Raw genomic sequence first — 132,375 nt, forward strand, 5'->3', positions numbered from 1 at the left:
TTTTTTTATTAACTATGTAACAGGTTTTTTATTTTAATTTTATTTTTTTTGCTTTCTCCCCCAATACTTACCACACAGCAATTTTACTACCTTTGCACAATAAAATATTTTATGGAAAAAAGTAATTCTGAGGACCATAACCATTGTAAAGTTTTACAGAACAATTTTAGACACACATATCATTTTATAATTTACTCATCTTTTTAAACTTTTTTGACCACCAGTATGCCCTTTTTTTTATAGCGATTGGCGGTCATTGCATATAGAGCGGTCTCACCAGCTGAGCATGCTCTATATGTGGTCACATACAGTTGTCACCTGTATATTACAGTTGACACCTAAGTGCAACTGTGGGCATCAGACTTTAGTCCAACCCTAGCAGTTTAACCCTCTGCATGCCGCAAGCAATAGAGATCATGTAAAGAGTGAATTGATATGTGCCGTGCCTGTCAGGGGTCCAAAGCGTTAAAATGAAGTGTTTTCAATTCTGCGTGGTAAACCATAGACAAAATAAATGCAAGAATCACCCACTAGTCACATCACACCCAAATATTTTTTTTATAAAATGTGACTGAAAAAATCCCATCGATATCAAAATGAGCCATTATACAGCTCCATAGACTTAAAAAAAATATATAGGGGTCAGCATATTGTGATTCATAGCATTTTTTCTCTTATTGATGTTTTTAATTTATTTCTGCGGACTCCGGAATCTCAGTGCGTAATTCCGTCATCTTAACATATCCTTAGGGTTCACATGGTCACACTGAGGACATTCCATTTGAAATTTCCTCAGTGGTTCCATGCTGCCTGGAATTGGGGGGAGATATATCAAAACCTGCCCATAGCAACCAATCAGATTGCTTCATAAATTTTTTTTAAAAGGCCTCTGAAAAATGTAAGAAGCAATCTGGTTGCTATGGGCAACTCAGCAACTTTTCTCTGGACAGGTTTTGATGAATCTCCCCCTTGGTCCTTATGTCATGCAGAGTTTGCAGTCGAAATTAACCTCTGTTTAATGGGATTTTTCAGGCAAATTTCATCAAAAGAATAAACATCTTCCTCTATGAATATTCCGACATCTGAACTAAGCAGCAGCCTCCCATTGGAATCAATAGGAAGCTGCTGCAAGCTAAATCCACTGAACTTCCCCTTGAACACCCATACTGAAAAGAAGTCCTTAAAGGAGTTCTGTAGAGAAAGATAACTTATCCCGTATCCAAAGGACAGGGGGTAAGTTATAGATCATGGGGGGTCCGGCCACAAGAAACCCCTGCGATCTCCTGAATGGGGCCCCGGCAGTATGCTGGAAGGGGGAGTGTCGGGGCTGTGAGCGATACATGAAAGGGGCGTGTCGGCCGCGGCTTAATACAGGGGTCGGGGCCCTGTTCAGGAGATTACGGGAGGTCCCAGCAGCCGGACCCAACAGTACAACCCCCCCCCCCCCCCCCCCCCCGCGATCTTCTATATCTTAGGGGAGGAGGTATTTTTCACTTCACTATTCCTTTAAGGTCAGGGTCATTTTTTTGTTTGTTTTTGTTTCATTGCGCCATTTCTATTTTTACATTTTTATTTTATAAGTTAAAGGGGTATACCAGGGAAAAACTTTTTTTTAATATATCAACTGGCTCCAGAAAGTTAAACAGATTTGTAGATTACTTCTATTAAAAAAATCTTAATCCTTCCAATAATTATCAGCTGCTGAAGTTGACTTGTTCTTTTCTATCTGGCCACAGTGCTCTCTGCTGACATCTCTGCTTGTCTCGGGAACTGCACAAAGTACAAGAGGTTTGCTATGGGGATTTGCTTCTACTTTGGACAGTTCCCGAGACACGTGTCATCAGAGAGCACTTAGACAGAAAAGAACAACTCAACTTCAGCAGCTAAAAAGTACTGAAAGGATTAAGATTTTTTAATAGAAGTAATTTACAAATCTGTTTAACTTTTTGGAGCCAGTTGATATTTAAAAAAAAGTGCAGAACAGGCAGCATTGTGTACAAACAACTTGCAGAATAGCTCAGTGTGTGAGGGTTAAACTTCTGTTGTGTCTCAAATTCGTGTTAGCAAAAAGTGAGAGGGTCAGCTGACTGGGCGTGAACCTATCCCCAGTGTAATCTACATATGAGGAAGTGCTGCAGACAGACTTCACAGCCCCCTGCCTCTCATATTGCTGGCATTGACTTTTCTTTCTTCTTACAGATATTAAGGGTAGAAAACATACAACATGGTGAAAGGGAAGATCACTGGGCTCTCAGTTATGGATGTCCGGTTCCCAACCTCATTGGGTCAGCACGGTTCTGATGCCATGGTAAGGTTACGAATCTAAATAAAACTAATGCCAACCTTGCTTCAACTTCGTAAAAGCAGCACAAAAGCGACTTTCTGCAGCTTGTAAAATAGGAAGGAATGTAAATATCGTTCATGCATAATATATCTGGAGGTTCTTAGTCCAGCAGCTGCGTGAAATAAAGGGTTGTATGAGGGTGATCTAATATAGATATATGCAATGAAAGGATCCAGACCCCCTTTATATAAACTTTGCAAACCAACCATCACAACGCTCTGCGGCACAGTTCCATAGTCTACGGCAGTGTTTTCCCAAACACTGTGCCTCCAGCTGTTGCAAAATACAACTCCCAGCATGCCCGGACAGCCAAAGGCTGTCCGGGCATGCTGGGAGTTGTAGTTTTGCAATTGTAAAATGCAAACGCTGTCCTACAGTCTGTCTACTGATTTCTTTGCACATGGTGGATGACCCTTGTTATATGTCTACCTATAAATCTATCCAAAGGCAGTATTTATTTGTTTATTTAGGCTGCATTTGCCACTTGTCGGAATTAAAGAGTTGACCTGTAGATCATTTCTAGATTTTATTTTTCCAGTGCAGTTTACAATATAAAACCTCTTACAATAGAACACCTCTCCTACTACAAAGCCCTACCTGTCACAGCAGACTGACACTTTTTCAAGTAGAAAAGAGGTGATGTTTTGTTAAAAGCATACCTGTCATATGGCAAAAAATAATGCTTATATATGTTACTCACTAGGCCATGTAAATGCTTTACATGTCTGTTTATGTGTCTAGCTTGTGTATCTGGCTCACAAATCCCTCTGTTCTGCTGCTCACTTCTGCTGATGACATTTATTTCTCCGGGGCGTGTCAGAGGCAAGCACTGAACCCGCCCTCACTCGCCATGCATTCACTTCCTCCCTGAGTCTGCTGTGCTGAGTCTTTTCATCCACTCACTGCAGGCTGCTCTGTATCCCCCTCCTCTCTGTTTTCATGCTGCAGTCTTATAGACAGGGTAGGAAAGAGCACAGAGGAGTCCTATCAAACAGGAGTGAGTACAGAGGAGCACTATCAGACAGTAGAGAGCACAGATGAGTGCTATCAGACAGGAGAGAGCACAGAGGAGTCCTATCAGACAGGAGAGAGCACAGATGAGTGCTATCAGACAGGAGAGAGCACAGAGGAGTGTTATCGGACAGGAGAGAGCACAGATGAGTGCTATCAGACAGGAGAGAGCACAGAGGAGTACTATCAGACAGGAGAGAGCACAGAGGAGTACTATCAGACAGGAGAGAGCACAGAGGAGTGCCATCAGACAGAAGAGAGCACAGAGGAGTGCTATCAGACAGGAGAGGGCACAGAGGAGCACTATCAGACAGGAGAGAGCACAGAGGAGTGCTATCAGACAGGAGAGAGCACAGAGGAGTGCTATCAGACAGGAGAGAGCACAGAGAAGTGCTATAAGACAGGAGACAGCACAGAGGAGTGCTATCTGACAGGAGAGAGCACAGAGGTGTCCTATCAGACAGGAGTGAGCACAGAGGAGTGCTATCAGACAGGAGAGAGCACAGAGGAGTGCTATCTGACAGGAGAGAGCACAGTGGTGTCCTATCAGACAGGAGTGAGCACAGAGGAGTACTACCAGACAGGAGAAAGTACAGAGGAGTGTTATCAGACAGGAGAGAGCACAGAGGAGTCCTATTAGATAGGAGAAAGCACAGAGGAGTACTATCAGACAGGAGAGAGCACAGCGGAGTACTACCAGAAAGGAGAAAGTACAGAGGAGTGTTATCAGACAGGAGAGAGCACAGAGGCATCCTATCAGATAGGAGAGAACACAGAGGAGTGCTATCAGGCAGGAGAGAGCACAGAGGCATGCTATCAGACAGGAGAGAGCACAGAGGAGTACAATCAGACAGGAGAGAGCACAGAAGAGTCCTATCAGACAGGAGAGAACACAAAGGAGTACTATCAGACAGGAGAGAGCACAGATGAGTACTATCAGACAGGAGAGAGCACAGAGGAGTCCTATCAGACAGGAGAGAGCACAGAGGAGTACAATCATACAGGAGAGAGCACAGAGGAGTCCTATCAGACAGGAGAGATCACAGAGGAGTACTATCAGACAAGAGAGAGCACAGAAGAGTCCTATCAGACAGGAGAGAGCACAGAGGAGGGCTATCAGACAGGAGCGAGCACAGAGGATCCTATCAGACAGGAGCGAGTACAGAGGAGTCCTATCAGACAGGAGAGAACACAGAGGAGTCCTATCAGACAGGAGAGAGCACAGAGCAGTACCATCAGACAGGAGAGAGCACAGAGGCGTGCTAGCCCACCCTCACTTACTGAATTTTGTCCCAGCCTGTGCTTTAGCTTGGACAAAAATGATGTTGCAACCAGACAGGATTATGTTCTGGGTGGTGTGGGGACCCCTAGTGGTTTTCTTTCAATAAACCATGATTTCTATAAAAAGAAGAGATCACTTTTTTTTTTAATAAAGTATATAATAAAGATTAATATTTTGCTAAGATCCTTAGCATATAAAACATTTTTGATTCTGACAATGCCAAAGTTATGTGTTACATTCAGCTACAAATCTATGCTTTCCTTTTTTCTGGGAAAAATAAGCATTCTATGCTTTGTAAATATTTAGTCAGACTGAAAAATGACTATTTTCAGTGCTCACTTCAGATAATAGTAGCAGAGGTGCCACTGGTTGCTGTAGGCAGGTTATGATAAATGATAGACATTTAATACCTGAGATTTTATGATGCTACTCTATATACACATTGACCCTGATTTACTACTGTGCTCCCAACTGGTTTTTATCGGGTTGTGCTCCTCAATTTCGCCTGCTCCAGGACGTGTACCAGAATTTGCACCAAAAAATAAAACAACCTGACTTTCCCTGGAAAACCTGAAAAAAAAGGGGCATGCTTTCAGACCAACTCGACCTATTAACTAATCGATTTACCTAAAATCATGTGAATATATGGCTGGAAATTCTCACAAAAAAAAATGATGGACAGAACTCTCTCTCTTTTTTCCCGACCTGCGTGTCCCAATAGTAAGTAGTGAACTCAGGCAAGTCTGAAACAACATTTCACAAAAAAGAAAAATACAACACTTACCTCCCCATGATTGTAAACCTTAGCGGGCAGGTTTGTGTTTTGTATTTTTTCCCCTTATCATATGTACAGTGCCTTGAAAGGGCACAAGGGCACAATAACAATAAAAATAATAGTAAATCAGGGCCATAGTTTTAATCACAAAGCATATAGTCCAATACTGAATGTGCTATGGAACTATTACAGATTTTAGACCTAAGCGGCTACATGTGAAGTTCATGTATTTTTTTTTTTTTTAAACACCTGTGATACATGTTGGATAGTAAGCTATCCCTAAACATCAGCTTTCTGCTATGACTAAAAGTAATGATTAATGTACTGCACTGGTCTATATCTACAGAAAGCTTTTATTCATGCTCATAACAACTCAGGGGTCATACTTTTTTATATAACTGTTTATTTGTAAACTATCTGAGTTTATTGGATTGCCTACTGTCTAGTTTACCAGTATTACTGTAAAGATAGCCAAGTATTTACAGATGCCTTATTAACTAGTGAATTACCTTATTTTTCGCTCCATAAGACACACCTGACCATAAGACGCACCTAGGTTTTAGAGGAGGAGAACAAGAAAAAAATATTCTGAACCAAACCCCCCCTTGTGGCCAGCAGGACCCCCCTTGTAAACAACAGGACCCCCCTTGTAAACAGCAGGACCCCCTTGTAGCCAGCAGAACCCCCCTTGTAAACAGCAGGACCCCCCTTGTGGCCAGCAGGACCCCCCTTGTGGCCAACAGGACCCCCTTTGTGGCCAACAGGACCCTCCTTGTGGCCAGCAGGACACCCCTTGTAAACAGCAGGACCCCCCTTGTGGCCAGCAGGACCCCCCTTGTGGCCAACAGGACCCCCTTTGTGGCCAACAGGACCCTCCTTGTGGCCAGCAGGATACCCCTTGTAGCCAGCAGAACCCCCCTTGTGGCCAGCAGGACCCCCCTTGTAGTTGCTTACCGGTATATCACTACCGATGCCCTGTTCTGCCGTCCGCATAATGGAGTCTATGGAGGAGCATGTGACACACACGACACTCTGCTTCCTCCGTAGCGTTACGCTGGGCGCAGTGAAGTGACGTGTGTGTCACATGCTCCTCCATAAGACTCCATTATGTGGACAGGAGAATGGGACAGCAGCAGTAAAGAGGATGGAAGAACGGGACAGCGGAGTGAATCAGAGGCAGCGGGGCAGCAGGGCAGCGGGGCAGCAGGGCAGCGGGTAAGCTTAGCAGCCTCCCCTGCACTTCATTCGCACGCACACTTCATTCGCACACTCATTTGCACAGACATTCGCTCCATAATACCCACAGACATTTCCTTCCCACTTTTGGGGGAGAAAAAATGCGTCTTATGGAGCGAAAAATACGGTACATTTCAGCTAATGGGCTATCCTGAAAGGGAATATACACCTGTGACAGATTCATAAAATAATGATAATACAATTTGTAATTTATTGCTTTTTGTAACATTACAAGTTCACTGGTCTTATACAGTGCTTGTATGTATAAATCATACAGGAAAGTCTGTCAGTCACTGGTTAGGACAGCCGACCGGAACCTAATGTCCTCCTGCTTTTTAACATGATGTCTGCAGAGATCAAGGCATTTTTAGTGTGACAGGTTCCCTATAAGTGCCTCACTAGGGTTATGGTTTAGTGTTCTCTTTCTATGTTCATTTCTCCTTTATTCCCCTGTTATTTCTCAGACTGTATAACCTCTGCAACAATAAGAAGTGTTACCCAAATCTTCTGAGCTCCGATACAACATCTGTAACCTTCCATTTATAAGACTGGCATTGCAATATGTCACCATGGGTCTAATACTTCCCAAGTTCTTTTTTTTTGTTCCTGCATCCCTTTAAAGGTTTATGCAGTAATGTCAGGAAGTATTACTTTACTAAGAGAGTAGTGGATGCATGGAATAGCCTTCCTGCAGAGATGGTCACTGCAAATACAGTGAAGGAGTTTAAGCATGCATGGGATAAGCATAAGGCTATCCTTCATATAAGACAGGGCCAGGGACTATTCATATTATTCAGAATACTGGATAGACTAGAGGGGCTGCATTGTTTTTATCTGCCAACACATTCTAGGTTTCCTTTCCCAATGCCTATTTAATCATGTCTACATTTCCATGCCAACAACTTCTGAGATGTGGCAGAAAAGTAGTAGTTCGAGACTTGAAGACAATATTTTAGTTTTCTGTATATTCTGAATACTCTGGTAAAGACAGGTTCACTTTCTACACCTCTTCACAGCCGTACAGTGACTGAAATCATTCACTATTGACTATTTTGGCATTATGTAGGTGCCCTGTACTGCACACCTCCATACATGATATGATGTGCCAACTCTTATTTCTTTATAATGGATATATCAGTTCGGAGCACAGGTAGAGAGAGACTGCTGGAGAAGTAGCATTGTCTTCTGGACCATACTCTAAAAGTGCTACTCATTTAAAGACTGTCTATTGCAACAATGAAAGAAGAACTTGAAAAATATGAGCATAGTAATAAATAATACTTGATGTTACTTTGTAGAAAATGAAGCAACAACAAAACCTTCATCTCCTAATGATTGTCATAATAAAATGATGACATAAGACTCTGCATGTTTCTCTGTTTCATTGTACCGCAGCACACAGACCCTGATTACTCCGCAGCATATGTTGTCATGGAAACTGATGCAGAAGACGCTATAAAAGGCTACGGTTTAACATTTACCTTAGGAAAAGGCACAGAGATTGGTAAGTTGATATTTGCATAGTATTTTGTTTTCTACTCCCTAGTTTAACAGTATGGTGAAACACTAGGCACATTTAGAAAATGTTTAACAGACGAGATTTTTTTTGTCATTTGGAGCTGAAATTGATGCAAACACAAATGTACTATAAATATTCACGAAGAACCTGGCTGCCATGTTTTCCCATGTTGCCTACAGTTTATCCATTCATGGCATTGTCTAATTTGTTGCAAACAGACCCAAAAGTTTTGAAGATGGTGAAAAATTCTCATTGCCATAAAAATTGTCAACCCATCTGTCTCATCAGGCCAGTTGTACTTTGTAGTAGGGACTGTTGTGTCAGGTGCTATCAGTGTTATGTGCTGTCTTTCATATAGATAGTGTTCAAAGTACTAAACGTTGTCATATGTTGTGTCTGGTTCAGGCAAAAAACAACTCCTATGCGGATCCTGGCTTACATGGTGCCTTTTCAAGTCAATGCACAGCAATGTAATACATGATTGGGAAGAGTCTGCTAGAACAGGCTCACCAACCTGGCTCATAGAAAGGAATTGTTTAAAGTTTTTTTTAACTGTGTGTTGTGTTTCCTAATAAAGGTTATATATTATTCATCATTATTTGGTTGTACATTTGAATATAGTGATCAGCTGTTTTCTACTGGAGGTTTAGTTGTATATTTCGGTCACTGTTTGCACCCAATTTAATATATTATTATTATTTTTGTGGTGCCCATCCACTCATCTCTTTTTCCAATTATTACAGTAAAGGCTGGATCCTCCTTGGATAGAAAACCACTAATGCACAGTTCTGAGGTAGCAGCAACAGTTGAAAAAAGCGCCCACTTCAGTCAGGGCACTGTAATTATTGGCTAAAGCTACAGAGTTCTGGCAACTTAGAGGGCTCTGATCTCCATTAAACCAGTTTCCTTTAGTTGTTAAGGACCCAGCCCATTTTCACCTTAAGGAACTGAGCATTTTTTGCACATCTGACCACTGTCATTTTAAGCATTAATAACTCTGGGATGCTTTTACTTTTCATTCTGATTCCGAGACTGTTTTTGCGTGACATATTCTACTTTATGTCAGTGGTAAATTTTCGTTGATACTTGCATCATTTCTTGGTGAACAATTCCAAAATTTGATAAAAATGTTAAAATGTTGCTTTTCTTTTTTACTTTGAAACTCTCTGCTTATAAGGAAAATGGACATCCCAAATAAATTATATATTGATTCACATATGCAATATGTCTACTTTATGTGTGCATCATAAAGTTGACATGTTTTTACTTTTGGAAGACATCAGAGGGCTTCAAAGTTCAGCAGCAATTTTCCAATTTTTCACAACATTTTCAAAATCTGAATTTTTCAGGAACCAGTTCAGTTTTGAAGTGGATTTGAAGAGCCTTCATATCAGAAATACCCCATAAATGACCCCATTATAAAAACTGCACCCCTCAAAGCATTCAAAATGACATTCAGAAAGTGTGTTAACCCTTTAGGTGTTTCACAGGAATAGCAGCAAAGTGAAGGAGAAAATTAAAAATCTTAATTTTTTACACTCGCATGTTCTTGTAGACCCAGTTTTTTTTTGGAGGGGGGGGGGATGTCGCATTTAGGAAGCCCCTATGTTGCCAGAACAGCAAAAAAAAAACATGGCATACTATTTTGGAAACTACACCCCTCAAGGAATGTAACAAGGGGTATGCCATTCTGCTTTTGGAGAATTTTGTCAGGGGCCTTGAGCGTTTACAGAAATACCATGGAGCCAGAACAGCGGGCCCCCCTCCCCTTTAAGTGCCATCATTTTGGAAACTACACCCCTCAAGGAACCTAACAAGGGGTACAGTGAGTGTTTACACTTCACTGGTGTTTTGATAAGTGGGCCATAAAATGCCAAAATAGGTTTTTTGTTTCACAAAAATGCACTGTCATACTTATTGTAGGCCCCAAAAATGAATCACTATGTTTAATAGAATAATAGCATGATGTGTCCGCCATATTATATGTTCTAAATAGACCACAGTGTATTCTAAAGTTTTATCTCTACAAAAGTGCCAGTCTGGGAGAAGAATACTTTTTAGATATTTATGGCTGTTTAGATAAGACATATAAAAGGGCTAGTTAACCAGTGAATGTTATTCTGACTAACAATTAATTACCCATTTGTCCAGACACAGAGATTCACACGTCTATGTGAAAGAGACCTCCATGGTATTCTTATCTCTTCAATAAATTTGTATATCTAAGTAGGCCCTAAGATGTCTATGAGAATCCAGGTTTTAATTACTTATATATGTCAAAAATAATCCCTGAATTTTTTTATTATGGCTTCATACGTCAAATGTGGAATGTGGGTTTAAGACCAGTTATTGACAGTTAACCCTTAATAGTAATGATGCTAATTGCCTATGCAATAGCACACCTTAGCGGATGGGTAGTTGTCATTACACGAACCAGAAATGCATTCTGGGTAATATAGTGATGACATAGTCATTACCATATGTACACAACCAACCTAAATTCATTGGGGAATTCCAATTTAGGGAGGTGTGTCTAATTAAAAAGTCTGGTAAACCAGATATTTGGAACTGTAGAACACAAAGACACAAAGGAGGAGAGACAAGGGAAAAAGAAGGACGAAGAACTCTCTCCCACACACAGGAAAGAGGTCCAACAAAGTGGATAAGCCATGTGAGTTCCCAGCAAGCCGGACTGATCACACGGTACCAGATCAATGGCTATCCATGACGATGAGATGGACCGCTCAGTGTTCCTAGGACCAGAAACAAGGTTCTTACATAGACTTGGTAAGAGACACAAAAACGGTGTTTCATTTAATTAAGGCCAATTTGGATAATGTGGATGAAATTATACCATTTAGATTGGCAAATAAATTAATTAAATAAAATAACTAATTATCTCCATATTGAGATGATAGTTTTAGGATATTGTGAGACTTCAATCTAACTGGAGAAGAATCAAGACTCATAATCTATCAAAGCATTAAATTGCTGCTAATACATATTGATAGAATTCCTACTCGCCAAACTAAGTGTTATAAGTAGATTTCCCACACAGGAAACTTGTTTCAAGTTCTTCCTCCTAAAATATAGTCTAGCGATCATAAAACTCTGCTATTTGTCTTAATGTCTTACCAAGATCATGTATAGAAAATAGTCCAGAATGGGGTGGAAGTATATCATAGGTCTTCCATGTTTATATCCTTAGATGGATTTACCCATTCATGGAGTCATGTGATTTGTAGTTGGTTAGAAGGGGGCAGGGAGTGTATTTAGCATTCCATATTAATATGTCCATGATTAGTTATTGCCCATCTTGATATCATGAGGTTCCTCTGAACACAGTGATATGTAACCTTTTTTCTTATATGATATTCCTAACCTAGTAGCTTTTATTTTATTGTAACAAGTTACTTACTACTCAGATGAATTGTTCTACTATATTGTAACATCCGCGCTCCGGCCAGACACGCTGGCCATGAGCGCTCTGTCATGTCCCCATGCCCACATGCGAATCTCAGCCCGTCACTAACCTCCCTGTCCTTGCAGCCTCATTACGCGTGCCCCCGCCTCCTAGGGCACGTGCGCCAGAGCTCTCACTCTTAAAGGGCCAGTGCTCATTTAGTAAAGTGTCTACACCTGCAACTTGGTCCTTAAATATCAGCTCCTCCCTTGGTTCCCTGCCGGATCTTTGGTTGTCTACTGCCATAGTGAAAGTTCTGTGTCTCTGTTACTGTGTACCTGTTCCTTGCTACCTTCCTACCCTGCATCTGTTTTCCTGCCCTGACCTACTGCCATCTTGCCACATCCTGCCAGTCTCCCAGCTACCTGTGTGGACGAGTCGTGCCAGGGGTAGCGACCTGGGTGCCGCCTACCGCAGCAAGACCATCCCGCTTTGCGGCGGGCTCTGGTGAAAAATCAGTGGCACCTTAGACTCCACTCACTGGCATGGCTCACGTCATCATCCACACAGGCCCAGAGGATCCACCACCTGCCATGACCATAACATATATGTAGTCAGTTAACAAGCTTATAATGTTTACTAATATATCTAATTGATATTCATTTGCATATATATCATTGTGTTTATTACTCATTTATGTTTATAACCTTATAACCAATAAATCTGCATATTTTATAATACCTGTGTATTATTGTATATTGCAAAACTACATCCTTAAGCGTTAATGTCATCCCGTCATAAAAAGAACTTGTTGATATCTTAAGAAATAGTCAGACTCAGATGTGAATTGTATTGATTGGCTTTGTCTACAATTCACCAGGTCATAATTTTGATAATTATTTTAAAAAAAATTATATTTTTATGACCATAATTCATAATTTAATTATTACCGCATGGCAGCACAAGGGGTAAGAGGAGAAAATGCCCCCAAATATTGTAACCCCATTGCTTCTGAGTATGGAAATACCCCATATGTGGACGTAATATGCTGTGGGGGCGCACTACAGAGCTCAAGAGTCATAGAGCTATGTTTGCGTTTGAGGACTATGGCATATCAGTAGCTGAGAGTTACATACATTCAGCGCAAAATAAAAGAAAGGAACACCCCCTGGGGAAGGTATATTGGGGGGAACTGGACATTTAGAATGGACGTGTGTTCCCTAAATTAATTTTCCAGGAATGGATGAAGTGTACTATGGAGGGGAATGAAAATTGCAGTTTTACTACTGAAATGCCAAATATTCCCAGAATTCCCAGAATAATGACCCAGAGCATAGCCAAAACTAAAAAATATGCCCGCCCCAAACCCTATGCTCTGGATCATCATTTTGGGAATGTGATGTGTGTGGCTGTCCCTAACCTGTTGCCTCAAATGTGCACCCTGCTCAGGTGGAGAGAGAGCGCTGTGGATTTGAGACCCCAATGCTAGTGACTCATGACCCATGACCCATTTTTGGAAAAAATACCCCCGAGAGGTCTTATCAGGGTCTTTTTTTATAGAGTTTTTTGGGCAATTTAGTGTTTCATGGGGTTAAAATTTGGAATGTAATCTGGACTTGGTACATTGGGGTCAAATTATGGGAAATTAAAATGAAAAGGGAAAATTTCATACTCCATGGAAGTATGATACTACCTGAAGCAGTTTTTAATGCAGCGGCCCGGATGATCGGGCAAGTGTCACACTGAGTGGTGGTGTCCTTCCGTATCCCCCTCTTGAGACACACTCATGCATTTTTCTCAGATCGTCCCTTCTTTCCAGTGTGGGTGACTTCACCTGGAAATTGTTGGCCTGGGATGATCCTGGCTTCTATATTTGCAGTTCCTTGAGCACTCCGGACTGCTCTTTCCCGGTCACCAAAGATCAGGGCCCTTAGGGCTTCTTCTTGAAACTGGAGGAATGTCCCTGTGTTGCCAGCGTACTGGGACAGTACAAAAGAGTTGTACATGGCAACCTGTACCAAGTAGACCTCAACTTTTTTGTACCATACCCGTGTTTTCCGGATGGCGATGTATGGCTTGAGGACTTGATCAGAGAGTTCAACTCCCCCCATATACCAATTGTAGCCCAGAATACAATCGGGCTTGAGGACCGCTGTTGTGGTACCTCGCACAGGGACAGGTGAGCTGCCGTTACCATGAATTGTGGACAGCATAAGGACATCCCTCTTATCCTTATACCTGACCAGCAACAGGTTTTACATGGGTAAGGGCACGGGACTCACCCTTGGGCATAGGTGTCTGGATGAAATTTAGAGGAAGGCCTCTCTGGTTCTTCTGCACAGTCCCACAAGCAGACATGGATCTGGCGGCAAGGGATGTGAACAGAGGGATGCTGGTATAAAAGTTGTCCACCTACACGTGGTAACCCTTATCCAGCAGTGGGTGCACAAGGTCCCATACGAGTTTCCCGTTAACACCCAGAGTGGGGAGACATTCTGGGGGTTCAATACGGGAATCCCGTCCCTCATATACTCTAAACTTGCAAGTGTATCCTGAGGTACTCTCGCAAAGTTTGTAGAGTTTCACGCCATACCGCGCCGCTTCGAGGGAATGTACTTCCCCTTAAAACTCATAATAGACTAATGGACAGAGAGCTCCTTTAGGGGTACGTAGGCCTCCCAAAATTTGGCCCCAAAGGGATCTATGACCGGACTCACTTTGTAAAGCCGGTCATAGGCAGGATCACTTTGGGGGGGGGGGGGGGGGGGGGACATGCCGCATTATCAATGTAATGCAGGCATTTCCATATGGCCTTGAACCATCTCTATGCCATGGCCATACTGTAAAGCAGGGTCTGGTAGAGGATGTCCCCACTCCAGTACTGCCTTACACTTGGTTTTTTGACTAGGCCCATATGCAGCAGGAGGCCCCAAAATGTCCTCATTTCGGCTGCATTGATGGCACACCATTCATTGGGCCTAGCCAAAAACAAATCTGGGTGGTGGGCGATGAACTGTTGGTAATTTTTTTAACCCCTCCCCTGCCAGCAGCTATTGGTCGGACGATCGTCTGACTAATAGCAGCTCATCTGGGGAGGTGACGTGATCGCCACCTTCCCCAGCAACAGGAGATGATTGGCGGTGTATAGTACACCGCCGATCACCTTCTAATTCCGTTTGATTGGCGGTGTACGTATGACCGGAATCGCCGCAGATCACTGATGTGAATTCACAGTCAATCTCCGACATGGTGGGTTTCGGGGCCCCCCAGGCATTGTCACAGGATGCCTGCTGAGTGAAGTACCAGGACATCAGGGTGTACCTGTATGCCCTTGGTCCTTAAGGGGTTAATAATGTGCATGTTGTTGTTCACCCTCTCTATAATCTGGACCTAGATAGCAAATAAAAAAAACTTGTAAAATGAACCATGGATTATTCCATATACCTTTGCACTCTCTCTGCCTTCTAGATGCCCCCAAATGGTTATTTTCTATGGTTATTATTTCGGTAAAGGCTTGATCCTCCTTGAAGAGACAATCACTAATGCACAGTTCTGAGGTAGCAGCAACAGTTGACAAAAGCGCCCACTTCAGTCAGGGCACTGTAACAATTGGCTAAAGCTACAGAGTTCTGGCAACTTAGAAGGCTCTGATCTCCATTGAACCAGTTTCCTTCGGTTGTTAAGTGCGCAACATGCTGGTTCCTGGCAATACAATTGTTAGAAAATGGCATATAGGGGAATCTAGGTAGCAAACAGAAGACTTTTAACTTCCCTTTTAAAATCTTTATGCAAATAATATGCTACATAACACTGGCAAATCAATTGTATTATGTATGACACATATTCCTGTATATTAGATGACAATATTAAGTTGTTTTCATGCAAATATTAATTAAACAATGAAGAGATCAGTTTTATACAGAAGATGACAGACAATGTGGGTTCAATTACTTTTGTTATTTTGCAGTGGTGTGTGCTGTGAAGGCGCTGTCACATCTTGTGGTTGGAAGAAATCTTGAAGAGATTGTTTCTAATTTCAGAGAATTCTACAGACAGCTTACAAGTGATGGCCAGCTCCGATGGGTATAGTATTCCATTTGACCTTGATATAACTATAACGTTCTGGGTTTTCTACAGTAAAAATAAATATCTATTCTGTCAACAAAGAATTGTAGTTTTACTGCAAAGAAAAAGTTTTGTAAAATGTGAACGTCAGAAATATTTCTTGTTAGAAACATAAGTTTGATAACTAGCTTTTACTTTAAAGTGGTATTCCAACCTAATACATTTTGATATGTTGCTTGAATTGTGGTAAAAATAGTAAAACAATAATAATACCTACCTACCCCAGCCCAATTCCAAGGACTTCTGGTCTCTCACTGGTCACCTCATCTCAGGCAGAAGAATATTTCCAGTGATTTTGGGACATCATGGCACCTACCATGTGCCAGAGGGCTGGGAGAATGTTAGTGTTGTGACCCAGTACAGGAGTTGTTACCTCATACCCTTGCAGCGTCCCTACAGTGTTCCCTGGGCCCCCTCCCCCCCTTGCATCTGTTCTACTGTAATTGTATATTATCCCCTATGTTATGTATATAAGAATGTTGTATCTTTAAGAAAGGTTAACATGTGACCATCAGTTGTCATGTGATTGTTACCCAGGAGGTATCAGTTACCAGGTAGGTGACACAAGGGTGACCAATGGGTCCAATGGGACCAAGGGTGACCCCACCAGAGCCTCCCCCATAAAACCCTGGGAGGAGTCTCTTCTCTCTCATAGTTCCTGAGTCTTTGCGGAGGTGCAGTTGAGCCTAAGAGCGTGTCTGGAATCATAGGAGCCTCAAGTCAAGTCTGCAGCCACAAGTTACAAGTCTACAAGTAAGCTAAAAGTCACAGCTTAGTCTGTCTCCAGTCAAGTCAGTGACTGTCATCTATTGTCATGTTAACGTGGCCTGCATAAATTGTCCAAAACCACTGCAAGTCCCAGCAAGGTCTCTGAAGTCACTGGTCATCTCCGTGGGCCCGGCTACACTGTATAGACTGTACCATCTGTCACTCAGTAAAGCTACCGTTGTCCGTAACTTGGCGTCAGAGTCATTATTTCCCCCGTGCCTAGCCCAGGATCCAGCGGTATAGCTTCGGGTAGTATTAAGGATAAACCACGCCCTGGCCATCTGCCCCTAGGATAATTCCATCTGCCCTGCATCTCACATCCCATATTACACTAGGAGAAAACCCTTATGAAGTCTTCAATCATTGGTCTGTCTAAAGGGTTCTTTAAACAAGCACCGTGTACAAAAACCCTTGAAATAGACTTCAAGAGTCCCAAAATGGATCCTTTTACCAGAGAAAAAGTCGCCAAGCCATCCAAATGCTGATTTCCTAGTTTTCCACCAATATCTGAGTTTTTTTGTACTTACAAGATGGAGGCAATAGTTGATATAGACTCCATTTGTAACATGGAAGACCAGGATACTATAGTGCCGCTGGAATATGTCAAGCAGGAATTTAAAACCCTTTTTACAATGACTACACTAACAAAACAGGAAAATTCCCAATGTACTTGCTGTGTTGAAAATGCAATACTTCACTGCCACTGGCTGCTGCCTCTTCTACATCATTCTAAGCTTACTGAGTTTATTTCCATTGCCACGCTATTGTTGGCAGCTGTGGTCACATCACAATGGATGACACGTTACAGCCTTGTAATAAAAAGATCAATGCAATTTCCATGTTCCATGACCCTATAATGGGCACTGTAAATGGGGGTCACAAGATTCACCAAAATATCACAGAACCCCTTCTGAAATAATCACTTCTAACTGTCTCCAGTTTTTCTTGCTTTCCTCTCTGCTTTTTCCTGTTATTGTTAAAGTTTTTTTTTGTTTTGGTTTTTTAAATCAACTGGTTTCTGGTCCAGAAAGTTAAACAGATTTGCAAATTATTTTTATTTAAAAATCCTAATCCTTCCAGTACTTATCAGCTGCTGTATTCTCCAGATGAAGTTCTTTTCTTTTTGAATATCATTTCAGGCTGACCAAATTGCTCTCTGCTGACACCTCTGTCCATGTCAGAAACTGTCCAGAGTTCAGTACAGTTCAGGACAGTTCTTGACATGGACAGAGGTGTCAGCAGAGATCACTGTGGTCAGACAAAAAAGAAATAAGAAAACAAACAAAAAAAAAAAGGAGGATAAGGACTGGAAGGATTAAGATTTTTAAATAGAAATAATTTACAAAACTGTTTAGCTTTCTGGCACCAGTTTTCCACCGGAGTACCCCTTTAAGCCTGGTAAACACTCATAGTGGTATTGTCATGGAGGGATAGAGATATTAAAACAAAAAACACAATAGTTCTCTTAAATGAAAGGATGCAAAAAATGTTCTGAATTTGATCAGTATAAATCGTTTTTTTTCTCTCTAACAAAACAAGTATAATTTTATATTAATGGAACTGCAGATAAATCTTGTGCTACCTCACGGTATAATTTGCAATACCATAAACCCTGGTTATACATCATTTGGGTGATTTCTTTCTTATATTTTATTATCTTACAGATTCCCTCAAGGCAATGTAATTTTCTGACTCATCTTGATCTCTTGAAAAAAAAATAGCTTTGACGTCATAGTTTTCAGCTTTTCACATTTTTTTTGTCCAAAGTTCTATTAGATTATTAATAAGATGACACAATTACAGGACATGGGTATTAACGTCAGAGTACAGAACATTTTTCTTGTTGGTATACTGTCACTTGTAAGTGTTCTGAATATGAAGCAGCATGCTTACAATGGTTAGATTATGTTGTACAGTGCTTTAAGTGGCCCAAAAGAGGTGTTGGTACTGTACTTTCGGTTCCAGGCACACCGCGGGGAAAAAAAAATTGCCAGACACCCCTACCGAAGTTGACGAGCAAAAAAATAAGTGCAAGTGGGCAACTTTTCCTCTGCACATGTTTTGATAAATCTCCTCCAATATCTATTTATCAGTGGTTATGTAATTTACAGTGCTGCTTTATACAGCAACTCACAAATGACGTCTTTTAAAATCAGTGTTGTTCCCTTCTCTTCTACATCCGGTCTGCGCCATCATGACGGTTTGTTCCAGACACAATTCTTCACCGTTAAACCTGCAAAACAAACCTATTAGGCTCCGCACTTTATCAGCCTCCAGATTCCCCTTTTACAAGTGGAGAGGAATACAGGGGAGCGTATAGGTGTAAAGGGGTAACAGAGGGGGTGTAGAAAAGTGTACATGGGTGGCAGAGGGGTGTAGAGGAGTGTACATGGGTGGCAGAGGGATGTACATGGGTGACAGAGGGGTGTAGAAGAGTGTACATGGGTGACAGAGGGGTGTACATGGGTGACAGAGGGGTGTAGAAGAGTGTACATGGGTGACAGGGGGCATAGGGGGGTTTACATGGGTGACAGAGGGGTGTACATGGGTGACAGAGGGGTATACCTGGGTGACAGAGGGGAGTAGAAGAGTGTAGATGGGTAACAGGAGTGGACAGGAGTGACAAGGTGGGGACAGGGGTGACAAAGGGACAGAGGGGTGAACATGGGTGACAAGGATGTGATCAGAGGGGTGGACAATGGGGGATGAACATGGGTGACAGGGGGATGGATAGGGTGTGATATCCTGGGGGAGTAGGGTATATGGGATGTAGCTGTGCGGTGACTAAAGGGTGTTTGGTTAACCCTTAATATTCGTGACGCCAGGGTGGGGGCTCCTCTGTAATGCTTGTCCTACCGTCAACCTTCCCAAGAGCGATAGGGAGGTGTAGAATAATGGAATGTCCACAACCGGAGAGTTTGGAACATTTAGTGCAGATTTTATGCAACTTCACAACAGGAGCAGTCTCTGCAAATGCAAATTCTCTTGGAGATTGACAAAGGTTGGGATCTTAAGCAATTTAGAGTCTTTAGGTTGATATGCGCTGTTCCACTGGATTTAGGGGAATTGTTTGCGGTCCAGTAGTCACGCTAGTCCGGCATCCACGAGAGCAGCAACCCAAGAGAGAGATAATTGGCTACAGCTCCCTTATATGGGCAGGGGCTGGACTAGTGCTAATTGGTCCAATACTGATGTCAATCACCTTCACACAGGATTATGGGTAACATGTGACCCAAGGACCTCCAAAGGTCCTCTAACATACTATAGAGGATTTAACCCAGTCACATGACCGAAGGTCCTGCGACGCTAGACAAAGTAAGCATACTATACATTATATTAAATATACATTATTATTCAATATGGACAAGTATAAACATTACAGAATTAGAGTAGAGGAGAGGCTACTAGGGGCTGTCCCACCTGGGGGACCCTACCTGAACGTAGTTACTCTGACTTTGGGGACAACCATACAAGGTACGGTATGCAATACGGTAACGGGACACCACAAGTGGGATGGCCAAGGTGGACATGGATGACAGGAGGGTGGACAACTGGTTAAAAGAGGGGTGGACAGGAGTGACAAAGGGGTGGACATGGGTGACAGATGTACACTGGGGGGGTGGTCAGAGGGGTGAACATGTGTGACAGGGGAATGGACGGGGTGACAGAGGGGTGAATAGGGGAGTGGACATGGGTGACAGGTGTAGACTGGGGGGTGGTCAGAGGGGTGGACAGGGGGGGTGAACATGTGTGACAGAGGGATGGCCAAGGTGGACATGGATGACAGGAGGGTGAACAAGCAGTTAAAAGAGGGGTGACAGGGGGGTGGACATGGGTGACGGGGTAGACTGGGGTAGATATGTGTGACAGGGGGTAGACTGGGGGGCGGACTGGGGGGTGAATATGGGTGACAGGGATGGACAGGGGGTGGACATGGATGACAGGAGTGGGGAAATGGACAGGGTTAAGAAGGGGTAACAAACGACGATGGGGTATGCAGGGGGACGATGGGATATGCAGGGGGACGCTGTGTGCGCATGCAAAGCAAAGCGCACAGATACTTTCCTTCCCCCCCCTGCGCACTGTGAGACATAGGCGCGCAGGCCGGGGCGGGAAATAAAAAAAATAAAAAAATTGACAGTAAAATCCCGCGGCACCCCGGGCAGTGGCAAACGCGCAGCCAAAGGATTTAAACAGTGCAAATTAGCATTCCGGTACGCTAAAAGCGCATTCTGGGCGCACGGAGAGGTGCTGGTACTGACAAGAGGCATTTTTGGAAGTGGCGGTACTGAGTACAGCCACGTTCTGGTCACTTAAAGCACTGCTGTTGTAGCTAAATATATATGGTCTAATTGGCTCCTGAATTGTATGGTAAACTGTTCATTCTAAACTGGCTTAGTGTGTATTCACACATGGCAGAATTCTATGTTATGGAAAAACACAACACAAAAACTGGTTTACATGCAAATTATGATTCAGTTCATATTGTGTAATCCACAGCAATCTATGTCAAATCGCATTTGAAGCAACATTAAAAGCTGACATGCAGATTTTGTGGTGGATTAGTCCGTGGCATAAAATTATCTACACTCAAGACAGTATCATGTGACATATTTGCCATAGATATTTTCTGTAATTCTGCAAATAAAGTATCAATCAGTGGATGTGATTTAAAATATTTCATGTACATCAGATCCGCTGCACATTTATTGACAGTTTTACCCTTCTGACTTCAACAGGGAAGTCAAAATCTGCAATAAATCCATGTGTTGCGGATTTTGCTGCAACATATCCACAGCAAAATCTGCAAATGCAGATTTGAAATCCATTGACCTTTAACCACTTAGGGACCCAGGGCATACAGGTACGCCCTGACGCCATGGTACTTAAGGACCCAGGGCGTACCTGTACGCCCATGGGAATTTCGGTCCCCATCGTGTGCCGGGCAGGGACCGGACCGGGATGACTGCTGATATCTATCAGAAGGCACCCTGTGCAAACCCCTGGGGGGGTCCTGAGACCCTATGAAAAAGTGTGCATCCAGCTGTTGCATAACTACAACTCCCAACATGCATAGACTACCAAAGGGCATGCTGGGAGTTGTAGCAGTGTGCCTCCAGCTGTTGCAAAACTACAACTCTCAGCATGCCCTTCGACTGTCAATGCATGCTGAGTGTTGCAGTTTTGCAACAGCTGGAGACACATTGGTTGTGAAACAGAGTTTGTGTCCTAACTCAGTGTTTCACAACCAGTGGGCCTCCAGCTGTTGCAAAACTACAACTCCCAGCATGCACTGAGAGACTGTACATGCTGGGAGTTCTAATGTGCAACAGCTGGTGGCACACTGGTTGCGAAACACTGAGTTAAGTAACAAACTCAGTGTTGCGCAACCAATATGCCTCCAGCTTTTGCATAACTACAACTCCCAGCATGCATGGTCTGTCAGTGCATGCTGGGAGTTGTAGTTTTGCAACAGCTGGAGATTCCCCCCCCCCCCCATGTGAATGTACAGGGTACATTCAAATGGGTGGGGGTTTACAGTGAGTTTTCTGCGGCAAATTTGAGATGCGGTACATTTTCCGCCGCTGCTTAAACTCCCATAGAGAAACTTACTGTAAACCCCCGCCCATGTCAATGTACCCTAAAAACACTACACTACATTTCACTACACAAAATAAAAAGTAAAGTCCTCCCCCCCCCCCAATAAAAAAAAAAAACGTCTTGTACGGCACTGTGTCCAAAACGGAGCCTCCAGCTGTAGAAAAAAAACAACTCCCAGTATTGCCGGACAGCCACTGACTGTCAAGGCATGCTGGGAGTTTTGCAACAGCTTGAGGCACCTTGTTTGGGAAACACTGCTGTAGGCGCTCTCTCGCTTTGGAGCCCTATAGTATTTCAAGGCAACAGTTTGGGGGGCTTTTTCTCCTTTAACCCCTTAGCCCCTTATGAAAAAGTAAAGTTGCGGTCTACACCAGCATGTTAGTGTAAATTTTTTTTATTTTTTACACTAACATGCTGGTTGCCTCATATTTTTAATTTTCATGAGCCGTAAAAGGAAAAAAAGACCCCTAAAATTTGTAATGCAATTTCTCCTGAGTACGGAACTACCCCATATGTGGGTGTAAAGTGATCTGCGGGTGGACAACATGGCTCAGAAGTGAGAGCGCACCATGTACATTTGAGGTCTAAATTGGTGATTTGCACAGGGGTGGCAGATTTAACAGTGGTTCTGACATAAACGCAAAACAATAAATACCCACATGTGACCCCATTTTGGAAACTATACCCCTCACAGAATGTAACAAGGGGTATAGTGAGCCTTAAACCCCCCCCCCCCACGCGTTTGACTAATTTTTGTTAAAGTTGGATGTGAAAATGAAGAAAAAAAAATGTCTTCACTAAAATGCTGGTTTTATCCTACATTTTTAATTTTAACAAGGGAGAATAGGAAAAAAGCCCACCAAAATTTGAAGCCTCATTTCTTAAGTAAGAACATACCCCATATGTGGATGTAAAGTGCTCTGCGGGCGAACTACAATGCTCAGAAGAGAAGGAGCGCCATTGGGCCACATGTGACCCCATTTTGGAAACTAAACCCCTCACAGAATTTAATAAGGAGTGCAGTGAGAATTTACACCCACAGGTGTCTGACAGATTTTTGGAACGGTGGTCCATGAAAAATTTGCACAACCCACTGTTCCAAAGATTTGTCAAATGCCAGTGGGGTGTAAATGCTCACTGCACCCCTTATTAAATTCTGTGAGGGGTGTAGTTTCCAAAATGCGGTCACATGTGGTCCGTCCCCCCCCCACATGTGACCCCATTTTGGAAACTACACCCCTCGCAGAACACTGTTCTGGCACCACGGGGGGGGGGGGTGCTTTGTAAACGCATATGGCCCCCGACTTCTGTTCCAACCAAAATCTCTCTCCAAAAGGTGCTCCTTCTCTTCTGAGCATTGTAGTTCACCCACAGAGCACTTTACATCCATTTATAGGGTATTTCCATACTCAGAAGGGATGGGGTAACACATTTTGGGAGGCTTTTTCTCCTATTACCCCTTGTGAAAATAAAAAATTTGGGATAACACCAGCATCTTTGTGAAAAAAATGTAGCAGAAATTTGTCAAACACCTGTGGGGTGTTAAGGCTCACTGTACCCCTTGTTAGGTTCCTTGAGGGGTGTAGTTTCCATAATAGTATGCCATGTGGTTTTTTTCTTGCTGTTCTGACACCATAGGGGCTTACTAAATGCGACATGCCCCCAAAAACCATTTCAGCAAAATTTGCTTTCCGAAAGTCCAATGTCGGGTATGGGGTATTTCCATACTCAGAAGAGATGGTGTTACAAATTTAGGGGGCATTTTCTCCTATTACCCCTTGTGAAAATGAAAAATTTGGGGGAAAACCAGCATTTTAGTGAAATTTTTTTTTATTTACACATCCAACTTTAATGAAAAGTTGTCAAACACCTGTGGGGTGTTAAGGCTCACTGGACCCCTTGTTATTTTCCTTGAGGGTGTAGTATCCAAAATGGTATGCCATGTTTTATTTATTTATTTATTTATTTATTTTGCTGTTCTGGCACCATAGGGGCTTCCTAAATGTGACATGCCCCCCCAAAAAACAATTCAGAAAAACTCACTCTCCAAAATCCCATTGTCGCTCCTTCCCTTCTGAGCCCTCTACTGCGCCCGCCGAACACTTAACATACACATATGAGGTATTTCCTTACTCGAGAGAAATTGGGTTACACATTTTGGGGGGCTTTTTCTCCTTTTATCCCTTGTAAAATTTCAAAAACTGGATCTACAAGAACATGCGAGTGTAAAAAATAAAGATTTAGAATTTTCTCCTTCACTTTGCTGCTATTCCTGTGAAACACCTAAAGGGTTAACACACTTTCTGAATGTCATTTTGAATACTTTGAGGGGTGCAGTTTTTATAATGGGGTCATTTATGGGGTATTTATAAAATGTAAACATTTTCTACAAGAAATTATGAAAGTATCGACAAAATTTTACCACTGACATAAAGTAGAATATGTCCCGAAAAAACAATCTCTGAATCAGAATGAAAAGTAATAGCATCTCAGCGTTATTAATGCTTTTAGTGACATTGGGTAAGATGTGCAAAAAATGCCTGGGTCTGTAAGGTGAAAATGGGCTTGGCCCTTAAGGTTAAACTTAAAAAAAAAATCATATTCATCCCCAAGTCCGCAGCAGCAAATCCACACTAAAATCTGCATGGCTTCATGTGGATTTGCCACTGCAGAATGCTGCAACACCGTGTGTGACACTACCCTTACAATCCCACTTCAATGAAAAAGTAGATCATTATATGCAGTTTTTAAGGAGAGGGTCCAGGAGCAGTTTAAGGAGAGGGCACAAGAGCAGTTTAAGAATAGGGTCTAGGAGCAGTTTAAGGAGAGGGCACAAGAGCAGTTTAAGGAGAGGGTCCAGGAGCAGTTTAAGGAGAGGGTCCAGGAGCAGTTTAAGGAGAGGGTCCAGGAGCAGTTTAAAGAGAGAGTCTCAAGGAGACTAGTTGTCCCTGGTGTAAGTGTCACGTGGCTTGGTGGTTTTGACCCCAAGTCCCTCTCTTTCCCCACACACACCTTTTTCAATATTCGTTGTTCCCTTGTACAAAATCCATAAAAAAAACTTCTGACAGCCAGGGTTTCGGTAAACAACTTAAAGGTGTAGTCCCATGTAGGAAATTGTATCCCCCATACAAAAAATAGAGGATAGATGTCTGATCGCAATGATACCAGAGTGTGCAGGGACTCACAGTCATCACCCCCACCCCCCCCCCCCACCCCCATATTCAGTACTGGTAATTCTGGTGATCAGTGTCTTTCCTTTAATACTAAACAAACATTCTTACTTTTCTCAGATTGGTCCTGAAAAGGGGGTGGTACAGCTGGCTACCTCAGCAGTGCTCAATGCAGTTTGGGATTTATGGGCCAAACAAGAAAAAAAGGTATTTGTTTTGTACATTATTCTACACAATATTTGGAGTTAAAGGATTCCAGAATGAAGCATCTGTGTTTTCATTAATTGTTTAACTCTTCCCAAATTATGACGTAACTGTAAATCTGATCGGTGGATCCACCACCACAAATGTACATACAGTCTTGTCCAGGGGATGACTCAAGTATGGGTGGCAGTGGATGTCAGCTGGTATATACAGCCAACATCCTGCTGCAACAGCCAGGATTGGAGATAACTCTTTCTGGCTGTTTAACCCTTTCAGTAATGACTATGGCATCTAGGTGGTTTGACAGAGAGAAACAAGTTTTTCTGTCAGCTCAAAAGTTAGTCAGTTTTGTCCAATTCCCAGAGCAGCTAATGGAACAAATTGTTGAAAAAGTTGGCTATAGAAGCATAATGAGGGTAGTGACTACTCCAAGACTTATTTACTGTCCCTGGGGTTGTTATTACCGATGTATAGTGAGCCCTGATGAGCACACGTAGTGCACCTATGTCAGATGCTGCGCCCCAATATGGGCTCTAACAAAGTGCCTGCTCAATCACACCACTATTTTTGTATGTGAATGCAGAGACTAAAGTGTGCACTGTAGAACACTTATACTGTAGTACAACAAGGGTGGAATGGGGATCCTAACAAACAGTCTTACCTATTCTAGTTGTCAAGATCACGAATAATCACTCTTCCGATGCTGCTATGAGTTTTTAATGCAGCATCGGTGGCGCACTGCACTGTGTAAGACCGCCCCACCTGATAAGGCCCATTAAAACCGGTTTTCTAAACAGAACTACACCTTTATAGAACTGTAAGTAATGGGCCAGACTGCCCCAGTGTCTACATGAGCTGTATAAGGCCAGTATAACACTAAGTATTTTCATTTCTACAAGCTACAGCCGCAACAGTACATTAAGTAGTATGTAATGTTATAAACTGCAGCTTTCACTCAATAGTTAGAGGGGAACTGCGGTAGATGAGTACTTATCCCCTATCCACAGGATACTATAAATGTCTGATCGTGGGGGTCCCCATCTCCTGCCTGACACTCTTCATGCTTAGGGCTACCTCCTGCTCCGTGCATGGATTACTGTTGACCACAGCACAAAGCTGTTGGCTGGCACGCCCCTCCATGTATCTCTGTAGGACAGGAACCATTAGTAGAAATATTTAATTCATTATCATAAAATGAATTGTGTTTTGAAAGGTTTAAGACAATAATTAAATGTACAATATGTAAATTTTTATTAACTTATTTTTTTAGCCTCTTTGGAAGCTGTTAGTTGATATGGTGAGTTTTTACTTTTTTTTCCCTTCTAATTACCGGTATTATTCATGCCAAATGGTACCAACTCTGGTAGACATTAACCAACCACTTCCGTCTTTACTGCCAGAATCTCTGGTACCAGATTTAGCAATTTCAGAAAGAAAGTCATTGTTTTAGCTGGCTCCTAAGATAAAAGCACAGCTGGGGGGTACAGCTATGCTGCTTAGAATAAGAACAAAATTATACAGAAAAAATACCCATTATTAGAATGCTAAGTTGTACATTAGTTCACTTTATAGCCATTATTAATATTACACTATGACTCGGTGCAGAGGCACTAAAAAGGGACATCTGTACAAAAAAATAATGTGGATTATGCACCTAGCTAATTATTTTACTACAAACATTCTCAGTTAATGAACATCAAATGCCCAGCAGTTCCATCCCCTACAGCATAAAGGCTGGCCATCAAATGCAGGAGGAGGAGGCAAGCAGCAATAGGGATTGGAAATGCTGGACACTTTGGGCAATTGGCTTACCCTGTGGGCACTTGCTTCTCATTTGCATTTATGAAAATCACACATTTCTCGGATCACAGGCTACAGTTCACAAATCACAAAAAGTATGCCCATAAGGCCACTTTCACACTGCCGTTGTGCCCTGTCCAAAAATGGCAGTTAGGCTCCCTTTTTCTTTTTTATTGCATGTAATGTCCGTTATCGGGATGGGGCACAACGGGCAATAATGGGTCCCGATGGGATGGATCCCATTGACTATAATGGGGTTCGCTGGGCCCCGTTGTTTTTTGTAGCGGGAGAAAAAGAAGTCGCAAGCACTCATTTTTCTCCTGCATTTCGCCCCTCCTTTCTTGACGTCCGCTGTCTACCAGGTCACAACAGCAGTGTGAAAGAAGCCTAAAGGTGCTTTTAACCCTCTCCTGGCTCTGTGATTAGTTACACTATGTGAAACATTCTGTCAGATTCCCTTTAGGAACAGGTTCTAGATGACTCCTGTTTTTTTGTAACACAGAAGTGAAGGGCAACAAGCAGGTCATCCTGCAGCATCCAATTTCAAACGTACCTATTTTCTAACATTGGGGGAAAAAATGTTTCAGCAGGATGCAAAAACATGATCTGAGGTAACAGTATTAACCACTGAGCATACCTGCTGCCAATGAACTTGGGCTAGGTTCATACTGTGCTTTTGCATCTAAGGTGTCGTTTATTTTTGTTGTGTAAATTAAAATAAGATTTTACAGGTCACAAACATTTTCCAGACATCAATGACAACAGGATAGGCATCCTGTTTTAAAGGTGCTGGTTTCCTAATCTTGATGTAAACTGAAGTGTATGTTCAACATGGGCACAAAACAGTGCAATGTCACTGCCCAAAATTAAGCTCCCAATGACTTCAATGGGAGCAGAGATTCAGCTAAACGTATTGTGACAGTGAAGCACCTTTGATAACTTTCAGCCCTACCCTATCATCTATAAGGAGATACATCGTGTTGTCTTTTAACATATTCAATACCTTGTGGTCTCATACTTTAGACATTAGTACAGTGCATTATGGTCATGCTTGTAAATGGCTAAATTGATACATCAAGAAGACTGTAAATTTAACATTAAAACACTTATAAGCTACTTTGAATGTGCTTCTAGTATTTAACTCTGTCCTCTAGCTTCTATTGGACAAATTTAAAGGGGTACTCGGCCCCTAGACTTCTTGTCTCGATGCTGGGGACAAGACCCCCCCTCCCCCTGATCGTCCTGCTGCACCCGGCCTTTGTTTAGAGCGTCGGGTGCAGTGCCGGAGGCTTGTGACATCACGGCCCCGCCCCCTCAATGCAAGTCGAAGGGAGGGGGCATGGTGGCCATCACGCCCCCTCCCACAGACTTGCATTAAGAGGGTGTGGCCATGAGGTCACGAGCCTTCGCCCCACATCACCAGTCATAGGGCACGGAGCGAAGTTCGCTCCATGCACCGAATGCCTGGGGTGCCGCAGCCGAGTTAGCACAGGTCCCCAGCAGCAGGACCCCCGTGATCAGACATCTTATCCACCTATCCTTTGGATAGAGGATAATATATCGAGGGGCAGAGTACCCCTTTAAGAGGCTCTCTTCAATCCAGCTACTGGGCGAGATGAATAAAGTATAACAAAAAGTCACTGATAATTAAGTAGTAGCAAGAAAAAATTAGGGCTATTGTGTAGACTAATTTAGCAAAAAATATAGATAGTATATTGAGTACACAGCAGAAAATTAGAAAATGTATCTGTTACTAAACCATTACAATGTATCCACAATATAAATGGTTAGTTTGTAGAAAATAAAGCAATGTAGTCGCTGGCTTTAATTGCATGCTAATAGCATCATATATAATCCATTCTTCTCGGCAGACTCCACAACAGTTGGTGTCGTGTATTGATTTTAGATATATAACAGATGTATTGACTGAAGCCCAGGCACTCGGTAAGCCTCATTCTTATACTTGAAATAAAATCATTACCCGTTGCCTCCTGAGAAAGTGTAATTTGCAATTTTATGTTACAGAAATTCTTCAAGATGGCAAACCAAGACAAGAAACGAGAGGTAAAAAGTAAAAAAATAAATAAATAAAAACGTACCCTTGTACGTACTCTTATACATCCCTGAGTCTGCAGGCAGCACACAAATGGTTTAATTCTGACATCGGCTGATCAGATAGAAGAGGCAGATATCTAGTAGTGTGAGAGAACAATAAACCAATGAATTCATCAACCAATAAGAGAAGAAGGCATGCTATTGTTACAGTGGCGCTCCCTGTCCCCGCTGCCGGCGTGGCTGAGATTCGCATCATGGGACGCACCCGCATGCGAGTCTCAGCCCGTCACTCACCTTCTTGTGTCTCTGCTTCCTGGTGTCCCTGCAGCTCCGGCATGCGTGCCTTCGCCCCCTAGGGCGCGCGTGCGCCAGAGCTATGTTTCTTAAAGGGCCAGTACCAATTAATTAAAGTGTCTGCACCTGTCCCTTGTCCATAAGTATCTGCTCCTCCCTGTTCCCTGTGCCGGCTCTTTAGTTGTCTATCCTTAGTGAAGTCCTGTTACCCAGAGTCTGTGTATCTGTTCCTAGTTCTGCCCTATCCTGTACCTGTGTTTCAGCCCTGTTCTTCTGCCATCCCGCCACGTCCTGCCAGCCACGTTCTGCCAGTCGCTCTCAGTGCCATGTCACCCCCCAGCTACCTGTGTGGACGAGTCGTGCATGGGGTAGCGACCTGGGTGCCACCTGCCACAGCAAGACCATCCCGCTTTGCGGCAGGCTCTGGTGAAAACCAGTGGCACCTTAGACGCCGCTCCCTGGCATGGCTCAAGTCTCCTTCTACACATGCCTAGAGGATCCACCACCTGCCGTGATTCCTAACAGCTATAAACTAGAAGGAAAACAACATGTAATGTATGCAGCAATATACCTTTATTATACCTTCATCATAAAAATTAAGGGGGAGGGAGTCATGAAATTGCAAGCTCTTTGAATCAACATTCTGCCAAAGGCTGACCCTCAGAAGACGGAAAGTCGAGTTGATAGTGTTTGAAGAAGGCGGAATTGATGGGTTGATGATCTTATTCAATGGTACCTGACACTTTTTAGCCCAAGTTGATGCTGTTGATCTGGTAGAATGACCACCCGGGCCAGTGGTGTATCTGGATAATGTTGACTTGTTGGCTTTTTGCCTTAGTTTGGTTCCTAGAATTGTAGGAAGAGACTTTTTAAAAGCCTGAAAGAAGCTGTACACTCCAAATGAAAGGAGCTTACTCTTTACACATCTAAGAGATGGAAGCTATTATCCTTGGGTTCTTTTAACACTAGAAGAATAATTTACTGATTTGAATTGGTAGTTGAAGGAACTGGTATGGTTCTCAGGATAACCTCATCTGGTAGAAGTCTTGGATAGGGATTTTTACACAAAAGCAATTGCAATTCACTCACTTGTCTGGCCAATATTATGGCTGAGGAATAATGTGTTGAATGACAACATTTTCAGACTGGTCAGGGGGTCCAGAGGTCCATAATAAAGATGCTTGAGTCCCAGCAATCATGGAATTATGGAATTATTGCAGATGGCTCTAAAGAATCTGAAATTCAGTGGTACTCCCAAAAAGAGAACTTATAGATTGACATTGATAGCTGTCAGATGCGCTTTAAGGAAAGATACAGCCCGCGAAGAAGGAGACATCCCTGGCGGAAGTAGACAGTGATGAAGACAGTAGTGTGTGCACCTAAGTTGGGTAATGTAGATTATTATAAATACAGGAAACAGGGTAAATGGTGCAAAATTGGCCTGTATGCCAAGTGATGAAAAAATCCTTTTGGTATAAAGCATGCTTCCTTCTTATTGGTTAATTAACCAATTTGTTTATTGTTCTCTCGAACTGTTGGATAGCACCTCTTTATATCCGGTCAGACAATGTCTGAATTAACCTATTCATATGCTGCCAACCAGGAAATGGTCCATTTGTTCTAAAATCATATTCAGCTGTTTATATATCCACTAGTCACTAGTATGTATATCTCTCTCAATAATCCTTTAAAATGATACAATAGTACATCCATTTTACGGCTCAGGAGTGTCCTAAACAGGCCATTTTAGATTATGGAGTTCTATTTAACTCAACAGGAAAATGGTTGGTAATTCACACTTTTTTGGGCCAAATAACAGCTGATTTGCAAATAGTATGATAGTATTTGTTGTAGCAGAAAAAAAACTGATATAAAACGCATGGAAAAAAAAGTTTAAAAGAATGCAAAAAATGGCTAAAAAAGACCAAAAAACTGAGCATGCACATAGCCTAAGACATGCATGTTTTCTGTGAAATACTTGACAGCTGTACTTGATTTGTAGAGGAACACATGTTAAAGAATGGATACCCAGCATACACTACATCTTGTGCTTGGCTTGGCTACTCAGACAAACAGCTTCAAAAGGTTTGGATGAATTTCTTTATTCAGGGATCATGGGATAAATGCGAATGCCACTAGATTTGTTTTTTTTATATACCATCTTTTATAATAATTGCAATATTTTTATGTTCTAGCTATGCTCTGATGCCCTAAAGGCAGGCTGGACAAGGTACGTGAGTATTGGGCTGGAATATATTTCAGTTTTCTCAAACAGCACCCAAAGTTTATTGTTCATGGAAATTGTTTTTTTTGACCTTACACAGTTCTTTTATGGTCTTTGCCCATTATTTGAATGAATGTTTGTTTTCAATGAAAACTTTCACAAAAAAGAGTTTTGATTTTTAAAAAAAATCCCCTAAAATGGAGGGTCACTTTTTAACCCCTTAATAACCACGGACGTAAATGTACGTCCTAGCTTGGCGGTACTTCGCGCACCAGGACATACATTTACATCCTGTGTATGACCGCGAGCATCGGAGCAGTGCTCGTGTCATACAAGGCAGGTTCCGGCTGCTATCAGCAGCTGGGGACCCGCCGGTAATGGCCGACATCCGCAATCGCACAGATTTCCGCCATTAACCCCTCAGATGCCGTGGTCAGTACAGATCACGGCATCTGCGGCAATGCGCACGTTAAAATAGATAATCGGATTGCCTGCAGCGCTGCCGCAGCGATCTGGTCATCTGTAATGACGGACAGAGGTCCCCTCACCTGCCTCCATCCATCTCCCGCTGAGATCGAGCAGACCAGAGCAGAAGTTTGCCGATAATACTGATCAGTGCTATGTCCTATACATAGCACTGAACAGTATTAGCAATCAAATGATTGCTATAGATATTCCCCTATGGGGACATAAAAAGTGTAAAAAAAAAAATTAAAAAAAGGTTGAAAAATGGAAAAAAAAAAAAAGTGAAAAATCCACTCCCCCAATAAAAGTGAAAATTGTCAGTTTTTCCCAAGCGTAATTTTTTTTATAAACATATTTTGTATCGCCGCATGCGTAAATGTCAGATCTATCAAAATATAATGTTAATGATCCCTTACAGTGAACGGCGTAAACGTAAAAAATTAAAAAAAAAAGTCCAAAAATGCTGCTTTTTTGTCACATTTTATTCCAAAAAAAATCATAAAAAATTATCTAAAAGATTTATATATGCAAATGTGGTATCAATAAAAAAGTACAGATGACGGTGCAAAAATTGAGCCCTCATACCACCCTATATACGGAAAAATGAAAAGGTCAAACAAGTCAAAATAGGGCAATTTTAGATTACTGATTTTGTACAAAAAGTTTAAAATTTTTTTTAAGCGGTACAAAAATATAAAAGTATCTAGACATGGGTATCATTTTAATCATATTGACCCACAGAATAAAGGACACATGTCATTTCTACCGTAAAGTGTACAGTGTGAAACAAAACCCTCCAAAATGTGAAAAATTGTGGTTTTCGTTTAAATTTCCTCCCTAAAAAAATATTTTTTGGGTTTGCTGTACATTTTATGGTAAAATGAGAGGTTTCATTACAAAGTAAAATTGGTCACGCAAAAAACAAGCCCTAATATGGGTCTGTAGATGGAAATATAAAAGAGTTATGGGTTTTAGAAGGCAAGGAGGAGAAAACAAAAACGCAAAAATAAAATTGGCCTGGTCCTTAAGGTGAAAATGGGCTTGGTCCTTAAGGGGTTAATGAGTATAGCTGGTAAATAAAAAGTAAGCAAAGTAAAAAAAAAAAAAAGGGGGGGGGGTTTTGTGTCTCTTAGAGCTTTCTTCTGCTTATAGCTGTAATATGAATTTTAACAAAATCTAGGGGTGCAGTGTAATCTACTATTGCAGCAGTATGGCCATGAGTTCTTAAAGGATTGGTACTTCCCATTAAAGACTTGATTCAGTGTACCACCTTCTTGTTTCTGCTGCTGGGAACCATACTGACCCTTAGCTATAGAGGTCGCAGTTGCGACCAGGCCTCTATGTTAAGAGGGGCCAACAGGGTGCACCTTGCCACTATAGTACATGCATATAAATGGTGCATATAAAATTAGCAGGGAAGATTATAACCACATGCAGTGATAGGAAACAGAAGGCGGTTATTACTGGTACATACTCTGATTGGGTGACAGTTACTAGTGAGGTAACACAGTTATGGGTCCTATTCTTTTTAATATATTTAATAATGACTTTGTCGAGGGATTGTCTAGTAAAGTATCAATCTTTGCAGATGATACTCAACTCTATGAAGTGGTTAACACAATAAAGGACAGTGCACTGTTGCAAATGGATCTGAATAGGTTGGAGACTTGGGCTGGGAAGTGGCAGATGATGTTCAACACAGATAGATATAAGGTAATGCACATGGGGAAGAAAAATGTAGGCAGGGATTATGTATTAAATGGGAAAACACTGGGGACAACTGACTTTGCCTTTCTCTGGACCAACACAGTAGGGACACAATAGGGATATAGGTTAAACTTGATGGACTCTGGTCTTTTTTCAACTTTATGAACTATGTTACTATGCTCATCTGACAGCCCGGCTCCTGACTGTAGTACAGACTGAGGAGGGCAAATGCTAATACAGGGAGGTACTTGATGAGGATGGGGACATGCTGATAGGGTACATGATCTGGATGGGGACATGCTGACTGAGGTACATGTTGTATGTACATGCTATGGTAGGGGGACATGCTGTAGGTACGTGCTGTGGTAGGGGAACATGTTGACAAGTAGGTACATGATGTGGAAGTGGGACATGCTAAGGTGTGGGTACATGATAAGGATGGTGACACATCATTATAAAAATGTTCTTGAATAATTAAAATGTATACCGGCTGAGATTGTGGTTTTGTTGTGAGTAAGTGTGTGTGGCCCAAGTTGACCTCTTGCACCAGGGCCCATGATACTTAAGATATGCTCCTGTATTCAGCACAGCAGAGGAAGCAATGCTTGGTGTCTAGTTTACTTGGCAATCATAAATCAAGCAAACTTCTTCTTCATTACAAAATACTCACATAGCGGTAAAAGAGACTAACAATCAACGGCGGGGATGTACAGGTAGGCTGGCACTTCGTCTGGCCTCAACTTGGCCATCAGACTCCCTTCCCTCTCCTTCTGTACGGTGGCCTGATTCACTGAGTACACAGAAAATAAAAGGGGACAGTTTCAAACCAGTGCACAAGGAACCAGAAATAAGAGGAGTCATTGGGAGTTAAAAAGAAGTGCACAGTAGAAAGAGAAAAGTAAGTGGTGGGCAGAAAGTAGGGACAGTTAAGGCAGAAGAGAAGAAACATACAGAGCCAGGAGGGACAAAGGGACTGCAGTGCTTTAGGCCCAGGAGAAATAAGCAGGTAAGCACTGGCAAAGTTGGGGGAAAAAATTTCCTCCAATTTCCCCTGGCAGTTAAAACACTACTGAACAGTGTATATACCAGCCCCTGCCCTTATAGCCCAGGAGATTACAAACTAGGTAGAGAACTTGCTTTGCAGCGTGACAGACCACCAGGTGACTGTATTACAAAAACTTCCTTCTTCTGAAGCAACCCTCCTTATCATAGCTTGTTATAGTTGTTAATCCTATTGCTTTATTAAAGTAAATTCAGCTTCTGCCCGTGAGTCTACTACAATGTTGTCCAGATCTCAAACCTGCTTGATTCTCTGTCTCCAGAACTGGACTTGCTACCCCCCTTTTCGTGCTAAACCTCTCTCTGATTCTGATTGTTACATTCAAGATTCAATTTGCTGCTAGAATTTGACATCACTCTGAAAGTGTGGTGCCCATGAGACGCATTGGTGGAGTAGTTCAGGAAAGCTGAGGGTAGTAGTCCTAAGGGTACAGCCTATGGTGTAGCCACAGATGGCTTTGCGGCTGGCTAACCCTGTTGGTCCCCCTCTGAGCCCTTAAAACTATTATAACTGGGAGTCTGCAAAATAGATAGTAGTCCTTGATCGTGAGGTACACTTAAATGAGGTGTCTGGGATGTACAGCATAATTACTCCAGACACCGATGTAACTTGAGAACAGCGTTTTACCTTTACTGTGTCTACTGTGCAAAATGTAAACAGTATATATAATATTCACAGCACAGGGTAGCAAGTTACAGTACTTCAGGGTGTATGTGTGGAAATTAGTCACAATTCTCTGAAAATGCTGAATACACTTTATTGTTTCTAGTGACGAATACACAGTCCAATATAGATAATTCTCTGCCAAGGAAAGGCCTACAAATGTTGGCTAACTGTGGCATAGATACTCGAGTAGACTTGTACTCACGATTGCAGTTCCCTATCACAAAGCATAAGATATAGATTGTGCCGTGATAGCTGTGCAGAACTAACTCCGTCTGAAAGCCCACAGAGAATTAAGTACTTGCTCAGCTATTTCCTCTTCTGCCAAGATGATTCTCCCTCTCTGTGGAAGAACTGGATACTTGAGATGCATGCCTCTTGGTGTAGACTGGAGACAGTCTTGGGTAAAATCTCCCAATATGCTAAGTGGTGCCATGATCACTACAACACACCCGGAACTGAGTTCTGACAACAAAAACTGGAGGTGACATGCCGACAGGAATCAAGGCTTGATACTTCAAAGCAGACTTGAGCTGGAAAATGTAACACTGACTGGGCCTAATCCTCTTTTTCCTCATGTGTCCAAGCACAAAGCAGACAAACTGTGTCTGTGCTCTAGCTTGAGCTAGACTAGACTAATTCAGAGAGGGTTGGTCTCAAGAGTCTCCGCCCTCAGGAGTCTTTAGTAGTTTTGCATAGAATTTTAGTTGAGGGGAGTCATGTGACCAATATTCCATGCATCCTTCCATATAAATACCAGTGGTAGCAGTAAATAGTGAAATGTTAACCCTTGCAAATACTACAGTGTGTGCAGAGATAGCAATGTAACGCACAAAATTACTTCTTATACAAGCTTAATTCATACTCACCGAGACACAACTGCTGACTGAGAAAGAACTCCTCAGCCACATGACAACTTATACTTCAGTAGCTGGGAGAAGGTAGCAGGACTCCCCAAAAGGCCAAAAGGGTAGTAGTGATGCTTCTCTTATTACATTTTAAACCAAAAAACTGGATTTTTCCTCAAAAATTTTTTATGATATATCCTGTGGCATATCACAAAGCCTATTATTACAGTCTTGAAAAAAAAAAGCAATTCCCTGGCACATTCTGATCAGTACTCCAGACACTCAAACCTACAGTAAGTAGCCTAAGTCTCAAATCCATGTAATTAACAAGCACACTTGATATAAGTGTATGGCTGAAATGTGCTAAGAATATTTAATCGAATTAGATTACAGTAAGTGTATGTGTGTGTGTTATTTTGTATTCAGCATTGTTTGCCAGGATTATGTACCATTACAAATGTAAAACAGATTATTGTTTTCATTTTCACAAGATTAAATAAAGTGGTTCCTGTTCTCATTAATTGTAACATGTTATTAAACATACTAAATTGATCTTTAACATGATGCACAAATCTCCTGGGCCTATTTACTATAGTTTTTTAGCTTAAAGGGAACTTGTCAAAATTAGATAACATGATGACTGTAGGATAGGCTACGTTTTGATTACGACAGGTTAATTTTAAATTAATGTATTTATATTTACAGTCATACTTACTATTGTATGCATTTTCAGATTTAAAGTAAAAGTTGGGGCTGACATACAAGATGACATAAGAAGATGCAAACTTATCCGGGGCATGATTGGCCCTGACAATAAACTGGTATGTACTAGGAAATATAAGCAATAGATAACAATGGAGAAACAGCGCTACTCTGCAAGAACTAGGAGTAGGGTCACTCTTCTCCAGCTCTTGAGTTGACCTCTTCCTATTGCCTTCCTAGCAATTTAGAATCGTTGATGGCACTAGGTGACAGGTGAAGGAACATTTGGTCAACCTCTGGTTAACTAAGCTTTACCATAAGTATGTATACCATGCATAGATACGTAAAAATGAAGCACTCACCAGGTCTTGAAGTAAATCGCCAGCTCCTTTTATTTCATTTGTAGCTTACAGTGATGTGGTAGGTGCAAGGGAGAGCGGACAGGTGAAGCAGGTGGGGGAAGGGAATGGGCGACGGTCCGTTATCGCGCTTGCATGCTTCGTCAGGCCCCTGGGCCTGACGAAGCGCGCAAGCGTGATAACGGACCGTCACCCATGGGCCTGACCAAGCATGCAAGCGCGATAACGGACCGTCGCCCATTCCCTTCCCCCACCTGCTTCACTTGTCCGCTCTCCCTAGCACCTATCACATCACTGTAAGCTACAAATGAAATAAAAGGAGCTGGCGATTTACTTCAAGACCTGGTGAGTGCTTCATTTCTACGTATCTATGCATGGTATACATCTTCCACTTTTTTATGTGAGCACCGAGAGGGTCATTGTGTTGGAAAAGCCTAGCGGAAAAATTTAAGCAGTGGAAATGCAGTGCCGGGCTTGATCTGTTCTGGACTGTTTACCATAAGTATGACAGCACATTAACATTATACACCTTTGGCACCAACTATGACTTGGGGAAAGTGAGGTGAACTTGTATCCCCTTTTTAAGGGCTTCTCAAACAGGCCCATACATTCTAGTGACCTTTCTGTATGATAGACACCCCAAAGGTCATGATCCCATTTGTCTTCAGGGCCCTTGTGTAACATGCTATGTCAAGCATTCTGGTCACCCATATACAACATGACACCACAACTTCTTCCTAAATTGAATACTGAATCTGCCTCTAATACAGTGCGAGTGTACAAAGCAAAAAGTTTAAACTAAATTTTAAAACAGAATTTTCAATAGTATGAAAATATTAAACCATGTTGGAAAATGCTCAGGAAAAGTTTGTGCAAAAATCTAAAACACCAGCATATTTAATGATGTGCAAAAAAATGTCAAAGCAGATGATGACCTCTAAAGTGATGTTTTCCTGAATTGTGATAGGGAAATAACCAGTTGGTTTAAAAAATATGACATCTTTCAGAGTTATACCGGGAAAAGGAAAATTGACAAGTATTTATTTTTACTTTGTTTAAGATGCTTGATGCAAACCAGAGATGGGATGTAGATGAAGCTATTTCCTGGGTAAAAGAATTAGCAGTGTTCAAACCCTTATGGATTGAAGAGCCTACATCTCCAGATGATATACTTGGTCATGGAACAATTTCCAAGGTAAACTGTGCATATATCGAAACTAATGCGAAATATATTTCTAATTAATAATTGCCCAATCTTCATGATTTAAAGGGTTTTTCCATCTTATCATGCGATAGCATAATGCTAGGATAAACTATCACATTATGATAGGTGTGAGTCTACCACAATCCTTTTAACTCTTTATCCAAAGTTTTTCCTTACTTTTTTTTTTACTACCCTGGGTGTGCAGGGAAAACCAGCAAGGAGGACACACGCTAAACTGTCCCTTCATACCAAGGAGTGGTGTTGGAATCCCATAGGCCTAGCTATAGCTTTATGCCATCTAGCTATATGCCATCACTTTACAAGTTGAGAATGACCCTTTAAAATGGTGTTGTAAGATAGGGGCTTAGGTATAGGGGGTTCCGAAGTAGCAGATGGATCCCAATCCTGGGGCCTGAGGAGGACCATAGGCTACTCTACTGCATACAAAGTATTATAAATGGAACATAGTATGGGGTTCTATGTTATAGTGTTACACTTCTGCGCTCCGGCCGCAAGCACCGGCCGTGAGCGCAGTCCCTGTGTCCCCATCTGCCGGCGGGGCTGGGATTTTAATCGCTGGACGTGCCCGCATGCGAATCCCAGCCCTGCACTCACATGCTCCGCTGCTGCCTCCTCCTCTGTGTCTCAGCTCCGCCGCGCGCGTCCCCATCTCCTAGGGCCAGTTCGCCCAAAATTACTGTCACACCTGTCACTACATTATAAAGTTTCTGCACCTCCCCACTTCCCTGCTGGATCTTCAGTGCCCCTAGCCTGAGATTAAGCGTTCCATATTGCCTGTTTGCCTTATCCGTGTATCTAGACCTTCCCGCTACGTTATTTGACTTTGCACCTTTGCCGCCTGCCTTGACCTTCTACTACACCTGACTACGCTACTGCCTTATCCTTCTGTACCTCGCCTTGCCCAGCTACCTGTGTGATCAGTATCTGAGGAAAGGGATTTAGGATTAATTATTTCAGAATACTTAAAGGTAGGAATACAATGTAATAGAGCAGCAGGAAATGCTAGCAGAATGCTTGGATGTATAGGGGAGAGGTATAAGCAGTAGAAAGAGAGAAGTGCTCATGCCGCTGTACAGAACAGTGGTGAGACCTCACTTGGAGTATTGTGCACAGTACAGGAGGCTGTTTCTCCAGAAGGATATAGATACTCTAGCCCCTTGCCACAGAACGCCGGGTTTATACGGTGCTGCGGCACGGGAGAGTTATAAAGAGAGCTCAGGAGCTGAGCTCGCATCATACCTGCACTGTCCCAGGTGCTATTAACAGCCAGGACCCGTGGCAAATGCTGGACATCGCCGTTCGCCGCGTCTAAAAGTGAAAGTAAAAGCAATTGCGATGTCCCGATCAGCTAGGACGCAGCAGGAGGGTGCCTTACCTGCCTCCTGCGCGTCCAAATGGCAATTGATTGCTGCAAGCCTGAAATCCAGATGGCTTTGCAGAGATCTGTGTAAAAGATGGCTTTGCAGTGATCTGTGTAAAAGATCAATGTGTGCAGTGTTACAGCCCCCTATGGGAGCTATAACACTGCAAAAAAAAAAAGTGAAAAAAAGTGAATAAAGATCATTTAACCCCTTCCCTAATAAAAGTTTGAATCACCCCCCTTTTCCCATAAAAAAAACTGTGTAAATAAAAATAAAAATAAACATGTCCAAACTATAAAAATATATCGTTAACCCCTTAACGACGCAGGACGTATATTTACGGCCTGCGCCGGCTCCCGCGATATGAAGCGGGATCGCGCAGCGATCCTGCATCATATCGCGTCGGTCCCGGTGCTCATCAACGGCCGGGACCCGCGGCTAATACCACACATCGCCGATCGCGGCGATGTGCGGTATTAACCCTTTAGAAGCGGCGGTCAAAGCTGACCGCCGCTTCTAAAGTGAAACTGAAAGTGACCCGGCTGCTCAGTCGGGCTGTTTGGAACGTCCCGAACAGCTGACCGGACACCGGGAGGGCCCTTACCTGCCTCCTCGGTGTCCGATCGACGAATGACTGCTCCGTGCCTGAGATCCAGGCAGGAGCAGTCAAGCGCCGATAATGCTGATCACAGGCGTGTTAATACACGCCAGTGATCAGCATAGGAGATCAGTGTGTGCAGTGTGTGCAGTATGGGACCTATAACACTGCAAAAAAAATGTAAAAAAAAGTGTTAATAAAGGTCATTTAACCCATTCCCTAATAAAAGTTTTAATCACCCCCCTTTTCCCATAAAAAAAATAAAACAGTGTAAAAATAAATAAAAATAAACATATGTGGTATCGCCGCGTGCATAAATGTCCGAACTATAAAAATATATAATTAATTAAACCGCACGGTCAATGGCGTTGGTCACTTTTTATACCATTAAAAAAATGAATAAAAAGTGATCAAAAAGTCCGATCAAAACAAAAATCATACCGATAAAAACTTCAGATCACGGCGCAAAAAATGAGTCCTCATACCGCCCTGTACATGGAAAAATAAAAAAGTTATAGGGGTCAGAAGATTACATTTTTTTAAACGTATAAATTTTCCTGCATGTAGTTATGATTTTTTCCAGAAGTGCGACAAAATCAAACCTATATAAGTAGGGTATCATTTTAACCATATGGACCTACAGAATAATGATAAGGTGTAATTTTTACCAAAATATGCACTGCGTAGAAACGGAAGCCCCCAAAAGTTACAAAATGGCGTTTTTTCCGATTTTGTCGCACAATGATTTTTTTTTTCATTTTGGCCGTGCATTTTTGGGTAAAATGACTAATGTCACTGCAAAGTAGAATTGGCGACGCAAAAAATAAGCCATAATATGGATTTTTAGGTGGAAAATTGAAAGGGTTATGATTTTTAAAAGGTAAGGAGGAAAAAACGAAAGTGCAAAAACGGAAAAACCCTGAGTCCTTAAGGGGTTAATTAAATTGCATGGTTAATTGCGTACATGCAAAAAAATCCAAAGTCCAAAATAGCGTATTTTTGGTCACTTTTTATAAACATAAAAAAATGAATAAAAAGCAGTCAAAAAGTCCGATCAAAACAAAAATGGTACCGATAAAAACTTCAGATCGCGGCGCAAAAAATTATCCCTCATACCACCCCGTACAAGGAACAATAAAAAGTTATAGGGTCAGAAGATGACAATTTTAAAAGTATAAATTTTTCTGCATGTAGTTATGATTTTTAAAGATAAGGTGTCATGTTTAATAAAAAATATACTGGGTAGAAACAGAAGCCCCCAAAATTTAGAAAATGGCATTTTTTCTTCCATTTTGTCGGACAATGATTTTTTTTCCCGTTTCACCGTAGATTTTTGGGTAAAATGACTGATGTGATTACAAAGTAGAATTGGTGGCGCAAAAAATAAGCCATCATATGGATTTGTAGGTGCAAAATTGAAAGGGTTATGATTTTTAACCCCTTAAGGACGCAGGACGTAAATGTACGTCCTGGTGAGGTGGTACTTAACGCACCAGGACGTACATTTACGTCCTAAGCATAACCGCGGGCATCGGAGCGATGCCCGTGTCATGCACGGCTGATCCCGGCTGCTGATCGCAGCCAGGGACCCGCCGGCAATGGCCGACACCCGTGATCTCGCGGGCGTCCGCCATTAACCCCTCAGGTGCCGGGATCAATACAGATCCCGGCATCTGCGGCAGTTCGCGATTAAAATGAACGATCGGATCGCCCGCAGCGCTGCTGCGGGGATCCGATCATTCAGAACGCCGGACGGAGGTCCCCTCACCTTCCTCCGTGCGGCTCCCGGCGTCTCCTGCTCTGGTCTGTGATCGAGCAGACCAGATCAGGAGATGACCGATAATACTGATCTGTTCTATGTCCTATACATAGAACAGATCAGTATTAGCAATCATGGTATTGCTATGAATAGTCCCCTATGGGGACTATTCAAGTGTAAAAAAAAATGTAAAAAAATGTAAAAGTAAAAAAAAAGTGAAAAATCCCCTCCCCCAATAAAAAAGTAAAACGTCCGTTTTTTCCTATTTTACCCCCAAAAAGCGTAAAAAAATTTTTTATAGACATATTTGGTATTGCCGCGTGCGTAAATGTCCGAACTATTAAAATAAAATGTTAATGATCCCGTACGGTGAACGGCGTGAACGAAAAAAAATTTAAAAAGTCCAAAATTCCTACTTTTTTAATACATTTTATTAAAAAAAAAATTATAAAAAATGTATTAAAAGTTTTTTATATGCAAATGTGGTATCAAAAAAAAGTACAGATCATGGCGCAAAAAATGAGCCCCCATACCGCCGCTTATACGGAAAAATAAAAAAGTTATAGGTCATCAAAATAAAGGGATTATAAATGTACTAATTTGGTTAAAAAGTTTGTGATTTTTTTTAAGCGCAACAATAATATAAAAGTATATAATAATGGGTATCATTTTAATCGTATTGACCCTCAGAATAAAGAACACACTTCATTTTTACCATAAATTGTACGGCGTGAAAACAAAACCTTCCAAAATTAGCAAAATTGCGTTTTTCGTTTTAATTTCCCCACAAAAATAGTGTTTTTTGGTTGCGCCATACATTTTATGATATAATGAGTGATGTCATTACAAAGGACAACTGGTCGCGCAAAAAACAAGCCCTCATACTAGTCTGTGGATGAAAATATAAAAGAGTTATGATTTTTAGAAGGCGAGGAGGAAAAAATGAAAACGTAAAAATTAAATTGTCTGAGTCCTTAAGGCCAAAATGGGCTGAGTCCTTAAGGGGTTAAAAGGCAAGGAGCAAAAAACAAAAGTGCAAAAACGGATAAACGCTCTGTCCTTAAGGGGTTAGAGAGAGTACAGAGAAGAGCTACTAAACTAGTACATGGATTGCAGGACAAAACTTACCAGGAAAGATTAAAGGACCTTAACATGTATAGCTTGGAAGAAAGAAGAGACAGAGGGGATATGATAGAGACTTTTAAATACATAAAGGGAATCAACATGGTAAAGGAGGAGAGCATATTTAAAAGAAGAAAAACTACAAAAGAACATAGTTTTAAGTAATATCAGGAAGTATTACTTTACTGAGAGAGTAGTGGATGCATAGATTAGCCTTCCTGCAGAAGTGGTCGCTGCAAATACAGTGAAGGAGTTTAAACATGCATGGGATAGGCATAAGGCTATCCTTCATATAAGATAGGGTCAGGGACTATTGATAGAATTCAGATTATTGGGCAGACTAGATGGGCCAAATGGTTCTTATCTGCCGCATGGCAGTAAAATATTTAGGGGTACAGTGTGTACAGTATTCAGGGGTACAACATGTGGAAGTATTTTCAGGGGTAAAGCGTGTAACAGTTTTATATTAAGGGGTACACAATGTGGCAATATTTTATTTAGGGGTACAGTGCGTCAGTATTACATTCAGAAGCAGTATTTTATTGTCTGTGGCAGTAATATTGTCATGGGTACAGTATGGGGTAGTATTATTTTCAGGGGTACAGTAGGCAGCAGTATTTTCAGGGGTACAGTAGGCAGCGGTATTTTCAGGGGTTCAGTAGGCAGCAGTATTTTCAGGGGTACAGTAGGCAGCAGTATTTTCAGGGATACAGTAGGCGGCAGTATTTTCAGGGGTACAGTAGGCAGCGGTATTTTCAGAGATACAGTCTGTGGCAGTATTATTTTCATGCTTACAGTGTGCAGCAGTATTATTTTCAGGGGTACAGTAGGCAGCGGTATTATTTATAGGGGTACAGTAGGCAGCGGTATTATTTATAGGGGTACAGTAGGCAGCGGTATTATTTATAGGGGTACAGTAGGCAGCGGTATTATTTTCAGAGGTACAGTAGGCAGCGATATTTTCAAGGATACAGTAGGCAGCGGTATTTTCAGGGGTACAGTAGGCAGCTGTATTTTCAGAGATAGTCTGTGGCAGTATTATTTTCATGGGTACATTATGCAGCAGTATTATTTTCAGGAGTACAGTAGGCAGGGGTATTTATAGGGGTACAGTATGCGGCAGTATTATTTTCAGGAGTACAGTAGGCAGGGGTATTATTTATAGGGGTACAGTGTGAGGCGGTATTATTTTCAGGGGTACAGTAAGCAGCTGTATTTTTAGGGGTACAGTATGCGGCAGTATTCAGAAAATAAAGGAAACAGTACATTTACATCCTCCAGAGTCCAGTCATTTTACCTATATCCTTCATGGCATTGCGGCCACTAGCTGTGAGAACCAGGCCTTAGCGCTTAGCTCGGACCTTTACCAGGGACAGACCTGGATGAACTGAACCTCACTAAAAATAGTTGAGTACCCCTGGTCTAGGGGATCCTATTTTTGTTCTCAATGACCGTACATGTTCATTAAATCATTTGAATAACGGTAGGATGGTCTTACCAATATAGAACCTGTGACAGTCACATACAATCGCTTCCTGGAGGTAGAGGTATCCAATCTACCCTGGACCAAAGAATCCGTCAAGTTTTTACAGCGGCGAAAAGAGACCACAGGTTTCTGTTGTGCCTTCACTGTAAGTACATGGTCCTCATCGATTATCCACCAATTTCTATGAATGGCAGATTTTATGTTATCCATCATATTGCAACATAAACATCGGATTTTGTTGCAGGGTGAGCAACCCTTGATCAAAACATCTGTAGATGCATCAGTACATGGCATATCATTTTTAAATCTATTAGGAGCTAATACATTTTGAAGATTTTTGGATCTTATGTAAGTGATCCCGGGTTTGGTGGGGACTATGCCCTTGAGTACTGGATCATTAAGAATAATGTGCCCGTTTCGTTAAAAAATATTGTGTATGAGGGGGGGCCGCTCTATTGTAATTTGTAATGATATTGAATTTATATGAATCATAACTTTTTTTTCTGTGAAGCATTTTTTTGTGTATTGGACACCAGATCAATCTGTTTTTTATTTCTCACTTTATGGTAAGCTTGTGTGAGTAAAGATGCAGGATAACCTTTAGACAAAAAACGTTTTTTTCAGGGTTTGGGATTGTGTCGAAAAGTCTTTATCACAGGTAAAATTTTTTTGAATTTTGAGATATTGACCGTATGGAACTCCTCAAAGCCAACTAGGATATTTTTTAGATTTGGAAATTATTAATGAGATGGGTCAAATTCATATTAAAACACATTTCAAATCGGTTGACGTTAACAGTTTCCTCGAATACACTAGTGCCCATTATCCTAGTTGGCTTTGAGGAGTTCCATACGGTCAATATCTCAGAATTCGAAAAAACTGTACCAGTGATAAAGACTTTTAAACACAATCCCAAACCCTGAAAAACCGTTTTTTGTCTAAAGTTTATCCTGCTTCTTTACTCACACAAGCTTACCATAAAGTGAAAAATGAAAAACAGATTGATCTGGTGTCCAATGCACAAAAAAATGCTTCACAGAAAAAAAGTAATGATTCATATAAATTCAATTTAATTACAATAGAGCGGCCCCCCTCATACACAATATTTTTTGACGAAACTAGCACATTATTCTTAATGATCCAGTACTCAAGGACATAGTCCCCACCAAACCCGGGATCACTTACAGAAGATCCAAAAATCTGCAAAATGTATTAGCTCCTAATAGATTTAAAAATTATATGCCATGTACTGATGCATCTACAGATGTTTTGATCAAGGGTTGCTCACCCTGCAACAAAATCCGATGTTTATGTTGCAATATGATGGATTCGTTCAATAATAAATCATTTAATATTAATCAAAATTTAAGTTGCAATTCTCAATATGCAATCTATTTATTATCATGTAGTTGCAATTTACAATATGTAGGACGCACGATCCAAACGGTTCGCTGTCGTATGTCTGAACATCGTTCTAACATTAAGAACAAATTCCCACTACATAGCGTTTCACGTCATTTCACTCTAGTGCATGATAGTGATATATCCTCCTTACGTTTGGTTATTTTAGAATCTGTCCCTTTGGACAGATCCAATCGTTTTCAGTATTTGATTAACCGCGAATCCTATTGGATTTTTACTTTGTCCACGTTAATGCTGCATGGTCTGAACGAGACCATAGAGAACGTGCGTTAATTTTCGCATGTTCTCTTTGGTCTCTGGGGACTATACATATATATTTTCTTTTATATATATTTTCTGTTTCTTTCCCTCTGTTAATTAGATAGATTATTATCACTATTTTCTATATACATTCTCTCTATATATTTTTTTGTATATTTATATTTATGTAATTTGTAGCGACAATTATCTCCTTATTTGAACCATCATACACTTCTTATTAGTATTAACAATTAATTATTTTTTTATATAATTCTTCGTTTAAAATGTATTAGTGATTGTGCGCTTATTGCTTTATTGCATTTGTGCTATAATGTACATGTACATGCACTCATTACATTTGTGCTACAATGTACATGTACACTATATTTTTATGGTCTGTGTTTTATATGGTATTGATTCATTGTTGCAAATATATCTAGAAGGATTTATTCATAAAATGTAATTTACCTGTGAAATATAATATGCTTGAGTTTGGATTGGTTAATCGGGGCTGTTGCCCCTGACGTACCCTCCCATTCTCCAGATAAATTCATTGTCCATGTGTCTCTAACTATGCCTGATGAAGCTGCTGCTGCAGTGAAACGCGTTGCATGATGGGAGAATAAACTACCATTGCTTTTATCCATCTACCCGTATGATCCTCTGTGTTCAGCGCCACGCTCAGACCGGTGTCCTCCTTTGAAGCACCTCCTTTTTCACTTTAATTCCGTTTTAGCATGTAGAAGTTCATCGGTCACAGTCACATAGATTAATGCTCTGTACGATGCATGATCAAGCGGGTAAGCTTTAAATCATGTTCAGCATGTAGGTCTTTCCAAGATTCTACAAACAAAAAATCCTCATGGTATTGTGAGACCACTTTATGACTGCGGAGATCACGTGGAGCTCTATCATGAGCACAGTAAGACTGTTGGGCGTTCAAAGTCCAAAACTGTTTTACCCCTCATTCTGCCAGGGTGAACACTCTGTTCACTTTGTTCCAGGGTTTTAGACCCCAATACCTGGAGTTCATCTTGTATAGTCATGGCTGTAAATGTTGGCACCCCTGAAATTTTTCTAGAAAATAAAGTATTTCTCACAGAAAAGGATTGCAGTAACACATGTATTTATATACATATTTTTTTATGTGGATAACCATATAGTAGTTTGAGAGTGAACGCAGTATACATATACATTGCATTAAGGAAGTTTTTCTCCTTTCTTTTAACTTTTGTAAGGTGGAATGCATATTTCTATTTATTGTGTGGTGTTTTTTACCACGTCTGAATACGGACATAGAATTTTATGTCTTCCCCAGGTACCGTATTTTTCGTCCTATAGGACGCACCGGCGTATAAGACGCACCCAATTTTTAGGGACAAAATCTAAAAAAATAAAGATTTTTAACCCAATAGTGGTCTTCAACCTGCGGACCTCCAGATGTTGCAAAACTACAACTCCCAGCATGCCCGGACAGCCGTTGGCTGTCCGGGCATGCTGGGAGTTGTAGTTTTGCAACATCTGGAGGTCCGCAGATTGAAGACCACTGCAGGAGGAGGTTATACTCACGTGTCCCCGCCGCTCCGGACCCGTCACCGCTGCCCTGGATGTCGCTCCATCGCTGTTGCCGTGTCCCCGTCGCTTCGGAACGTCTCTGCTGCCGGCCGGGTATCCTCGCTCTCCGTTGCCGCCATCACGTCGTTACGCACGCCGACGCACGTACGCGACGACGAGGAAGGAGAGCGCCGGCCATACAGGGGATCCCTGAACGGAGAAGACACCGAGGAGGTAGGTAAGGTCCCCCCCGGTGTCCTGTAAGCACTAACCCAGCTATTCAGTCGCGCTGTTCGAGACCGCCGCGGTGAAATCGCGGCGGTCCCGAACAGCCCGACCAAACAGCCGGGTTAGTGTCACTTTCCCTTCAGACGCGGCGGTCAGCTTTGATCGCCGCGTCTGAAGGGTTAATACAGGGCATCACCGCGATCGGTGATGTCCTGTATTAGCCGCGGGTCCCGGCCGTTGATGGCTGCAGGGACCGCCGCGATAGGGGTGTATTCGCCGTATAAGACGCACCGACTTTTTCCCCACAGTTTTGGGGAAGAAAAAGTGCGTCTTATACGGCAAAAAATACGGTATTTGTTATATTGTGATTATGTGGGGGTGTGGCTGATGACGGGCGACAGGATTTGGGTGTGCACCTTTCTTTGCCATTCCCTACATAAATGGATCCTTTTGTAATAATGTTTTAGTGTATGACTGAGGCTTGGTGACAACAAGCCGAAACGCGTCACACGCATTTGTGTTCCTGTATGTTTTCCTGTGGATTCTAATTAAAAGTTCCTGCTCCCCGAGTCAAGCGCTGGACATTTTTCTCTTTTCTGCACATGTTTTTCTATACACGTTTATTCCCTTTGTGTGTATTGGAACTAAACCAAAAAAGGAGGGGAAAAAAAGCAAATTGGACATACTATCACACCAAACTCCAAAAATGGGCTGGAAACAATTATTAGCACCCTTTCAAAATTTTGGAAAAATAAGATTGTTCCAAGCATGTGACGCTCCTTTCAACTCACCTGGGGCAAGTAACAGATGTGGGCAATATAAAAATCACACCTGAAAGCAGATAAAAAGGAGAGAAGTTCACTTAGTCTTTGCATTGTGTGTGTGCCACACTAAGTATGGACAACAGAAAGAGGAGAACAGAACTGTCTGAGGACTTGAGAACCAAAATTGTGGAAAAGTCCATCTCCAGAGATCTAGATTTGCCTTTGTCCACAGTGTGCAGCATGATCAAGAAGTTTGCAAACCATGGCACTGTAGCTAATCTCCCTGGGCATGGATGAAAGAGGAAAATTGATAAATGGTCTCAGCGTAGGATAGTCCGGATGGTGGATAAGCAGCCCCAAACAAATTTCTAAGATATTCAAGCTGTCCTGCAGGCTCATGGAGCATCAGTGTCAGCGAGAACTATCCTTGACATTTAAATGAAATGAAACGCTATGGCAGGAGACCCAGAAGGACCCCACTGCTGACACAGAGACATTAAAAACATCTTGTGGACAGATGAGACTTTTTGGTAAAGCACATCATTCTACTGTTTACCGAAAACGGAATGAGGCCTACAAAGAAAAGAACACAGTACCTACAGTGAAATATGGTGGAGGTTCAATGATGTTTTGGGGTTGTTTTGCTGCCTTTGGCACTGGGTGCCTTAAATGTGTACAAGGCATCATGAAATCTGAGGATTACCAACGGCTTTAGGGTCACACTGTACAGCCCAATGTCAGAAAGCTGGGTTTGTGTCTTGGGTCTTCCCCAATGACCCCAAACATATGTCAAAAAGCACCCAGAAATGGATGGCAACAAAGCGCTGGAGAGTTCTGAAGTGGCCAGCAATGACTCCAGATCTAAATCCAATTCAACACCTGTGGAGAGATCTTAAAAATTGCTGTTGGGAAAAGGTGCCCTTCCAATAAGAGACCTGGAGCAGTTTGCAAAGGATGAGTGTCCAACATTCCGGCTGAGAGGTGTAAGAAGCTTATTAATGATTATAGGAAGCAACTGATTTCAGTTATTTTTTCCAAAGGGTGTGCAACCAAATATTAAGTTAAGGGTGCCAATAATTTTATCCAGACCATTTTTTCAGTTTGGTGTGACATTATGTCCAATTTGCTTTTTTTTTTTTCCTCCCTTTTTTTTAGTTTAGTTCCAATACACACAAACGGAATACACATGTGTATAGCAAAACATGTGTTACAGCAATCCTTTTCTGTGAAAAATACAAAATTTTCAGAAAAAATGTCAGGGGTGCCAACATTTACGGCCATGACTGTATTTTGAACTGTGCAAAAAATGAATCGGCGTCTGCACGACTTGCTGAAATGGCATTCAAATCCATGTCTGTATGAACTGGTATAGGTGCCTCCGTTATGGAGTCCTCCATCTCTGAGTCCATGTCGATGTGCTCTAGCATATTAGAAACAGTCCATGTATAATTGTAGTATATAGAAATGCTGGCACTGTCGATCCTAATACGTGTATATAGGAGAGAACAGATTTGCGGATAGTAGCCACAAGGAACCCAATGGTGCACTGATTCAGAGTGTAATAGCCAGAAGTCCAATTGAATTCAGATGTGGAGCTTCAGATGTACTTTCCTCCACCTGTTTTTTGGTTCTTTTATATACAGTATATGTGTTTATACATTGTTATTAACATGCATTTTTCTACTATTGTTAATGTCAATAAAGTTGTTGTGAACAGGGAGTATTTAAAGGGGTACTCCGGCGCTAAGACATCTTATCCCCTATCCAAAGGATCCTCTATCATAAGCAGAGAATAGTCAAGTAACTAGACCAAGAAGTCAAAGCAGATAAGCAGGAGCACTGGCCAGTCTGAGATTTTATAACTCACTGCAGGAAGTCGTGGAAAGATAGACAGATTACAATTGACTTGCTGTCCATGCCTCCTGATAGATCCGGGCATTGTCACAGCAAAGCCTGAGGCTATAATGACATAAATGTTGATTATATACTTGTAGCCGTAGCAAGATGTTCATGTGAATTTTTCTTTTTCTAAAAGACATAAGAAATGACAAAAAATGTATCATAATAAATGTAAATATAATCATTAGGGGGTTGTATGATTTTGCTAAAAAAAGTAAGCGGCAGGCAGCTTGAGGTTTAAAACAACTATTTCATACTTGCCACTCCTGGTCCAGTGTCGAAACTCTGTCTCTGCTCCAGTGTTTTGTTTACTTAGTTCAATGATGTGCTCCCTGCTCTGCTATTGACGTTCTGAACTGACTGCATCGGGTTCACAATGTCATCGTGGAGTGACAGCACGTCATTAATGTAAGTAAACTAAAACACTAGGTGGAATGGAGCATCAATGCTGAACTGGGACAGGTAAGTATGGTATAGTTAGTTGTTCTACACCTTTAGCTGCCTGCTGCTTACTTTTTAAATAAATACGACAACACTGTGTATTTTTACCAAAGAATCAGACAAAACAATTTACCTCATAACTTTTGTGTATGATGTATGAACCGTGAAAATAAATCATTATTTGTTATTATAACTAAAACTGCTTCAAGGTTATTTTATTTTTTCATTTAGGCTTTAGCACCTCTGGGAATTGGAGTTGCTACAGGAGAGCAAGTGAGTGCTACTGTATTTATTAATGGGGCCATGTGACAGCTGCAGATACCAAAAATAATGTTTATAGATATGAGACTACAGGAATGTGAGAGGTTAACAGCTGCAGCCTTAGTGACCCTTGATCATAGGGACCAGATGAAAGGCAGACATACAGGAGTCTATTCGACTTCTTGAAGTAATTAAGAGCTCTGCTATCATGGCAGACTAACAAGACTACGGAACGTAGACTCCCTACCAGCTGGATTTTCATTAGGAAAATCAGTGACAAAAGATTTTTTTTAAAGTAACCAATCATTGTCAATTAATTATATTTTCAAATTTCAGTACAATCTTAACCCATTGTGGATGCAGCTCATTTTCATCTTAAGGACGCTGGCCTTTTTTGCAAATCTGACCACTGTCACTTTAAGCATTAATAACTCTGGGATGCTTTTACCTTTCTTTCTGATTCCGAGATAGTTTTTTCGTGATATATTCTACATAGTGGTAAATTTTCATTGTTATTTGCATCTTTTTTTTTGGTGAAAAATCCCAAAATTTCATAAAAATTTTAAAAATGTTGCATTTTACTTGTAAGGAAAATGGATATTCCAAATAAATTATATATTGATTCACAAATACAATATGTCTACTTTATGTTGACATTATAAAGTTGACATGTTTTTACTTTTTGAAGACATTAGAGGGCTTCAAAGAATAGCAGCAATTTTCAAAATTTTCACGAAAATTTCAAAATCTGAATTTTTCAGGGACCAGTTAAGTTTGAAGTTGATTTGTGGGGCCTTTCTGTGAGAAACACCCCATAAATGTCCACATTATATAAACTGCACCCCTCAAAGTATTCAAAATGACATTCAGAAAGTTTGTTAACCCTTTAGGTGTCTCACAAGAATAGGAGAAATATCATAATCTGCATTTTTTACACTAACCTGTTCTTGTAGACCCATATTTTTTATTTTTACAAGGGGTAAAAGGAGAAAAGCCCTCCCAAAATGTATAACCCAATTTCTCTTGAGTAAGGAAATACCCCATATGTGTATGTAAAGTGATCTGCGGGTGCACTAGAGGGCTCAGAAGGGAAGGAGCGACATTGGGCTTTTGGAAAGTGAATTTTGCTGAAATGGTTTTTGTGGGGCATGTCTCATTTAGGAAACCCCTATGGTGCCAGAACAGTGAAAAACACCCCATATGGCACACTATTTGGGAAACTGCACCCCTCAAGGAACATAACAAGGGGTACAGTGAGCCTTAACACCCCACAGCTGTTTGCCGACTTTGCGTTGAAGTTGGACGTGAAAATGAAAATTTTATTCTTTTTACTAAAATGCTTATGTTACCCCAAATTTTTCATTTTCACAAGGGGAAATAGGTAAACAAAAAATGTCCCCCAAAATTTGAAACCCCATTTCTCTCAAGTAAGGAAATACCTCATATGAGGATGTAAAGTGATCTGCGGGTGCATTAGAGGGCTCAGAAGGGAAGGAGCAACATTGGACTTTCAGAAAGCGAATTTTGCTGAAAAGGTTTTTGGGGGGGCATGTCTCATTTAGGAAGCCCCCATGGTGCCATAACAGCAAAAAACACCCCACATGGCATACTATTTGGGAAACTACACCCCTCATGGAATATAACAAGGAGTACAGTGAGCATTTACACCCCACTGGTGTTTGACAGATATTTGTAACAGTGGGTTGTCGAAATGAAAAATTACATTTTAAATTTTCACGGACCACTGTTCCAAAAATCTGTCAGACACCTGTGGGGTGTAGATGCTCACTTTACCCTTTGTTACGTTCCATGAGGGGTGTAGTTTCCGAAATGGGGTCACATATGGGTGTTTATTTTTTTGCATTTATGTCAGAGCCGCTGTAACCAGCAGCCACCCCTGTGCAAATCATCAGTTTAGGCCTCAAATGTACATAGTGTGCTCTCACTTCTGAGCCCTGTTGTGCGCCACGCAGAGCATTTTACGTCCACATATGGGGCATTTCCGTACTTGGGAGAAAGTGTGTTACAAATTTTGGGGGTCTTTTTTTCCCTTTTACCTCTTATGAAAATGAAAAGTATGGGGCAACACCAGCATGTTAGTGTAAAAAATAAATAAAAATTTACACTAACAGGCTGGTGTAGACCCCAACTTTTCTTTTTCATAAGGGGTAAAAGGAGAAGAAGCCACCAAAAATTTGTAGCGCAATTTCTCCCGAGTACGGAGATACCCCATATGTGGCCCTAAACTGTTGCCTTGAAATATGACAGGGCTCCGAAGTGAGAGAGCGCCATGCGAATTTGAGGCTAAATTAGGGATTTTCATAGGGGTGTACCCAGATGCAAGCATTTCACTTGCCTCCTCCACCAAAAATACTGTACGTCAGTTTTCCCCAAACAGAGTGCCTCCAGCTGTTGCAAAACCCCCAACATGCCTTGACAGTCATAAGTGTACATATACACTACACAGTGTAAGGTATCTATAGTGTTTTACTCTTTATTTAGGGGTAGTGTAGTGTTTTTAGGGTACATTCACACGGGCGGGGGTTTACAGTGTGTTTCCCTCTGCAGCAGAAAATTTCATCTCAAACTTGTAGTGGGGAAATTACATCTCAAACTTGTAGTGGGAAACTTGCTGTAAACCCCCGCCCGTGTGAAGGTACCCTGTACATTCACATGGGGGGGGGGGGGGCAAAACTACAACTCCCAGCATGCACCGACAGACCGTGCATGCTGGGAGTTGTAGTTATGCAACAGCTGGAGGCACACTGGTTGAGATTGGGGACTACTGGGTTAGGTAACAGACTACCGCAATGTTTCCGCATCACTGTCTCTTTCCTAACTTAGTGTTTCCCAACCCGTCTGCCTCCAGCCAAACTACAAATCCCAGCATGCATGGTCTGTCAGTGCATGCTGGGAGTTATAGTTTTGCAACAGCAGGAGACACACGGGTTGTGAAACACCGAGTTAGGAAAAAGACAATGGTTTCCCAACCAGTATACCTCCAGTTGTTGTCTGAAGGGCTAGATGTTGATGAACTACAACTCCCAGCATGCCTGGACAGTCTCGGCATGTTTGAATTGACATCTGGAGTGCTACAGTTTGGACACCACTATATAGTGGTCTCCAAACAGTGCCCTTCCAGATGTTGCAAAAATACAACTCCCAGCATGCTGAGACTGTTCATGTATGCTGGGAGTTGTAGTTCTGCAACACCTGAAGGGACAGATGTTACAGAACTACAACTCCCAGCATGCCTGGACTGTCTGGGCATGCTGAGAGTTGTAGTTTTGAAACATCTGGAAGAACACAGTTTGGAGACCAATGCACAGTGGTCTCCAAACTGTGTCCCTCCAGATGTTGCAAAACTACAACTCTCAGCATGCCCAGACAGCCAAAGGCTGTCTGGGCATGCTGGGAGTTGTAGTTTTGAAACTCCTAGAAGCTGCAGTGAAGATCACTTTACGGCGATCTTCACTGCAGCATCTGACACCGCCGCTGCACCACTTGCCTGCCGCCAGTCCCTGGTCCCCGCATGATCGATGTAACTGCCGCCGATCCCCGCTGGATCCATGGCCCCCGCTCTGCCCTGACATCCAGAGCGGGGGAAATTAACTTTCACCCTCGCCCCTGCCCTGCGATTAGCCGATCAGTCCTGATCGACCAATCACAGGGGATAGGAGGAGGTGGCACCCCTGCCACCTCACTCCTATCCTTCAGGATGGTCAGAGATGTCTCTGACAGCTCCGATCATCCCTATTTTCCGAGCTATCGGGTCATCAGAGACCCGATCAGCCCGGAATTGCCACAAGTCGCCGATCTGAATTGATCTCAGAACCCCCCCCCCCCAGGCATTTGCACAGGATGCCTGCTGAATGATTTCAGCAGGCATCCCGGTACGGTCCCTGCCCGCCCCGTGGACCGAAATTCCCACATACCTGTGTGCCCTTCGTCCCCAAGAGGTTAAAGGGGTGCCCCAGTGGGAAAAAAAAAATTCTAATCAACTGGTGCTAGAAAATTAAACAGATTTGTAAATTACTTCTATATAAAAATCTTAATTCTTCCAGTACTTAGCAGCTGCTGTATGCTTCAAAGGAATGTGTATAGTTTTTACTGTCTGACCAGAGTGCTCTCTGTTGACACCTCTGTCCATGTCAGTAACTGTCCAGAGCAGGAGAGGTTTGCTATGGGGATTTTTCCTGCTCCAGAAAGTTTCTGACACAGACAAAGGTGTCAACTGAGAGCAGAAAAGAACTATACAACTTCCTCTGGAGCATACAGCATTGTCACGATTCGACTTACAGGTTGTGTATCCATTGTGTCAGCGAGGGATTGGCGTGGACCGTGCCGGTGGACCGGTTCTAAGTGGCTACTGGTGTTCACCAGAGCACGCCGCAAAGCGGGATGGTCTTGCTGCGGCGGTAGCAACCAGGTCGTCTCCACTAGCAATGGCTCAACCTCGCTGACTGCTGAGAAGGCGTGGGACAGAAGGACTAGGCAGAGGCAAGGTCAGACGTAGCAGAAGGTCGGGGCAGGCAGAAAGGTTCGTAGTCAATATGGATAGCAGGAGATCAGGTAACACAGGCTTGGACAACACTAAACGCTTTCACTGGCACAAGGCAACAAGATCCGGCAAGGAAGTGCAGGGGAAGTGAGGTGATATAGCCAGGGAGCAGGTGGAAGCTAATCAGGCTAATTGGGCCAGGCACCAATCATTGGTGCACTGGCCCTTTAAGTCTCAGAGAGCTGGCGCGCGCGCCCTAGAGAGCGGAGCCGCGCGCGCCAGCACATGACAGCCGGGGACCGGGACGGGTAAGTGACTTGGGATGCGATTTGCGAGCGGGCGCGTCCCGCTATGCGAATCGCATCCCCGCCGGCAATGTCAGTGCAGCGCTCCCGGTCAGCGGGTCTGACCGGGGCGCTGCAGGGAGAGAGACGCCGTGAGCGCTCCGGGGAGGAGCAGGGACCCGGAGCGCTCGGCGTAACAGTACCCCCCCCCTTAGGTCTCCCCGTTTCTTTGTCCGGCAACTGCTTCACATGGGACGAGGACACCGGGAGTGATTGTAGGGTTTCCTCAAAGGCAGGCAGTACAGCAGGAGTGGGAATGGGGAGGGAGGGCAGAGGGTGAAGCTTGGCACGGGGCAGGGTGTCACCAGGACGGGGGCCATGAGGAGGCAAGGCACAGTCCTGATAAGCCTTGGGGGGACCAGGTGTAGGAGGAGGCACTGAGGCTTGCCTGACGGGACTGGGAGGGGAGGAGAGGCATTTCTTGTGGCAAGCAGAGTCCCAGTTCTTGATCTCCCCGGTGGTCCAGTCAAGGGTGGGAGAATGAAGCTGGAGCCATGGCAGACCGAGGAGGACCTCAGAGGTGCAGTTGGGAAGGACGAAAAATTCAATCTTTTCGTGATGGGGTCCAATGCACATTAAGAGGGGTTTTGTGCGGTAACGCACGGTGCAATCCAATCTAACTCCGTTGACCGCGGAAATGTAGAGCGGCTTGACGAGACGGGTCACCGGGATGCAGAACTGATTCACCAAAGAATCCAGAATAAAATTCCCAGAGGCACCAGAGTCCAAGCAGGCCACGGCTGAGAGGGAGGAGTTGGCAGAAGGAGAAATCCGCACGGGCACCGTGAGACGTGGAGAAGCAGACTTCGTACCAAGAGACGCCACACCCACGTGAGCTGGGTGCGTGCGTGCGTTTCCTAGACGTGGAGGACGAATAGGGCAATCCACCAAGAAATGTTCTGTACTGGCACAGTACAGACAAAGATTTTCTTCCCAACGGCGATTCCTCTCTTCCTGGGTCAGACGAGACCGATCCACTTGCATGGCCTCCTCGGCGGGAGGCACAGGCGTAGATTGCAAAGGATACTGTGGGAGAGGTGCCAAGAGATCTAGGTCTTTTTCCTGGCGGAGCTCCTGGTGTCTCTCAGAAAAACGCATGTCAATGCGGGTGGCCAAATGGATAAGTTCTTGCAGGTTGGCAGGAATCTCTCGTGCGGCCAGCACATCCTTGATGTTACTGGATAGGCCTTTTTTAAAGGTCGCGCAGAGAGCCTCGTTATTCCAAGATAATTCGGAAGCGAGAGTATGAAATTGGATGGCGTACTCGCCTACTGAAGAATTACGCTGGACCAGGTTCAGCAGGCAGTCTCGGCAGAAGAAGCTCGGGCTGGTTCCTCGAAGACACTACGGACTTCAGCGAAGAAGGACTGGGCTGTGGCAGGATCATTGCGGTCCCAGAGCGGTGTGGCCCAAGACAAGGCCTTTCCAGAAAGAAGGCTCACTACGAACGCCACCTTAGACCGTTCTGTAGGAAATAGGTCCGACAACATCTCCATGTGCAGGGAACATTGAGACAAAAATCCACGGCAGAGTCTAGAGTCCCCATCAAATTTGTCCGGCAGGGACAAGCGGAGGCTAGGAGCGGCCACTCGCTGCGGAGGAGGTGCAGGAGCTGGCGGAGGAGATGGTTGCTGCTGTAGCAGTGGCAGAAGTTGCTGTAACGTGGCGGTCAACTGCGACAGCTGCTGTCCTTGTTGGGCAATTTGCTGCGATTGCTGAGCGACCACCGTGGTAAGGTCAGCGAGACTTGGCAGCGGCACCTCAGCGGGATCCATGGCCGGATCTACTGTCACGATTCGGCTTACAGGTTGTGGATCCACTGTGTCAGCGAGGGATTGGCGCGGACCGTGCCGGTGGACCGGTTCTAAGTGGCTACTGGTGTTCACCAGAGCCCGCCGCAAAGCGGGATGGTCTTGCTGCGGCGGTAGCAACCAGGTCGTATCCACTAGCAATGGCTCAACCTCGCTGACTGCTGAGAAGGCGTGGGACAGAAGGACTAGGCAGAGGCAAGGTCAGACGTAGCAGAAGGTCGGGGCAGGCGGCAAGGTTCGTAGTCAATATGGATAGCAGGAGATCAGGTAACACAGGCTTGGACATCACTAAACGCTTTCACTGGCACAAGGCAACAAGATCCGGCAAGGAAGTGCAGGGGAAGTGAGGTGATATAGCCAGGGAGCAGGTGGAATGCTATGCGAATCGCATCCCTGCCGGCAATGTCAGTGCAGCGCTCCCGGTCAGCGGGTCTGACCGGGGCGCTGCAGGGAGAGAGACGCCGTGAGCGCTCCGGGGAGGAGCAGGGACCCGGAGCGCTCGGCGTAACAAGCAGTTGATAAGTACCTGAAGGATTAAGATTTTTTAAATAGAAGTCATTTACAAATCGGTTTACCTTTTTGGCACCAGTTAATGTAAAAAAATTAGTTTTCCACCGGAGTACCCCTTTAACCCCTTCCTACCCAGTTTCCATTTTGTTTCTCCCCTTCTAAGAGTCATAATATTAAACTTTTTTTTACATCAGAATCTTATAAGGGCTTACTTTATGTGGCAAGTTTATCAAAATAAAAATAATATGTAACCTTATTCTATGGATGATTCTGATTATTACAATGCCAACTATAGTTTTTGTTATGATTTAGTACTTTTTTAAACATTAACAAGTATTTACTTTAGTTTGTTTTTTTAAATAGCTTTGTATCAATATATACTGACCCTTATTACTTTTTTTTCCTGCTTATGGAGCTGTATGGTGGCTCTTTTTTTCTTACACTGTGAGTTAAAATTTTTATTGGTTTTATTACACACCAATCCACCATTTAATAAAAATGCTGGGAAATGTTGAGAAAGGTTTAATATTAATATTGAATATAAATTATATTATACTTATATTATATAAAGTATAGACAACACAGGATTTGTTTAAAGGGGGGATTTGTCCAAAGGATAGAAATAACATGTCTGATCGCGGTGGGATCGATGGTGGTGGGAATTCCGGCTGCTGGGCCCCCCGCGATCTCTGGGCCAGCGCTCTGGGATTACGGACATGGAAGCCTGGGGCTTCCATGATCGTGACGTCAGGCCACGCCCCCTCCATTCATGTCTATGGGAGGGGGCGTGATGGTGTACCAGCCATCATTCCCCTTCCCTTAGACATGAATGGAGGGGGACTGCAAGGGTCACCTTTTAAAGTTCATAGCTTCACCATTGCTGCCGGCAGAAACATCTGCTAGGCATGATAAGGAATAGGATTTCACCCTAAATAATGCATTGCCCCAGTGTTATACATGGTAAAATCTGATGTCAGGTTCCCTTTACAGCCCAAGTTGTAAAGTGCTATGGAATATATTGCCACTATATGAAAACAGATTATTACTATATTACTTCTTATATATGTAAAATGTGGTTGTATTTCTTAAAATATTCAAAATTCAGCTTTGATTTGTTGAATTCTTAATGTTGTTAATCTGCTTTTACTAGAACTATCATTTAGTAATAGTAAATCTCTGCACTTTTCCTTGCCCAGTGCCATAATAGAATAATGTTTAAGCAGTTTCTACAAGCCCGATCCCTTCAGTACCTCCAGATCGACAGCTGCAGATTGGCAAGTGTGAATGAAAACCTTTCTGTTCTGCTCATGGCCAAGAAATTCAATAGTAAGTAAGCATTTCATTATAATCCAGCAACAGCAGAGAACACACAACTGCTATAGGGCTTTATCAATGTTCAGTTCTGATACAAAGCCTCTTTCAGCTCTTTTTGCCTTTTAGAAATTGTAGTAGACCTATAGTGTGTTTTTTTTTCTTTTTTCCTCATTTTATTAGATCCAAAGGTCATCATTTGAGATGAGCAAATTTTTTTAAAGTTTGATTCGGTCAATCTGCTGAATTTTCCGAAAAATTTGGATCAGTCCGAATTTATTTGCGGTGAATCGCTATTAAAAACGGCTATTTCAAGGCTACAGAGAGCCTCACTAGGGGTGTAGAACACTTTGCCTTGTCATAACACGCATAGGGTGTGTGCTGTGTTAGTGAAATACTACTGTTATTCAGTAAGACATGCAGATCACAGGCGTCACTATTAAAATCACTGCTGCACAGCGGCACAATGACAGAGTCTGGTAATTGGAGTGAGCAAACTTTAAATCCTTTTTTGAGGACCCATTGGATGGCAAGTCTGGTGCCAGCAGCCGCGGCAATTCCAGCTCCAATAGTGTATAATTGCTGCAGTGTATAAGTTGCTGCAGTGAAAAAGCTCGTTCTTGTATCTTAAAATCGAGCTGGCGGTCCGCTGCGAGGCCAGCTACCACCTGTCCCAGCCCCTGCCTCTCAGCTCAACCCTATGCTCACTTCAAAAGGGAGGGACTGCAGCCCCAGCAACTTGGACAGGAGAACATTCAGCTTCTGCATTGTTGGATGAGTGGGCGCATACTGCTAGAAGTTGCTGCAGTGATAAAGCTCATACTTGTATCTTAAAATCGAGTTGGCAGTCCGCCACAGGGCCAGCTACCGCCTGTCCCAACCCCTGCCTTATACCCACCCACCCCCATACTAATGACTGAGTGTCCTGGGTGCCTGAAGTGTTTACTTTGAAAAAATACTCAAACTACAAGATCAAAATAACAAGAAGATCACATGGCAGCTCATTGAATGACAGAGCCTAGAGGTTGCACAAGCATGAGGAGACCATAGGGCGGCACTATGATAGAGCCTGGATATTGCAGCAGTATGAGGAGTGAAGAGGAATCAGTCCTCAATGCTCTCTATAGGAATATGCTGATACACAATGAGAGAAGTGATACTGATAATGGTGTTGCAGTAATGGTGATGATAGTGCAGTGATAAAAATATAGATATAGATGGGAATTTGTGAAGAGCAGGGGGGGGGGAAAGGGTCAACTGAATTGGGGGAAAGAGATAAAGAGAGTAAATAGTAAATAAAGAAATGAAGTAAAGTGGTAGAAAAGGATCACTACTACATGTGATTGATAAAATATACAATTTATTTATTATTATAGTGGATAGGGATATTGCAGGGCCCTTGCGATTCCCTGTTAAATAAAACAATAAAATAATCATAAAGGGTAAAAAAAACTTATATAGGCGGTAAAAATAATATAATAGAAAGTATAACAATCCCCTATTGTGCAAATTGTGCAAAAGTCCTTCCGATATATATCTGCACAGTGATGTCTGTTCCTATGAGGAAAAACAATGTTCCTATGAGGAAAAAGATGGCAAAAAATATGTATGAGATGTAAATGTATGAGATGCATACCAATATCATATAGTGATAAGTAGATGCGCTGATCCTTTGTGCTGGATAAAGAAGACTGTAATCACAATGGCATTGTCTTAACAGAAGTTCACTATATATGCAGTATTGGCTGCTATGCAGCTAGCATTTTAGTTGCAAAAAGATGAAAGATGTTGGGACTGTGTCCCGCTCACCCGTTCCTGCTGGGCACTGGACTCGTATGCTGTCCACTCTTCTGCTACTGCTACCGGTGACTCCAGCTGTGCGGGGCAGTCGCTGGGCAGACAAACGACCCGGTTCAGTGAGCGCTTCAGAGCAGGAGTGGCGTCTCGATGAGCAGAGGCAGTGTCCTCGTGTCGGAGCTCGGGAGCGGCATCCTTGTTTGCGCTATGTGCTGTCTGTTGTTTCCTGATGGTGCTGAGCGTGCTCAGGTGGTGAACAAATTGCTGAGTTTGAATGATGGTCAAACAAAGAGTAATAGTGCACTTGTAAATGTTGATCTCTGTAGGGAAAAAGTCACTTGATGTAGGATAGGGGTTGTAATAAATGGCTAGATGTGTTTCAGGAGGCTCCTCCTTTCCTCAGTAGCTGCCATAGAGGCCATATAGCAGCACAATGACATTCTGGAGGTGGCAGCAGCCTATGTAGGCCGCAGAGCGGCACAATTTTAGAGTAGTGTGTCAGTTTGTACTCCCTCTCTGCGGTGTAGACCTGACCCGGGAGGGCTACTGCGTAGATCCTGGCAGTATGAAATGCTTGTCCAAAATATCAAGCCATGCACGTGTAAGTAAACATGGCTGGTACAGCAAAACTGCATATCAAATTTTGAATGTCTCATTTAATCAGTTATGGTTTAATTTTCTCGCTCCAAACCGTTTCTCTTGATTCTTATTGTAATTCCAGAGATAACATATGAGGACTAGCGATGATCAAATTTTATGAAAAATGTCATTTGTCCCATTAGCAGAATTTTCAGAAAAAATTTTGATCAACATGAATTTATTTGGGTCGAAAACCTATAAAAAACTGACATGAGCCAGTGGAGACCAATGACACAGCCTGGAGGTGGCGGCAGCATGAGGAGACGATATATTGGCAGAATGACAGCCTGGAAGTGGCAGCAGCCTGACGAGATCATAGGGCCTCATAATTGAAAAGATTAAAGATATATTTTAAAATTTAAATTGAAGATTTTAAATAGATTAACATAAAAATATTTATTTAATGTGCCAGCAGAATGAGGAGAACATATAGTGGCTGAATGACATAGCCTTGAGGAGGCAGAAGCATGAGGAGGCCATATAGTGGCAGAATGACAGCCTGGAATTGGCGGCAGCATGAGGAGACCATATAGTGGCAGAATGACAGCCTGGATGTGGCATCAGCCTGACGAGACCATAGGGCCTCATAATTGAAAAGATTATATTTTATAATAGATATATTTTAAAATTTAAATTGAAGATTTTAAATAGATTAACATAAAAAATTTTATGTAATGTGCCAGCAGCATGAGGAGACCACATGGCGGCACAATGACACAGCCTGGAGGTGGCACTAGCATGAGGAGACCAAAATGTGGCAGAATGACCAAGCCTGGAGGTGGCAGCAGCAAGAGGAGGCCATATGCCTGGAGGTGGCGGCAGCCTGACAAGACCATAGGGCCTCACAATTGAAATGATTAAAGATATTTTTTTTTATTGCATGTGGCCATGTTAACCTCCTACAGATACTTGATGAAAAACTGCCACACCGCAGAGTTGCTGATTTTCCCCCCAACAATCTGCACTGACTGACTGCTACTGCCGCCGACTCCAGGGACCCCTGTTCCACTACCTCCCGGGCAGGTAGGCTGCCGCGAAGTAGGTGGTCTACCCCGGGCACATTTGGCTCCAGACTTCCCACTGCTGCCACCATGCTGACTCTCAACCATGCTACCACCTTGCTGGCTCAACTGCTGCCTCATGGGCAACCTGCCACCCTCTTCTCCTGATGATGATGAAGCCCCTTCTGAACCCGGCTCCCATGTACAAACAGCTTCATCATCATCAAGTTGTGTCTGCACATCACTGATGTCCTCCTCAGGTTCCTCAACAGTTTTTTCCTTCAGGAGCCTGACTGCTCCCAACACCACCTACCACGCCACTCTCCTCATCACTACTTGCCCGCCTAGCGAAGGAAGCGGTGGATGTCTCCTCCACTTCTTGGCCTGGCAGTAGCTGCGGACTGTCCACTAGTAGATCTTCCTGACTAAAAGGGGGAGCTGAACTCACAGAATAGGATACTTCAATGGGGAGAGAATATTACAGGACAGAGGCAATTGGAGGACAGTGACTGCTCCTGGGCCATGCCAACTGAGGGTTGTGTCTGAGGAACCAACAGACTGTTGACTGATGTCACTTGTGAAGTGATGAAGTGGATGACCGAGTTAACCAGTCAATGACGGCAGATGGGTTGCTGGTCAAGACACGACAGCTAGCTGATACTGGGAGCTCAGGCCTCTCACTGCGACTTCTGCTGCCACTCGCCCCTAGTCTGCTGCGACCTCTGCCTGCGCCTGATGAATTTAGGCCTCTGCCACTCCTCTGTGCATGTCCTGGCACTTCTCTGCCTGACATACTTAGTGCGTGTATGACGGTAGGACAATATGCTCCACTAAGCTTAAAACGGTATTTGTCTAGAACAGTAGCAGGTGTGTACTTTTGGCTGGCCTTTCACAGTAACTAGGCCCTAAAGACTTTAACAGGAACAAACTTGTACACCACCTATGTACGCACAGGTTACACTTAATAGAGGACAATACGCTCTGCTACGCAACCTGTATTAGGCACTAATAGCAGGTGATCATGGCTTTTAGTGCTCTGCTCACCCTAACTGGATGGCTACTACTAGCTATTCAGTTGTTGTACACACCAGTGCTGCAGCACACAGTCACTGTGTAGTACACCCAAAATTGCAATCTCTCTCTCTCTCTCCCTTCCCATCAGTGTTTCTAGGCTGGATTTGGGCTTGAGGTGAATTGCTGGTGTAAAAATGTTTTCTGTGCAACACACACTGCTCTCTGTCTGCCGATTATATAGGGCTGTGAAATCACAGGGGTGGCTGGCTGCTGATAGGCTGCATGCTGCATGTGATTCAGGGTCATCCTGCCTACCCGTCTTCCCTGAGTTCCTCTCCCCATGTCCTGACATGTGGAGCCGCCATCTTAGATTCCCTGGAGCGTGGACCGCACTAAATGGAGTTTAATGAAGCGATTCGTGTGATCGAATCGTGGCGATATTCGGATTTGTTGTGAAGCGAATTTTTCCTGAAATTTGTAACAAATTTGGATTCGTCAGGTTCGATTCGCTCATCCCTAGTCATCAGCATACATCCTTATAGGTGCTGAAACAGATTTTCTGTTACAGAGCTAGAATAGAAATCCTCTACCTCCTGTTACACAGACATAGCATTCTGTTTGCTTCTGTTTTGCGGTGGCAGGCTTAGATCTTTTTGAAGACAGAACTCCCTCCATCACACGTATATGGCCTAATAGGGTGTATGGACAGGGTTTTATTTCACTTTATTTTGAAAACCCTTTAAATATTGGATTCAGTTAACAATGTAAAAAACTAGAAGAGGTAAACTAGAAGTTCATATGAAGAATTTAAGTCATAGAACATATTCCAGCTGACCTACTGTTTCTAGTTCTGTCATTACACTACATAAGCTTCTATGGGCACCTTTCAATGAAAGCTGTATAAAGCCATATGCAGTAAGCTCCCCCTAATGGAGACTGAAGGAATGGCCGGATTGGTTTTTCTGAGGACCTGGACTGATAGCTGTCAGTTTGGGTCATCAGGCCTGTGATCAGGTTGGTGCCTGCAGCCATGATAGTCTCCTTAGACTAAGTTTCCACTTGGTTTTTTTTCCTGGCAGTTTTTGGAATACTACCACTGCAGTTTTTGAGCCAAAGTCATAAGTGGATCCATAAGGGAGGAGAAGTATAAGTTATTCCTTTATAGGCTTTGGCTCCAAAACTGCAGTGGCAGTATTCCAAAAACTGCCAGAGAAAAGTGGAAACTTAGCCTAAGAGTGCAGAAAAATGCCAGAAATATGCCTATTATTCTGTGAATAATTTCTAACACAGCTGCCTAGGATGGATTGTGACTTTGATATGAATAGTAAGTACGGTACCTCCCTATTCTTACAGCTGTAATCATATAGAAATTAGTGTTGAGCGGCATAGGCCATATTCGAATTCGCGAATATTCGCGAATATATGGACGAATATTCGTCATATATTCGCGAATATTCGCATATTCGTTATATTCTCGTTTTATTTTCGCGTATGCGAAAATACGCGCATGCGAAAATTAGCATATGTGGAAATTCGCATATGCGAAAATTAGCATATGTTAATTTTCGCATATGCGAATTTTCGCACGCCAGTCTCACACAGTAGTATTACAGCCTTCTTTACACCACACAAGCTGGAAGCGGAGAGGGATGATCACTGTGATGTGTACTGTGAAAAAAAAAAAAAAAAAAAACGAATATTCGTAATTACGAATATATAGCGCTATATTCGCGGAATTCGCGAATATGCGATATTCGCGAATAATATTCGAATTGCGAATATTCGCGAGCAACACTAATAGAAATATATTCTCTTAATTTGCCTTTCTCCAGTTCCCGTCTGTCCACATGCCGGAGGAGTTGGACTCTGTGAGCTGGTCCAACATTTGATCATTTTTGATTATATCTCAATCTCAGGAAGCCTAGAAAACAGGTGTGTAAATATATCACTAGATCATCACTGGTTTTCAGGGTGACAAATCTAACACAGACTTGGCCACATTTAGACTATGGTATTTAAAGAGAAGAGAGAAAATCGGTGACTCTCCATCTCAGCTGGTATATTCTTCTTTATTGAAGCATACTCACGTTACAATATAACAGAGGGAGAGGGTAGTGGGGGGATAGTGATGTGCGACCGAGCTCCTGTTTCGCACACTAAGTGTGCTTCCTCCGGCCATTAATGGCCGGAGGAAGCACACTTAGTGTGCGAAACAGGAGCTCGGTCGCACATCACTATCCCCCCACTACCCTCTCCCTCTGTTATATTGTAACGTGAGTATGCTTCAATAAAGAAGAATATACCAGCTGAGATGTTGAGTCGCCGATTTTTTCTCTTCTCTTTAAATACCATGTGAAAATCTCATTGTGTCAGAGCACCACCAGCAGCACCCAGCTACACCAACGCACATCCAACACGTTAGTTTCCTCCACAAACGCAGTGCCGTGCTACTTCTTGTATGCACATTTAGACTATGTGCACACTGTATTATTTTTATTGGAATTTTTTGGTCTAGTGACCACACATACTACATTTATTATGACTGCTTAACGTCCCAAAGTATGGTTATTTTCTGGCAGGTACTCTGTGCTGTAAACAAAATACGGGAAAAAAAGCTATTTTTGGGCTATAGCTTTTGCTACAGCTCATAAAATTGATACAAATACAGCTGAAATTGACTTTTTTTTTTAAGGGCCAAGAACTGCTCCAGATACTAAAATATTTGGAGATTGTTTTTTTGTTTTGAAAAAGAGAGACTTTTTTTGAGCTATAAAATATTGCTTAAAAATTATTGTGGGCACATAGCCATAGTGAAAGCTAGTGAAAGCTACTTGCACAAGGCAATAGAGTTAAAGGAGAACTCCGGAATCCAACATTTTTTTTCAAACTTTCACAGGCTGCTGGAATAAAAAAATAAATAAAACTGTACATACCTGCCAGCGCTCCCCCGGTGCCTCCGATAGGCCGCTCTGGCCTCCACAGTGATCCTCTTCATTGTTGCCAGGGGTTGATCCATCACACTGCAACTCAGCTAATCACCGGCTAACTGCTTTGACTGGTGATGGGCTGAGCGGCACGGTGATGTAACCAGCCACGGCACCAGGAAGAATACCAGGGCTGAATACGTCATACTGAAGCCCAGCCTATCGCTGGCCGAGGACATTGTTGCAGCTGACAATTAGCTGAGCTGCAGTGTGACCATCAGCAAACAGGAAGAGGATCTCTGCAGAGATTGGAGTGTCTTATCGGAGAAACCGAGGGAGTGTCGACAGGTATGTACAGTTTTTTTTAATTTTTTTAATGCTGCTAGCCTGGGGAAGTTTAAAAAATGTTCCTGGAATCCCGGAATTCTCCTTTAAACAATTGACTTATCAGTATTTGGCACTGTTTATACTAGTGTTAAAATATCTTACCGTATTTGAAAGCTAGTAATCTGTGCAACAGCTGCACTTGGCAGGACAATTCCAGAAATCAAACCATTCAAATTATAGAATGAATTTACTGTATATTGTACAAAAATTATTGCACTGATCAGATTGCATTCACGTTCATTTGAAAATAGTTTAATAAAATTACTGGATGTAGTCAGGGCTCTACTCTGTCCAGCCAGGCAGGTAGCTTACGATTTCCCATTTTTCCTCTTTGCTATAGAATGTGTGAATATGTCGATCATCTACACGAACACTTCAAATATCCTGTGACTATCCGCAATGCAGCTTATATGCCTCCACTGGTAACGTAAACCTTCCAATCAAACAAGATTTGCTGTTGTCACTTAGTAGCTGACAGCTGCAATAGTGTACTTGTTTAAAGATCTATGTGTGTAGGTGGTTATCAGGTCTGCTTGTACATCACGATGAAGTATTACCTAATAAGTACAAGTTCATAAACAATAACAATAGAGCAGCACTTTTTGTCATATATTTGACTTATAGTCGACTAGTGATGGTGCAGATAATTATGAGTTATACCAGATAAACTGAGACATTTCTCAATCTATATTTTTGGGTAATCCGTCCACACTCTGCTTAAAAGGGAGTTGTCTGCTGCATATTTTTTTCATGGCTGTGGGCTGACATAAACATAAGCTATACTGACCTGCTCATTCCCCCGCTGTATTGACGATCAGTGCATCCAGCTTTTGTCTCAATATGCAGGAAATGGAAACAACAGTGACCCATTTTTTTTTCTAACTATAGGGTAAGGCTATGTTCACACGCTGATTCTGAAATGTCCGCACAGAAAATATTTGTGCGGACATTTCAGAGAGTGTGGGCGCCGGCATAATCTGCTGGCTCCAGGACCGCACAGCAATGCGCCATCTCATAGATGGCCCTCTGCTGCAGCGGAATCTCCGTGCTGAATTCCAATGCGGATTTAGGCACAGAAATTCTGCTGTGTGAACATGGCTTAGGCAGAGACCACTAAGAAGTCAATGCAATAGATTCACGAAAGACCACAGTCCTATTTAAGCAGTCCAGTGTATTCATCACTTCATCAACTCACCTCACCAAGATGCTTTCCTGAATTCCTCAAAAGTATTTTATTTTCATATTGCAAAGACAGACACCTTCTCCTTCTAAGAAAAGAATGAGTTATGTGTAATGTTTCAGACACTAATTCTCATGTTCTTATATATGTTCTTGGCGTCTACCCACAGTTCTTTTTTAGCTACAACACAGACATAAATAATAACATGTGTACCTAACACCCCCATGAAAAAGTTTAAGAAAAACTTGTTTCTACTGTTGTACAATCTGAATTTGTGCAATACTTTAACCCCTTGAGGACCAAGCCCATTTTGGCCTTAAGGACCAGGGCAATTTTATTTTTGTATTTTTTTTTTTTCGTCCTCACCTTCTAAAAATCATAACTCTAAATTTTCATCCACAGACCCATATGAGGGCTTGTTTTTTGCTGGACCAAATTTATTTTGTAATGACATCACTCATTTTACCATAAAATGTACAGTGCAACCAAAACAATATTATTTTTGTGGGGAAATTGAAAAGAAAACCGCAATTTAGCAAATTTTTATGTGGAAGGTTTTGTTTTCACGCTGTACAATTTATGGTAAAAATGAAATGTTTTCTTTATTCTGTCGTTCAATACAATTAAAATGATACCCATGTTATATTCTTTTCTATAATTGTACCGCTTTAAAAAAAATCTCAAACTATTTTAACCAAATTAGTTGAAATTGCTCTATTTTGCCCACCTATAACTTTATCATTTTTCCATATACAGGGCAGTATGTGGGCTAATTTTTCGTGCCGTGATCTGTAGTTTTTATCGGTACCACTTTTGTTTATATTTTACTTTTTAAAATCCCTGTTTTTAATTATTATTTTTTTTTATAAAATGTGACCAAAAAGCATAAATTTGGGACTTTTTTTTTGTTTTTACATTTACGCCATTCACCATACAGCATAATTAACATTATATTTTGATAGTTTGGACATTTATGCACGCTGTGATACCAAATATGTTTATTAAATTCTTCACGCTTTTTGGGGGTAAAAATGGGAAAAAGGGACCAATTACATTTTTATTGGGGGAGGGGATTTTTAATTTTTTTTTTTTTACATTTTGTAACTTATTTATTTTTACACTTTTTATGTCCCCACTGCATAGGCATAGCACTGATCAGTGTTATCGGCGATCTTCTGCTCTGGTCTGCTCGATCTCAGGTGAGGGGACCTCAGTCCGTCATTATGGATGATCGTATCCCCACGGCAGCTCCGATCATCCATTTTACCGACCGCAATGCCGCAGATGCCGTGATAGCTATAGATCATGGCATCTGAGGGGTTTATGGCCGACATCAGTGCGATCGCTGATAGCAGCTGGGACTTACTGTGAGCACTAGTCATGGTGCGGGAGGTACGTCATGGTGCAGGAAGTCCCACCGCATCATGACGTATATTTAAGTCAGATGTCGTTAAGGGGTTAATTAAACTGACGCATGCATATCTACTGTTATGTATAACAATATAACAGCAGCTCACTATGTGTGTTTTTCTACTGATTTATAGGTAGACATTTTATTTATATTCTTTGTTTAAACCATTTGGCTGTAAGGTTTCCATTTCTCAAATCCAGAAAACATTTTTGTCTTACTTTTGTTTATACTTCTATTTGTTCTGGTCTTCTATTTCTTCCAACATCTGACACTTCTCTTTTTGATTTTGATATTACTTTATCAAAACCTATGTAGAGGAAGAGTGGAGCAGTTGCCCATAGCAAATTCCTTTCATTTTTTTTTACGGGCCTTTGATTGGTTGCTATGGGCAACTGCTCCACTCTTCCTCTTCTTAGAATATGATAAAACTCCCCATTTATGTTTTGCCAAAAAAAATGATTAGCCATTGACGTTGCTTACTTTTTTCAGTTTTTTTTTTAAATATTCTCAGCATAATTTCTTGTGTATGGTTTATATCCATTTATCCTTATGTAGGCCAACCCACAAGGGTATTTTAGTATATGTATGTATATATATATATTTCCCTCGCATCTTTTAGCAGTACAATAATAGGTTAATGTGGTCCCCTGTGTACTTGCAGGACAGTGGAATTTTTAATAAAAAATTAGAAGTGACACCCCTCCTGGATAGTATATAAGGCTAAGTTTCTACTTGTTATTTTTGTCCTGCATTTTTTGGTTTGAAAAAAAATGCAAGAAAACAACTAGTGCAATTTCCTGCGTTTGACATTTTTTCTGCCATTTTTTCTGGCGTTTTTTCATTTGTGTGTAAATAGCATTTTTGGCCCCTTTGGCGTTTTTTTTTTTTGGTACCCAAAATTTCTTGGGTACCAAAAAAAAGGATGCAGTAGAGATGGAAAAAAATGTATTTAACAAAATTTATATTTTTATAACAAAATTTGTATTAATTTTTAATAAAGTGTGTGTGTTTCACTTTTTTTTTCTCTCTTTTTTGAAATTTTTTAGGTAGTACTACTACTCCCAGCATGGAACAGACTGCTCTCATCTCTGCTCTATACTCCGACCAGTGATGTGAATAGAACATCACTCATTCATATTTTCTGCCCAGAGTGGTGATTGGCTGGATGGTTGCAGGCAATCACAACTCTCAGCGGGAAATATGAATGAGTGATGTTCCATCACTAGCTGGAGTATAGTGCAGAGATGCAGAGCACAGGAGAAAGCCGCTCCACATCTCTGCAATAGATAGGATGATCACAGCGGATGTCAGGAGTGATACCCGCTGTGATCTTTCCTTAACTGCAGGTACTACTACTCCCATCATGGAGCACACTCTACTCCATGTTGGGAGCTGTAGTACCTGCAATTAAGGAAAGATCACAGCGGATGTCACTTCTGACACCCGCTGTGATCCTGCTGTATAATGTATAGATGCGGGCGGCCGCTCTTCTATGGTCCCCTGCACTGACGTATATATACACCTATTCATATTTCCCACATAGTTGTGACTGGCTGGAACCATCTGGGCAATCACAGCTCTCTGTTGGAAATATGAATATGTGTATATATATATATATATATATATATATATATATATATATACGGCAGTGCAGGGGACCATAGAAGAGCAGCTGGCTGCATCTATAATTTATACAGAAGGATTGCAACGGACCCGGGTGATCTGTCAATTAGTACATGTACTACTACTCCCATCATGGAACAGTGTGTGTTCCATGCTGGGAGTAGTAGTACCACCTAAAAAATAAAGAATAAAAAGTGAAAAACACACGCACACTACATTTTTATTATTGTCGCCTACATTTTTAGTTCCCTGCCTGCCCACATAAATTGATCGCTGTTTAAAAAATAATAAAAATTTTGTTATAAAAAAGATAAATTTCGTTAAATACAATTTTTTCCATCACTACTGTATCTTTTTTATTATTATTTTTTTAATGGCACCCTACGAAATTTTACTAAAAAAGGTATCTCCAAGGGCGTGGCTTAGCGCAGCATGTGAGCGGCTGCTTGTGTCCGGAGCTCCGCTGTAATAGGCCGTTTATCCAGGCATTTTGATTACATTTACCCTTCATTTTGTCTCCCACCTGTCGGTGAGGGTGTCCGGAGCAGGTGCTGACTGAGCTGGCCGGGCTCAAGAAGAACTGCAAGACCCAGGGGCCGCCAGAGGATGGTGAGGCCGGACCGCATGGGGACCCAGCGCCATTTTGCCCAGAGGTTTTGAACATTACAGAGCACCTGCAGTGCTTTGGGTGCGTCGCTGAATAGCCTGCGGTCCTTACCTGGAGTGAAGGGGAGCAAGAGGGAGCGGACTGGCTGGCCGACTCGGTGGCTGCTCTGCTACAGAGGATGCTTCTTCTGTGTGTCCTGGACCTGTGCCTCACGCTGCTGCTGCAGGTCTATCTCCATTTAACCCCCCCCCCCCCCCCCTGTCCTGGAGTGCTTTCTGCTGCTACAGGGGACTCCTTTGCCATATTAGCACCACTTACTGCTGGCCCTGCTAAGTCTCTCCTAGCTCTACCATCCACTGAGGATGCTGCTGTCTCCCAGTCTGCTCTACATGTTAACCCCTTAAGTGCTGGTATTGCAAGAGTACCCACTTCTGTCCCCTCATCCTTGTCTCCATCTCCTGAACCACTCTGAAAGATATTTTTGTGGTCGTATCTAAGGGCAATGCTGATGTAAAATTTTTTTTTAGGCGGGCTATCTGAAGATATTAATCTTATCCGCCATGATATGCAAAAGGTGTCCAAGCTTGTCAGTGCCGTTCAGGAGAGAGTAGGGGATTTGGAGGACCAGGTCCCTCCACTTAAGAGAGACATGCACCGTGTGATTAACCATTTGACTGCTCTTTCAGCTAAATCCGATGATTTGGAAAACCGCTTATGGCGGAATAATGTATGCCTGGTGGGTTTCCCCGAGAAAGCTGAGGGTCGCAATCCTGGGGAATATTTTGAAAGCTGGCTCCTTAATACATTTGAGACTCTGACACCACTGTTTGGGGTTGAGCGCATCCATAGGGTGCCTACGTGTCTCCTTCCACCTGGAGCCCCACCCAGAGCTGTCCTTGTCCACATCCTTCACTATAAGGACAGGGACATTATTCTCCATAAAGCTAGGGACATGGACTCCCTTGCAATCAATGGGAGTCGCGTCTCACTTTTCCCAGAGTGGCGGGGACACCATCTCGAGCGGCGGGGACAGGTGAGTACAGCTTCCTATACTTTACATTGCACGGATCCCTCAACATACAATGGATTCGACAAACGATGGCTCGTTTGGAACGAATTACCATCGTATGTTGAGGGACCACTGTATTGCCTGCTCACCCTACCTGGGCTATCTGTTTGCCTCTAGTGTCGCGAGTTGCGACTATTTGGTTTACATTTGTCTGGGGTGTTTGTGTTGTTTTGTGTCTTGGGTTTCCGTGTCTTTCCATCCGATTTTTTGTGCAGAATTGTACTCTTCATGTGCCTGCTTAGTCTTTGAGTCTGCCCGCCTATGCTGTTCCCTGTCTTCCTTCTGTTATTACGGCGTTTGCCTTCCCATGTTGTCATTTTTATCCCTTTGGTGGTATCATGGCTAATCCCCTGACTGTGGTAGTGTGGAACATAAGGGGTTGAATGATCCCACTGTTTTCCAGGCTTTTAACCTCTTAAGGACCAAGGACGTACCGATACGTCCTGAGTCCTTTCCCTTTCAATAACGGGTCGGGCCCGGCCTCTAACAACGGCCGGGACCCGTGGCTAACAGCGTGCAGCACTGATCGCGGTGCCGCGCGCTATTACCCCTTTAGACGCGGCATTCAAAGTTGAACTCCGCGTCTAAAGTGAAAGTAAGACCATGCCGATTAGCTCAGGGAGCTGTTCGGTATTGCTGCGGCGAAATCGCGGCATCCCAAACAGCTTACAAGACAGCCGGAGGATCCCTACCTGCCTCCATGCTGTCCGATCGCCGAATGACTGCTCAGTGCCCTGAGATCCAGGCATGAGCAGTCAAGCGGCAGAATCATTGATCACTGGTTTCCTATGAGAAACCATTGATCAATGTAAAAGATCAGTGTGTGCAGTGTTATAGCCCGCTATGGGAGCTATAACATTGCAAAAAAAAAAGTGAAAAAAAAGTCAATAAAGATCATTTAACCCCTCCCCTAATAAAAATTTTAATCACCCCCCTTTTCCCATTTAAAAAAAAAAACTGTGTAAATAAAAATAAACATATGTGGTATCGCCGCGTGCGGAAATGTCCGAACTATAACATTAATTAAACCGCACGGTCAATGGCGTACGCGCAAAAAAATTCAAAAGTGCTAAATAGTGTATTTTTGGTCACTTTAAATATCATGAAAAAATGAATAAGCGATCAATAAGTCCGATCAATACAAAAACGGTACCGCTAAAAACTTCAGATAACGGCGCAAAAAATGAGCCCTCATACTGCCCCATACGCGGAAAAATAAAAAAGTTATAGGGGTCAGAAGATGACAATTTTAAACGTATACATTTTCCTGCATGTAGTTATGATTTTTTTCAGAAGTACGACAAAATCAAACCTATATAAGTAGGGTATCATTTTAATCGTATGGACCTACAGAATAAAGATAAAGTGTCATTTTTACCGAAAAATGTACGGCGTAGAAACAGAAGCCCCCAAAATGGCATTTTGTTTTTCAATTTTGTGTCACAATGATTTTTTTTTCAGTTTCGCCGTAGATTTTTGGGTAAAATGACTGATGTCATTACAAAGTAGAATTGGTGCTGCAAAAAATAAGCCATCATATGGATTTTTAGGTGCAAAATTGAAAGAGTTATGATTTTTTAAAGGTAAGGAGGAAAAAATGTAAGTGCAAAAACAGAAAAACCCCTTGTCCTTAAGGCGTTAAGTTGTATCAGCCTGCTATATTGTGTCTCTCTGAAACGCACCTGACTAATGATACTAAACATTTGCTAAACAAGCCGTGGTTTGGCCACACTTTCCACGCTACCTTCTCCTCGCTTGCTAGGGGTGTCAGTGTGCTTATCTATAACAATATTTTATTTACTTATACCTCTAGTTTGATTGACCCGGAAGGCAGATTTGTCTGTATTTACGGCACCTTTAACCATATTTTGTGTGTTATGGTGGTTGCTTTGTATATACCTCCCCCGTACTCGGGCGATGCCTTACGCAGGATGGTGTCTTTTCTTTCCTCTCTGCCTGATGCTCCGCTCCTGGTAGTGGAGGGCCTCAATAATGTGCTGGACCCAGCCATAGATAGGTTTCCTGCTGGGGATGATCCAGGACCCCAGGGTCTACAGGTTTAGCTAGATTTCTGGAGGAGGTGGGGTGGGATGATTTGTGGAGGAGGTGGCACCCTACTGATGTACAATATTCCTGTTACTTTAGTTCTCATGGAACGCTTTCATGCATTGATTTTGCACTAGGTAATGATTTAATTTTTCCCATGATTGGGTCAGTGGAATATTTGACCCGTACCCTCTCTGACCATTCCCCTGTTCTTATACGTTTTATATCTGATTCCAATCCCAGAATGCGAGGCTCTCTGTGGCGCTTGAATCCTTTTTGGCTTTGGGTTCCCCGGTGGGTCATACTCTCCAATCTGAAATTATTGCCTTCCTTGAGATCAATGTGGGGAGCGCTTCCATGTGTACGGTTTGCGATTCCCTAAAAGCATATGTACGGGGCATTTTTATCAGGGATATTTCTACTTGTAAATCTAAGAATAGGGCCATTCAAACTTCCTTACAGCAACAGGCACTCCTGGCGGAGCGTAGTTTCCTCGAGGACCCCTCTGCCTCAAATAGAGAAACCTGGCAGTCCCTGCAGAACTTATTTGATGCACATTTGTTGCAAATGGCGGACAATAACAGCTTCTTCCAACAACAGCGCTACTTCTAGAGCGGTGAGAGCATGGGTCGCTTGTTGGCCCGTACAGTTAGGGCTCAGTCGGGATCAACAGGTATTCCTTGTCTTCCGTATTCTTCTAAATAGACGCACGATCTTACCGCCATTGAGCAGTTTGTGGCCGGTATCCCGCTCCCGGCTCTGTCGCGGACCCAGAGGGACCTTCTTGATAAGCCTATTACTATTGAGGAATTGAGGAATTAGAGGCCACATTGGGGACGTTATCCTCAGAGAAGTCTCCGGGAGTTGACGGACTCCCCAATGAATATTTTAAATAATATCAGGTAGTTTTGCAGCCCAGACTTTTGGAGTTGCTGCGAACTGCAGTGGAGGGTGAAGGTCTATCGGGGTCTATGTTAGAGGCTATTGTGGAGCTGCTTCTGAAACCTGGCAAGGACCCGCTGTTTGTGGGCTCTTGAAGACCAATCTCCTTATTATGTTCTGATGTCAAATTACTAGCGAAGGTTCTGGCCAATCGTCTGTTGGGGGTCATTACTACCCTGATTCATGGGGACCAGACAGGATTCATGCCCGGGAAGTGAACTGCTGATAATATGAGGAGGCTTTATCTGAGTTTGCAATTGCAACCTGAAAATGCTCATTGCAGGGATGTACTTTCCCTTGATGCTGGCCAAGGTTTTGACAGCGTTGAGTGGAACTTCTTATGGAGTGTTATAGACACCTACATAAGAACCTATACCTCATGGAGGTAAATAATGTGCATGATAGAAAGCACCACCAAAAACAAAGAAAAAATTATGCACAAATAGACAGCATATAAATATTAACAAAATCTTTATTAGATGTATCATCAATTAAAAACAACAATACATATACATAATAAAAGCAAGGCACCGAAAGGAACTACAGATGGGTAGGTCAGGGCTGGAACTCAGCGTGGAAACAACAATAAACATAAGTATGAGGTATGAGTGCAATAAGGTATCACGTATCTAAATAAGATCACACCAGGATAATGCTAAACGCAAGCAAGAAGGCATGGAAAAAATTAATGTGATAGCCAAACCCAGAGACCAAAAGGAACAAGTATGCTAGACCCTACCTACCAACCCCAACGATCGTTTCACCACTGAATGGCTTCCTCAGGGGGTGAGGAAGCCATTCAGTGGTGAAACAATCTCTGTGTGCGTTCTGTTTTTGACTAAGTTCTACTTGTGTTTCCCCTGAATCTTTTATGGCTATGCCGCCTGTCTCTATTGCAGATTCTTTAAGGTGGTGACCACCCTTTTTTCTATTACGGAGGTCTATTTGTTTCCATTTTTATGCTATCTATGTATTATGGCTATGCAATTTATGGATAGATTTTGCACTATTTTTTTTATTTTTGTAGATCTACTCCGACTCCCCTCCGGGGGAAAGACACAGGACCTGGGGGTTGGGGGAGGGTGTTCTGTGTGGGTGGGGGGGGGGGGGGGGTTTGTTTTTTCTATTGTGTTTGTACAGGGTGGGCCATTTATATGGATATACCTTAATAAAATGGGAATGGTTGGTGATATTAACTTCCTGTATGTGGCACATTAGTATATGTGAGGGGGAAAACTTTTAAAGATGGGTGGTGACCATGGCGGTCATTTTGAAGTAGGAAGAGGGTCATGAGACACATCAAACTTATTGGGAATTTCACAAGAAAAATGTGCTTGGTTTTAACGCAACTTTATTTCTTTCTTTCATGAGTAATTTACAAGTTTCTGACCACTTATAAAATGTGCTGCCCATTGTAATGGATTGTCCATGCAACCCTCTTCTACCACTCTTCACACACTGATAGCAACACCGCAGGAGAAATGCTAGCACAGGCTTCCAGTATCCGTAGTTTCAGGTGCTGCAGAATGGGCAAAACAAAAAGTGGAACAGGACCCTCAGTTTACGCAGAAGATTTTGTTCAGTGATGAGGCAAACTTTTATGTGAATATTGAAGTTAACAAACAAAACCACCGCTATTAGTCTGACACTAACCCACATTGGATAGATCCCTCCAAGACTGTTGGAACACAAACATTTATGGTATGGTGTGGTATATGGGGTACAAAGATAGTGGGGCCATTCTTCATCAGTGGAAACCTCAAGGCCACTGGATATGCGAAATTGCTACATGATGATGTGTTTCCCTCTTTATGCACTGAAGCTGGCACGTTCCCTGAGTTTTTCCAGCAAGAAGGTGCACCACCACATTATGGGTGTCAGGTCTGAGCATTCCTAGATGAACAGTTTCCTGGAAAGTGGATTGGTCGTCGTGGGCCAGTTGAATGGCCCCCAAGGTCTCCCGATCTGACCCCCTTAGACTTTTATCTTTGGGTTCATCTGAAGACATTTGTCTATGCTGTGAAGATACCAGATGTGCAGCACCTGAAACTACGGATACTGGAAGCCTGTGCTAGCCTTTCTCCTGCGGTGTTGCTATCAGTGTGTGAAGAGTGGGAGAACAGGGTTGCATTGACAATCCAACACAATGGGCAGCACATTGAACATTTTATAAGAGGTCAGAAACTTGTAAATAACTCATGAAAGAATAAAGTTACGTTAAAACCAAGCACATCATTGTTTTTCTGTTTGACATGGCTCTCTTCCTATTGAAAAAACATAAGTTGGATTAAAAATGTCTACCATGGTCACCACCCATTTTGAAAAGTTTCCCCCCTCACATATACTAATGTGCCACAAACAGGAAGTTAATATCACCAACTATTCCCATTTTATGTATCCATATAAATTGCCCACCCTGTATATTGATTCACATATACAATATGTCTACTTTTATGTTTGTATCATACAGTTGACATCTTTCTACTTTTGGAAGACATTAGAGGGCTTCAAAGTTCAGCAGCAATTTTCCAATTTTTTTAAACTTTTTTCAAAATCAAAAATTTTCAGGGACCAGTTCAGGTTTGAAGTGGATTTGAAGGGCCTTCATATTAGAAATACCCCACAAATGACCCCATTATAAAAACTGCACCCCTCAAAGTATTCAAAATGACATTCAGTAAGTGTGTTAACCCTTTAGGTGTTTCACAGGAATAGCAGCAAGGAGAAGGAGAAAATTAAAAATCTTCATTTTTTACACTTGCATGTTGTTGTAGACCCAGTTTTAAAATTTTTACAAGGGGTAATAGGAGAAAAAGCCCCCCAAAATTTGTCATCCAATTTCTCTCGAGTAAGGAAATACCTCATATGTGATACTGTTTGCTGAGCAGTGTATTGAATCCCCCATGTGTGATCTGTCTAATGAGCTGTGTATTTAAACCCCCTTTCATGTGTGATCTGTCTGCTAAAATGTGTATCTAATCCCCCAGTGTGTGATCTGTCTAATGAGCTGTGTATCTAAACTCCCCATATGTGATACTGTTTGCTGAGCAGTGTATCGAATCCCCCATGTGTGATCTGTCTAATGAGCTGTGTATCTAATCCCCCATGTGTGATCTGTCTGCTAAAAGTTGGTGCCCTCTCTTGGATGGTTAACCATTTTTTCACTTAGGATGGACATGCAATTTTGCCAGTTTAAACTATTTTGCAAGGTATTAATTACATCTACTTTTGGACCCTTTCTGACATAAGACCTAATTGGTTACCTATTGTTTTACCCTTTTTATAAATATACATTGTATATGGAAATATATGCTATTCTTTTTTTTTATCATTAATTATTTACTGCTCTGGAAGTTGTTCTTAAACTTTTTAATGGGTGATTCTGTTATTATTTATGCCCACGTTGTAGTTAAAAAAGAACCGTGGATTGGCGAGTATATAAGAAATCATTTTTTTTCTTTGAAGGATAAGGTGCCTCTGAAATTTGAAAATGCAAGGTTTCAGAGGAACAAAAGAAAGCATCTTGGTGCAGTGAGTTAATGAAGCATTATACACTGGACTGCCTAAATAGGTCTATTATACGTCTGGGTAGTTGTGGTGATAAATTAATTAGCATTGTCACTTCTTGTACATAAAATCTAAAGTCTGCATTATAGATATGGGGGGGGGGGAGGTTTGTCAAAAACTGTGTAGAAGAGTGGTGCAGTTGCTTAGGAATGTCCCGATACCGATACTAGTATTGGTGCCGATACCCAGTATTTGCATGGTATCGGGGACTCAATGTCAATGTCCCCTGCACTGCGGCTGGCTTGTTCTCCCCTCCGCATCATGGTGTCCCATGGAAACGCATGTGCCTGCGCCCAGCATACCACTATGGAGGAAGCAGAGTGACATGTGTCACATGCTCCTCCATAGGACGCCATGATGCGGACGGGAGAATTGGGCAGCAGAGCAGCAAAACCTGGCAGACTGGGGGCTGCTGTCTACAGGGATTGGCGCTGTCTACAAGGGGGTATGCTGCTAATGTATGCAACTATCTATACTACCTACTATTAAGGGAAATCTTACAGCAATGTCACCTGCACTAACTTGAATTTATAGGTAGATAGTGCAGGTGACCCAGTTTCTACCGCTGCTCACCACGTGAACATCAGCGCAGATGGCAGAGGGGCAGTAAACATTGCATACCAAGTAAGGCTTTTGACACTGTCCAACATAGAAGACTTATCAAACTACAGTCATTGAGCTTGGACTCCCATATTGTTGAGTAGACTAGGCAGTGACAGACAACAGAGGGTTGTAGTCAATGGAGAATATTCAGAGCAAGGTCTGTACGTCATGAGTCCACTCCCGATCTATAACACGGGGCCACGGCAAGGCCCCGCATCATAGCGGGTCGGGCCCAGCCTCTAACAACGGCCAGGTCCCGTGGCTTATAGCACGCAGCACTGATCGCGGTGCCACGCGCTATTAACCCTGTAGACGCAGCGTTCAAAGTTGAACGCCGCATCTAAAGTGAAAGTAAAACCATACCGGTTAGCTCAGGGGGCTGTTCGGGATCACCGCAGCGAAATTGCGGCATCCCGAACAGCTTACATGACAGCCGGAGGATCCCTACCTGCCTCCATGCGGTCCAATTGCCGAATGACTGCTCAGTGCCCGAGATCCAGGCATGAGCAGTCAAGAGGCAGAATCATCGATCAGTGGTTTCTTATGAGAAACCACTGATCAATGTAAAAGATCAGTAGAGGGTAAATAAAAATAAACATATGTGATATTGCCACATGCGGAAATGTCCGAATTATAAAAATATATCGTTAATTAAACCGCACGGTCAATGGCATACGCACCCAAAAATTGGTACCACTAAAAACTTCAGATCACAGCGCAAAAAATGAGCCCCCATACGCGGAAAAATTTTTAAGTTATAGGGATCAGAAGATGACAATTTTAAAACATATACATTTTCCTGCATGTAGTTAGGATTTCTTTCCAGAAGTACGACAAAATCAAACCTACATAAGTAGGATATCATTTTAATCGCATGGACCTACAGAATAAAGAGAAGGTGTAATTTTTACCGAAAAATGTACTGTGTAGAAACGGAAGCCCCCAAAATTAACAAAATGGCATTTTTTTTTTTTTTTTATTTTGTCTCAATTTTTTTTTTTATGTTTTGCCTTATATTTTTGGGTAAAATGACTGACGTCATTACAAAGAAGAATTGGTGGAGCAAAAAAATAAGCCATCATATGGATTTCTAGGTGCAAAATTGAAAGAGTTATGATTTTTTAAAGGTAAGGAGGAAAAAACGAAAATGCAATAACGGAAAATCCCCGGGTCCTTAAGGGGTTAATAGAGCAGCAGGAAATGCTAGCAGCATGCTTGGATGTATAGGGAGAGGTATAAGCACTCGTGAGACCTCACTTGGAGTATTGTGCGCAGTACTGGAGACCGTGGGGGACATTTAGCAAAGCATTTAGTATTTTTTTTGCATAAAATTGTCGCAAAAAAAATAAAAAAATAAAAAAAAAAATCGCACTTGGGACGACTCTGTTTTCTGCAAGTTTTTGATTGTGCAGTGTCCTAAGCAAAAAATAAAAATCTTGCTTACCAAAGCAAAATGATTTTTGACTTGCAATGGTCAGAGATTTAGCAAGTGCACAAGTCGCAAAAAAGTCGCATTACATGAAAAAACCTACTAAATTTACTCCAGCTCAGACAAGGAGCAGAAAAATCCACTACCAAAGCAAAAAAAGAAAAATTGCTTACATGAAAGAAATTTATCAACAAGCTGAAAGCAGTTGATAAGTCGCACATTAGCAAAAAAAATTGTAAGAAAAAAATAACTAAAAAAAAAAAAAAGGAATACATAAGCAAACATTGATAAATGTCCCCCCGTATCTCCAGAAGGATATAGATACTCAAGAGAGAGTTCAGAGAAAAGCTACTAAACTAGTACATGGATTGCAGGATAAAACTTACCAGGAAAGGTTAAAGGACCTTAACATGTATAGCTTGGAAGAAAGAAGAGACGGGGGGGGGGGACGACGACACATGATAGAGACTTTTAAATACATAAAGGGAATCAACAAGGTAAAGGAGGAGAGCATATTTAAAAGAAAAACTACCACAAGAGGACAGTTTTAAATTAGAGGGGCAAAGGTTTAATATCAGAAAGTATAGTGGATGCATGGAATAGCCTTCCTGCAGAAGTAGTAGCTGCAAATACAGTGAAGGAGTATAAACATGCATGGGATTAGCCTAAAGCTATTTTTCATATAAGATAGGGCCAGGGACTATTGATAGTATTCAGGCTAGATGGGCCAAATGGTTCTTATCTGCCAACACATTCTATGTAATCGCTCCGGAGACATAGTTCTCGCCGCCAATGCAAATTCCCGGTTCTGCCCAACGGAGAAGAGAGAAATCTTTGCTCATACTACAGCAGCCGCCTCCATTGTACACAATAAGGAACCCACATATCAGCACGGTAAGCAGCACCAGAAACCAGGTCACCCAGGTGTCAGATTCCCTTTAAAAAAAAAAAAAAAACTCGTAATTGGTATCGGCAAGTACTAGAATAAAATTATCGGTACTCTTACTCTGTTGGGACATCCCTACAGTTAATCATGGCAACCAGTTTGCTTCCTTTTCAGAGGCCTTCTGGGCAACTGCACCACTCTTCCTCTGCACAGGTTTTCATAAATATCCTATATGGTGTTTTGTGAATCAACTGCATTGAAGTAAAGGGAGCTCCATAACCAGACAACCATTGCAAATTATACCTTTCATTCATGATTTTCTTTTGTACAGTGATCACTAATAAGTCACTCATGGCATTAGATATGAGGCTAGGGCAGCAAACTGAATCCTTTCCCGAGGTGAAGGTAAGCCAAGGTATTGTGAATGCAACAGTATCAAAAAATACTGTCTACCTCCTCTCACACTGTTAACATTTTGGTTTGTACTGACATTTTTAACCTCTTTCAGGATCCAGGATATTCCACTGAAATGAAGGAAGAATCTGTGTTATTGTACCAGTTCCCAGAGGGAGCCATCTGGCAGCAGCTAATTCATAAGAAAAAGGTTGACGTTTCCAACTCCTAGCCAAAGCTAAACTGGAATTTTGAATTACCTAGGAATTTAACAGAAAATTTCACCAATGGAAATGCCTTTTAGACATTAGAGAAGACCTTTGATTAGGATTAAAGGAGTATTCCCTTTTAAAGCACCAATAGCACAAAATTAAATATGACGACACATTTCCCAGTTCAAAGGTGTATTTCCTTACCATAATGTCATCCACTTTCTGTGAAGGAGCAGCAGTGCACATTCATTCTGAGAATTCAAGGGGACTCAGAAAATTATAGCAAGAAATGGTCATTTTCATATTTAATGATCGTGGGGCTCTGACTGCCCAGGAATTGGTGGATATAGCAGTAACCGCCTTAATCCAAAGCTTTTCTTTACATTTCCAATGTGTACTGCACATTTATTCTGGTGTACATTAGTAAACTTGGTTGCTGTTATTGTTGTAAGAAAATACATTTTGATCAGAGTCCTGTTATAGTACGAAACTATTGTAGCCTTCTCCACTCTGCCCGCTGTACAGTGGTCCCTCAACATACGATGTAATCCGTTCCAAACGGACCATCGTTTGTTGAAACCATCATATGTTGAGAGATCCATGCAATGTTAAGTTTAGGACAGTGGTCTTCAACCTGCGGACCTCCAGATGTTGCAAAACTACAACACCCAGCATGTTGGGAGTTGTAGTTTTGCAACATCTGGGAGGTCCACAGGGTCAAGACCACTGGTATAGGAAGTTGTACTCACCTGTCCCCGACGCTCCGTCAAGACCTCTGCTTCCCCGGCATCCTCGCTCTCCGTCAAGTCGCTACGCACGCCACTCCTATTGGATGACGGGACGGCGTGCGCAGCAACGTGATGACGATGATGGAGAGCGCCGACAATGGAGGGGATCTCGAAGAGGACGCGCCGGAGCCCCGAGGACAGGTAAGTGATCGTCAGTGGACCACACGGGGCACCGTTAACGGCTATCTGGTGGCAGCTGAAGCAGTCTGCGCTGCCGGATAGCCGTTTATGCGATGGCCCTGACATACAAAAGCATCAGATGTTAATGCTGCCTTCAACATGCGATGGCCTCTGAGAGGCCATCGCATGTTGAAATTATCGTATGTCGGGGCCATCGTAGGTCGGGGGGGGGGGGGGGATCACTGTACCACAGAAAGTTGGAATAAAAGAATCAATCTTTCAACATATGCTCTGAAGTCCTCCTTGGTTTTCATTTCTACTACAAAATGTCAACTGCCAAAATTAGTATGTAAATATAGGGGGGGGGGGATTTTTAGGTGCAGTTCTCCCATAGCAACCCATCAGCTACTTTAATTTCTTATAGGCCTTTTTAATTAAAGAAGAAGCAATTTGGTTGCTATGGGCAACTGGTCAATTTTTCCACTGCACAGGTTTAAATAAATCTCCCCCATAGTCTCCCCCCCCCCCTTTTAGTTTGAGTCTATAGAGCCAGATAGGGCTTTTTTTTTTAACCATACAAAACTGAGACAGTAGTATCACAGTGATCTTCCATTTATATAGCTTTAGTGCTTCTTTAAAAAAAAAAAAAAAAAATTTGAGAACTGCTCTACTCTGACCCAGATAACTATTTTCCCACTTATGGGGCTCATATTTTGCACTGTGATCTGTAGATTTTAAATCGGTAACATTTTGATTCAGATGGCACTACCTTGATCACTTTTTTTTCTAATATGTTGTAACCAAATCAGCAACTTTACCTGTGGGTATTCAGGAATTCTCTCCTTCGCCCACCAATACCATTTTAGGAGTTTGTACAATTGGTGATGCTAATTATTTTTTTTTGTTTCTCATTTGTCAAATGAAAAAAATAATAATATGTAAGGGGGAGAGGTAGTGATGTGAATTATTAAGTTTTTTTTTTTTTAAACCCTTACACTTAGGGGACTTGGTCATACAGATCAATTACACTGTATCAATAGTTCAGTCATGGCAGCCACAAAACCCAGTACAGGCCTCGGGCTACCACAACAATGGATCGGCTCCCATTACATCGTGGCAAGCAGATATAGTGACCGCACAAGTAAAGATAAGTGCTGCACACTGCAAAATGCTGTCGGACACATTTCATGCCAGCTATTAATGGCAGCTGTCTGCTGCTCAATGCCAGGCACTGGGTATGATATGAGCATGATGATACGAGCATGTTTTTGAAATGAATGGGTGAATATGAAAGACTGGCTTCAGAAACAGCAAAAGAATAGATGCAAAAAATTTACATATTTAGTACAAAGACAAAATTTACAACATTAAAGTTAAGCAAAAAATAAAATAAAAAAATCACACGGCCATTTCCATTTTAATGGTGGGATGCGGGTCATAGCCTTCAAGCTGGAAATCTTCTGCTTTGAAGTCATTGATGTTTTCCACTGTTCGTAGGATTTTAAGTTTAGGGAATGTCTTAGGTTTTCTTTGAAGCTGAAACATGAAGAGATAACCTTGTAAACTTTTGTTCCAAAAGAGGCAGTAGTGTGTCATATTAAGTAAAAAGATTACCAGAAAAAAAAAACAAAAAAACTTTACTAAAAAGGGGAGCGGTTACACTGGAAAGGTAATCTGCGGGCATCATGTTATATAACAGGAGGAGCGGAGCAGATAGATATAGTTTTGTGGGAAGAGTTGTCACTTATTAATGGAAATCTCTGCTCATTCCAGTCATATGGGTGGTACTAGTCCGTGATAGACAGACCTATAGATGTCAAAAAATATAAATTATATATATTTATTAATATATAATTCTATATTTATTTTGATATATTTTAAAGTGTTAAACATTTATAATAAAAATGCTATATAAAAGATGATGATATTTAGGGGTGAGTTGTAGATAACAAGGTTTATTTTTGCATTCTGGAACAAAAAAAAAAAAAAGGTTTGCGCAAAATTTTATACACTGTAAAAAATGTTAGCTAATGAATGGTATACAAAGTAAGTATAATAATTCATGACGTCACAGGGTGACACAGAAAGCAGGCTCCCCGCTGTCTATCACTCCCTGGCCTGTGTGTAATGTACCGCAACTGAAGATGAAAGAATTCCTGCTGCATGGTGAGTGCCGTCTTGTCTAGAATCAATATCTGTCTGCCCTTGGTTTTCCGGGACTGAGCACCATCACTGGCAGGACAGTTGCGCTCATTACAGAGCGTGATTATAGTGCGTTACATGATTGCTTCAGCAGTGTTGGTGAACTAGTTTATTTGGTGTTAAGCACTGATACAGCCAATTTTCCCAAAACAAGTAGGTGAAGAATCCATATCACCCAGTAGACTGTCTACTCCCTTATCTGTAAATTTACTTACTTGAACTTGCAATGGCTCAACATGATTCAGGTACACATGAGCATCCCCCAAAGTATGGATGAAGTCACCAGGCTGAATAAAAAAAATAAAGGACTGTGTCAGTAAGGCATTACAGGAGAGAGAAAGAAGTTTCTAGTTATAAACCTGCATATATAACAAATTATATAAAGCCGCAGTCAAAAAGATAAATGAAAAGCAGATGCTCAAGGTCAGCAGGACACAAGTGATACATGTTTTTTATGCAATCCCTGGCTGTACATAAAAGGATCTGCAAGCATTACAAATAAGGCTACTTTCACACTGTGACCCGCTTGTAATGGGTCAGTTAGGCTTTTTTTGGCCTTTAACAGCTGGCCCCTCCCCCCTTATCTTACCGTACACTCTGATCTTTCACAATAGGATGCTGGCTCCCGTCCCTGATGCATTGCGGAAGAACACAGCAAACATATCGTGGACCAGAAGTAACTTTGCCAGTGTAACTAAGATGTTTAGAGTCAGATTTACATAAAAAAGTGACTCCCAGTCCAAATAAAGATCCCAGTGTGAATTGGCTTGGGGAACTAGAAGTGGTGTCCTATCGGGAAAGCAGAGCACCTGGTAAGAGAGGGGTGCAAGGCAGAAGTTTACCCTCACCATGCTTATGCTGTGAGAGGAATATAGCATTGCGCTGCAGTAGCCCTTTACTGACTAGTGCAGGTCAAGCTAGGGCTGGGCGGTATGACCAAATGTGTGTATCACGGTATTTTTGTAACTTTTGGTGCTTCCACGGTATATAACGGTATTCCCCCCCTTCCCCCCCATTAATTGTCAGCCCAGCGCTGCACTGTCCCCATCGGAGTTAATACTCATATCATCCGCAAGCGCTGCCCTCCTGGTCCTCCTGTTTGTTGCGGCCCCCGGCGCTGACACTCTATACTGTACGGTATCCCTATGCCCGGGCTGCAAAAGGTGAACAAAATAAACTTTAACGCACGTTCCAGATGGGAACGTCGGACAGCCGGCCGGCTTCTTTCATGATAGTGCGCTCAACCAATCACCGGCCGAGGCGGAACATCGCTGCGGCCGGTGATAGGCTGACAGCTGTCCGACGTTCCCGTCCCCAGGAAGCAGGTGAGGCCGGTACTGGACCAACGGGAGGAGAGTTAAAGTTTATTTTGTTTATTTTTTGCAGCCCGGGCATAGGGATACCGCACAGTATAGAGCTCCAGCACCGGCGGCCGCAACAAACAGGAGGACCAGGAGGGCAGCTCTTGCGGGTGATATGTGAGTATTTACCCTAATGGGCTGATAATTAATGGGGGCCAGGACAGCGCTCGCAGGTCACATATGATTAGTTCCCCGATGTGGGAACATCGCAGCGCTGGGATGATAATTTATTCATTCCCGAGGGGGAGGGGCCAAACCGGTATTGCGATATGGGTTAAAATTCATATTGTGCCGGACAAAAATGTCGGTATTCGGAATGAACCGGTATATCACCCAGCCCTAGGTCAAGCAAAAGTAAAGTTTAAACCTCCAACATAGACATATTTTGACATCTTTTATGAAAGCAAGATACATATGTCAAACACAGCTGTCAAAGTGTAGATGTTAGAATGACTCCTAATACCTTTAATCCTGTGACATGGGCAATCATGTATGTTAATAGAGCATAACTTGCAATATTGAATGGCACTCCAAGGCCCATGTCTCCAGATCGCTGGTACAGCTGGCATGACAGCTCATTATTAATTACATAGAACTGGCACAGGGCATGGCAAGGTGGCAGTGCCATCATTGGAATATCTGAAAAATAAAAAGCAATAAAAAAAAAAAAATCAAAAGTGGGCTTGTGTAGGATATATCTGTATAGTAGACAAATGCCAATTCCTAACATGTTACTATAGGGTTCAGACTGATGCCACCTCTGTTGAACAGCAACTGAAGAGGACTAAGCAGTAATGACAAGCAATATCAAAGCACATCCATTTTTTAAGGGTTTATCATTTGGCACTCCAGTGTCCTTACATATTCCAAAAAACACTGTCAACTGGCTTTTACAAAGCTGTAGCTTAAAAAAAAAAAAAATTCTTTGGTACATAGAACATGTGGCTAATGCACATTGTACATTAGTTTCAGAATTTGACTTTCCTGTATTACCTGTGTAAAGGAGAATACGAACTTAAAAAAGACTCCAGAATGACAAGAGATCTCTGTTCCACTAGCAAGAATACGATTACATAATAATCTTGTATGTAGGTATTCTAGCTTTAACAGTAAGGCCAAACATGTCAAATATCTGCAAAGGAACAGTCACATAGCAGGCGCTGAGCACAAACATCTGCTGAACTCTGTAATGGCCAATGCAAACCAGTGTGTACCTTTAGGGTTCCAGCTACACATGATGATCCGCCTATCATCAGGATTATTCTTGATGGTATCAATCACTTTCTGAAGCTGGTCCACGCCTTTCCCTGTGTAATCTGCAGATAGGATGACATTTGTTACTAAAGGTCAAACCTACTGTAACCACGTGACAGAGAAATCCATCAGTCTTTGTTACAATTACCTGTGTGGATGTCTTTGTATTCAGCACCAAAGTGCCTCCACTGAAATCCATATACAGGTCCAAGGTCTCCTTCTTCTCGGGTTACAAATCCTTGCTTATCCAAAAATTCCCTGGAACCATTCGCATCCCAAATTTTTACACCCTTCGCAGAAAGCTCTTTTGCATTTGTAGAACCCTTAACATTAACAAAATAAAAATCCATTAGGAAATTGTGAAAACCCCAAGCATTCCTGTTGACCAATTGCGTTTATTTTTACAATTCAACCAGTACACATGTAATAGAATACTGGATAGAATTGAGCATCCAAACACCTTGAATGGTTCTCTGTGTCAAAGTGAGATTTTCAAGCTGCCTCCTCCACATTCTGACTGTAGCTCTGCCTACTCTACCCCTAGGTAGGGAAATACAGGACTCCCTCTAAGGATAGGTTTCCACTAAGCATTTTTTTTTTTTTATTTAAAAACACAAAATGCCATAACTGCCCGATTTTCTCTGCGTCTTTGAAATTTTAACAAAATTAATTTGAAAAATAAATAAATTATATATATATATATATATATATATATATATATATATATATATATATATATATATATTTTTACATTTAAATGGCCCCTTTCTACATTTTTATTATTGTCTGCTACATGTTTAGTTCCCTGCCCACCCACATAAAATTGATCCCTGTTTAAAAATGAATAAAATAAATGGTTATAAAAATATAAATTTCGTTAAATACAATTTTTTTTCCCCCCATCTCTACTGTGTCTACTTTTTTATTTTATTTTTTATTTATTTTTAAAATGGTACCCTACGAAATTGTTAAAAAAAAAAAAAAAAAAAAATGTATCTCCATCCCTTTTTTGGATTGCTAAAGTCCAAAAACAGAATAAAAGCCGCCAGCAAAAACGACAGTTAAAACCCGCATGGCGTTTTTCCACTCCCATAGACTTATATGGGAGGAAAACACCATGATTTTCCTGGAAAAAAAAAAAAAACGCAAAAGTCTCAACAAGAGGGTGTTTTTTAAAAAAAAAAACTACCAAGGAGCCAAAAATAGCTTCAAAAGGATAACAAAAAAAAAAAAAAAAAAAAAAAAAACACACCAAACTGAAAAACGCCAAGTATATATGGCATTTTGCAGTTCCCTATTGGATTGCAACTAACATCTGGCCGCAGCGTTTTGTTTTTTTCTTTTATTTCACAAAAAAAAACCTAGCCTAAAAGTGCCTGTCTGTAGGGCAGTATGATGGCTTAGTGACTAACACTGTTACCTTTTTTTTTTTTAAACACTTAAGGGCACAGGGATTTTTTATTTTTGCAGTTTTTTCCTACTTAAAGGGTCACTGATTAACCCCTCAAGGACTGAGCGATTTCACAATTTTGCATTTTCGTTTTTCCTCCTTGCCTTTAAAAAATCATAACCCTTTCAATTTTACACCTTAAAAATCTGTACTATGGCTTGTTTTTTGCGCCACCAATTCTAATTTACAGTGACATTAGTCATTTTACCAAAAAATCCACGGCAAAACGGAAAGAAAATTCATTGTGCGACAAACTTGAAGAAAAAATGCCATTTTGTAAATTTCCGTTTCTACGCAGTACATTTTTCGATAAAAGTGACACCTTATCTTTATTCTGTAGGTCCATACGGTTAAAATGATACCCTACTAATATAGGTTTGAGTCTGCATTACTTCAGAAAAAAATCATAACTACATGCAGGAAAATGTATACGTTTAAAATTGTCATTTTATGAGTCCTATAACTTTATTTTTCTGCGTATGGGGCGGTATGAGGGCTCATTTTTTGCGCCGTGATCTGAAGTTTTTAGCGGTACCATTTTTGTTCTGATCAGACTTTTTGATCACTTTTTTGTGGTATAAAAAGTCATCAAAAATGCGCTATTTTGGAATTTTTTTGCGCATACTCCATTTAACGTGCAGTGTAAAAAGCGGTATATTTTTATAATTCGGACATTTCCGCACGCGGTGATACCACATGTGTGTATTTTTATTTACACTGTTTTATTTTGTTACTAGGAAATGCCGGGTGATTCAAACTTTTAATTCAGAAGGGAATACCTGAAAGGGTTAACTTTTTTTTTTTTTATTTGCAAGCTAATAGGTGACATAGAGACCCATCAGCTTGCAATGGCTAATTTCATTCACAGACTGCTGCCTTGCCATTGCATGGCAACAATCAGTGAAATCGATGATTGATTGCTCCAGTCTGTAACTCAGGCTGGGAGTAATCAATCGGAGCCCGGACGCCGCCGGAGAAGGCAAGAGACCTTCTTCACTCCGGGTAGCTGATCGGGGCCTCGCGATTTTATCGCGATGACCCCGATCAGCCCGACTGAGCAGCCGGGAAGCATTTAGTTTCACTTTCGATGCGGCGCTCAGCTTTGAGCACCGCATCGGAAGGGTTAATAGCGCGTGGCCGAAGGATCGCGGCCGCCCCCTATTAGCCGCGGGTCCCAGCTGTGAATGGGCGCCGGGACCATCCCGCTATGACGCGGGGTCCCGCCGGGACCCCACGTTATAGACAGGGACCGGACTTAGGACGTACTCCTACGTCCTTAAGGGGTTAAAACAAATTTTTGCTATTGCACTCCTTATGGTCAATGAAAAATATTTCTAATATACTTTGTTTAAAAAAAAAAAAAAGAAGTTTTCCATGTTTTATTTGTGCTTAAAAATCTCAAGAGCACATTTTCCCCCAAATTCATACACAGACTTTGGACCAATGTCCAAACACCGGAAGTGCCGCCTGGAGCGCTGAGGGGGGGCGGGGGGGTGTCCAGCCTCATCCAATCATCGCTCCTCTCGCACATAACTGCCATATATATGCTGTTGGTTGGACCCCCCTAAACACTCCAGGCGGCACTTCCTGTGTTTGGACTTTGGTCCAAAGTCTCTGTATGAGTTAGGGGAAAATGTGCTCTTGAGCTTTAAGCACAAATAAAACATAGAAAACTTTTTTTTTTTTAAACAAAGTATATTAGAAATATTTTTCATTTACCATAAGGAGTGCAATAGTAAAAATTAGTTTTAATGAGCGTGCCCATTTAAATTCTAATAGCCATAACACTTACAATTTTCAACTTACAGACCCATACAAGAGCTTTTTTTTGTACCACCAATTGTACTTTGTAATGAAATCACTCAAATCTAGAATGAAAAAGAAATTTGTGGGGGCAAAATTGAGACCACTGAAGCCAATTACTTTTAGTAAAAAAGTTTTTTTATAATATCTTTTAGCTGTTGTAGGACTGCAACATCAACCATGTTCATGCTAGGTATTTTAGTCCTAGACTAAAGGTTGGGTGGAATTTCAGTGGTCCTAGGGCAAGGCTTAAATAACCCAGAAATCTGTCTCAAGTTTTGAAGATAGAATAATGATATGCAGTACCTACAAGCAGAAAGCGGAAGTAGCCCCTCTCCATTTTACAGACAGGGGAAGCTGTGCCCTACGATTATAGATCTTTACAATACAAAAATTATATTTCCTTGTTCTAAAGAAATTAAGTAAAGTAATAGACAGAGCCCTCTTTATAATATTCAGGGACTCTATAGCAACAGGACTAGCGCATGGCAAATGTGGTGCCAATATTTAAAAAGGGGTCAAAAAGGTGACCCCGGGAATTATAGACCTGTTAGTTTAACCTCCGTTGTATGTTAATTGTTTGAGGGTTTTCTATAAGATGCTATTTTGGAATATCTTGATAAAAATAAATGTATGACTCCATATCAGCATGGCTTTATGAGGGATCAGTCCTGTCAAACTAACCTGATCAGCTTTTATGAGGAGGTGACCTCCAGACTGGACTGGATGTCGTATATATGGATTTTTCCCAAAGCATTTGATACAGTGTCACATAAAAGATTGGTACATAAAATGAGAAGGATTGGGCTGGGGGAGAATGTGTGTAAGTGGGTAAGTAACTGGCTCAGTGATAGGAAACAGAGGGTGGTTATTAATGGTACTTTGCCAATGATATTAAACTGTAAAGTGGTAAACACAATAGAGGACAGTGCACTGTTGCACATGGATCTGGATAGGTTGGAGGCTTGGGCTGGGAAGTTGAAGATGAGGTTCAACACTGATAAATGTAAGGTACTGCACATGGGGAGGAAAAATCCGGGCTGGGATTATGTATTAAATGGGAGCACACTTGGGACGACTGATGTGGAAAAGGACTTGGGAGTCTTAGTTAACAGTAAATTTAGCTGTAGTGACCAGTGTCAGGCAGCTGCTGCCAAGGCAAATAAAATCATGGGGTGCAATCGGGGCATAGATGCCCAAAACAAGGAAATAATTCTACCGCTGTACAAATCACTAGTCAGACCACACATAGAATACTGTGTGCAGTACTGGGCACCAGTGTACAAGAAAGATATAGTGGAGCTGGAGAGGGTTCAAAGACTGGCAACCAGGGTAATACGGGGAATGGGAGGACTACAGTACCCAGAAAGATTATCAGTATTAGGGTTATTTAGTTTAGAAAAAAAGAAGGCTTAGGGGAGACTTAACTATGTATAAATATATCAGGGATCTCTCCCGTTATCTATTTATACCCAGGAATGTATCTATAACAAGGGGGCATCCTCTACGTCTAGAGGAAAGAAGGTTTCTACACCAGCACAGACGGGGATTCTTTACTGTAAGAGCAGTGAGACTGTGGAATTCCCTGCCTGAGGAGGTGGTCATGGTGAACTCTGTATTAAAAAAAAAAAAAAAAAAAAAAAGTTTGTTCAAGAAGGGGCTGGATGCATTTTTGGAGAACAACAACATCGCTGGTTATGTATACTAGATTTATAGAGACAATGTTGATCCAGGGATTTATTCTGATGCCATATTTGGGGTCGGGAAGGAATTTTTACCTCTAGTATGAGGGTGTTTTGCCTTCCTCTGGATCAACTCAGTAGGGACTCATTAGGGATATAGGCTGAACTTGATGGACTCTGATGTTTTTTCAACCTTCTTAACTATGTTACTATGTTTATTTATATAGCTCCAACTTATTCTGTTGTGTTAAATACAGCCAGTCATCACTCAAATAGGTCCCTGTCCACAATAAGGATCACAATCTAAACTCCAAAATGACCCATCACTATGTTATGGTGTGTGGGATAAACCCCTTTAAAAACAGGGGGAAACATACAGAGGTTTTCCTTGGTGGGATTTGATCGAGAACTACAAGTCTACAGTAATCAGCACCGAGCCAGCATGCGATCCACAGGGTAGTGATCAGACCCTGGTCTCCTCCACATAATGCTGCCCTTAGGCTAGGTTTCCACACAGGGTTTTTTTCTGTCATTTTGGATATCTGCCACTACAGTTTGAGCCAAAGCCATATGTGTTTTCAAAAGTAAAGGGAAATATAAAAAGAAGGACTTATACTACTACTACTTCCTGCTGGATTCACTAATGACTTTGGCTCAAAAACTGCAGTGGCAGTATTTTAAAGAAACCCCACAAAAAACCTGTGTGGAAACCTAGCCTCACTGCAGATTTCACTGGACTCCTATGTTAGCCTGCATTCAAGGGCAGGGCTAAAAACCATGTGGAATTCCATCCAGTCCATGGGAGGGATGCCTGTCCCCCCCCCACACACCTGATGACTGGAAGGAACAGGAAGCCAAAGCCCACATCACATTATCAAAGATAAAGAAGTCACAGCAGTCATGTGACCAAGTCTAAGAACACAAGAAACACCGTAAAAATAGGGGGGCAATTTATCATTGCATTACAATTTTTTTCTGATGAGTGTGTAGGTATGTCAAAATAAATGCAGGGGTCATGCATTTTTCACATCCGACTTTTGGTGAAAAAGAGTTGCAAAGCCCTAAATTTGTCTCAAATCTACACTAGCCCAGACCTGGCTTGCAAAAATAGCTGTGGACAGCATTATTAGAAATGTACACAAGTTGTCGCAACTGGTTCAAAAGTTGCAAAAAAAATAAATAAAAAGTTGCAGAGGAGGAATATAAAGTGGTGCTCTTTGGTGTAATTTCAAAAATAAATAAATAGTACTAGCACCATATTGATCACATGCCAAGTTACCATTTAATAAATCTGGCACACAGACACATTGCCACCATGTAATTAAAGGTGTTAAAAAATTAATAAAATTAATCATTCACCCACAAATGTCAATGCAAGTTCATTGAAAAGTCCTGGACAACCCTTTACTTTAACGCCATCATGTGAATTAACCCTTAAAGCCCAATAGGATTGTAATTTATTTTCAGTAGATTGGTTAATGCATATTGTGTTTGACAACTAGGAATACTTAGGATAATAAAATCTTCCAAATCACGTGCAACAGCGACATCTACTGCCCATTATGACACATTGCACTATCCTATTAATAAATCACAGCTCCCAATTGGACACAACAGTAAGCCTCATTAAATATTAACAATCCGGCTGATGGTCTTTGACATTTACGCAGACACAGTGGAAATGTAATAATACCAGAAAATTAATGCTCTAGTGTGCCGCATTAAACTTTAACCATTTCAGAGACCTCTACATTTGAGGTGTACATGACCATACCGGCAAAAAAGGTATGTCTTATAGCACAGTGTGCCTAGTGACTACTTTCTGTCCATTTACAAACATAGTTTAAAACTATTTCAACCATTTTTGTAGTTTTTGCCATTGAAGGAAACCTAAGCCAAAGGCTGTCCGAGCGTGCTAGGAGTTGTAGTCTTGCAACAACTGGAGACACACTGTTTGGAAAACACTTCTGGGATATAGAATAGCTGCTGCTCCCTCTGCACATGGCCGAACAACAAGCGATCCTTTATTGATTAAGACAGTGTTTCCCAACCAGGGTGCCTCCAGCTGTTGCAAAACTACATCTCCCAGCATGCCCGGACAGCCGAAGGCTGTCCGGGCATGCTGGGAGATGTAGTTTTGCAACAGCTGGAGGCACACTGGTTGGGAAACACTGGATTAAGACACATTTCAAGATACAAATCTTCCTGTTGGACCTAAAAGTACCAAATCAGATGGAACCTTGTGCAGAGCTTTCTTCCACCACACGATCTCTTGTTATACAGCAATATAGGTATACACACTGAATGCAGAGAAATTTAGAGAGTGAACCCAGCCTAACTTACATTTAAAAAGGGGAAGACTAGCACTGTGCTTGGAGTTAGGAGTTACAGTAGCGCCATGTTGTAGCGAACTATAACCACCAACATGGCAAGCACCTATTAGCAGTCAAGACTTTAGTAACATCACTTCAGTAGGGTAAGTCTTTGATAAGTCTGTTACATGTCACCAAACACCCTGTTACCTGCAAAAAAAAAAAAAAATTACCTTAATAAACCACAATAGCTCTTCCAGCACTCCTTTCCAGAACACGCGCTTTGTTGTCAGCAGAGGGAACTGATCTAAAAAAGGAAAAAACATCACCAGGAACAATGAATATTTACACTAATGGCAGTGGGTGACAGCCCAAATATCTATTAATTATGACCCTCTTGAAAGCAACAAAAGTCCATGAATTGAAATTTCAAATGAGGCTGGAAGACAATTTTTTAAATATATTTATAAATAATCAGTTAACCTCTTAAGGACGCAGGAATTTTTTTTATTTGTGCACTTATTTTGTTTTTTCCTCCTCATCTTCTAATAGCCAATAGCCTTACATTTTTACACTTACAGAGGACTATATACAGTACAGACCAAAAGTTTGGACACACCTCATTCAGAGTTTTCTTTATTTTCACGATTCCGAAAATTGTAGATCCACACTGAAGGCATCAACACTATGAATTAACACATGTGGAATTATATTATAATAAAAAAGTGTGAAAATATGTCATATTCTAGGTTCTAGACACCTTTTGCTTTGATTACTGCTTTGCACACTCTTGGCATTCTCTTGTTGAGCTTCAAGAGGTAGTCACCTGAAGTGGTCTTCCAACAGTCTTGAAGGAGTTCCCAGAGATGCTTAGCACTTGTTGGCCCTTTGTGCCTTCACTCTGCGGTCCAGCTCACCCCAAACCATCTCGATTGGTTTCAGGTCCGGTGACTGTGGAGGCCAGGTCATCTGGCGCAGCACCCCATCACTCTCCTTCTTGGTCAAATAGCCCTTACACAGCCTGGAGGTGTGTTTGGGGTCATTGTCCTGTTGAAAAATAAATGATGGTCCAACACAAACCAGATGCAATAGCATGCATGCCACTGCAAGATAGTGTCACCAGCAAAGCACCCCCACACCATCACACCTCCTCCTCCACACCAGCACACCTACCTGTGAAGTGAAAACCATTTCAGGTGACTACCTCTTGAATCTCAATAAGAGCAGTAATCAAAGCAAAAGGTGGCTACTTTGAAGAACCTAGAATATGACATATTTTCACACTTTTTTGTTATGTATATAATCCCACATGTGTTAATTCATAGTGTTGATGCCTTCAGTGTGAATCTACAATTTTCATAGTCATGAAAATAAAGAAAACTCTGAATGAGAAGGTGTTTCCAAACTTTTGGTCTGTACTGTATACACACTGTTCCAAATTATGCAAATTATATTTTTCTCATTTACCTAAATTAATGTAAACAGTCAGCAAAATTCTCATGTTATCAACTATTAAGAGTACATTTCAAATTTTATTGAGCAAACCTCCTGATAACAGTATTTTATTTAACCCCTTAAGGACCCATCACATAATGTTACGTCATGACACCCTGGGTCTTAAGGACCCATGACGTACATGTATGTCATGGGCAATTCTGGTCCCCGCCGCGCGGGGATCGGACCGGGATGCCTGCTGAAATCATTCAGCAGGCATCCCGTGCAAATGCCCAGGGGGGGTCATCAGACCAAGTACCCCCCCAATCCCCCCCCCCCCAAACCTATGTCGGCGATTGCGGCAAATCGCAGGTGAATTCACACCTGCGATTTGCGCAATTCCGGGTCATACGGTGACCCGGAAAATAAAGGGGATCAGGGGTTTTCCAAGACACCCCTGGTCCCCCTGAAGGGATAGGAGTGAGGTGGCCGTGGTGCCACCCCTCCTATGCCTGCTATTGGTCGTATAGACGGGCGCGGGGGGTTAACTTTCGGTTTCCCCATTCTGCCCACCCACAATAGGCAGTGCAGGACGGGGAAACCGACAGGGACCAGCACCGATGTCCACTTACACATCCGTGGCAGTGGAGTGACGATCGGTGACTGAGATCAACGTCAGTAGAAGAGGACGGCGATGCAGCTCCCTGGATTCTACGGAAGCCGGTGAGTTGCCTAGCAACATCTGGAGGGCTACAGTTTGAGACCACTATACAGTGGTCTCCAAACTGTAGCCCTCCAGATCTTGCAAAACTACAACTCCTAGCATGCCCACACAGCTGTTTGCTGTCTGCGCATGCTGGGATTTGTAGCTTTGCAACATCCAGAGGGCCAAAGTCTGGAGATCACTGTGCAGTGGTCTCTAAACTGTAGCTCTCCAGATGTTGCAAAACTGCAAATCCCAGCATGCCCAAACAGCTGTCTCGCCTGTGGATGTAAAGTGCTCTGCTGGCGCACTACAATGCTCAGAAGAGAAAATTTGTCCGGAATTGAAGGCCACGTGTGTTTACAAAGCCCCCATAGTGCCATAACAATGGACAACTCCCACATGTGACCCCATTTTTTTTGGGGGGGGGGGGGGCTTTGTAAACGCACATGGCCCCTGACTTCCATTCCAAACAAATTCACTATCCAAAAGCTCAATGGCACTCCTCTTCTGAGCATTGTAGTTCGCCAGCAGAGCACTTGACGTCCACACCTGGGGTATTCTCATACTCAGAAGAAATGGGGTTACAAATTTTGGGGGTAATTTTCTCCTATTACCCCTTATAAAAATGTAAAAATTTGGGGGGAAAAAACTGCATTTAATTTATTTTTCTTCATTTACACATCCAACTTTAACAAAAAGTCGTGAAACACCTGTGACGTGTTAAGGCTCACTATATCCCTTGTTATGTGCCTTGAGGGGGTGTAGTTTCCAAAATAGTATGCCATGTGTGTGTTTTTTTTTTTTTGTTTTTTTTTTTGCTGTGCTGGCACCATAGGGGCTTCCTACAAGCCCACCAAAAACCATTTCAGCAAAATTTGACTTCCAAAAGCCAAATGTGACTCCTCTTCTGAGCATTGTAGTTCTCCCGCAGAGCATTTTACTTCCTAACATGGGGTATTTCCATGCTCAGAAGAGATGGGGTTACAAATTTTGGTGGGCATTTTCTCCCATTACCTTTTGTAAAAATGGTAAATTTGGGAAAAAACGGCAAAAAAAATTATTTATCTTCGCATTTACACATCCGACTTTAACGTAAAGTCGTCAAACACCTGAGGGGGTTTAAGTCTCACTGGACCCCTTGTTACGTGCCTTGAGGGGTGTAGTTTCCAAAATGGTATGCCATATGGGGGGCTTTCTGCTGTTCTAGCACCATAGGGACTTCCTAAATGCGACATGCCCCCCAAAAACCATTTCAACAAAATTCACTCTCCAAAATCCCACTGTCGCTCCTTCCCTTCTGAGCCCTCTACTGCGCCCTCCGAACACTTGACATACACATGAGGCATTTCCTTACTCAAGAGAAATTGGGTTACAAATTTTGGGGAGCTTTTTCTCCGATTACCCCTTGTAAAAATTCAAAAACTGGGTCTACAAGAACATGCCAGTGTAAAAAAAAAAATAAAGATTTTGAATTCTCTCCTTCAATTTGCTTCTATTCATGTGAAACAGCTAGGGTTATATGACACTACAATATGTCACGAAAAAACAATCTCTGAATCAGAATGAAAGGTAAAAAAGCATCGAGGAGTTATTAATGCTTAAAAAAAGACAGTGGTCAGATGTGCAAAAAATGGTCGAGTCCTACAGTGAAAATTGGCTGGGTCCTTAAGGGGTTAAACATACAACTTACAATGCACTGCTCCACATTATTATGCACAGTAAGTTTCAAAACACTTTATAGGTTGTAAAGTAGGGATCGACCGATTATCGGATTGGCCGATATTATCAGCCGATATTCACGATTTTGTTAGTTATCGGTATCGGTATCTAACCTTGCCGATAATGTGTCTTGCCCGCAACAACCGGGCCCGGTGCTGCTGGCTGCATCTCCCACACAGCCACGGCAGCCCTGTAAGAGAACCGCAGTGGCTGCCCGGGAGAGGCGCTTTGAACTCCAGCGTGGCGGTGCTGCACTTAGACGTGACCTCACGTCCAAGCGCAGTAGCGCCACTGATCAGTGCGCCCTCCGCCCTGCTCTCTATCTTGTACAGGGCCCATGCTTGTCCTCAGTGTACAGGGCCCATGCTTGTTCTCAGTGTACAGGGCCCATGCCCAAAAATGAAAATGCATAGAATATCAGTATAAGTTATCGGCTATCGGCTCTAAAAAAAAAAAAATCAATATCAGTAGATCCCCATTGTAAGAACTGAAAATTGTCATTTGTTGTGTTTGCAGCATATTTACTGAAATCAAAAGCTATTTCAATCAAACTTTTAACCTCCCTGGCGGTATGATTCGGTCTGGAAATTTGTACCAAAAGCGGTACAATTTTTTGCACTGAATTTCACATCTCCCCGTCACATTCCCCCTCTCCCTTGTCACCCCCCCCCCCCCCGTCTCACCTTCTTGTCCTGCATGAGCATACACTAGGTTTGCTGGGCAGATTTCAAACCAAGTGTATTTGCTGCAGAACAAGCCCTTTCCCCTTCAGCCAATCACAGGCTTTACACCACTGCGGCCTGTGATTGGCTGAAAAGGGAAAGGTCCTGTAAGATGAATAGTGAAGAGAGCAGGGACCAGAGTGCACGGAGGGGAACGACAGCTGCAGGGACTGGGATTAGGTAAGCAAAAGTTTTTTTTTTTAAATTTTACTCCTTTTTCCTTTTACACTTAGCTCAGTGTTTTTCTAACAGGGTGCCTCCAGCTGTTGTGAAACTACTACTCCCAGCATGCCCGGACAGCCTTTGGCTGTTCGGGCATGCTGAGAGTTGTAGTTTTGCAACAGCTGGAGGCCCCCTGGTAGGAAAACACTGACTTTTAGTATTTTTCTTTACCTGCTCTGGCTGGCCCCCGCAATGGGAGCCGACCAGAGCAGATAATCGCATGTTTTCCCGGGGGCCGCATCGCTATATCGCATTGCTTTTGCGATGTATCGTGCAGCCCGGCCGGGAACTCTGCAATTCTACCCCGAGCGTGACTCGGGGTTACCGATCCTGGCAGGGAAAATTAACCCCGAGTCACGCTCGGGATTACCGCTCAGGAGGTTAAACAACATTTTAAACAGGTTACATTTAACATAGGACCCCTTATTTGAAAGCAGCTACTCAAGTCTTGTATCCATTGAACTTGTGAGTTTTTGGACAGTTTCTACTTGAATTTGTTTGCAAGATATCAGAATAGCCTCCCAGAGCTGCTGTTTGGGTGTAAACTGCCTACCACCCTCAGATCTTTTGCTTGAGGATGCTCCAAAGGTTCTCAATAGGATCGAGGTCAGGGGAGGATGGAGGCCAGACCATGACTTTCTCTCCTTTTAACCCCATAGCAGCCATTGATGCAGAGGTATGTATAAAAGGATAGGGGATAAGATGCCAGATCGCCGGGGTCCCGCTGCAGCACCACGCTATCATTACTGCACAGAGCGAGTTCGCTCTGCGCGTAATGACGGGCAATACAGAGGCCGGAGCATAGATACATCACGACTCCGCCCCTTGTGACATCACGGCCTGCCCCCTCAATACAAGTCTATGGGAGGGGGCGTGGTGGTCGTCACGCCCCCTGCCATAGACTTGCATTAAGGGGGCGGGCTGTGATGTCACGAGGGGCAGAGCCATGAAGTTACGCTGCTCCGTCCCCTGTATCTCCTGTCATTACGCACAGAGCGAACTCGCTCTGTGCAGTAATGATAGCGCGGTGCCGAAGCGGCGATCCCGGGGGTCCCCAGCGATCTGACATCTTATCCCCTATCCTTTGGATAGGTGAAAGATGTCTAGGGGGGGGGGGGGGGGGGGGGCTAGTACCCCTTTAAACATGACTATGGGATTCTACTAGGGAAATCCTGTTTTATAATAAATGCCCCTTCCTGGATCCTCCCACTGCCCTATCTTCAGCAGCAGATCAGCACACAAACTGTTCAATACAGTAGACTGTTGGCTTCCCAGCCAGTAGTCCTGTGGTAATGACAGGTATGTTGCCTTTCTTTCCTTTAAGGAATGTATAAAATACATTTGCATATTAATACAGAGAAGTCGGGGTGTCGGAGTCGGAAGTACAAAAAAAACTGCGGAGTCGGAACATTTATCTACTGACTCCACAGCCCTGCGTTTGACCTCTGTCATTGCCAACAAAGGGTATATAACAAAGTATTGAGATTAACTATTGGTGGCTGACTAAATACTTTTTTGCCCCACTAAGTGCAGCCTCCAGATGACAGACAAGAATTCCACCGTGCCTGTGCTGTCAATCCTATTCATTCTTTATGCAGAATACCGTGCAGAACTGCATTGCTGTGAATGGGGACAGAGCATTTACACACAGGCATAGTTCCACTTTATTATGGTAGTGTCTGCTGCATAGATTTTATTCTAAATTGTGCATGGGCCCTAAAAAGAGTAGTCTAGTGCAGACTATTCCTTCTCTGTTGTGACCAGGCTGAAAAAGAAGGAAAACAAAACTTTCACTCACCTTCCTGCATTCCCCCGAAGCGCCACTACAGGTGATCGTTCCTCTGGTCCAGTCTTCTGCCTACTTCCGTCATAAGGCGCTCAGCCTATCACCAGCCGCAGCGATGTCCTGCCTCGGCCGGTTATGGGCTGAGTGCCGTGTGACGATCCGCGCAGACGGAAATAGGCAGATGACAGGGACGGGAGGAACGATCAGCTGTAGCGGCGCTCCGGGGGAATGCAGGAAGGCGAGTGAAAGTTTGTTTATTTTTTTCAGCCCGGGCCCAACAGAAGCGGAGTAGTCGTTACTAGACTACTCCTTTAAGGGAACCGAAGTTTTACTCTATATATAACTGCACTAGTTATGGCGTCCAGGCTGTAATCACGCCTACTGAGGAGTGATGATGTGTGATTAGCAGATCGCTAATAGACGTCAAGCCGAGCCTGGACTTTCAATCACGTGTTATTACTCCTTACCGCCTGTCAGCCCCCGCCAATGGCAACAGGTCCCCCCCGCCTGTCAGCCCCCGCCCATGGCAACAGGTCCCCCCCACCACCACCACCACCGCCTGTCAGCCCCCGCCCATGGCAACAGGTCCCCCCCACCACCACCACCACCGCCTGTCAGCCCCCGTCCATGGCAACAGGTCCCCCCCCCCCACCACCGCCTGTCAGCCCCCACCGCCTGTCAGCCCCCCCCCCCCACCACCGCCTGTCAGCCCCCCCCCCCCACCACCGCCTGTCAGCCCCCCCCCCCACCCACCGCCTGTCAGCCCCCCCCCCCACCACCGCCTGTCAGCCCCCCCCCCACCACCGCCTGTCAGCCCCCCCCCCCCCACCACCGCCTGTCAGCCCCCCCCCCCCACCACCGCCTGTCAGCCCCCCCCCCCACCACCGCCTGTCAGCCCCCCCCCCACCACCGCCTGTCAGCCCCCCCCCCCCACCACCGCCTGTCAGCCCCCCCCCCCCACCACCGCCTGTCAGCCCCCCCCCCCCCCCCACCACCGCCTGTCAGCCCCCCCCCCCCCCCCACCACCGCCTGTCAGCCCCCCCCCCCCCCCCCACCACCGCCTGTCAGCCCCCCCCCCCCCACCACCGCCTGTCAGCCCCCCCCCCCCCACCACCACCGCCTGTCAGCCCCCCCCCCACCACCGCCTGTCAGCCCCCCCCCCCACCACCGCCTGTCAGCCCCCCCCCCCACCACCGCCTGTCAGCCCCCCCCCCCACCACCGCCTGTCAGCCCCCCCCCCCACCACCGCCTGTCAGCCCCCCCCCCCCACCACCGCCTGTCAGCCCCCCCCCCCCCACCACCGCCTGTCAGCCCCCCCCCCCACCACCGCCTGTCAGCCCCCCCCCCACCACCGCCTGTCAGCCCCCCCCCCCACCACCGCCTGTCAGCCCCCCCCCCCACCACCGCCTGTCAGCCCCCCCCCACCACCACCGCCTGTCAGCCCCCCGTCCATGGCAACAGGTCCCCCCCCACCACCACCGCCTGTCAGCCCCCCGTCCATGGCAACAGGTCCCCCCCCCCCACCACCGCCTGTCAGCCCCCCCCCCCCACCACCGCCTGTCAGCCCCCCCCCCCCACCACCGCCTGTCAGCCCCCCCCCCCACCACCGCCTGTCAGCCCCCCCCCCCACCACCGCCTGTCAGCCCCCCCCCCCCACCACCGCCTGTCAGCCCCCCCCCCCACCACCGCCTGTCAGCCCCCCCCCCCACCACCGCCTGTCAGCCCCCCCCCACCACCACCGCCTGTCAGCCCCCCGTCCATGGCAACAGGTCCCCCCCCCACCACCGCCTGTCAGCCCCCCGTCCATGGCAACAGGTCCCCCCCCACCACCGCCTGTCAGCCCCCCGTCCATGGCAACAGGTCCCCCCCCACCACCGCCTGTCAGCCCCCCGTCCATGGCAACAGGTCCCCCCCCACCACCGCCTGTCAGCCCCCCGTCCATGGCAACAGGTCCCCCCCCACCACCGCCTGTCAGCCCCCCGTCCATGGCAACAGGTCCCCCCCCACCACCGCCTGTCAGCCCCCCGTCCATGGCAACAGGTCCCCCCCCCACCACCGCCTGTCAGCCCCCGTCCATGGCAACAGGTCCCCCCCCACCACCGCCTGTCAGCCCCCGTCCATGGCAACAGGTCCCCCCCCTCCACCACCGCCTGTCAGCCCCCGTCCATGGCAACAGGTCCCCCCCTCCACCACCACCTGTCAGCCCCGCCCATGGCAACAGGTCACCACCACCTGTCAGCCCCGCCCATGGCAACAGGTCACCACCACCTGTCAGCCCCGCCCATGGCAACAGGTCACCACCACCTGTCAGCCCCGCCCATGGCAACAGGTCACGCACACTGGACTAACATCTGGAGACAGCCCATACATACACCACAGTGTCTTAGCCATTATGTCTAGTCCTGATTATCAGCAGCTCCCACAGCCAGTCAGTGAACCAAGCTATACACTCACCTCGCAGGCTGTACCGCGCCTGCATACCGAACACCGAGATGGTTCCGGTACCGGTCCGGTCCTCCTTGCGGTGACCGCGCTGTATTATGTGGCGAATCTGCTCCAGGTACTGCAGCTCGTCGTGCGGGGGGTCCCGCTGTCCGCCATGTCCGTTCTAGGAAGGAGAAGGCAGTGAGCTGTGTGCCCGGCAGCGCTTTACCCACCGGTGCAGTCCTGTCACCTACCTGGACGCTGGGCACCTCTTCTGCAGCTGGCATGGTGTACAGAGGGTGAGAGGAGCCGCCGCCGACAGGGATCTCCCGCTCTTGAGTTTTGGCGCCTTTATCAGTTACCTCCTCTTCCCGCTTACCTCATCCACGTCCTAGTACTAAGACCGGGAGGAGGGTGATCTGTGTTCACACTCACGTGTAGTGTCCTGCAGAAACACTACGTGCAAATAAAGGTTGTTTAACCCCCCCTCCGTCCATAAGGGGTTAACTAGCATTTTCATTTCTCCTTACAATTTTATTTTTCCCTTACGAGGACTTGTATTTTGTATTAACACATTTCATTTTGTCATAAATTGTGAAATGAAACAAAAACCAATTATTAGTGAGGAGATGTTAAAATGAGAAAACAAAGCATGATTGTTCACATTTGGACATGGTCAGGTGTCATTTCTTTGCTGTTCATGGTGTCTTAAACTGACCTATTAGCCTGGGTTCACACTATGTTTTTTCACCTTTTTACTTTTTTCATTACAGCGTATTGTGTACGCCCAAAAAAGGTTATGTTGTTCCATTTTTTTATTAAATCTAAGTAAACTGGAATGGTATTATGCTACTTGGCATACAACATCAGTTCTTTGTATCTGTATTCATTTTCTCCTATAAATCTAGTATGTTACATGGGTGATCACACTCTTATCTGTATTCTTTTGGGGGGAAATTTATCATTGTATATAGAGCTTTTTTTTTTTTTTTTTTGCGCAAAATCTGATAGAATTCTTCATAGCCATGTCTACAGTTAAGTTTACCATAGAGAACTTTCTGCAGTAGAATTGAATTAACTAACTGCATGTTTTTTTTTAAACGCAAAAAAAATGCGCAAATGCACTTTTCTTGCGCAGATATACACCACCTCAGAGGACACGTACCAAAGTGTTCTAAAGCACCTGAGAATGTGTTCCCCTTTGTATTTTGGAAACATAATATATTAACTATTTTGGGACAGTTAGGACTACTACTCCCATCATGGAAAGACTCTGCCCATAATGGGAGTTATAGTCCCGGGTCATTCTCCAGAGACCCGCTGCGATCTGCATTTAGTAACTGTAAAAGCCAGCGGCACATGCGGCTACACTGCGCTGCCCACCGGCTCTTGTATACGCTGTCACATTTCATAATCCCCCCCCTCCCCGGGCTATTCACCAGTCTCCCGGCGGCGGGGATTATGAATTATGAGCAGTGTATACAGAAGCCGGCTGGCAGCACAGTGTAGCCGCACGTGCCGCCGGCTTTTACAGTTACTAAATGCAGATCGCAGCGGGTCTCTGGAGAATGACCCGGTGCGATCTGCACCTCAGTCCCTGGACTATAACTCCCATCATGGGCAGAGTCCTGGCTTAGTAATGGATTCTGTCTACAAGACACTCCCCCACAGCCCTCGTTAACCCTTTTATTGACATTTAAAAAAAAAAACTGTTCATCATCGCAATCTGCCAAATCTGACGTAGACCTCCGCATTCACGTATCTAAAATGAGAAGAAAACCAAAACAGTAAAACTACAAAAATTCTTTGAGAATCTCCCCCTACTTTATAAAGATTTATGATTTTACTATTGTGCAGAGTTTTGTTCGGCGCACACTGCTGCTCCGGCACTTCTAGCTATTGAGCAGTGTACCGTGGGAAAATGCCCCAGCTCTGTGAAGTGTGCGTTAGAGAAGGAGTGCACGGTAGAGCGAGGGGGGCCTTTCTATATTTGCACAAAATTTACCAAAGGACATGCACAACTTTAGTAAATCTTGAGCAAGAGTGTAAATTAGACAAGCAATGTAAAGGGGTAGATCTGTGTCTACAATAGAACACTTAATGATTCATCTCCCCCTTGATCACTAAAATCACAATGATAGTTTTTTATGTAGATTTTATTTGATTACACTGGTTTATTTTACTACTTTATATATATATATTTTTATAAATCAAGAAAGTACCCAACATTGCCCGATTGCTCCTTCCTAATCCTGGTGGGAGAGGAAAAGCGACATAGAAGGAAGCTTATGTTCTCATATCCCATCATCATATCCCTTTCCTCATAGCCCATCCTTATATCCTGTCCTCATATCCCGTCCTCATATTCCGACATCATATCGCATCCTAATATCCCGTCATCATATCCCGTCCTCATGTCCCGTTCTAATATACTGTTCCTCATAGCCCATCCTTATATCCCGTCCTTATATCCCGTCTTCATATTCTGACCTCATATCCCATCCTAATATCCCATCCTCATGTATTGTCTTCATATCCCATCCTCATATTCTATCCTCAGGATGAGTTGTTATGAAATGATTGTAAATAGAAGGGGGTGTGGCTTTGTGGGAATGGGCGTGACTTGCAACCTGGACCGATGCACAAAAAGGGCCAAATTAGAAGGATAGGGGATAAGTAGTTCATCACGGGGGTTCCTAGCGCTAGGAGCACCCGCAATTACCGGGACAGGACTCTGCACTCAGTGAGTAGTGCATGCTGCAGGCGGCATGTGCTCTATAGATTCTGCACGGAAATTCCGATGTGTGAATATGGCCTAAGATGTCTGATGTCCCAGCGACCGGACCTCCTGCGATTTCCAACCTGGCATTCTGAACATTTATGTTTAAGTGACCACAGCCGTCAAGCCCTAAAACGAGTCAGAGCATAACTGACACCAATGGGCCACAATAGATCCCATTGACTTGAGTGGGGTCCGTCAGGAATCCAGTAGTTTAGCATAGACAAAAAATAGACAAGGTCTGTTGGTACAGGCTTGTAGTGTGAGTGACACGGATGACAATGATCTTTTACTGTTCAGTCTGTGCTTCCGTTAGCCCATAATCCCTGTTATTCGCTAAATGCTAATAATCCTGCTTGGTGCATTCCCAACCCCCGGTACATAATAATGTCTGGCCAGCATATTCATTGTAACATCTCCTGCTCTGGGTTTAGCCTTCTCTGCTGCATAATGGAGCATTGTGCATGCAGAGGAGTGGAGTGTACAGTAGATGCACTGTGGAGCTCCATTTTGCAGCATAGAAGGTTCTGCACAGGGGAGAAGGCCATTAGTCTGATGATGCTGGCTGAACGTCAATGCGACCTGGCACTTGGGAAGACCCCATGTGTACTAAGTAGAATCATTAGCATATACCGAATAACGGGGATTGCCGAATGAGGAACGGTAAGTATCACTTTTTCAAAACCCAGCATGCTCTAGGTACAATGTTTATTATGACATTTTTTCCATAGGTTTTTCGATATGACTTAACCCCTTGGGGACGGAGCCCATTATGACCCTAAGGACGGGAGAATTTTTTTCAAATCTGACCTCTATCACGTTATGCATTAATAACCCTGGGATGCTTTGATTTCGAGATAGTTTTTTCGTGACATTTTCTACTTTATGTTAGTGGTAAATTTTCGTCGAGACTTGCATCATTTCTTGGTGAAAAATTCAAAAATGTGATGAAAAAACTGAAAATGTTGCATTTTTCTAACTTTGAAGCTCTCTGCTTGTAAGGAAAATAGACATTCCAAATAAATTATATATTGATTCACATATACAATATGTCTACTTTATGTTTGCATCATAAAGTTGACATGTTTTTACTTTTGGAAGACACCAGAGGGCTTCAAAGTTCAGCAGCAATTTTCTAATTTTTCTCAAAATTTTCAAAATCTGAATTTTTCATTGTTCAGTTTTGAAGTGGATTTGAAGGGCCTTCATGTTAGAAATACCCCATAAATGACCCCATTATAAAAACTGCACCCCTCAAAGTATTCAAAATGACATTCAGAAAGTTTGTTAAAGGGGTATTCCAGGGAAAAACTTTTTTTTATATATCAAGTGGATCCAGAAAGTTAAACAGATTTGTAAATTCCAGTAAAAAAGATGAAGCGGAGCACTCACCAGACCTTGAATGCAGATGGGTTTTATTGACCGGTTCGATAAGAAGGCACATCAGGGGGGGAAGAGGTGGTACAGACAGGGGAGTGTGACTTTTAAGTCTAATATATTGACTATTTGGGATCCCATTTTTGGTGTGGGATCCCAACTAGTCAATATATTAGACTTAAAAGAATCAACAATGATCCAAATAAATATGAAGAACAGGTCAATGCGCTTAATGAGAGGCTTCTCAAAAGAGGTTACCCCCCTGAGATACTACTGGCAGCAAAACAAAAAGTTGATAAAATTCCTAGAGCCTCTTTACTTTCAAATAGTAGGAAATCACAAAAAGCAAAAGATAGATTCACATTTACATTTAAAAATACCTCCATGAACGAAACAATAATAAAAAAATCCATTCGAAAAAACTGGTTTATGCTCCAGCAAGACAGTGATTTATCTCAGATAACTGCCCAACTACCAATAATAACGCATCGTAAAAACACCACCATTCAAGATTTTTATAATAGAGTGAAAAAACAACAAAAAAACATAAATCCAATTGGTTAACTGATACCCGCCCAGTAGGAAATTTTTCATGCGGTATGTGCAAGCAATGTAAGTTTAACAGCAAAAAGAATAATTTCTCATTAGGAGGTTATCATATCCACGTTCGACAAATGATCACCTGCAAAACAACAAATGTGGTTTATTGTCTTTTTTGTTCCTGCGGGCACTATTATGTGGGAAAAACAATCCGCCCCCTGTACCATAGAATCAGGGAACATTTTAGGTCCCTGATCACAGGGACAGGAGCCCCTAGATTGATTTCCCACATGAAGGAGTTTCATAACAATGATCCAGAAGCTTTACGCTTTGCAGGTATAGAACATGTTATGTCAGCAGCCAGGGGGTTAAATAAACATCAGCAATTGCTGAAATGTGAAGCTAAGTGGATCATCCGGACGGATGCCACTGGCCCCCTAGGAATGAATGAAAATCAAGAATATAGAGCTTTGATATAATATTGTATACCTTTATATCTCATATGTTAAGTAGATGCTTTTAATATGCACTTTTTTATGTGTTGTTGCAATGTTTGTTACACAATCAAGTCAGCCTACCAATAGGATGTTACCTACCTGTAGCGTCATGGCTTGCTTGATCCCATAAAGCACACCTTTTCCTGTGACCTCATCATTCCCAGTCTGGAGAAGCGCTTCGGCGCGCAACGGTCCGTCACCGAGAGGATACCCCCACGTCTCTAAGTCACACTCCCCTGTCTGTACCACCTCTTCCCCCCCTGATGTGCCTTTGATCGAACCGGTCAATAAAACCCATCTGCATTCAAGGTCTGGTGAGTGCTCCGCTTCATCTTTTTTACTGGAATTTCACATTGTCTATCAGCGTGGTAGCACCTGTATGTACCTCCAGCAGTTGCAAGGGGAGAAGCAATCAAGGGTCCTAGCCTTTCCCGTCCTTTTCATATACAGAGAGTGGTGCCGAGCTCCCTTCGATACAGAGATTTGTAAATTACTTCTATTAAAAAATCTTAATCCTTTCAGTACTTATGAGCTTCTAAAGTTAAGGTTGTTCTTTTCTGTCTAAATCCTCTCTGATGACACCTGTCTCGGGAAACTCCCAGTTTAGAAGCAAATCCCCATAGCAAACCTCTTCTAAACTGGGCGTTTCCCGAGACAGGTGTGATCACAGAGGATTTAGACAGAAAAGAACAACCTTAACCTTTTGGGGATTTTTTAATAGAAGTAATTTACAAATCTGTTTAACTTTCTGGAGCCAGTTGATATATATAAAAAAGTTTTTTCCTGGAATACCCCTTTAACCCTTTAGGTGATTCACAGGAATAGCAGCAAAGTGAAGGAGAAAATTCAAAATCTTAATTTTTTACACTCGCATGTTCTTGTAAACCCAGTTTTTGAATTTTTACAAGGGGTAATAGGAGAAAAAGCCCCCCAAAATTTGTAACCCAATTTCTCTTGAGTAAGGAAATACCTCATGTGTATGTGAAGTAATCGTCGAGCTCATTAGAGGGCTCAGAAGGGAAGGAGCGACAATGGGATTTTGAAGAGTAAGTTTTTCTGAAATGGTTTTTGAGGGGCATGTCGCATTTAGGAAGCCCCTATGGTGCCAGATTAACAAAAAAAAAAAAAACACAAGGCATACTATTTTGGAAACTACACCCCTCAAGGCACGTAACAAGGGGTATAGTGAGCCTTAACACCCCACAGGTGTTTGACGGGTTTTCCTTAAGTTGGATGTGTAAATGAAAAAAAAAATTTTCACTAAAGTGCAGTTTTTTTTCCAAATTTACCATTTTTACAAAGCGTAATGGGAGAAAATGTCCCCCGAAATTTGTAGCCCCATCTCTTCTGAATATGGAAATACCCCATGTTAGGATATAAAATGCTCTGCGGGTGAACTACAATGCTCAGAAGAGAAGAAGTCACATTTGGCTTTTGGAAAGCAAATTTTGCTGAAATGGTTTTTGGGGGCATGTCGCATTTAGGAAGCCCCTATGGTGCCAGAACAGCAAAAAAAAAAAAAAAAACACACACACACACATGGCCTACTAGGGTACAGTGAGCCTTAACACCCCACAGGTGTTTGACGACTTTTTGTTAAAGTCAGATGTGTAAATGAGAAAACTTTTTTTTAACTAAAATGCAGTTTTTTCCCAAAATTTTAAATTATTATAAGGGGTAATAGGAGAAAATGCCCCCCAAAATTTGTAACCCCATTTCTTCTGAGTATGGAAATACCCCATGTGTGGACGTAAAGTGTTCTGCTGGCGCACTACAATGCTCAGAAGAGGAGGAGCGCCATTGAGCTTTTGAAGAGAGAATTTGTTTGGAATTGAAGTCAGGGCCATGTGCGTTTACAAAGCCCCCCGTGGTGCCAGAACAGTGGACCCCCCCCAAAGGTGATCTCATTTTGGAAACTACACCCCTCACAGAATTTAATAAGGGGTGCAGTGAGTATATACACCCCCCTGCGTTTGACAGATCTTTGGAACAATGGGCTGTGCAAATGATAAATTACACTTTTCATTTTCACGGACCATTGTTCCAAAAATCTGTCAGACACCTGTGGGGCGTAAATGCTCACTACACCCCTTATTACATTCCGTTAGGGGTGTAGTTTCCAAAATGGGGTCACATGTGGGGGGGGGGTCCATTGTTCTGGCACTATGGGGGCTTTGTAAACACACGTGGCCTTCAATTCCAGACAAATTTTTTTTTTTTGCGTTTATGTCAGAACCGCTGTAAAATCAGCCACCCCTGTTCAAATCACCAATTTGGGCCTCAACTGTACATAGTGCGCTCTCAATCCTGAGCCTTGTTGTGCATCCGCAGAGCATTTTACGCCCACATATGGGGTATTTCCGTACTCATTAGAAATTGCATTACAAATTTTGGGGATCTTTTTTTTTCTTTTACCTCTTGTGAAAATAAAAAGTATGGGGCAACACCAGCAAGTTAGTGTAATTTCTTTTTTTTTTTTTTTTGTACACTAACAGGCTGGTGTAGACCCCAACTTTTCCTTTTCATAAGGTGTAAAAGGAGAAAAAGCCCCCACAAATTTGTAGTGCAATTGCTCCCGAGTACAGAAATACCCCATATGTGGCCCTAAACTGTTTCCTTGAAATACGACAGGGCTCCGAAGTGAGAGAGAGCCATGCGCATTTGAGGACTTAATTAGGGATTGCATAGGGGTGGACATAGGGGTATTCTACACCAGTGATTCCCAAACAGGGTGCCTTCAGCTGTTGCTAGACTCCCAGCATGCCTGGACAGTCAGTGGCTGTCTGGAAATGCTGGGAGTTGTTGTTTTGCAACTGCTGGAGGCTCCATTTTGGAAACACTGCCGTACGATCCGTTTTCATTTTTATTTGGGGGGGGGGGGACATTGTAAGGGGGATGTATATGTAGTGTTTTACCCTTTATTTTGTGGTAGTGTAGTGTAGTATTTTTAGGGTACACTGGTGGGTGTTTACAGGGAGTTTCCCGCTAGGAGTTTGCGCTGCGGCGGAAAATTTGCCGCAGCTCAAACTTGAAGCAGGAAACTCACTGTAAACCCGCCCGCTCACTGTAAACCCGCCTCGCTTCTGATCGACCAACAGAAGGGATAGGAGGGGTGGTACCCCTGTCACCTAACTCCTATCCCTTCAGGGGGACCGGGGATGTCTTGGACACCCCCGATCCCCCTTATTTTCCGGGTCACCGGAGACCCGTATGATGCGGAATCACCGCAAATTGCCGGTGTAAATTCACCAGCGATTTGCGACGGTCACCAACTTGGGTCTCAGGACCCCCCCTGGGCATTGGCACGGGATGCCTGCTGAATTATATCAGCAGGCATCCCGTTCCGATCACTGCCGGGCGAGCTGCGGTGATTGGAAATATGGAGGGCGTACAGGTACGCCCTCCATCCATAATAAGAAAATCACAAATATAACAATATTAAAGGGTTACTCCACTCCCCAGCATTCAGGAACTCAATGTTCACATTGAGTTCCTAAACGCTGTGTGCAGGCTTCTGTGTTCACGCCCGCTCCCTTGTGACGTCACGTCCCGCCCCCTCAATGCAAGTCTATGGGATGGTTTGCGCTTGTGAACAGCAATCTTTAAGTCTGACCACAGATTTTTGATTGGATTGAGATCTGGGCTTTGACTAGGCCATTTCAACACATTTACATGTTCCCCCTTAAACCACTCAAGTGTTGCTTTAGCAGTGTGTTTTGGGTCATTGTCCTGCTGCTCAGGTACAGGTTTTGCGCAAGAATATCCCTGTATTTAGCACCATCCATCTTTCCCTCAAACTCTGACCAGTTTCCCAGTTCCAGCTGCTAAATGGTGGTGTTCTTTGGGTGATTTGATGTGTTGGGTTTGTGCCAGACATTTCGTTTTCTTTGATCGTTTTCTTTTTTGTCTCATCAGACCAGAGCACCTTCCTCCATACATTTTGGGAGTCTCCCACATGCCTTTTCGCAAACTCATAACGTGCCTTTTTGTTTTTAGCTGAAAGTAATGGCGTTCTTCTGACCACTTTGCCATAAAGCCCAACTCTATGGAGCATACGGCTTATTGTAGTCCTATGTACAGATACTCCAGTCTCTGCTGTGGAACTCTGCAGCTCATCCAGGGTTACCTTAGGTCTCTGATTAATGCCCTCCTTGCCCGGTCCATGAGTTTTGGTGGGCAGGTTTACTGTTGTGCCATTTCTTTCCATTTGGTTATGATAGATTTGACAGTGCTCCTGGGGATCATCAAAGATTTGTGTAACGCCGAGCGCTCCGGGTCCCGCTGCCTCCCCGGAGCGCTCATGGCGTCCCTCTGTATGCAGCACTCCGGTCAGCGCCACCGACAACAAGCGCTGCTCCCCAACCCGCGGGGAAGCGATCCGGATCGCGTCCCATTTCACTTACCGCACGCCTCCTGCTGTCTCTTCCCGGCGCGCGCGGCCCCGCTCCCTAGGGCGCTGGCTCACTAAGATTTAAAGGGCCAGTGCACCATTAATTGGTGCCTGGCCCAATCTAGTGTAATCACCTCCTTCTCCATAAAAACCAACTTCCTCTTCCTCTCCTTGCCGGATCTTGTTGCCTTGTGCCAGTGAAAGCATTCCCGTGTGTCCTTTGCCTGTGTTTCCGGACCCTTGCCGTTGCCCTTGACTACGAACCGTTGCTGCCTGCCCTGACCTTCTGCTACGTCTGACCTTGCCTTTTGCCTAGTCCTTCTGTACCGCGCCTGACTCAGCAGTCAGTGAGGTTGAGTCGCTATTGGGTGGAACGACCTGGGGGTTACCTGCCGCAGCAAGTCCATCCAGCTTTGCGGCGGGCTCTGGTGAAAACCAGTAACCCCTTAGACTCCGTTCCCCTGGTACGGCCCACGCCATCACCTCACTGACATAGAGGATCCACTACCTGTGTCTATCCCACATACCACTCCGGATCCTGACAATTTGGATATTTTTGTATAACCTAACCCTTACGTGTACTTCTCAACAACATTGTCCCTTACTTCTTTGGAGAGTTCCTTGGTCTTCATTGCAGTGTTTGGTTACTGATGCCTCTTGCTTAGGTGTTGCAGCCTCTGGGGACTTTCAAAAAAGGTGTGTAGATGTAATGACAGATCATGTGACACTTAGATTGCACACAGGTGGACATCATTGCACTAATTATGGGACTTCTGAAGGTAATTGTTTGCACTAGAGGTTTTTATGGGCTTCCTAACAAAGGGGCTGAATACAAACGCACATGCCAATTTTCTGTTTTCTATTTCTAAACAATAGTTTTATTTATATACTAGGTGAGTACTCGGCGTTGCCCGGTTTTTCCTTCCTAATTCTTGTTGGGGAGAAAAGTCAACAAAGGAGGAAGCTTTTGACTTCATATCCCACCCTCATATATTGTTGTCATATCCTGTCCTCATATCTTAACCTCATATCCCGTCCTCATATCCTGACCTCAAATCCCGTCCTCATATCTCGACCTCCTATCCTGCCCTCATACGCCGTCCTCATATCCCGTCCTGTAATCTTGACCTCATATCCCGACCTCTTATCTCGACCTCCTGTCTCGACCTCTTATCCCGTCCTCATTTCCCATCCTCATATCCATACCTCCTATCCCATCCTCATGTCTCAACCTCATATCCCGACCTCGTATCTCGTCCTCATATCTTGTCCTCATATCCTGTCCTCATAGCCCAACCCCATATCCTGTCCCCATATCCCATCCTCATATCTCGAACTCATAAAAGGGATGGGGCTTAAACAGTGGGCGTGTCTTTGTGAGATGGGGTGTGGCTTGCAAGCTGGACTGACGCATTCACTAGGAGATGCAGAGCGGAGCTTGTGGAGTGAGGTAACAGAAGACCCAAATACTTGCATGGGACTTGAAACAAAAAAAACATCTTTTATATAAGGATGTAAGTAAGGGTTAATCTAACTATCATATCTTTTTATTTGACATATCAGTAACGTGTACCAAGTATTATCGAAATATCTCCAGCCGTTTGGAAGCTATGCAGTAACATATATTTCCCATAGACTTGTATGGGACTTTAAATAAAAAACCCTGACCCTGGCAAATGGGGGTGAGTAAGGGTTAAATTATCTATCCTATGTTTGTTGTTGACATATAAGCTTTATGTTAATATCTTTAGCCATTTGGACTTGATGCTGGAACATGCACACATACATACACACATTTATACATACACACACACTGGTGGACATTTATCAATGATTTTACCCCTTTTTTATGTTTATTTTTTTTACGCATAATTTTGCGCAGTGTCACTCATTGCGTCTTTTTTGTGCGTAATTTTTGGTGGAACATTTTCAGATGCTGTCTATTGTTACACCGTGGAGCGAAAAATGCAGTACTCACTTATTTATTATCTGCGCAAGCTTTGTTTATTACATTTTTAAGGCAAATATAGAACATCAAGGAGCACAGGTACCAAAGTGTCAGATGCTTCTTCCACCAGTCAGATTATCTCTGGGATACTTAAAACCTTTTCCATGTATCTTTTAAAAACAATGCAATGTTTATGGATGACTTGTGATCACCCCTTCACCCGCAGTCTAACCCAACAATACACAGGGTTATAGTGCAGGTGAAATACTTCCCGTCACAGTTCAAACTTCAACTGTGTAAAATTCCCAGCTGTTCTTGGTGAGAACAGGAGATCACACCTGTGTAGTATGACCATGGTGACCGTACAGCTAATGTGCAGGGAAGGAGAAGGAGGTACAGCTGTTAGGTCTTTGTATATATGTGATCATGTGTATGCAGCAGAGCTGAGAGTGTGATAGTGATATGCAGTAGAGTTGAGTGTGTGATTGTGTGTATGTAGCAGAGCTAAGTGTGTGAGTGTGTATATGCAGCAGAGCTGAGTGTGTGATTGTGTAAATGCAGCAGAGTTGAGTGTGTATCTATCAGAGCTGATTGTGTGATCATGTGTATGCAGCAGAGCTGAGTGTGTGATTGTGTGAGTGTGTGTATGTAGCATAGCTGAGTGTGTGATTGTGTAAATGCAGCAGAGGTGAGTGTGTATCTAGCAGAGCTGAGTGTGTGATTGTGTAAATGCAGCAGAGGTGAGTGTGTGAGTGTGTATGTAGCATAGCTGAGTGTGTGATTGTGTAAATGCAGCAGAGGTGAGTGTGTGAGTGTGTATCTAGCAGAGCTGAGTGTGTGATCATATGTATGCAGTAGAGCTGAGTGGGTGATTCTGTCTAAGTGGCAGAGCTGAGTGTGTGTATGTAGCAGAGCTGAGTGTGTGGTTGTGTATATGCAGCAGAGCTGTGTGTGATTGTGTAAATGCAGCAGAGCTGAGTGTGTGATTGTATATATGCAGCAGAGCTGAGTGTGTGATCAGGTGTATGTAGCAGAGTTGAGTGTGTGCGTGTGTGGTCATGCTTACATATAATCACACATTCAGCTCTTCTCCATACCCATGTCGTAATTTCTGCTACCAGGGTGCCTCCAGTTTGCAAAACTGCAACTCCCAGCATGCCAAGTTTTGCAACACTTGGAGGCATTCTGGTTGGTAAACACTGATATAGAGGTAAGAGGACAGATTGTTCAACAAAATTACAAATTTTTTAAACTCAGACATTCTGGGGGAGATTCTCAAAAACTACTGTAATTTCTGTTCCAGCGATATTATTCACACCTTTTTTTCCCCCTTCCCATTTTCAAAGGTCTCTTTTGCTGCTTTGAAAATATGAAAATATTTGACAATTCATTTTCGTGCCACTTTTTTTTTTCACACCCAAAACATTTGGGGGATTTTTTTTTTGCTCCAAAATTTTCGAGTTTGGCGGCAAAATCTGCAGTTTTGGCGGCAAAATTGTAAATTTTTGCACCAAATTTTACATCCCAGAAAAAATCTAAATATTCCATGGCTACTTGTGCCCAGACAAGCGATAACTGTATAAATAAAACATCTCTGAGCTTAAATGTGAGTGCAGGTGCAGGGACCAAGAAAAAAATAAAAAATATTTTTTTTTTTTATGACATTTTTCAATAATAATTCATTTCTTTTTTAATAATTACTTAAATAACACCTTTTCCCCAAAAAAACAAAGAAAACTAAAACAATAAAACTACAATCATTTCTGTGATTTCTACACTATCAAAAAGCTGGTGTGAGATCTCACCCTTTTGAAAATATCATGTAAAGCAGACAATATACGTGGACACGCCCACTTTTACAAAACTGACATGAACAGTGTAAACCGCAGCACAAAGCTCTTTGAAAATGTGGTTGATACTTTTCTTGCCAAAATGTTGGCGCAAAATAGATTTTCTTTGGCACAAAATTCTTTGAGAATCTCCCCCTCTGTCTACTTTATAAAGATTTATGATTTTACTATTGTGCAGAGTTTTGTTCGGCGCACACTGCTGCTCCGGCACTTATAGTTATGTGCAGAGTGTACCGTGGGAAAATGCCACAGCTCTGTTAAGTGTGAGGTAGAGAAGGAGTGCACGGTAGAGCGAGGGGGGGGGGGCATTTCAATATTTGCACAAAATGTATCAAAGGACATGCACAACTTTTGTAAATTTTGAACAAGTGTGTACAATAGACAAGCCGTGTAAAGGGGGTAGATCTGTGTCTACAATAGACACCTAATGTTAAATGTTCCCTATTGAGTTTTATATATCTAGATTTTTCTCATTTCACTTCACCAACTTAGACTATTGTGTTCTGATCCATCACATAAAATTCAGATTAACAAAACATTGAATTTAAGGCTGTAATATACAAAAATACGAAAAAAAGTCAAGGGGAGGGGGTGAATACTTTTGCAAGGCACTGGTATGTCATTTATTGGGAGGGGGAAGTATAGAACGTACTCCATTTGCAATGGGTACCAGCCAGCATCAGGGATCAGTCCATTGGAAATTCTGTGTGGAATTCATTTCAAATCTGTTTTCTATTGATGGAATTAAAGAAGTGACCCACATTTCTATGTACACCACATGTAACCAAATATCATAAATTAGTGTGAAAATAGGACTGTTTTCTTCAGTGACCATCACTTATTTTTTTTCAGCACTGTTCTTTGAACATTTATATTGAAGTCAATGGGAAATGGAAACCACACTACTTTTGGAGCTTCTTTTGCCTGTGTGAACATACCCTTAGTCCAAAAATCACAAAAAAAACCTAGGGGGTATGGCATTTTAAATGTGTGGGTGGTGCCATTAAGGGGGAGGTACCAAAATAGTTGGAAGCACTTAGTATTGCATGTAACAAAACTGAGAATTAGGGTCCTTATTTACACGTACCACCGGGGAGTGATGAATTCAGGAGACAGAGATCCGGGCAGGACTAAGGAAGGCAGACTGTGTGTGTGTGAGGGTAAGGGCTCTCTACAGCCTTGTCAGACACTATTAAGTCATACATTACATGACTTATCCTGTACTGATCCTGAGTTACATCCTAGTAATAATAGTGAACAGACTCAAGAAAACACGGGGGCACAGGTGACCTGAGGAAGTGCCGGGATCGGCACGAAATAGCTATCGTGACCACGCGATTTTTCCTGGTGCCCCGCCAGAACATGTGTTTCACCGCACCTTGAACGAATAAAGAAGCCAGCAACTGATCCACGAGACCTGAGTGCCCCTGTGTTTTCTTGAGTCTTTTCACTTTGAGATTGCCTTTTCTCTAAACGGATGGAGCACCTGCGGGATCAGATTGGCAGGAGTGCAGTCCTATTGCTGCCTCAACCATTGAATTTCCCAGCACCTTCACTATTGTTCCACTAGTGCCAGCATCTGTGTTTCTCTTTTATCAGCTAGTAATATTAGTATCTCCTGTATCTCCTATATCCAGCCTGCACCGTGAAGACCTGCCTGGAGGACACAGGTCTTGAGTAGGGTGGGCACACTGGTGCAGTGCAGCAACAGATTGGCACTGCTGCTATAAATGTTGCACACCTGCTCTAGGACAGACACATTACTGCTGGTGCACATGTGGTGTCCCGGTACCGTATTGTATACGTTACCTTTATAGAGGTCCCCATAGTCAGAATCCCTAAGACGCTGGGGTCCCTCTTCTGTAGTTTTCCCCTTGTCACCCCTCAGTTAGTCAGTGACTATATGGAAGTGCATATCAATATAAGTATAAGTATATAAAAATGTGTATATTTAATTGCCTACCTGTACGAGTGCAGCAGGACCTGCGGGTCACATGATTAGGTTAGAACTCTATGGTTTTGCTACAGGACCTTTGGAGGTTCCCATGGTGTGTTCACCCAGAATGTACTGTAACGGTGAGTGACAATTGTTACGGACCAATCCCAAACGGCCAGCCGCTGCCCATATAAGGGACCTGCGCCATCTTGATCCCTCTCTTGGGTTGCTGACTCTGGAAGAGGTAGGACCTCCGCAGCTTACAAGATAATTTATTAGGCAAAAGCCTTGCGGCCTAGGCCATTAACATAGCGGATAGACTAAGCAATTCCCTGCTACTCATCGCAAGATCACTGGACCTAAACGCACCCCTAAATCCAGTGGATCTCTGCTATACGATCCTTAGGAAGCTAAATTGAGCTTACCTGATCCCAACCAACTGTCAATCGCTGCTCAGCTATATGCATAGAGACTTTGTTATCTGGACTGTTCCTATTGCTGCATAGAGAACAGAAATTCTTCTGTAAAAGTTCCAGCAAGTTTTCAGTTAACAGTGGTTGTGGACAATCCTTTATTTCTGCATCACCTATTGCTCTTGGGAAGGGTGGCAATAGGCCTATCAAGAATACAGCATTTAACCCTCACCCCGGCATCACGAGTGACAAGGGTTAACAGTGCCCTTAACTATCCTGAACAGCAACACCCTAACTACCCTACACCCCCACAAGGCTTAATCCCAATTCCGCCACCACACACCAATATCCGATGATCCTCCGACTGTGACAGCGGCATCATCCCCATGACCATGCTCGGATGCGGCTCCTGCTCCACATCTGGTGGTTGATGGGCTTCTGACATTTTCTCCCATTACTGTCTACACAAGAAGACGCCATCACTTTCAGATTATCGGCAGATCCAGTCTTCCAACCCTGCCAGACCATTCTGTCCTTCAGATCTCTGTGTTCCCCATTCAGACCAGAATCACTGCTTCAGTAATTGTCTGCCAGAAGGGAGTCACAACTCATCAACACACGCTGCCTCACCAACGCACATGCGCAATACACATACTATGCGCCATACTATAGAAGTTTTCAGAAATCTGGCCCATTGTGTGTGAGGAACTCTTGACTTACGGTCGACGACTACTTAGGTGCAATACTATGGTTTAATTTTTTACTTAATATGCTGGTATTATTGTTTTAGCAAGCCATCAAAAAACAAGCATTATAAGGAAGTAAACAATGTGCAGAAGCCATAGTCGGGATCTGAGCCACAGATTGATAAAACCTAGATAGATAATAGTTACTTTGCCAGTCAACAGATAGTAGAGAGGAGGACGATAAAACAATAACTCCTAACTAAAGGTGGGGGAAGAGGGGGAAAGGAACTACAGGGATATGATTGGCCAATATGATGCAGATGGCCACTACCTCACAATATCCCTAATTTTCCCTCTCGCTACACCAAACCCTAGGCGGAGCTGACGCCCTAATAAGGATGGCCCCTCTCCGGAACCTAGTCCTATACTCTTCCTATATACCCTATGATCAGGGAAGAGTCTCACTGGGGTACCCTGAGTGTCTAATTGGATAGGAAGGGATAATCCTACCATGATAAATGGTATACTATAACCTCAACTAGATACATCAATCCTATGGTGGACTCTTATTGTAGGAGTAGATCCTGGAGCAATTATTGATAATTAATCATATAATAGAACTAGGTAGACATAAGTATGGCTGGTTTAATAAAATGTACAGAAAAATGATCCAGTGAAAAATTATTACATGTCACTTTCACTACTGTATGTTATAGTTATATAATAGCGCCATACTATGTCCTGCGGTGTGGCAACATCACATAGGATACCCCAACATTGATAATGCAATATTCACAGATAGAAGAAATGCAGATATATGCCACAGGCCGACATCCATTACATGCTATCTCATTGCACCCTTTAAGTGCAAAAATGGTTGAATACCAACCAAATGGAAACCTATGGTTTCATCTTTGAGCAGTCATCTGTCTGATAAGTATAGACTCTATGAGGGGCATTTACTAATCTTTTACTATGTAGTCTGGTTTTTACCCTGTTTTTTTCTACTTCATTTTTGACTATGTGCGACAAATTTACTAAATTGTTGCACGGCATTAATAAATTTGGCACACATAGGCAAAAGTGGGAAATTTACTTCATGTAGTAGAAAAAATAGTCTGTTCCTTTTTCCTGCTGTCTGAATAGGTTTGGCTGCTGGTTTCCTTCTGGATCTTTTGTTTTTGAGTTTTTTTTTAGCTTTTTCACCACATCTAAATAATTCAATAACTACAGTGGTCCCTCAAGTTACAATATTAATTGGTTCCAGGAAAACCATTGTAAGTTGAAACCATTGTATGTTGAGACCATAACTCTATGGAAACGTGGTAATTGGTTCTAAAGGCACCAAAATGTCATCCAAAATAGGAAAAAGTGACAAAGAAAAATAAGTAGAACTAATATAGATAAAGCAAATCCTTACATATAAAAGTAAGAAAGATCTGCTGGGAGCTGTAAATCACTGTCTATGTCAGTGTTTCCCAAGCAGGGAGCCTCCAGCTGTTGCAAAACTATAACTCCCAGCATGCCTGGACAGCCAAAGGCTGTCCGGGCATGCTGGGAGTTGTAGTTTTGCAAAAGATGGGGCCACCCTGCTTGGCAAACACTGGTCTATGTAGAGGACAGGATCTTCTTCAGGGATCCTGTACAGCACAGGCAATGTCCCAAACAAGTAATGGAGTCGCCCTCACCTGGTGTCCAAAAGAGCAGCTAACCCTGATACAGGTAAAGTGTACAGAACATGTAATACCAGACACCAGTCAGTGCATACACTTCAGTAATACAGGGGTTTTACCAGTGAATGCCCATTTTGATTGGTTGGTTCTTCCAGCCATTGACACGTTTTACAGATCTGGACTGTCTGTAGCATTGTATGTTGAGTCTGGTTTCAACTTACGATGGTCCAGAAAAGACCATTGTATGTTGAAACTATTGTATGTTGAGGCCATTGTAAGTTGAGGGATCACTGTAAATTGTAGTCATGGCTCAGAAGTGGTAAACGGCGTTTAGTGTGTGTGTGTGTGTGTTTATTACATTTTTTTAACACAGTTTTTTTCTCCCTAAATGTACTTACACTTTTTTTTTTTTTTTGGTTACTTCTTCTACAGATCTGTGTATCCTGTGGACTCCTTCGGATTCGGTGGACTACTTCGATGACCAGCGTTTTTCTTTGCTTGATGTTAATAAAATGGTTAACGAGGGCTTGTGGGGGAGTGTTTTTTGTAATAAATTTTTTTTTAAACCTGTTGTGTTTGATTTTTATTTTACTTTACTAGACAGGCTTAGCAGTGGAAGCTGTCTTATAGACTGAGTCCATTACTAAGCCGGGCTTAGCGTTAGCCACAAAAACAGCTAGCGCTAACCCCCAATTATTACCCCGGTACCCAACACCACAGGGGTGCCGGGAAGAGCCGGTACCAACAGGCCCGGAGCGTCAAAAATGGCGCTCCTGGGCCTAGGCGGTAACAGGCTGGCGTTATTTAGGTTGGGGAGGGCCAGTAACAATGGTCCTCGCCCACCCTGGTAACGTCAGGCTGTTACTGTTTGGTTGGTATTTGGTTGACAATAAAAATAGGGGGACCCTCTGCGTTTTTTTAATATATTTAATTATTTATTTAAAAAAAAAAACGCATAGGGTCCCCCCTATTTTCATTCTCAGCCAAATACCAACCAAACAGTAACAGCCTGACGTTCCCAGGGTGGGCGAGGACCATTGTTACTGGCCCTCCCCAGCCTAAATAACGCCAGCCTGTTACCGCTTAGGCCCAGGAGCGCCATTTTTGACGCTCCAGGCCTGTTGGTACCGGCTCTTCCCGGCACCCCTGTGGCGTTGGGTACCGGGGTAATAATAGGGGGTTAGCGCTAGCTGTTTTTGTGGCTAGCGCTAAGCCCAGGTTAGTAATGGACTCTGTCTATAAGACAGCTTCCACTACTAAGCCTGTCTAGTAAAGTAAGAAAAAAACACAACAGGTTTTAAAAAATTTTTATTACAAAAAACACTCCCCCACAAGCCCTCGTTAACCATTTTATTAAAATCAAATAAAGAAAAACGCTGGTCATCGAAGTAGTCCACCGAATCCGAAGGAGTCCACAGGATACACGGATCTGAAATGAGAAGAAAACAAAAAAAATGGGTTAGTACATTTATTATCACCTGCTCACACATCTCCCGCCCCGCACGACTACAACTGCCAGCATGCCCTTACAGAAGGACATGCTGGGAGTTGTAGTTGTGTGGTGCAGGAGATGTGTGGGCAAGTGACAAGCTTGTCCCCTGCCCCCAGCTGCAGGACTACAACTCCCAGCATGCCCTTACAGTAAGGTGGGGCGGAGGCCGGGCACAGTATTTCCCAACCTGGGACTTGTAGTTTTGCAACATCTGGAGGCACCCTGGTTGGGAAACACTGTTTTAGGCCAGTGTTTCCCAACCAGGGTGCCTCCAGATGTTGCAAAACTACAAGCCCCAGCATGCCTGGACAGTCAAAGGCTGTCTAGGCATGCTGGGAGTTGTAGTTTTGCAACATCTGGATGCAACCTGGCTGGGAAACACTGGCCTAAAACAGTGTTTCCCAACCAAGGTGCCTCCAGATGTTGCAAAACTACAAGTCCCAGCATGCCTGGACAGTCAAAGGCTGTCTAGGCATGCTGGGAGTTGTAGTTTTGCAACATCTGGAGGCAACCTGGCTGGGAAACACTGGCCTAAAACAGTGTTTCCCAACCAGGGTGCCTCCAGATGTTGCAAAACTACAAGCCCCAGCATGCCTGGACAGTCAAAGGCTGTCCAGGCATGCTGGGAGTTGTAGTCTTGCAACATCTGGAGGCACCCTGGTTGGGAAACACTGGCCTAAAACAGTGTTTCCCAACCAGGGTGACTGTTTTAGGCCAGTGTTTCCCAACTGTTTTAGGCCAGTGTTTCCCAACCAGGGTGCCTCCAGCTGTTGCTAAACTACAACTCCCAGCATGCCTGGACAGCCAAAGGCTGTCCAGGCATGCTGGGAGTTGTAGTCTTGCAACAACTGGAGGCACCCTGGTTGGGAAGCCTGCGCAACTTACCGGCTTCCGTAGGATCCAGCGCTGCACGACACTGCCGCGCGACACTGCCGCGCGACAGTGCCGCGCGACGATCTCCGACAGCGATCGTCGCTGGAGCCTCGGAAGGGTAAGTGAACTTCTTCGCCGGTCCCCTTCAGCTGTTTAGTTTTGCAACAGCTGGAGGACTACAGTTTACAGACCACAAACCAGGGGTCTGCAAACTGTGGCCCTCCAGCTGTTGCAAAACTACAACTCCCAGCATGCCTGGACAGCCAATGGCTGTCCAGGCATGCTGGGAGTTGTAGTCTTGCAACATCTGGAGGCACCCTGGTTGGGAAACACTGTTTTAGGCCAGTGTTTCCCAACAAGGGTGCCTCCAGCTGTTGCAAAACTACAACTCCCAGCATGCCCGGACAGCCAATGGCTGTCCAGGCATGCTGGGAGTTGTAGTCTTGCAACATCTGGAGGCACCCTGGTTGGGAAACACTGTTTTAGGCCAGTGTTTCCCAACAAGGGTGCCTCCAGCTGTTGCAAAACTACAACTCCCAGCATGCCCGGACAGCCAAAGGGTGTCCAGGCATGCTGGGAGTTGTAGTCTTGCAACATTTGGAGGCACCCTGGTTGGGAAGCTTGCGCAACTTACCGGCTTCCGTAGGATCCAGCGCTGCACGACACTGCCGCGCGACACTGCCGCGCGACACTGCCGCGCGACGATCTCCGTCAGCGATCGTCGCTGGAGCCTCGGAAGGGTAAGTGAACTTCTTCGCCGGTCCCCTTCAGCTGTTTAGTTTTGCAACAGCTGGAGGACTACAGTTTACAGACCACACACCAGTGGTCTGCAAACTGTGGCCCTCCAGCTGTTGCAAAACTACAACACCCAGCATGCCCTGACAGCCAAAGCCTATGGCTCTCAGGGCAGGAGCCCGGGCTGACATTACAGTGCAGCCGCCCGGGCTCCTCATACGGCCTCCCCGCTACCCCCCCCCCCCTTGTCTCCCGCCCGCGCCGCTCAGCTCCCGCTGCTACAAGACTACAACTCCCAGCATGTCCTCACTGTAAGGGCATGCTGGGACTTGTAGTCTTGCAACAGCAGACACATGGGAGTTGTGTGGCGCTGGCAGGTGAGAGGGGGGATGTAAATCACTGTAGTGTCCCGGTAGTGAGGGTAGCGGGGAGAAAGTATGTCGGAGCCCGGGCGGCAGTAGCTTTTCCTGCTCCATGTTGGAGCTGGAGTAAATTTAGTCAATTTTTATGGCCGTTGCGACAGTTTATTGCGCAACTGCGACTGTCTCAGTTAATAAATTCCTGACCACTGCAAGTAAAAAGTGAAAACTTGCGTAAATTAAGCGGGAAATTTTTTTTTGACTTTCTAGCTCTTGCTAGGGAAAGTCGCACAATTTATAGGGTAGGCGCAATTGCGACAATTTTGCGCCAAAAATAGTCAGAAAAAAATGACTAAACCCCTTAGTAAATGCCTGTCTATATTCATTTGCTATTTATGCACAGGGCCAGTTTGGTTGTTAAGTGACAATTTACTCTGCATTTAATGATACCTACTAATGGTACATCTAGCTGTGGGATCTATGTGGTATATGACTCAAGTGGATTCACTGTGACTTTTTGGTGTATATTCATCCATTTGGTTGGTATTTTTTGTAGTCAGAAACAGTGCTCTTTGTTGCCACATCTGTCCATGTCAAGAACTGTACAGAGCAGGCAAGGTTTGCGATGATTATTAGCCTCTGCTCTGGACAGTTCCAGACATAGACAGAGGGGGCAGAGAGCACCATGTCTGACTGGAAAGGCTAAGGGGGAGCTTTATCAAAACCTGTGCCGAGGAAAAGTGGTGCAGTTGTCCATAGCAACCAATCAGATTGCTTCTTTTATTTTTATAGAGTTCTGTGAAAAATTAAAGAAGCAATCTGGTTGCTATGGGCAACTGCACCACTCCTCGGAACAGGTTTGGATAAATCTCCCCCTAAGTGACTTTCTCTGGAGCATACAGCAGCTGATAAGTACTGGAAGGACTGAGATTTTTAAATAGAAGTAATTTACAAATTTGTATAACATTCTAGTACCAACTGATTTAAAAACAACTTTTTTTTTTTTATCATCTGGACTTTAGTAGAATGCCTTTTTAAATATTTATAACTTTAAAATGTTATTACACTAAAAAGCCTCAAGAGGGAGACAAGTGTTTAGCATAACTCGTGGTATAGCGATTGTCAACTGAATATAGACTTATTCTATACATGTTATCACTCATTACCTGTGCATAAATACAGGCTTAAATAGACTACATGTGTGTCAGTTCCTTGCACAGTGGGTGGCATGTAATGTCACTAGATGGAAAATCTGTAAAGAAGCAGCAGTGCTCAACCAGCATATCACCCAGGGAATCGCTGGGATTCCCAACAGTCATACCACAACTGATCAGTAAGTGATGGCATATCCCAGTCAAATACCATAATCTTAGAAAAGATTGTTTAGGGACTGGACATATTTTTTTCCCACCATGATCTGTGGATACAAGCCAAATGTCCTTGTGTAGCCCAGCCTTGTCAGCAACCATGAAAAGTTAAATGGTGTTGACTTTTTCCCCAAAGAGGGAAGTGCACTAATGGACTGTATACCTTCCAAAATACTGCCATATTGTTGTCAGGGACAGGTGCACCTGAGATTAAAGGAGAACTCCGTAATAGGAAAATTATCGTCCATACTGCCGACAGTAAAAAATAAACAGGTACCTTCATACCTTCCTTCGCTCCCCCGGTGCCTCCGGTAACCGGCTCCGGTCTCCGCCGCGATCCTCTTGGTTTTTAGTGCCCAAATATTTGTTGTTACATAATAGAAAAATAAGACATTCTCAGCACATACTTTATTTTGTTTGGTGGTGTTTTATTGGCTTTTTTGATGCAGTGTCATCTGGGGATAGCATTTTTAGGATTATTTCTCCCCATAGAAATTGTAACAAAAACTGCTGTAGAAAAGGCTACTCACTATATGTAGAGGGTGATTTATCAAAACTTGTGTAGAGAAAGAGTGGTGCAGTTGTCCATAGCAACCAATCAGACCGCTTCTTTCATTTTTCACAGGCCTTTTCAAAAATTAAAGAAGTGATCTGATTGCTATAGACAACTCAACAACTTTTCCTCTGGAGATGTAAATAATAAATCTTCCCCGTAGTGTTTTTTTTTGGAGCAGTTTTCATGGCATGTTTGAATGAAGAGGGATTTAAATTAGGGATGTCCCGATGCCACTTTTTTAAGACCACGTACAAGTACTCGCCGATACCAATTACCGATACTTTTTTAAATGTCACGTGACAGATTTTTTTTTATTTTAATTTTTTCTTTAAAGGAAAAAAAAGGGGTATTTTTTTAGTTTTTATTATAGAAAGGGCATTGTTTGTATAAAAAAATATATTTGTATATATATATATATATATATATATATATATACATATATTATTTTTATTTTTCTTATTTAAACTTTTTAAAAAGGGGCGTGATTCAAATTTTTATTAGAGAAGGGGTTAATTCACATGTATAATTAATATTTATTACACATTTTTTTCACAATTTTTTAGTCCCCATATGCTATAGCATAGCATTGATCAGTGTTATCAGTGCTCCTTTACTACTGCCTGCCATGGCTGGCAGCAGTAAAGAAGCAACTATCAGACGGTATGGGGCATGCAGGGCATGGTAAGGGACCGCCGGCCATCCTTCCAGCTGATTGGGACACAGTGATTTCAATGCAGTGATCCGGATCAACATCCCTGAGCTAATCGGCAGTTAACTTCAGGACTTTTAGACACTGCGACTTTGATCAATGCATCTAAAGTTTGATGCGGGTTCCGGCTATGTCACGTGATTAGCTGCTGAGCGCGTTGCATAGTTCGGGAGTTGGCGCAGGGGGCACAGGGGAGTTGATCTGTGCGGAGAGTGCAGGCGGCTTACCACACCTCCGTGATGTACAAGTACTCGTGCAAATGTCCGGTATCGGGACATCCCTAATTGAAATCATCACAACTTCTTGTTAATACCATGTGCAAATTATGTCATTTTTTATGTTTTTTTTTTGTTTGTTGTTTTAAAAAAAAAAAAATTCCCCTTTTTTCCTACTATTCTTTGTTTAACCGGTAAATATACTTAGCCTTAAAGGGGTAGTCCAGTGGAGAAAAACGTATCCCCTATCCTAAGCATAGGGGATAAGTTTGAGATCGTGGGGGGTCCGACCGCTGGGGCCCCCTGTGATCCCTCTGTATGGGGGCCAGGCTCTCCGGCCAGATAGCGGGTGTGGACTACCGCACGAAGCGGTGGCCGACACGCCCCCTCAATACATTGCTATGGCAGAGCCGGAGATTGCTGAAGGCAGCGCTCCGGCTCTGCAATAGAGTTGTACTGAGGGGGCTTGTCGGCAGCCGCTTTGTGCAGAGGCCGACACGCCCCCTTCCCGCGGGCTGTCGGGGTTCCGTACAGGAGATCTCGGGGGGCCCCAGCGGTCGGACCCCCCGCGATCTGCAACTTATCCCCTATCCTTAGGATAGGGGAAAAGTTGTTCACCACTGGACTACTCCTTTAAGGGTATGTTCCTACGTGCCGTATTTTGCTATGTATTTGCTGCTGCGTTTTTTCTTCCCCATTGAAGTCAATAGAGAGCAAAATACGCAGCTGATTTTGCTACCCATTGACTTCAATGGGTAGGAAAATATGTAGCAAAATACGACACTTGGGAACACACCCTTAAAGGGTTATTCTGGCTTTATACATCTTATCTTCTATCCTAAGGATGATCACAGGAGTCCCACCGCTGGGGACCCCCGGGATCTCGGTGCAGCCCCCGGCATTCTTTGCTGGGCGCTGCCTCCGAGACGGGGACGTGATGCCACGCCCCCCGGTGATGTCACGCCACACCCCCTCCATTCATGTCTATGGGATTGCGGCGTGAAGGCCGTCCATAGACATGATTGGAGGGGGAGGGGCGTGACGTCCCCAGGTGGCGCGGCATCTCTTCCCCCGGGATATCGGTGCAGCCCCCGACATTCTTTGCCGGGCGCTGCCTCCGAGACGGGGACATGATGCCACGCCCCCTGGTGACGTCACGCCACACCCCCTCCATTCATGTCTATGGGATTGGGGCGTGAAGGCCGTCCATAGACATGATTGGAGGGGGAGGGGTGTGACGTCCCCAAGTGGCGTGGCATCTCTTCCCCGTCTTGGAAGCAGCGCCCGGCAAAGAATGCCGGGGGCTGCATCGAGATCACGGGGGTCTCCAGCGGCGGGACCTCTGCGATCATACATCGCGATAAGATATATAAAGCCAGAATACCCCTTTAAGTGACACAGGTATATTCAACCTCAGCCTCCTGAGTAAGGCTGGGTTCACACCACGATTTCTTAAATACGGTTCCCGTATACGGTTTTGAGGAGGGGGCGGGGCTTAATCGCGGCGCCCACACTCAGCCGTATTCGGGAACCGTATTTAATGCAAGTCTATGAGCCGACCGGAGTGAACCGCAGCCTCCGGTCGGCTTCGTTTTCGGCCGTATGCGGTTTCCCGACCGCAGGCAAAAACGTGGTCGACCACGTTTTTGCCTGCGGTCGGGAAACCGCATACGGCCGAAAACGAAGCCGACCGGAGGCTGCGGTTCACTCCGGTCGGCTCATAGACTTGCATTAAATACGGTTCCCGAATACGGCTGAGTGCGGGCGCCGCGATTAAGCCCCGCCCCCCTCCTCAAAACCGTATACGGAAACC

The 132,375-nt window shown here is 43.2% G+C and overlaps 2 protein-coding genes across 8 annotated transcripts; one reads left to right on the top strand and one right to left on the bottom strand.

Annotated features, from left to right (window-relative positions):
* The first annotated feature begins 2,141 nt into the window (after positions 1-2,141).
* On the top strand, positions 2,142-85,298 carry ENOSF1 (enolase superfamily member 1). 5 transcript variants are annotated; one of them, XR_008844190.1, is made up of 17 exons: positions 2,142-2,308; positions 8,044-8,152; positions 15,538-15,653; positions 25,355-25,441; positions 26,709-26,735; positions 29,110-29,182; positions 29,264-29,302; positions 31,590-31,672; positions 31,783-31,817; positions 37,288-37,375; positions 38,676-38,810; positions 51,946-51,987; positions 60,338-60,467; positions 66,736-66,835; positions 68,555-68,636; positions 84,086-84,807; positions 84,890-85,295. XR_008844190.1 is itself a non-coding variant. In XM_056521670.1 (16 exons), the coding sequence occupies exons 1-16, from the start codon at positions 2,225-2,227 to the stop codon at positions 84,200-84,202; spliced, it is 1,347 nt and encodes a 448-aa protein (XP_056377645.1). In that variant the 5' UTR covers positions 2,142-2,224; the 3' UTR covers positions 84,203-85,295. The 5 variants fall into 5 exon arrangements, 4 of the variants coding, with proteins under 4 accessions (XP_056377645.1, XP_056377647.1, XP_056377646.1 ...); XM_056521670.1 differs by having other exon boundaries at positions 84,086-85,295; XM_056521672.1 differs by lacking the exon at positions 51,946-51,987 and having other exon boundaries at positions 84,086-85,297.
* Positions 85,299-85,737: 439 nt separating this feature from the next.
* On the bottom strand, positions 85,738-106,941 carry TYMS (thymidylate synthetase). 3 transcript variants are annotated; one of them, XR_008843685.1, is made up of 9 exons: positions 106,422-106,941; positions 106,198-106,351; positions 97,388-97,461; positions 90,056-90,230; positions 89,868-89,969; positions 89,117-89,292; positions 87,508-87,579; positions 86,751-86,897; positions 86,490-86,626 (listed from the first exon to the last, which is right to left on the bottom strand). XR_008843685.1 is itself a non-coding variant. In XM_056518519.1 (8 exons), exons 1-8 carry the CDS (start codon positions 106,452-106,454, stop codon positions 86,489-86,491), a joined length of 924 nt encoding a protein of 307 aa, XP_056374494.1. In that variant the 5' UTR covers positions 106,455-106,935; the 3' UTR covers positions 85,738-86,488. The 3 variants fall into 3 exon arrangements, 1 of the variants encoding a protein (XP_056374494.1); XR_008843686.1 differs by having other exon boundaries at positions 86,732-86,897; XM_056518519.1 differs by lacking the exon at positions 86,751-86,897 and having other exon boundaries at positions 85,738-86,626; positions 106,422-106,935.
* Between the last annotated feature and the right edge of the window lie 25,434 nt (positions 106,942-132,375).

Source organism: Hyla sarda, chromosome 5, assembly GCF_029499605.1.
Source record: "Hyla sarda isolate aHylSar1 chromosome 5, aHylSar1.hap1, whole genome shotgun sequence".
Classification (NCBI taxonomy): Eukaryota; Metazoa; Chordata; class Amphibia; order Anura; family Hylidae; genus Hyla; species Hyla sarda.

What these genes read in the sequence shown, in the direction of transcription:
- ENOSF1 (XM_056521670.1), top strand. Translation starts at nt 2,225, where the DNA reads ATGGTGAAAGGGAAGATCACTGGGCTCTCAGTTATGGATGTCCGGTTC. An exon ending in AGGAAAAGGCACAGAGATTG is followed by an intron (nt 8,153 to 15,537) that starts GTAAGTTGATAT and finishes GTTATTTTGCAG; the next exon opens with TGGTGTGTGCTGTGAAGGCG. An exon ending in GACTGAAGCCCAGGCACTCG is followed by an intron (nt 29,183 to 29,263) that starts GTAAGCCTCATT and finishes TTTATGTTACAG; the next exon opens with AAATTCTTCAAGATGGCAAA.
- TYMS (XM_056518519.1), bottom strand. Translation starts at nt 106,454, where the DNA reads ATGCCAGCTGCAGAAGAGGTGCCCAGCGTCCAG. An exon ending in ATACAAAGACATCCACACAG is followed by an intron (nt 89,970 to 90,055) that starts GTAATTGTAACA and finishes TCCTATCTGCAG; the next exon opens with ATTACACAGGGAAAGGCGTG. An exon ending in TTGAGCCATTGCAAGTTCAA is followed by an intron (nt 86,627 to 87,507) that starts GTAAGTAAATTT and finishes TTCATGTTTCAG; the next exon opens with CTTCAAAGAAAACCTAAGAC.